Here is a 144179-nt window from a genome sequence, read left to right on the forward strand (position 1 = left end):
GTTCACTCTCCTTTGATTTTATATCAGCCTCTTTGATATAAAGGGGAAAAAGTACATACATGCACAATGATAAAGACACCGCTTTGAAAATGGAATCCTTATGGTTCAATTCAGGTTCCCTATCTCCCTCTTCTTAATCACCTCCCCAGAAAAGAGATGTGCTGTAGCACAATATACTCATGGCAGCATGTCTTCGCCCCACATGTAAAGGGTCTGTCTAATGTACAAATCAGAGTGTGTGCACCTATTTTCCATATCTCATGTAAACACACATGTAGAATATGCAACTGACCGTGACACTTTCATTTAATCAGCCTTTTGGGATTTGGTGGTTAAGATTAAATTTGTGATGTCTAATTTTGGCTCTGCCACTGATCTGCAGTGTGGTCTGCAAAGTCTCAATCTATCTGTGCCTGGTTCTCCTGTATGAACTGGGGATTATATTGACATGTATATCACAGGGTTTTTTAAGGACTAATTAGTTAATGTTTGTATAGTACTTTGAAAAATTACAGCACTGTGTAAATACTAAGTATTATTAAATTGTATCTGGGGGGAAAGCCTGATGCCTGTTGTGCCCTCTGCCACAGGAATCTTGCTGGCACAGGGCAGATTTCTGACAACAGCTGGACAACACACTGTGGGGAACATTCTTTTGCTCCTCTGGGCAGGAACAACATGCACCCCCACATATGCACTGATGGCAGAATGGGCACTAGCATACACAAATCTAGATACTCCCACTAATACAAACTATGTCCTTGGGGACATGATGCAAGGGCTGTTGTGTTATCTGGCTGTACCTTACAATTCACTATTGTACAGTACAAAAGCAACATTTCTTGCTAGTTGTGTAGAGGTGGGGTGTAGGAAAAGAGGCTCATTTCAAATATCTTCTCCCCCCACCCTTTGCATGCTAGATGACAGGATTTAGCCCTAAGTGAACAGAGCTATCAGATTCCTAACCATAGTTCCTTTAAGCACACTCTGCATAGTGAAGCCAATGGACATGTTCAGGTTTACTGAAAACACATATGGGATAGCTTAGACTGCATGCCACAGCCAAAAAAGCAGGTATGTGTAAGGCATGGCCCACTTACCTCATGTTGCAAACTGTTGCAACTATTCTGAATTTTAAACAGAATTTCTATCTTGTTGTGTTCTCTCACAACAGCCAATCAAAACTGTTACAATAATATAATCCAGACATTTGAAATGTAAAAGGTGAAGGTAAATCAATTTTTTATATACATTTGTGTTTATTCAAAATGATAGGGCACTTTTTATTGTTTGAAATTTCAGAAGGCTGATATGAAGAACATAGACACAGGTTTCCCCTTTCTACTAAAAGAAGAGACATGAAGGAGGCATAATGCACTATATGAGTGTGGGGAAAATTCTAGTGATCCCCATGTACGTTTTAGTTGACCTTCCAAAATACTTTAGTCAAGCTGTTTATGTGAGACATACTTCATAGCTGCGGAGATAAAATTGGCACTAAGAAATGGACACTTAAAACCACAGTTGGGTAGATTCTCTACTCTATCCCACTCCCTTTATTCCACTCAAGTGGTGCAAAGTGAAGACTGATTGTATCTTCCTACCTAGGGATTCTCCTGGTGTGGGGGAGCCTCCAGTGGGCATGGAGCCAGTCTTAAGCCACCATCCCTGCAGCTAGGAAGGAGCATGTTAGGGACAAGAACGAGAAGCCAGATCACAATGTGCTCTAGCTCTGCTTAGTTGGTTGATAGTTCCTAGGCTGCTTTAACTGGTGTAAGGGCTTGATAGAAAATCAGTGTGTTTTAATAGTCTCCTTGATAAGCTCTTCATTCTGTTTCTTTGACCATAAACTTGTTGAGTTTAGACGCTGTGCTTATTATACTTTCATCCCAGTATACAATAATATATGTAAAGTGGGGATAGTAAGGCTGTCAAAATAAGATTTAAAATTTTTTTTTTACTTGGGCCCAGATCAGGTACTTAGGTGTAAAAATTCACACAATGAGCAGTACATGCTGGGCACGATCTTCTTTTTCCTCAACCAGTAGACACTGAAAGTGCTATGAAGACAGCATTCAGTTCTCTGACACCATGAGATTCATGTTGCTCAGAAGTGATACAAGCTGGTTGATCATAAACTATATTAACTGAGCTCTTAATAGAGCTCCCTTTATCCCAAAGATACTGGTGCAACAAGATGCAGGATGGAGCTGACAGTTTATACGAAGGAGAAAAGGTACAGGTTCAAAACAGGCCCTACAGTAAATTGGCCACTCCCCGTATTCCATGACCAAAACCAAAGTTCACTATAGTTTAGAATTTTCCTAGTAAAAGAGGGCGAGAGCAAGTGTGTACTGAGATATTGTGTGTGTGCATGTAAACCTAGCTCTGAAAGGCAGAGGTACATGAGAATATAAAATATATGCACACAGCTGACATTGTTTTTCACAGATGGGCCTATATTTTCAAACTTAGGTGCCTAAAGCTAGGCTTCTAAATCTATATTTAGGCAATTAACTAAAAGTTACCTGAATTTCAATGTTGTTGAGCACCCATAATTCCCAATGAAGTGAATGCAAACTAGAGGTACTAGGCAGCACTGAATATCAAATAACTTTTAGTCAAGTGCCTAATATGGATTCATGAGTCTAATAATATGCACCAGGGTTTGAAAATATGGCCATAATTTTTTTTGCAATGCGACACCGGTTATTACATATGATGATGCTTAAAAGAGCCACCTTTCCCTCCCACCCGTACTAAGTACATATTGAGTTTAACATTGAAAACAACTAACTTCTTTAAAACACATCCCTTCCACACTGGTTTCATAAACTTTTGTGCTTAAAAATATGATTTAGAACACAGTGAAATATTTAGAAACTCCAAACAAACTTCAGAGTCAAGAAAAGAAGTTTTATTATCCTACACATTCATAGCAATACAGCAGCAGGTAGTTAATTTATGTATTACACAACCCAGCTCTAGTCCTGGAGTATATTGTTACTACTACTTCTCAATACAAAGAAGTTTTGTTTCCGGAACCAAACACGTGAATGAACAACTCCTCTTTCTAATTAAAAGCTAAAAATACTGTTGGTTGTCAAGTACTATAATTTAGTACAATATTATGTTTTCTATTCATCAAGTCATGCCACTTACTTAATCATCAACATTTCAATATGTATAAACATGAACATTAATGTAATCTGGCAGTTCAAATACCTAGTTCAATAGAGGTCAGACTTTTATATTTATTAAAATATTCCTGTACCAAGTCACATAACAGATAACATCACAATTTCCCCCCTTTTGACTCTTTCCACTTATCAGTGTATTTACTTTAAATCCCAGCCAACAAGAACATCTAGTAAAACGGTTAGTTATAAAATGTGAGGTCCTACAAAGTAACTGCAGCACAGAGCTGTCTGTTGTCAGAGGGCAGCCATCTGGGCTTGTTTATTTGTGTTTCAACTTTCTGGAACAGGGAATTACTCTGTTAGAGACGGGACACCCTGCAAATGGAAGTACCCCACAGAGTACTGTCTGCCTCTAAATGTACATAGAGATTTTAATTTTATTTCAGGCGCAATTTTAAAACACCCGTAAGCAGTTGCAAAGTAAGATGTAGAAAGAAGGATTTAAAAATAGGCTCATTAATAACTAGTCTATAAGATTCTTACTAAAATATCTGCCATAAGGCTGAAAAAATGTTTCCTTATAGCATCTTAGAAGCTATTTCCACATAAAGTAATGAGTTATGAGTATAGGTTTTTGGAAGATGAATACATTTTAAAAAAGAGTTATTCATTTAGGGCGATTCCACCACTTCATGCTGAGTGTACTTACTTTTGTGAGTAGCCACACTAAACTCATGTGAGTGTGTGTTACTCAAAGTCAATAAGGATGGCAGAATCTGGCTCACAGGAATCTAGGAAAATCTTTCAAGCAATTTTTGTCCAGTTTCCTTAATAAGGACAACTGTGTAACTTTTTTTTTTGTTTAATATGTAAGAAGTTTCAACTTTAATTTTATCTGAGGACCTTATATTTAATATTTCCAAGTAAAAGGCTGGTATATTGATTACCTTTGATAAGGTAAATGAACTACACTTTCTCTTATTTTAGTCAGAAGAAATAAAAATAGTAAAATGTAATTCCTCCTTTTGCAAGAACTTATAAGATATAAAATAGAAGAAAAATACCTTCTAAAGTAAAATCCAGCAATACATATTCATAAGCAGAGTCAGTCTTTGTTTCCACTTGCGGTCTCTTCAACGTAGAAAATATTTTTCCAGGGCTGCTATCATCTGGGTCTTCTAGCTTTCGTAGTCCGCACCCCATGGCAAGATCTGCAAAGAAAAAATTGCAGGAAAGGGGGTGGGGAAAGCAGCAAGTTCTGTTACTCTGAAAAAAAGAAGTAACAAACTTCACTGCCTTGGATTTTGTTTACTAGTAGCCATAAATCCAAAGACAGAAAAATTTCAGTTCCCAAGTTAGAAAGTGAAGACATTTTCTATTAATTTTTTCATATAAGCATTGCACCCATAATGACTTCAAGCTACTAACTCAGCAAAAGTGGGCTTGATTTTACAGAAACGTACAAGCTGCTACAACTTAGCAGAGATTTTCCATGCCACGTCAATTTACAGCCAGCCCCCCCATCAGCGTTCTGTTGCAGAGGACACCAATAGTGCTTTGTCTATCCCTCTTGGCTGACTGATAATGAGGCAAAAAAGAACTGAAATAATAAAGTTAGAGGGAAACATATATAATTACCTACTGTCAGAAGATCTATTCAGATGCAGTTGTAAATGAGAGGAAAAAGAGCAAGTCAGAATGAAAGAATGAGAAAAGAGAGTCTCAACATGGTTAGAGACGAAAATCATTTCCAGAAAGGAAGTCAGCTTCAAGAGGAAATTGCTTCTGGCATCTCAAAGGGGAGGAAAGTAAATGAAAAGCAGTTTAGACTCTATTTTAGATTTGAAAGTTTGGTTCCTATTTTCTTTCCACAGGAATTTTCTTTCAGATGGTAAAGCAAACATGATCATGCTGTAATAAAGAATTTTCTTGGCAAGAAGAGTATATATGATTACAATAAAATTTATTTTAAAAAATCCAGGTTAATAAGATAATTCAACTTTTGTTATATTTTATTTTAAAAAGTCATACTAAAATGCACCTTATGTTAAACCAAAGAGACTGTTCTTTCAAGTTATGCAGTATGAACAAAGTTCTGTGGCCATTTCCCTTCCATTCTTCAAGTACATTAAGTAGTTTAAGACTTTTCTTTTATCAGACTTGCTACAGTGATTAGTACAGCAATGGATTTTCATCTTAGTAAAGAGATGGTTTTAAATCACATCACACAGCTCTATGAACTTGTAACATAAAAGAGCTTTTTACAGTGGAGAAAATGGGATATGGTGTAGCAACAACATAGACACAAGTGACACAGTAGACCCAATTTTGTCTTCAGGTGCAGGAACAGAACTCACACTGAAGTCACTGGTTCCAATTCTGCCCTAACATACAACCCAGTGCATGCAGTTGTACCAGGATGTACATCATAGCAAGATAATAGTCAGTGATTTCAGTGGGAGATGCGCCCATGAAACATAGAGGACAGAATTTGGCTTAATGTGTGGTATTTTATTACATCAGGATAGCAGTTTGAAAAGGCGGGGTCTTTTGGAAAGATCTCATGTACTGTATTGTTTTAGCTGAGCTGGTTATGGTGAGACACAGAGAGAAGGGAGTTTGATTTTGCTGTCAATTTGCATACAGTGTCCTAACTAGAACTGGACAATTCATTGATATTTTTTTTTTGGCAATTCAAAAAAAAAAAAAATAGGAGGAAAAAATTGGTTCAGGTCAGGTTGAACCAAACCCAACATTTTTTGGAATTTTCAGTGAATCGAAAAAGTCAGAAAAATTTTGTTTTGGATTGTCAAAGAGAGAAAAGAGCGTGAGAATGACCTGCTAGTCTAGTAGTTAGGACATTCATTGGGGAAGGGATGGAGGGAGATGCCTGGGTTCTAGTCCCTCCTGCACTGAACACTGAAGTATGTAGACCCACCCCAAAATATCCTTTAACCTGGGGATTAGGGCATTCACCTGGCAGGGGGAGACCTGGATTCAAGTCTCTGCTCCAGAATGGGAATTCAAACCTAGATCATCTCCCCCATCCCACATGAGTGCCCTAATCACTGGGGTAAAGGTTATGAGGGGGCAGCTCCTCCTCCTCCTGTGGTTTCGGTGTGTGAATATAGCCCCAAAATCAGAATAAGATGTTTATTTAACACCAATTAACTGTTTTGACATTTCTAAAATCTTATATATTTTTTTGTTTTGACAAGAACAATTCACTGAAATCAACATGAATTTGTGAAATGTTTTGGTTGACTTAAATCTGTATTTTTGATCAAAGAAAGGTTTTGCCAAAAAAAATTCACCCAGTTTTAGTCCTAACCTCTCTTTGACTACCAAAATCTAATGCATTAAATTAATAGTTTTATGTTCTCTGATTTTACTCCTGTTCCACTGTAGTGTATATAATGTTAATACATAGTTTGTGCTTTCATTTAAGAAGTTTACCAGTAATTAGTCCAAAAAAGCCATATTCTGTGCATCCAATGTGCTTCATAGCTCCTTTGGGTCAATTAAGCCAAGGGTGGAACCAAAGATTTCTGAGATACAGAACATACCTCAAGTACTGTATCAGAGGACCTAGAAACTATTTTGGATCAGACTTCTTGCTCTGACTTGCGAGACTACTCCTTTCAGAAGAGACTCAACTGGTTGGAGCTAAGTGAGTCCATAAGGTGGGTGCATAACTGGCTGGATAACCGTACTCAGAGAGTTGTTATTAATGGTTCCCAATCCTGCTGGAAAGGCGTAATGAGTGGGGTACCGCAGGGGTCTGTTTTGGGACCGGCTCTGTTCAATATCTTCATCAACGACTTAGATATTGGCATAGAAAGTACGCTTATTAAGTTTGCAGATGATACCAAACTGGGAGGGATTGCAACTACTTTGGAGGACAGGGTCATAATTCAAAATGATCTGGACAAATTGGAGAAATGGTCTGAGTTAAACAGGATGAAGTTTAACAAAGACAAATGCAAAGTGCTCCACTTAGGAAGGAAAAATCAATTTCACACATACAGAATGGGAAAAGACTGTCTAGGAAGGAGTACGGCAGAAAGGGATCTAGGGGTTATAGTGGACCACAAGCTAAATATGAGTCAACAGTGTGATGCTGTTGCAAAAAAAGCAAACATGATTCTGGGATGTATTAACAGGTGTGTTGTGAGCAAGACACGAGAAGTCATTCTTCCGCTCTACTCTGCTCTGGTTAGGCCTCAGCTGGAGTATTGTGTCCAGTTCTGGGCGCCGCATTTTAAAAAAGATGTGGAGAAATTGGAAAGGGTCCAAAGAAGAGCAACAAGAATGATTAAAGGTCTTGAGAACATGACCTATGAAGGAAGGCTGAAAGAATTGGGTTTGTTTAGTTTGGAAAAGAGAAGACTGAGAGGGGACATGATAACAGTTTTCAGGTATCTAAAAGGGTGTCATAAGGAGGAGGGAGAGAACTTGTTCACCTTAGCCTCTAAGGATAGAACCAGAAACAATGGGTTTAAACTGCAGCAAGGGAGGTCTAGGTTGGACATTAGGAAAAAGTTCCTAACTGTCAGGGTGGTTAAACACTGGAACAAATTGCCTAGGGAGGTTGTGGAATCTCTGTCTCTGGAGATATTTAAGAGTAGGTTAGATAAATGTCTATCAGGGATGGTCTAGACAGTATTTGGTCCTGCCATGCGGGCAGGGGACTGGACTCGATGACCTCTCGAGGTCCCTTCCAGTCCTATAATCTATGAATCTATGAATCAGGGGTCTTTGAGGAGGAGGACAACCTCAAACAGTCTATCTACTTACTTTTGCCCCTCAGCTTGGAGTAACACTGGCCGTGCATTGTTGAGGATGTCTTCACACAAACATTTTAAATCACTGGTGGGCTGACGTGCAATAGACATCTTATTGCAGACTGCACATATTTTAAAGATGGACCTATTGTCCTGATATTCCATTTTGAGATTAGGGAGTGATGGGCACCACATAATGAACTAAAGCAACTTTAAAGCTGTACTAATTTTCTAAAAACGAAACAAACTAATCTTACTAGTTACTAAGGTTTCAGACAGATCCAACACAAATGCAACTGACAGGGAAAAAATTGATACTTCCTAGACCCACAGGCAGAAAAACAAGGAATGAGAGAATATTTGGACCAAGCATCTCTCATAATTATGGTCTGAATGCTCAGGTCTTTAGACGACGCAGGCACATGAATGCAAAGGTTAAGAGATCAGCATTCTAATAAGAACTATATCAATCACTATTGACATAAGACATTTAATAAAGTATAGGCATGTACAAAATATGCTTTTAGGATTCCTATTACTAAGGGTTAAATTAAAGTTGGCTTACTTTCAAAAATCTAGAAAAAAATGAACAAAAAAAGATGAGAGAGGCTCTCAGAAACTTTGGGCTCAAATTTGAGAGGAACTGAACAGTTAGACTGTAAAGCATACTGTATGAAAGAGTTACATGAGTTGAACCATACCAGACTACAAAACTATTTCACCTTAAATTACATTTCCCTGCTAAATTCCCTTCTAGTGTCCAGAAAGACCACTGTCTCATGATCTAGGGATGATGCTGTCTGCCCAAATCAGGAGTCCTAGAATAATGAATGAAGGTAGAAAATGTCAGCATCCACTCTGAAGTGGATGGGTACTTCAGTATTCAAATAATTTATATACAGAATTGCTCAGTATTGGCTCAGTCCCCCCAGCAACTACTATTATTTTAACCTTATACTAAATCTTAAAACCTAATACTAAAAAAAAAAAAAAATCTTTGCTTTTACATGAACAGCAAAATAGTTCTCACACTTGTAAATGTTTTTTTTTTGAAGAACTGTCAGTATTTTTTTTAGTTAAACAAAATGTATGTTTAAAAAGCTATAGCGACATTAGTTAGTTGTTTCTTTGTAGCAACATTTAAATGTATAAGAACTGTTTCACGGTTCATGAAAAAGTAAGAAATTTATTTAGTATAGGGTTTAAAGAGAATATTTCATAATTAAATAATGGATATTTACCCTGCAATAACTGTGGTTCTTTGAGATGATGTAGTCAGTTTGAATCACACTGGAGGTGTGCATGCACCTCATGTTCATGAACTCAGAATCTTTTGAATAGCAGTATTAGTTGGGGCCATGCATGCACCCTGAGACTCCTCATGACCCAGTCAGAGGGCATACAGGACGGAACGGCTGCAACGCTCTTTCAGTTCCCTTGCAATTCTAAGTTCATGACTCAAACAAGTAAAGATGGAGGGTAGGTCGTGGGATCCACACTGACCACAACATCTTAAAGAACCCCAGTTACTGTAGGGTAAATAACCGTTCTGTCTTCTCTATGTGTCAGTGTGGATCCTACTGAAGGTGACTGTCAATAAGTACCCTCTCAGAATCATGGGAATGAGTAGTATCCGCTACATCAGTTAAATAGAGATTGGCATACTATTCTCCCAAACTTGGTATCTTATCTAGTAGTTAAGATCGGTGCATAATGCTTGACAAATGTGAGTGGGTTGCTTCATGTGCCTTGCAGATTTCGGATATCGGCACATTTCAGAAGTACGATAAGTATGTCGATTGGGCTCTGGTGGAGAGACCCTTACTAATTGGTGGGAGAAGTACACCAACCAGCTGGTAACATAATGAAATGCAGCATCCATTTTGACAGTTTTTGCAATGAAATAGCCTGACCTTTGAAGCGGCTAGCTATAGTCACAAATAGATGGAGCAGTGTAAAGGACAGAGAAAATTATGGTGGGGAAGGTAGTGGGCAAAGGTAGGGGGCCAAAAAAGGAATTGGATGGGGCAGCCATGGGTGACAAAGTACAGCAGATATTTGTTGGCTGTAATCTCTGACCATGCCCAATGGAAGTAGGGACAAGGCAATTTCTGGCATGGTGTTGACATGACTCTCAATATCCCTGTCAAATCTGCTGCCTCTGGGAGGGAGCCTGATGCACAATAGAGTAGGAGGATGATTGGCACCTCCTGGTTTTAACAGGGTTGCTTTTTAGGCAAGTGTTCCAGTTGGTGAATGTGGAAATAAAATTATTTTCTGCTTTGTGGGGACTGGTACAGGAATGTCTTGTGGTACGGCACTGGAGTGTAAATTCCCAAGAATCTCAGCATTGCCCTTGAATACATGAAGGAAAGGAATGCCTTTTCTATCTGGTTGCTGAAGAGCTCCATGCCCTTGAAGGGCAAGTATTCTATCATTACCTGGACTTCTTTTGGAATTTAAGATACCTGTAACCAGGAGGCCCAGCACATTGTGACTGCCATGGCCATGGATCAAGCAGCCATTTTGGGCTCCTCCATTGCTGTTTGTAGGGCTGTTTTTGCTACTCTGCCCTTCTTTGATGATGTATCTCAGCTCCTCCCTAGAGTCCTGCCAGACCCTTGATAGGAAGGGGAGTCACTCTGTCCCACATCAGAAAACTGTAATTTGCAAACAGTGCCAAGTAGTTCAGGATGCAGAATTGGAGGGAGGCTGACAAGTAAGTCTTTCAGCCAAATAAGTCAGTTTCTTGGGGTCCTTATTCTTTTGGCGTCCCCTTGGTGGACCTGAACTCTTCCTGGATCACAGATACCCCAAACAACCGTAGTGTCAGATGCATATAAAATGTTCAAAGCCCTGAGCTGGGACTTGACAGAACTTTTCTATTGGTTTGAAAGTAGGGCAAAATAAGGTTGGGGTGTGCCACGGTTCATTTGCTGAGTCCAATATTTTCCCACTGATTGGAAGAGCAATTCTTGTCAGCACTGCGAAGCTGAGGATACCAAACAATTTGTGTGTGTTCTCTTGGATCACTTCTGCCTCTCTATCAAAGCTTTCAGCTGTTCTTGGAAGTCCCTAAAGTAATTGATGACTGATGTTGGGGCTGAGGTGACAGTCTCAACTGGAGAAGAGGAGGATTCCTTAGGTGGGGAGGACACTTGCAGTGTTTCTCAAGCAATCTTTGCTGCTTCATAAAGAAGGTCCTCAGTTCCAGTGAAGAGGGGCTGGCTTTTGATGTCAACAATAATCAAGACCTCTCCTTTTTGCTGAAACATGTGATGGGACTCCACTCTGGGAAACTGGGGCACCAATTGGGCCACTACAGCCATTGTGGTAAATTGTATAGGTAATGGCCAGACTGCAGGTGGCCCATCCACTGACAGTAATGCACTAGTACCCAGTACGGGGTGCTTTTGGAGCTATCATTTTAGTCTACCAGGAGAGGGTTCCTGGCTCAAAACCAGGGAGAAGGAATGGCTTGGAGACAGCAAGGAGAAGTACATCTCTGGGAATGGTGGTGCCATTCGATACATGTCTGGTGCTGATGGTGCTGAGTCCAATGCTGAGAGGAGGGGTGAAGGTGGTTCCTTGAAGGTACAGCTCTGTAGTAGGATGGGCTCTTTCGTCAGTGCCAGTGTTAGTACTGGTGTAGATTTCTGTGTCAATGTCAGTATAGTCTCTCATGCCTTTTTTCATTGTCAGTGCCTTGCTCCTATCCCTCAATAGTGAAGGAGTAGTGTTTTGGGTCCTCCTTATGGAATGGGCATGTTGTCCAGTCTGAGCTTGCACTCGATGCAGGTGTGTTGCTTGGCATCTAAATTGAATGGTGCAGATGCATTTGGTGCCATCGTCATCAGTGCTGATCGGATTAGCACCAAGGATCCTGGTGCCAGTGTCAGTGGTCTTGGCACCTTTTTAGACTACCTCTTCCCACTGGAACTGGTGATATGGTACTTGGATTCTGGGGCAATTGCTGATATTAGTCTCAACTCCAGTTTGGAGGATTTCTCTCTCTCTTTGGGATCAGATGCAAACTTCATGGATTGTTGTTACACACACTGGGGGTGTAGGTGGTGTGACCTAGTTATTGGAACAGGAGCCTACTGGTCAGAGCAGAGCTGGAAAGAAGAACCAGAGTTGGGGTCAGGAGACAAGCCACTGGTTGGAGCCAGGAATCAGATGTCAGTACAGAACCAGAGTTGTGCTCAGAACCAGGAGTCAGGATGTGCAGAGCAAGGTAGAGACTACAGCTGGAGCAGGAACAGGTGCAGGTTGGAGCAAAGATCAGTACAGGAAGCAAGTCTGGCACAGATATGGTGTAGAACTTATTAAGCAGCTGCTGTTGTTACAAGGCTTAAATGATTATTTGCTGGCTCTTCTGTCCAATCAGGGAGCACAGTCACTTAGCTTGAGTTTATTGGGCTCAGTCAAGCTCATTGAGTTGCCAGGCAACTGCGCCCAGAGCCAGCTGAGTTCCTGACAATTGCTCCGAGATGTAATTTGAGACTCCCATATCTCAATTTTCAGGTTCAGGTTGAGACTAAGCAGTGGATGGAACACTTGTCAGGGATGTGTCCTTCCCAGAGGCAGGAAAGACATCTGCACTGCACATTAATAAGGGCATAAGACCATCGCATGAGGGTTAGAGTCCACTATTGCCAGCAGCTGATATGAAGTTGCTCACCCTGCAGTAGAGCAGTCTGGTGGGGGTGTCTCCCCCATCTTTTATATACATACATGTATAGGAACAGCCAAGAAAAAAGAATAATGAACAAATTAATGAGAAGGTGAAGAAAGGTTCTTCACAAAAAATTTGAGTCTGAAGCTCAAAAACAGTAATGGGTTGGACACAGTCCAGGTTCAGTTTTACTGTCATGGGCAATAAGCAGGGCCAGCTCTAGGCACCAGCATTCCAAGCCAGGGCGTGGGGTGGACCTTTTCAAGGGGCAGCATTCCGGTCTTTTTTTCTTCTTCTTCGGTGGCGGCACTCCGGCTTTTATTTTATTTTTGTTGTTGCTTGGGGAGGCAAAAAACCTGGAGCTGACCCTGGAAATAAGAGGGAACAGAAGGAGAATAGCAGCTGCTCCACCCTTTATGCCTTTACATGAGAGCATGAGGTAGCACAGGGGACATGTTCAGCCCTGAAAACACGAGGATCATGCACACCTACAGGGGGAGCCACAAGGACACATACTTGAAGATTATTTTTCAGAGAACAGAATATACCATTTACAAGTTACTTGGTTTGGCAAATTCTATGTATTTTGTTCTCTCTCACATCCTTTTCTGGAATATCCCCTAATCCAAAATCTCCCTCCTGGTTGTTTGAAGAAACTGATAGGCTGCCAAGGGAAACTTCTATTCCTCCACCTGGATGCTATTTTAACCTAACTTCCTAAACAGATAGTGTAATTAATCTAACACATATGAAAACATAACTCTGCTTAAGTGACAGTAATACAGTAGCCTTATTGTACAAGTTTACAAATTCATTTTTTAAACAATGCCCTGATAAATACAAATGTTTATATTTATCATTTTACACTATTCTAGTCTACTTGATCAAAAATAAGTTACACCATGAGCAGTAAATACAGGAAAATTTATTTGAATTAACCTTTTAGTTACAAAAACAGAGTTTTATTAGAAGTTACAAACTACAGAAACTTGTTTTTATTACTATATTTCACACAAACAGTTTTAACACAAAATTAGATGTTTGTTTTACTATTCTAAATGGTAACAGGTTTACTAAAATCTTAAGGTCTATGAATTTATTGTTTAAACATTTATTTCTGTACATCAACAGCACCTTACTGAACAAGGCTGCAGTAACCAGATTAAATGCACCTGGAATATATTATCAAAGCAAACATTCATCCGATTAGCTAAAATCCTGCATACTAATATAAGACAAAACTTAAACTGTATGTCACATGTCAGCTTTAGTTTGATCATGCTTCAATTTCCAAAAGTCAAAATACTCAGAAACTTTATTATGAACCACATAAAGAGCATTCTGTTTATATTTAATGTATACATTTATTATTAACTGCAGCTAATTTTGATGGAAAGAGGCTATGGTACAAAATAACAATATGGCTCTCTTAAAGCTATCATTTTAAATATATTTTAAAAATATTAATATCTCAAAAGGTCCAAAAGAGACCTGTACCCTTCTGCTACGTCTTAAATAAATTATTTTGTATTTACTTTAAAATGAGAGCTACACAGTACAGCTAGCCAAGCATGATAAGTGCTTACCACATTTCAAACTTTTTTCTTTTTTTTTTTTTTTTTTGCACAACAGGTTCTAGTTTTCTGATAGGAGTGTACAGATGTATCATTAAGACATCCTTATTATAGTTTTCATTTCTTTAAAAAATGACTTGTTAAATGTTTGTTTTCTTCACTTAAATAGAGAGCTGTCATGAAGTGAAGAAAGCTTTAGTCCAGGTGAGCTGAAATTACTGCACTACTTTACCTTTAACACATTTCTACAAACCTATCTTACAATAAAGGCGCATCCTTGAAACTTCCTACATTTTAAAACTATGCTAACATACAGGTAAAGCCATGTGTTCTGTTAGCGTTTACTAAATTGTTATTGGAATGCAGTTTGTTCATTAACGTAATGATAAAAAAATTGTATAAGACACAGAAAATTGTTGTCTTAATGCAACCTATTTTGGTAAATGCATTTTAGAATACCTTAAATACAAAAAAAAAATCACATTAAAATGGCAAATTAAATTGTTTTATGATGAAACTGAATTGTTTGCTAGTTCTCAAGAAAGATTAATATTTTGTGTTAATGCTACTTCTAACCTTTCAAAACAGGTATTTACTATCCAAATAGAGGAAAATCTACTTTATTTAACATTATGACATTCCTTGATCTAATGCATAAAAAATGTTTGGGAGCGATGATGATCATTGATATCAGTTCAGATGTAATTTTTCTGTCAGTCAAAATCTCTGGTAAATATGATTTTCCAGTGTTCCCTACAGCAAATGTTCACACTAGCATTTTGCCACATAACTATCTAGAATACAAAATTCAGTCAGTATCAGTTGTTAGTAGTACTTTGAAAGCTAGCTTTCTAGCATTATGAAAATACAAACTGGGTGGCTAAGTCAGAAAATTAATTTGGCTTCAACATCAAAGGTTGTCAGTGGGTAAGGATACTGAAGAGGAGGAAAATTTGTCATATTTGATTATCTTGACAAAGAATAGTATTGGTATAGGCACTGATCCTGCAATCTGATTTGCGTAGGCCTCCTCCCATGCACATGTGTAGAGCTTCATAGGTGTCAATGGAGCTCTTCAATTAAAAAAAACGACAGTTAATACTATAGTTAAAAGCTTGATCTTTAGATGAGATACTGCATCTGCCTCTGTAGCACTGGGAACGTGTTACATTATTTATAAAATAAATGCATAGTCACTCAGATTGAGTATGAGAGAGATTTTTCAAAATGGATATTGTGCCATCTTTTATTTTTGCATTACTAATAAAATTATCAGACTAACATTTGTTATTTCACAGATTATTTTCCCCCTTATGTTTCTGAAGAAAATAAAACCAAAAGTCAATATTTATAATCTAAAATCTGTTCCTATAAATGAAAATAAAAAATGTGTGAATATCTGGGCTTTTTAGATACCCTTTACCTGATATACATATCAAGAACTGCATAATATTTGTTCACCTTTGAGAAATTAGATCAAAAGACTTCAGATGTAAACCAAAATTGCTGAACACATTACTGCATAACAAATTTACTTCTTGGACCTCTATAATTTAAAAAATATTGTAATAAAACTAATGTTTTAGGAGAACAAGGAACAAACTAAAACTGTGAACTCTAAACATGAGTCAAATTGATATGTATATTGTTTCATGATATTAGAAATAAGGCTGTAATAACAGAACACAAGACCTTTCCTGGCTACCTTTGCTTACAAAAACCGTATTTACAACCGAGCAAATGCTTTCACATAGATGAAGCAGTTTTAGGATGTGCCAAAATGTCTATAACATATCTATTCAGATAAATTCTAAAACCTAAACCAAATATAAAGACAACCGGGCAGATGCTCAGCTGGCGTAGATTGTCTCAATGGAGCTATGACAATTTAAACCAGTTGAAGATCTGCCCCAAAACAATGAGCTGATACCCTGAAGAACCCAAGTTATATTTACATTTTGACATAAACTGTTAAAAATGACAGTTGTTGGGTCATCACAAATGTTTTTTACAAGAGGTATAAATCATATTTATGTGTGATCTTGTTTCTGTTCAACAATGGTGCAAAACTGCTTTAGTCTTGGAGTGTTACTAAAACAGTAAATAAAATTATATACTATGGGATTGACTCTCCTCTCTCAGCAATGTCAATCAACTGGAGTTAAACCAGTGTAAGAAAGAGCCGAATAAGGCCCAGCACAATATAAAAGAAAACCACTGATTGCTAGAGTGGATTTTAAATAAGACTGAATACTATCTGTGCATGTATCTACTACTGCTATATATAATGCCCACTCTGCAAGACCTTCACCTGATATAAAACTAAAACAGAATATTGCAAATACAGTTGGAAAGTCACTATCAAGCAGTTCAAAAATTAAAAAAAGAGGTTAAAACATTGTACATATATAAGAAAGGTAGAGATAAAGACTTTCAGACTACATAAACAATAAGCCATGGCTTGCACTCATATTAAATACAGTAGTCATGTTTTAATCTATCAGGAATTTAAAATGTAATAATATAGATGGAAGGAAGGCAAAGGGGAAAAAGAAGGAATAAATTATTAAGTCCTTGCAGCTGAGGAGAAAATTGTTTTCCATCTCAACACATGATATAGTCAGTCAATGAGTTTTTAATCCTGCATAGACTGTAGAAAAATATTAATACTTAAATGCTAGGTGCAGGTTTTCAGTTGTCTTAAAATATAAAGTATTAAGTAAATTCTTGCTCATTTTCTATAGCTAAAAATCATATAAACATGAATGTATTGTTTACTGTATTTAAGAACAGTGTCAGCCTCAGATAAAGGTATAGAATTATAAACAAATGGTCCAAATTATATTCTTAAAAATTCTTATCACAAAGTAACTAAAATTACACCTATGCAAGAATTCTTATCTGATTTGATTTCAACAAAAACAAAATAAAGTTACACAAACTATACATGACGTGAAAAAATACAATTATTTTTAAATAATAATATGTAAAATAAAATAATTGGTATCCAAATCAAGTATATGCTGTCAGTCTACAAGAAAATGGCTCAAATGTTGAAAATGTCTGTTGTTGTAATGTATCTGATACAAAAATGAATTTTAGATTTTTCCTGTAATACAAATATGCTGTTTTCAAACTACTTTAATAAATAGTGCATATACAATAGTCTGTATATCACAAATACAAGTCTGTCACCTAAATATGCATTAATTGATAAAGGAAACCATGATTTTATCCTGCATATCCTGTGTTTGCTGACATGAACTGCAAGATTTCTTTTTATTCCTTTTACAAAAAAAAAGGCCATTTTAATTTAGGCATACTCAGTAAATGTTGAGAGTTACTAAATTACATACCCTCCATGTGCTAGACATATTAGCATAGTAGACATCTAAGAGTCTATTTAACAGAGTCTGTAGAGGAAGGTGGAGTGAGAATTGTATCTTCCATTCTGTAGTCTTTTCTAGGATGAAAGTGAGGGCTTCGTGTATATCGAGGTTTCAAACTCACAGATGAAGGATGTGAAAAATTTCTTCTCACAGAATGTAACCTTGGTTCCTAAAAAGAGAAAAACACTGTTGTCTTTTCTCTGTATATTTAAAAATGGTGTTTTGTTTATTATACTAAACATGTAATGGGAACGATACAATTTAAGATATGTATGCACCACCTGTCTGAACAATGGTGAGCATCTCTAATTTGAAGGATAAGGACGTTAGGTAGCTGCAAGACTTACACATGTGGATAGTCCCATTGGAGTCAATGGTACATGCAATGGGACTACTCACATGCTTAAAGTTAAACACATGCATACGTCTTTGCAGGATCAGGGCTTTAATGTATTTGAATTGTTTCTTTAACAAGCAGAGACAATAGAGGAAAAATACTTTGTAAATCTCCTATTTTTCGCTCTTATAGCATAATTTCATGGTTCAAATACTGTTCTTATAATGTATGTAACTACTGATACCTCAGCCTCTTGCAGGGCTCCCTCAAATCACTTAGGTCTCACAAACTATGAATGCAGAATTTCCACGGATACCAAATGTGAGCTCCATGTGCAATTGTAGATACAAGGCTAGATCTTCAACTGGTATAAATCATCATAGCTTCATTGACTTCCATGGAGTGACATGATTTACACCAGCTGAAGGTATGTCCCACAACTTGGCCTAAGTATCCTTACCACATCACACTGACACTATCTGTTTAAAAATAAAATGAATACATTTAAATGTATTCACATCTAACAGTTTTCATGCCAAACCACTTTACAAACAAACTCACAAGTATCTCAACTGCAGTGCAACTGTAACAGCATGCAGCAAGACTGAACAACAGTTTAGGATAGGTAGTGAAAAATACCATATTCAATTGAAACTATAAGGGGAAATGTAAGTAAGCACACTATTATCATCTAAATTGGAATTTTAGCCACAATACTAGGATTTACACATCCATACTTGTGTTCAGTGCCATGGGATACTTAATGACCAAAAGTATTCAGTACTTTGATTTACAGCTCTTCCAAACCCTAAAATGTCTACCAGCATAGCTTTGTCCTTTGCCCCTGCCCCCCCAGCCCAGTGTGCTGGGGTATCATAATTCAGAGGACTGACTCAGAGGGAAGAGTTGCACCCACACCCTTCGTGCAGCACCCACGTGTTCTTGGAGGTCTCCCACCCAACCATGACTCAACATGACAATACTTAGCTTTCAGCTCATAATAGATTAAACCAGAGGTTCTCAAACTGGGGGTTGGGACCCTCAGGGGGTCGTGAGATTATTACATGGGGGGGTCGCGAGCTGTCAACCTCCACCCCAAGCCCCGCTTTGCCTCCAGCATTTGTAATGGTGTTAAATGTATAAAAAAGTATTTTTAATTTGTAAGGGGGGGGGGTCACACTCAGAGGCTTGCTATGTGAAAGGAGTCACCAGTAAAAAAGTTTGAGAGCCACTGGATTAAACATTGGGGGCAAAGCTGATATTAGTGGCACTGCACTGTGTAATTAAGAATAGAATTTGCACTCTTATTTTTATATTTCTATTATACTTGTATGGTGTAATATTTTACTACTTGATCAAGTATGACAGTGGTCTCCAAACTTTTTTTGATCGTGCACCCCATCAGTAAAAATTTTTTGAGCACGCACTCCCTGCTCCCAGACGAACTGCCGAGGTGGGCGGGGGGGTGTGGGTGGGGGAAGCCGCTCGGACTTCCAGCCGAACTGCTGAAGGGGGAAAAAAAAAAAAAAGCAGTGCTGCTCTGGCAGCGCTCCTCCTGCCGCGCACCCCGAAGGATCCTCTTGCGTGCACCCCACTTTGGAGACCACTAAAGTATGATACAACAAACATATAGTAATAATAAAAACATATTAGGGCTGTCAAGTGATAAAAAAGTTAATCACGATTAATTGTGTGATTAATTGCACTGTTAAACAAGAATAGAATATCATTTATTTAAATATTTGTGGATGTTTTCTACATTTTCAAATATATTGATTTCAGTTACAACACAGAATACAAAGTCAACAGTGCTCACTTTTTATTTATTTTTGATTACAAGTATTTGCACTGTAAACAACAAAAGAAATATTATTTTTCAATTCACCTAATACAAGTACTGTAGTGCAATCTCTATCATGAAAGTTGAACTTACAAATGTAGAATTATGTACAAAAATAACTGCATTCAAAAATAAAACAATTTAAAATTTAAAGCCTGCAAGTCCACTCAGTCCTACTTCTTGTTCAGCCAATCGCCCAGACAAACAAGTTTGGTTTGCAGGAGATAATGCTGCCCTCTTATTTACCATGTCACCAGAAAGTGAGAACAGGCGTTCTCATGGCACTGTGGTAGCTGGAATCGCAAGATATTACGTGCCAGATGTGCTAAAGATTCATCTGTCCCTTCATGCTTCAACCACCATTCCAAAGGACATGCGTTCATGCTGATGATGGGTTCTGCTCGACCAATGCATATTCATTTTCATTATCTGAGTCAGATGCCACCAGCAGAAGGTTGATTTTCTTTTTTGGTGGTTCGGGTTCTGTAATTTCCGCATCGGAGTGTTGCTCTTTTAAGACTTCTGAAAGCATGCTCCACACCTCGTCTCTCTCAGATTTTGGAAGGCACTTCAGATTTTTAACCCTTGGATGGAGTGCTGTTACGATCTTTAGAAATCTCACATTGGTACCTTCTTTGTGTTTTGTGAAATCTGCAGTGAGTGTTCTTAAAATGAACAATATATGCCGGGGCATCATCCGAGACTGCTATAACATGAAATGTATGGCAGAATGCGGGTAAAACAGAGCAGGGACCATACAATTCTCCCCCAAGGAGTTCAGTCACAAATTTAATTAACGCATTATTTTTTTAACGAGCATCATCAGCATGGAAGTATGTCCTCTGGAATGGTGGCTGAAGCATGAAGGGGCTTATGAATGTTTAGCGTATCTGGCACGTAAATATCTTGTGATGCCTGCTACAACAGTGCCATGCAAATGCCTGTTCTCACTTTCTGGTGACACTGTAAATAAGAAGAGGGCAGCATTATCTCCTGTAAATGTAAATAAACTTGTTTGTCTTAGTGATTGCCTGAACTAGAAGTAGGACTTAGTGGACTTGTAGGCTCTGAAGTTTTACATTGTTTTGTTTTTAAGTGCAGTTATCTAACAAAAAAAATCTACATTTGAAAGTTGCACTTTCATGACAAAAACTGCACTACAATACTTGTATGAGGTGAACTGAAAAATACTATTTATTTTATCATTTTTACAGTGCAGATATTTGTAATAAAAATAATATACACTTTGATTTCAATTACAACACAGAAATCAATATATATGAAAATGTAGAAAAACATCCAAAATATTTAATACATTTCAATTGGTATTCTATTAACAGTGCGATTAAAACTGCGGTTAATTTTTTTGAGTTAATTGCATAAGTTAACAGCGATGAATCAACAGCCCTAAAACATATATGTTGTTTTTGCTGCTGTAGTGCTTCCATAGCTCTCAAAGTACTTTACAAGCCTGGTGATCATTAGCCCCATTTGACCTACAGAATAACCAAAGCACAGAGTCATATATGAACAGCCATACTGGGTCAGACTAATGGTTCATCTGTACCAGTATCCTATGTTCTGATAGTGGCCAGTGCCAGATGCTTCAGAGAAAATGAACAGAACAGGACAATGTTGAATGATCCATCTTCTGTCATCCAGTCTCAGCTTCTGGCAGTTGAAGGTTTAGGGATACCCGGAGCATTGGGTTGCATCCCTGACTGTTCTGGCTAATAGTCATTGGTGGACCTATCCTCCTTGAACTTATCTAATTCTCTTTTGAGCTTGGTTATACTTCTGGCCTTCACAACATCCCATGGCAACAAGTTCCACAGCTTGTGCATTGTGTGAAGAGGTACTTCCTTTTTGTTTTAAATTTGCTGCCTGTTAATTTCATTGGATAACTCCTAGTTCTTGTATTATCTGAAGGGATAAATAACACTTCCTTATTCACTTTCTCCATACCATTCACAATTGTATAGATCTCTATCATATCCCTTCTTCATTGTTTCTTTTCTAAAATAAACAGTCCCAGTCTTTTTAATCTCTCCTTGTATGGAAGCTGTTCTGTACTCTTAATTATTTTTGTTGTCTTTTTTCTGTACCTTTTCCAATTCTAATGTATCTTTTTTGAGATGGGCAATCAGAACTCCATGCAGTATTTAAGGTGTGGGCATGGGTTTATACAGTGGGACTATATTTTTCTGTTTTATTATCTACACCTTTCGTAATGGTTCCTAGAATTCTGCTAACTTTTTTGAGTGCCACTAAACACTGAGCAGATGTTTTCAGAGAACTATCTATGAGGACTACAAGATTGCTTTCTTGTGTGGTAACAGTTAAGTTACACCCTATCAGTTTGTATGTATAGTTGGGATTATGTTTTCCAGTGTGCATTACTCTGCACTTATCAACATTGAATTTCATCTGCCATTTTGTTGCCCAGTCACCCAGCTTTGTGAAATCCTTTTGTAACAGTTAGCTTTGGACTTAACTATTTTGAGTAATTTTGTATTGTCTACAAATTTTGCCACTTCACTGTTGACCCCCTTTTCCAGATCATTTATGAGTATGTTGAACAGTGCAGGTCTCAGTATAGATCCTTGGGAACCCTGCTATTTACCACTTTCCATTGTGAAAACTGACTATTTATTTCTACCCTTTGTTTCCTATCTTTCAACCAGCTACTGATCCATGAAGGACCTTCCCTCTTATCCCATGATTGCTTACTTTACTTAAGAGTCTTGGTACGGGACCTTGTCAAAGACTTCTGAATGTCCAAATACACTATATCAACTGGATCACCCTTGTCAACATGCTTCAAAGACTTCAAACACCCTCAAAGAATTCTAGTAGATTGGTAAGGCATGACTCTTCCCCAACATATCACATTTATCTATGTATCTGATAAATCTGTTCTTTACTATAGTTTCAAACAATCTGCCTGGGGTACTGAATTACTTCAGTAATTACTTCAGGTTTACCGCCTGTAAAGACCATATCACCTCTGGAGTCTTTTTAAAAAATTGGCGTTATATTAGCTACTCTCCAGTCATCTGGTACAGCGGATGGTTTAAGTGATGTGTTACATAACACAGTTAGTAGTTCTGCTATTTCATATTTGAGTTCCTTCAAAACGCTTGGGTGAATACCATCTGGTCCTGATGACTTCTTATTGCTTAATTTCTCAATTTTGTTCCAAAATCTGGGACAGTTCCTTAGATCTGTTACCTAAAAAGAATGGCTCAGGTGTGGAGTTCTCCCCCATATCCTCTGAAATGAAGATTGATGCAAAGAATCTCCACAACGGCCTTGTCTTCTTTGAGTGCTCTGTCAGCACTTTAATTGTCCAGTGGCACCACTGACTGTTTGGCAGGCTTCCTGTTTAGTTGGGATGTGCTCCCCACACTGGCCCTGAAAGAACTGAATTAGGCTGGGGGGAGGGCAATCAGCCAATTAATCTATAAATTGGGAAGATATAGGCAAAGTGGAGGGTGCTAATTAGAAAGAAGCGCACCTGTGAGGGAACAGGTGGGGCTTCTATAAAGCCAAGAGGCTGGCAGCAGTGGGAAATGGCAAGGAGGAAGCCTGCAGTCTCTCTCCCTGAGGTAACAGAACAGGAAGGGGAGATAGGAATCCATAAGGAAGGGTTTATTTAGTAGCTCTGAGAGAGAAAGGTCCGACTAGAAAGGCTGATGGAGGAGCTTAAAGAAGCACGGTAGGAAATAGTCCAGGAAAGAGAGCTGTATGATTGGTATAGTTCCAGACCTTAACTGCTCTCTTTAGGGCCCTGGACTGGAACCCAGAGTAGAGGATGGGCCTGGGTTCCCTGAAAGGGGAAATCACAGTGTGACCTGGCCAGAGGACCAAGTCACAAAGCAGCCGTACCGTGACTCTGTGAGCAGGTAGAGAGCGGCAACTGAGCAGAATGAATCCCTGGAATCGCCAGGAGGTGTCACCTAGCAGTGAGTAGAGCATCCCTGACAAGCAGTCATAAAAATATCCTGTCTAAGACTGCACATTGAGTCTAAATTGGGAACACAGCATAGATGTTCTGACTCATAACCCTATAAGTAATCCGCAAAATCACAGCTGCCTTCACTTTAAAAATTCTATTATAGGCATATAGTACACAGATACAAGGAATCCTTTGAAGTTAACGATGGATATAAATAAGATTAAAGTATATTAATGCCATAGTTATGACCAAGGAGACATTTTTTCTAAGCACTTGGTTTCAGATATTGATAACTTTCTGAAAACAATACCCTGTAGGACAGTGGTTCTCAATCAGGGGGTCTGAGGCCCCTTGGGGGGCTGCGAGCAGGTTTCAGGGGGAGTCGCCAAGCAGGGCCAGCATTAGACTCGTTGAGGCCCAGGGTAGAAAGTCAAAGCCCCACTGCATGGGGTTGAAGCCTGAGCCCTGCCACCTGGGGCTGAAGCCAAGGCCTGAGCAATATAGTTTCATGCGGGCCCCAGGCAATTGCTCTGCTTGCTATCCCCTAACGCCGGCCCTGGCTTTTATATGCAGAAAACCAGTTATTGTGGCACAGGTGGGCCGTGGAGTTTTTATAGCATGTTGAGGGGGCCTCAGAAAGAAAAAGGTTGAGAACCCTTGCTTTAGGATGAAATTCTTGATTTTTATTCTTAGGCCAAAGAAGAATTTTCTGTTCAGAAGTTGTGAGATTTAAGAGATAATCTCAGTAAAATTAATGTGTATGTCTGCAAATTTTACACTTCTACAGAAAACTTCTGTTATCCATTTTTCAAGGAAAGTTTTGTTAAGATCCTTCCAGTTCTGGATGCATTTACCAACTTTAAGTTTTCATCACCTTAAAAAAACACTGAATTGATTTCTACAGGCTTCCCTTGTTTTGTACACCTAACTGTAACTTGAAAGCCAAGTCATATTTGAAAAATATCAGTACACTAGGTTTAAAGTTATGACTGTTTGAAATCAGCCAATCGAACAATGAATAGGTACAGACTCAAAACCATCTCAGAAAATATCAGAGTGGTTCAAAATTTCAGGTGAGTAGTTTTGGGAGGCCTTGGTTTAGGCTGACTGGATTCAGTAGTCATTGGTTAAGGACTAGCTCCCTTTATGGATGGCTCACAGATAAGGACTATGTAAGTGTTTTAACCTGTTTGGTTTAACAAGTTGCACTGCCCATATTAATTTTTGAAAAACAAGGATTTTCCATGCAAAAAAACCCCAACCATTAATGCAATGATAAGGATGGATAAACTAATGTTTAAAAGTTGGAAATACAAAGTGAAAGTTGAATGCTCAAACCATAATTTCCCCCCTTTATTCTTATACTTTAAAATACGGTCTCTCTTCATAACATTATACAGTAGAACCTCAGAGTTACGAAGACCCTGGGAATGGAGTCTGTTCGTAACTCTGAAATGTTCGTAACTCTGAACATAACATTATGATTGTTCTTTCAAAAGTTTACAACTGAACATTGACTTAAAACAGCTTTGAAATTTCACTATGCAGAAGAAAAATGCTGCTTTTAACATCTTAATTTAAATGAAACAAGCACAGAAACAGTTCTTACCTTATCAATTTTTTTTAACTTTCCCTTTATTTTTTATAGTTTACATTTACCTGTATTTGCTTTTTTTTGGGTCTCTGCTACTGCCTGATTGTGTACTTCCAGTTCCAAGTGAGGTGTGTGGTTGACCATTCAGTTCGTAACTCTGGTGTTTATAACTCTGAGGTTCTACTCTATATTATTTGTAAAATATTTCACACAAAATTCATAACTTGTAATGTCTTGCAATGTTTTCCCCATTCTTGTATACTTAAACTAATTTTAATGTCATAATAATCTAGTATATCTGTACAATTAGGAACAAATTCTGAGAGCTGATGATCACCTACTGACTTCAATGGGAGTAACTGGTGTTCAGCAACTTAAGACATTTTATATGGCAGTTCCCTTTGCTAAAATATAGATTTCCCAAGATCCATATAACTTATCTAGCAAAATATTTTTCTCTTTCTTTCACATGTGTTGTAAACCTTTAAACAGCGTTTTCACTGATAGTTATATTAACAGAATATATTACACCCAAAACCTATGTTGAAAGAACATTAAGATTGCAAAGAAAAGCACTCTAAAGTTAGGAAATGCAAAATTGCTTCGCAAACTTAATTCAGCCACCTTGTGCATATGTATTTCTATACAGTCTTTAATTAGATGACCACTAGAGCTGGCCAGAGAACAACAATTCAGTTTTGTGGCAACTTTTTGAGGTTTCAAAATGTCTTTGTTCAGCACTGGAATGGAAATTTTTATGAAATGGAATTGTGTCGAAACATCTGTTTTCAGGGAAAAAGGTTGAGTTTTTGATTTGGGTGTCTCTCTCTCTCTCTCACTCTCACCACAGAGTCCACCCTAGACCTCAGAAACCCTACCATTGACAATTTCACTGAAATAAATACATTTCCGTGAAATATTCTGGCTACAACTAAAAGCATTTTTTGACAAAAAATGTTTTGTTGGAAATAGTCCAACCATCTCTAATGTCAACATACTATTTTTTCTATAGGGCTATATCATTCAGTGCACAGAACTGATTGTGCTCACTATCAAATATTTTGTTTTCTCTTTGTTTAATGTTTGGCCCCATGCCTTGTTTACTGAACCGTACCCAAACCCTTCTCTTAAGACAGAATTATTGAATTCCACATGTACTTTTCTATGGCACTCATCACCGTAGCATCTAAGTCTTTGACAAATATTAATGAATTAATTTTCACAATATGCTTGTGAGTTCCACATCCATCAATTTACACCCGCACAATTCATCAGCAGGGTTGGAACCTTTTGTTCAACCACACAAGCCTCTGCCACTTGAGCTAAGTAACTGATAGCAATAGTAGTGTCATCCTATATGTGGACCAGCAGTAGAGGAGGAAGGGACACTCTGCCGGTAGGTTTCAAAGATATTTGCTAATAGCAAAGGAATGGTAAGACTAGGAAGCCTGGGTTCCATTCCAGGCTATTGCAGGGAGAGTCTCTGGTGGGCACAGGTTCTTCTGCACATACCCCCCAAGCTTGATCCCGTCTATTACATCCCTTTGAACGTGTCCCTGTCCTGTCTCTTCCCCACTACAGACTCCTCATTCCAATCCCTTTTTCCTCACCTAGCCAGTCCCAGTCTCCACTCCCCTCAGTCTTCTCATCCCAGACCCACCTCTTGCCCAGCAAGCCATTGTCTCCACCCTTATCCAGTCCCAGTCCCCCTGTCACCTTGCCCAGTCATTCCCAGTTCCCTCCTAACTGCCCTGGATCCTTACCTCTTTTTGCCCAGCTAGTCCAAGTTCCCCCCATCCTGGCTCCTCATCTGATCTGTCTCTCAAACCTCATTCTAGCCTCCTATGCCCCCCTCACCCACATTCCTCCTCTCCACTGGCTCCCAGTCCCATCTCCATCCTTGGGCTCCTCATCCAATCTCAGTATTATTGTTTTCCCCAGCCCCTTGTCCCAGTCTCTTTGCCCAAGCTGTCTCCATTCTCTCCCATCAACCTGCCTCCATTTCAGATCTGTTTCCCCTCCCGCCTCACCTCCTTCTCCCCAACCCACTAGTTTTAAAGTCCAGTCCCCCCTCCAGCTTTTTATCCCCACCTTCTGCCTCCCACTTGTTCCCATTTCTATCCCAGTCTCCTTGCCCAGATAGTCACAGTCTCTGCTCCCAGCTCCAATTCCCAGTCTCTTCTCACCCCATTCCCAGTCTCCCTCTCCTTCCACTTGTTATTCTCCAGTCCCCATCTTTCCCCTCACCCCAGGCTCCTTGACCCAATCTACACTCCCCCAGTCCAGCATTTTTGCTCAAGGCAATGGAATCAGGCAGCTTCCTCTTCCATGCTGTCTGGGCCCAGCAAGGGATAAATGGGAGCACAGAAGAGTCTCCCTGCTCTCTGTTCAGGTGCCCAGACCCGGCGCAGCCCACAGCAATCCAGAGCTGCAATTGCAGGGAAAATCCTGTTCAGATCCAGGATGGAGGATGCGCAGTGTGGACAGAATCTTTGTGGAGTCTGGCTGCTAAAATCTAAGACTATATCTACACTACAGAGCTTACTGCTGCAAGGTCTCTTGTGTTGCCTCTCTATGCTGGCGGGAGAGAGCTCTCCCACCAGCACAATTAAATCACCCCCAAAGAGCAGCGGTAGTTATATTGGCAGGAGATGCTCTCCCGCCAACGTAGCACTGTCCACACAGGCGTTTTTGTTGGTCGGGGTTTTTTTCCACTCTTCTAAGTGACAAAAGTTTTGTCGACAAAAGTATTAGTGTAAGACATAGCCTTAGCCTAAATCTCTCTGAGAATGTGTGAAGTGCAATTTTTCAAAGATTTATAATTAGGCCAAATTTTTGGGTGGATTTTCATGGGATGGCAAAAGGCACAGCCCTGACACAAAAGTCACCTCCTGTGCCAAATTAAGTCTCTGTCCAAAGCATGGTGGGCACTAAAGTTTTTTCAAAGAAAAGGTCACCAGAATTGTTTTAACATGGGCCAAACAATAAACTTGCTACACATTACTGGAAAACCCTGAACTGTTTTGGCTGAAATTTTTCAAAAAAAGTTTAGCCTGAGGCAGACACCTGGCATGGAAAATTTCAGCTCAAACGGTTAAAGCCTAGCAAAGTTATAATCAACTGAACACAGGGTCTTATAATGGGCATTGTCAGGCAACCTTAAAAACAGGGTGGTAGCCCTGTGTATAGTTGATATTTATTTATATTTTTTGTTTGACCATCTCTTAAATAGAAGCCTATTTATTTCATATTATTTCATATTTTATTATTTCATATTTTCCATGTACCCTATCCTAAATCTGTCTTTAAAAAGTCCAAATCATACCTTCTCTGAGCACTCAATATATTTTTTAAAAAATATATTAAGCTTTCTTTTTGGACAGAGTCTGCTACCTTTACTCATGCTGAACAGATGTTTACTCCGTGAATGGTCCCATACAAATCAATGCAACTGCTTCTTGAGTAAGACACTTACACACATGGGATAGCATATCTGAATCTGTCTTTTAAACAAGAAAGTTTATACATAGAATTTCAACTTTCATGCCACTGCTATGAAAGCTTTTCTAACTAGAAAATTACAAGTAAACTGGAAACTGATTTCTTTCATCAGGTGACACAAAAATGTCAGTGTGTCAACCTGTTATTTTCTTATATTAAGTAGGGACAATATATTTACTGTAGGATTAATTGCCATTATTAGTACTGTAGTCATTGAAAAAAATTATGTTGTAATTTAATTCTAAATTGCCACATGCAAGCTCATTTTCACTATTCTATGCTGTTACTCTTCATCTATGTGAGTGTGCACACATGAGGTAACTTGCATATAAATAGAGATTCTGATGGTAAATTTTAACCAATAAATCCATATTAGTGTAATTTTTCACAGTTCAGAGTTTTGAAAATAAACACGGTTAAAAACCAATTTTAGCTATTTTGAAATTTCAACTACCACTCACACCCAATTTATGAGAGATTATGGCCCCCCCACATTTATTGAGATGTTAAATAATTAATCTATAGATAAAGGGTTAGTTTCTCTGTTAAGTGAAAGAGCATTCTTTGAGTTGAAAATAACTAAGAGAAAAAGTGTACTGAGATGCTTTGGAAACTATTTTTAATTATTTAGACATTTTAGATATTTTTAACCAATAGAACCAAAACATATGTCTTGAAAATCTGCATAAACTAAATACAGAATTTCATAAAAAATAAATATTGGACTCCCTACATATAAACAAGTCCCTCTGTCTGGCATTAGTAAAGCAATTACACAGTATTAGAAGTTGTTGTACATGTGTATATTTAAAATTGTAGAAAAACTATATGTATTATTTGAAAAACAGTCTAAAACTGCATGCTTACCTGCTACCACAATTTATATACATATGAGGGAGAAGAGTTAGGGTGCAACTTTTCCTTTGATATTTAATGATTGTTGAGTGCTTAGTTATCATTCTATTAAGTTTTTCTATAAAAAAATCCTAGATTTCTTAAAAAAAGGAACAGCTTCCTTGTCATAATAAAGAGGATGGTTGTATACTTGCAACTGAATATGTAATTCCAGAGCATGAAATAATGTTAAAAACTAGAGATGGGTACTCAAAATAGGATGGATAGAGAAGGGGACAGAGTGATTACTAACAAAGGAAAAGGGAAACAGGATGTCAAAAAGTTTTAAATAGAATAATTTGGCAGTAAAATGGCTCAATTTTTATTTTTCAACTTAAAGACCAGGTTTCAAAAATAAAAAATATTAAAATACTGAAAACAATCAATCACACTTTTAGGAAAAACAACTTAAAACATGCACAGAATCCTGGGAAGTTGGACTAGGAAGAAAAAACTGGTGGAGGAAAAATATGCAAGAGTCACGTCTCAAGGATGAATGATATGGACTGCACAAAACTAGTTTTATAAAAACGAACAACTGGTTCAGATTAATAAAGGAACTGACACAAACATACAGCAGATTGGGCTGGTTATACTTTGGCACACTTGACACCTAACCAGTTTGCAACAATCATCCATTGCAAAGGATGAACTGACCCTAGTTTCACAATGGGCAGCTGCTAGTTGGTTCGCTGAAGATGGATCTTGTGGGGAGGACTGGACAAGAAAATCAGTACATCTGGACTAAAGCTGCCCAAATGGCTTAATAATGAATGCTCCACAAGGTCTGTCAAGTAAAGAGAGAGAATATACAGATCAGAGAAACAGGAGGGAAAAACTAAGCTGAAATGAGATCAGACTACAAATAAAGAAAAAGAATAGATGGTAAAGAGAGTACAGAAGGAAACAATGTACAGATAGGCAGAAGACACTCCCCTGAACCAGCACATATTAATATAAAATGCATCAAAATTACTCAGTGGAGCTCAAACTGAGGGAGTTCAGGGGAGGGATAGCTCAGTCGTTTGAGCACTGGCCTGCTAAACCCAGGGTTGTGAGTTCAATCCTTGAGGGAGCACTTAGGGATCTAGGGCAAAATCAGTACTTAGTCCTGTTAGTGAAGGCAGGGGGCTGGACTAGATGACCTTTCAAAGTCCCTTCCAGTTCTAGGAGATAGGATATCTCCAATATTTCTGTTCTACAGACTGAGACAAGCAAATTGTGTGGGGAGACAGAACCCATCAGTTCTGTTCTGTTGAGAGAGACTGGTTGTGTAACTTTGAGCAAGACACTTATCTTCACTGTGCCTCAGTTTTCTCACCTGTAAAATGAATATAATAATACATACCTACGTCAAAAGTATGTTGTGAGGCTGAATTTAAGTACCTTGAGATTTCTGGTATAAGATGTTTTAAAAGTGCAGAGTATATATTAATGGCTATTCCCTTTTTCACAATGCCTATCCCATGACTTTACCTTAAAAATGCCACAATAAAATCATAGCCTTAATTATATTATATTAACTATAAATAAAGCAAAGCATTTTGGTTCATCAGGGTTTTAACTACAAGGTCTGAAAGTTTTTTGAATTCAAATGAATTCACAGAACAAACATGACTGAAAGGTCCAGGTATGAGGAAAGCTAATGGTTATAGGCATGTAAAGCAATTTAAATATTTAAATATGAACATAAATGCTTTTACTATAAATGATTCCCCTTGAGCAGGGTGTTCAGATATCTTCATTGTCCTAACACTGGGTTTTGTTTTGCCAGGCAATAACAGTTTTCCTAGACTGACAACTAAATTCTTGTCATATTTTTTAGTAAAAGAAAGTTATCTCTAACAGTTCTCTGTAGCTGCAGATCTGTACTCTGTGAGCATACATCTTGGTGCTGAGAATCACATTGATAGCGTTGAAAGCAGTAACAAACAGCAGTAGCAGTAGTGTCCCTCTCACAGAACTATTTGAGATAATGGTATGAAGAATCTCTATTCTTCACTGCGGGACACCAAACAAATGGGAGAAGGTGAGTGAGTGCAATTCTGCAGATATTTCTCTCTCCCATGCTATGGAAGTGGAAATCTCAGTTATATTGTGAGGCCAGAGCCTGGCATCAGCTATGGTCCTCTGCCCAGATCTCTAAGCACATCTTGCCTGAACTCAAGGATACTCCACTCACAGGTGAGTCATCTTCAGAGATATTTTTGAAGGAGAAATGAAGATCACCACAGCTACAAGACTGACTAGCAGTGAAAAACCACAAGCAGTACCTACAGATTTCAAAATTTTTCTCTTGAAACAGGCACCTAGTTTCGTTCCAACATAAAAATAGTGATTTTAAATTAGGAGTCCCATGCACAGCTTTGGAAATTTCAGAAATGGGCACAGTTTTTCCACATATAATGTAGAAGCTAACTTTGTCCTATTAGAAAAGGCTTTGAGACCGTTTGGTAAAGGAACACCTTGCCATAACAGCACTAAATGCAAAGTCTGATCTATTTAGACAATCTGTGGACTGAGATGGTTGATTTGGGGGACAAATCTAAAAGGGATGCAAAGAAGGCACAACCAGAAGTTATGGTATTGATGCAGGAACCACATTGTGAAATTCTATGGTTTGCTATGCATGAAATCAGACTAGATGATTATAATGGGCCTTTTGGCCTTAAACTTGTGACTCTATGATGGTAATTTCTAAAAGGACTTGGTCTTATCCATACAGCTCAATACTCTTAACATCCAGAGGGTAATTCTCCTTTCATTCATCTCCAGTTTAACTACATTTATGGCAAGAGAGTTACTCCTAAGCCAAACTGATACAAAGTGACAGAATCCAGCAACCTGATTTGTGCAGTGCCCAGATACCATAAAAATACATACAATATGCATGTATTGCGTGTTTGATATGAGTTGATCAAAGTCATTGTGCAGTAAACCCAAGTGCTTCCAACATAAAGCAGTACTCATACATTATGAAAGTAAAGAGAGAATGACCTTCCAGACCTGCAGGCGAGAGTGCTAGAAGGGAATGGGGGTGGGGGTGTGAGAGTGTGAGTGTGTGTGCATGCATGGGCAACCCCCACCACCAGTCTGATGGTCCTAGAGTGTGCAACCCTGCCTACCCGCCTAACACTCAGCCTGATCCTCCTTTTCACCTCTGACATCCTGCCCCCCCACATCTACCTAGCTCTTTAGGAGTCTGTCTCCCAATACTTCTGGAACCTTTGCCTTCTCACCCTGCTCCTCATTTTACCCTCTCCACTGGCCCTCACGTGATGGGTCTATCCTGTTTCCTGGATCTGGTCAGTCCCCAGCACCAGGAGGAACCACCCCACACTTTCTGCAGTCTGCAGGTGAGGCCCTGGCTGCCAGCCTGCAGCACAACACAGAACAGGTCACCGAGATTCCAGCCAGCTGAACTATGGTATATTCACTCCCAGCAAGGTTTTAAAAAGTGGGGGCACATGCCTCCCCCCCTGCTTTTTAATGGGCCTTTGCTCTTTCCCAACCGGTGCATATTCCTGCAAGGTAAAAAAAATCAAGGCCATTTAAAAACAAAAATAGGTGGCAACTCCAATGTTATGAACAACATGAATTAGAACTGTGGGTAGCTTATTTAAAACCCTAGAAACTTCTGAAGCCACTGGTGAACTGATTGTGACTGGACTACATTCAGTTCTGGGCTCCTAATTAGCAGAAGGATGTTGAGGAAATGAAGAGAGTTAAGAGAAAATCTACAAAAATAGTGAGGGGATGGAAATAATTACATATAAGGAAATATTAGGAGAGTTACATTTGTATAACTCTGGATTCAATAGCTGATATGGCTTATTCAAATCAAAACAAATAAATAAAGATCCTCATTCTTAGAAATGCTCTGATTCAATCCTAGACAAAGCTAAAAATATGACTGCAGTCCTTAAAAAAAAATTAACAGTATCTTAGACCCATCCCAGGCAGAAATGAAAGCAAAATCCTTAAAAAAAAAAAAAAAAAAGGGGGGGGGGGGCAGAAAAACCTGCCTACCTTTGACAACAAATTGACTTAACCTGCAAGATAAAAAAGTTACTTTCGTGTGGAGAACTTACTAGCCATAATAAAGAGTGTCACCATCAATATAAAAAAAAATACAAAAAACCCCAACCCCAGCCCACAAAACCCCCAAACCAACATATGGTTGAAGATACGGGCATCTGTTATTCTTGATAGGCACATATGTCTCCATCTGGGGGCATCTGTCCCATCTAGAATCTAACCTAAAGCAGAGGCTTTATTTAGAGACTAACTTTTACAGAGAACAATTTTGAATAAAGCAGATGAATGTCATGTCAAAGAATGGTACAGTAAAAAAGTGAAGAAAATAAGCATAATCTCACAGAAGTTATTTTTTAAAGCTTCTGTACACATAAAGTGGAAGGTAAACTGGATACTACGAGCACTATGATCATCATGATACTTAATGGTATGGGGTATACATGATTGTTCAGGATTTAATGAAGAAATATCACACCTCACTTTACTTCACCTATGCCAGTAACATTAATGAAGCTGCTTACTATATATAAGAATATAAAAAGAGCTATGAAAATGAGCTATAGAAAGAAAAGGGAGATGTTTCTTGGCTGTATGAATCACTCCTACAAGCAGTATTCTTCACAGATTCACACTCAGCCTCTGACTTTCTTTATTCTAGCGCTCTAATTTTAATTCAATACCACATTTAATGCTCTAGCCCCCTCTACTGGAAATCTCTAATGGGTATAGGTCTTCAATTAATGGGGGATTTTTCAGGATTTTTAAATTTCCTATTTACAAGAAAGTCCAGTGTGCAGAGCAATGAAAGGGAACACACACATATATAAAAGGACGGGCTGTGTTTATCACATTGTTTATAAAATGGAGGTTCATTACTGTTGCTAGAGGTTTTTCAATAAGGATTCCTTGGAGGCAGCTTGGTGCTCGTTCGAAGAGGGAGGAAGTTTTGCTATTTTGTAGCATTCTAAGTTGCATCCCAAAACCCACTTAGAAATCTCCTGTGAGGATATGGCTTGTTCATGCCATCTTTCTGCTATGGGTTTGGTTCTTTGCAGGCAGAACACCAGGGCACTCCTGCTGTCAAGGGAGTGAAGTCTCCTGTCTTTGGAAAAAGCATAGGTTTTTTGGGAAGAATACAAGTAAGTGATTGATGTGGAACTCAGACACAATCTGTAACCTAAGGGAAACTTTCTCTTTGTGGAATACTGTATAAGGAGAGTCTGCTATCATGGCTGCTAGCTCACTGACCCTTCTGGCCAAAGTGATGGCCACTAAGAATGCCACCTTCATGGACAGGTGGGTCATGGCACATTGCCATAGGTTTGAAAGGTGGACCTGTGAGTGGTGACAGGAAAAGGTTGAGATCCTATTGGGGCGTAGGTTTAATGACCGGTGGGAAAGTCCTGATCAAGCCCTTCATAAATTGCACAGTAGCCAGGTGTGTAAAGACAGAAAGTCCCCCTATTGGAGGGAGAAAGGCACTAATTGCTGCTACATGGACTCGCAGTGAACTCAGGGCCAGACTTGAAGATTTTAAGGAGAGGAGATAGTCCAGTTAGTCTAGACTATGCACAGCACCTAGTGAATGTTAGTGGGAACATACCAAGGCCAAAAAACACCACCATTTAGCCAGGTAGCATGTTCTAGTGTAATCCTTTCTACTTTGGTTAAGGAATTCACCACTGTCAGAATATATTGGTTAGAACTGGGTAGTGGATTTCTCATTTGTGGTCTGTAGCTAAGCACCTGCTCAACTTGTCTATCAGGGAGTTGTGGACATCCAGCAAGTATGCAGCCTGTATTGTAATGTGGTTTCTGATACACCAGTTCCAAAGTCTGATTGCTTCCAGGCAGAGCAGCTACAGATGACATGAACCTTGCCTGGCCAGTAGGGGGAAGATCACCTGCATACTCAGGAGTGGTGAGCATCATATGCTTAGTGTGTGTATTCTGTTTAGGTAACTGTTAATAAATAGAGGTTAAGGATATTATTGTGTAAAGCTCTTTTACTAGGAAAAGGCCCTGCAGACCTGTAGAGCCCTCAGTCCACCAGGAATGGGTGTTAACCCTGAGCCCACGGAGGGGTAGAGGCTGGAACCCACAGAGGGGTAAATTTGGGTCCCTTACTTCCTGAGCACCCAAAAGAGAGAGTAGGGGTGATGAGAAACCTAAATTGTGCAGGTAACATTCGTTTTTGGGGATTAGGAAATATGGGGAGAAGAATCCTCTCCCTTGGTACAGAGGTGGGATGCACCCCAGCATACAAGGAATTCTGCCTCTTATTGAAGACTCAGTTGGTGACAGTGGTTCCCAAAGGGGGATCAGGAAGGTGGTTGGTGAGGAGGGAAGGAAAGAAACTCTATGAAGTATCCCTGGTAATCTCCAGGACCCAACTGTCTCTGGTGATCTTAGATTCATAGATTATAGGACTGGAAGGGACCTCGAGAGGTCATCGAGTCCAGTCCCCTGCCCGCATGGCAGGACCAAATACTGTCTAGAGCATCCCTGATAGACATTTATCTAACCTACTCTTAAATATCTCCGGAGACGGAGATTCCACAACCTCCCTAGGCAATTTGTTCCAGTGTTTAACCACCCTGACAGTTAGGAACTTTTTCCTAATGTCCAACCTAGACCTCCCTTGCTGCAGTTTAAACCCATTGTTTCTGGTTCTATCCTTAGAGGCTAAGGTGAACAAGTTCTCTCCCTCCTCCTTATGACACCCTTTTAGATACCTGAAAACTGCTATCATGTCCCCTCTCAGTCTTCTCTTTTCCAAACTAAACAAACCCAATTCTTTCAGCCTTCCTTCATAGGTCATGTTCTCAAGACCTTTAATCATTCTTGTTGCTCTTCTTTGGACCCTTTCCAATTTCTCCACATCTTTTTTAAAATGCGGCGCCCAGAACTGGACACAGTACTCCAGCTGAGGCCTAACCAGAGCAGAGTAGAGCGGAAGAATGACTTCTCGTGTCTTGCTCACAACACACCTGTTAATACATCCCAGAATCATGTTTGCTTTTTTTGCAACAGCATCACACTGTTGACTCATATTTAGCTTGTGGTCCACTATAACCCCTAGATCCCTTTCTGCCGTACTCCTTCCTAGACAGTCTTTTCCCATTCTGTATGTGTGAAATTGATTTTTCCTTCTTGTTCCAGCTGAGGGGGAAGGAAATAAGACATCCTCCAAAGATGACAGGAGAGGAAGTAGATGGCATCATTGGTGATACGCGGGCTTGACATGCATGTCAAAAATGGCCCTTGGACAGTGGTTGGGAGTAAGTGGAGGGAGCTGAGGAATGGGACCTCTGAATCCTCTGTCATTTATGCAGACTCAGGTGGATGCTGGTGGTAATATGCAATGTGCGAAGGGGGTGGTCATGGTCTAAAGCAGTGTTTTTCAAAGTTCGGGTCGCAACATGTAAGGTACTGGGTCGCCTTGCTCAGCACCCAGGGACCCTATCAGTTCTGGTCAGCACCGCTGAACGGGACGTTAAAAGTCCCGTCGGCAGTGCTGCCCAGCTAAAGCAGACTAGTGCCTACCTGTTCTGACACCGTGCTGCGCCCTGGAAGTGGCCAGCTGCAGGTCCAGTTTCTAGGCGGGGGAGCCAGAGGGCTCCGCACACTGCCCTCTGCCCTGAGTACCGGCCAATGGGAGATGGATGGGGTGCCTGTGGGCGAGAGCCATGCGGAGCCGCTTGCGCACCTCCGCCTAGGAGCCAACCTGCTGCTGGCCACTTCCAGGGCACAGCACAGTCTGCGGTGCCAGGACAGGCAGGAAGCCTGCCTCTGCACCCTGGCTGCTGACCGGGAGCTGCCAGAGGTAAGCTCGCCACCCAACCCCCAGCCCTGAGCCCCCCAAACCCTTCATCCCCGGCCCCACCCCAGAGCCTGCACCCCCAGGCCAGAGCCCTGACCCCCTCCTGCACCCAACCTCTGCCCCAATCCAGAGCCCCTTCCCCCACCCTGAACCTCTCATTCCCATACCCACCCTGCAGCCCTCACCCCTGCACCCCAACCTTCTGCCCCAGCCCTGAGCCCCTCCCACACCCCAAACCCCTCATCCCCATCTCCATTGGGTTGCAAGCATCAACAATTTTCTTCAACTGGGTCCCCAGAAAAGAAGTTTGAAAACCACTGGTCTAAAGGGTTGTCTCTAGTGTTTCCTCCTTGGGGATGGAGTGTAAATCCCCAGGGATCATAGAGGGGACCCTGAATCCTTTAGAGAATTCAGGGATTTATACATCTTTTCATTAAAAAGGTTGGACTCATTAAAGGGGAGGTTGTGGATGGTGGACCTCTCTAGAAAAGCCTGACAACTGGAGCCACAAGTCCCTTTGCATGACCAGTACTGTGGCTAAATTTCTGGACACTGTAGGTGTGCGGCATCTACCGCAGTCTGGAGAGTCACCTTTGCTACTAGCTTCCCCTCATCCAGAAATGATTGGAATTAGGCTCCATCTTCCATGGGAAGTTTGTCTTTAAAGTCTGACAAGCCTGGCGTACATGTTGAAATTGTATCTTGCTAATAAAGTTTGGTAATTAGCTACACAAAATTGGAGACCTGTGGAAGGGAAGACCTTCCTACCCAAGAGATCCGGTCTCTTTGAATCTTTATCTGCCAGAGTGGATTTCTGGCAGTGCGACAGAGTTCTTTCTGTAGCCACCTGCATCATCACCAAGTTAGGGGCAGGATGGGAAAACAAAAAGTCTGCTCCTTTGGCAGCACAAAATAACATCTTTTGGCTCTTTTTGGTGTTAGAACACAAGATGCTGGTGTGTGCCAAACTGCTCTGGCCAGTTCCAATATAGCCTTGTTAATTGGAAGGGCCACACTGGTCGGTCCTTGTGATTGCAAAGTCCAAGAGCCGGTGTTGAGAGCACTGGACCTCTTCTAATGGGATCTGTGGATCATTAGCGACCCATTGCAACAGCTCCTGATGGTGGTCATCCAATGGAGAAGTTGATGAAGGAGTGATGGCATTGTCTAGAGATGACGAGGAAGCCCTCATCTGAGCTGCTTCCAGCTCTTCCTCCTCATACACCAATGGAACTAGCTGAGAAGAGGAGTACAACTCCTGAGAGAGGTCTGGTCACCTTCCATAGGGGTCCCAAAGGCCCTAATAAGGCCAGAAGGAGGGATACATTGGTCATGGTCATGGTGGCCCCCAAGGCAATCAGTACCAGCTGTCTGCGGGGGTGGGGGAATCATATCCAGATAGATGGTAAGCACAGCCTCTCAACCGTGTGTCAGGGCTCCTGTGTCTTACTGGAGATACTGGTGCAGGTATCTCTTCTGACTTCTGCAATTCCAAGTCCATAGTGGTGATACCATCAGTATTGGGTGCGCCTGCCCGATGGATGGAGATGTAACTGCTCCTGGGATGTCAATAACGATTACCCCTCTGGGATAAGGATGTCCCTCAGGAGGGGATAGCCTGAAGGGAGTGGAGACTGTGGGGAGGAGAGGAATATATCCTATGCTGTACAAAGGTCTCCGTATGGCCGAGAGTCTGGGGAGTTCCAGCAGAAACACCTGAAGGACGGGGATTGTCTGTCGCAGCCAGTCAGTCTTTGGATAAACAAGATCGTACCGATGATGCATCTGGACCTGTACTCATAGATGAGACTGGAGAGTGTATGTCTTTCCACTTCAGCCCTGCAGCCCTGGGGGTCTTTGGTGGAGCCAGTTCCATATGTGACACCTCACCCAAGCTGGACCACCTAAGGAAGGAAACGCGTGCCTTATGGACAATCATCTGTGGGAATCTGTTCTTACGCCCAGTTTAGTATCCTTACTCTCGTGGGAAGCCTTGTAGGAGGATTCCTTGGGCTTTGATAGTAAAGGTTCTTCATAGAATATCAGGGTTGGAAGGGACCTCAGGAGGTCATCTAGTCCAACCCCCTGCTCAAAGCAGGACCAATCCCCAACTAAATCATCCCAGCCAGGGCTTTGTCAAGCCTGACCTTAAAAACTTCTAAGGAAGGAGATTCCACCACCTCCCTAGGTAACCCATTCCAGTGCTTCACCACCCTCTAGTGAAAAAGTTCTTCCTAATATCCAACCTAAACCTCAGGCACTGCAACTTGAGACCATTACTCTTTGTTCTGTCATCTGCTACCACCAAGAACAGTCTAGATCCATCCTCTTTGGAACGCCCTTTCAGGTAGTTTAAAGCAGTTATCAAATCCCCCCCCATTCTTCTCTTCTGCAGACTAAACAATCCCAGTTCCCTCAGCCTCTCCTCATAGGTCATCTGCTCCAGCCCCCTAATCATTTTTGTTGCCCTCCGCTGGACTCTTTCCAATTTTTCCACATCCTTCTTGTAGTGTGGGGCCCAAAACTGGACACAGTATTCCAGATGAGGCCTCACCAATGTCAAATAGAAGGGAATGATCACGTCCCTCGATCTGCTAGCAATGCCCCTACTTATACAGCCCAAAATGCCGTTAGCCTTCTTGGCAACAAGGGCACACTGTTGACTCATATCCAGCTTCTCGTCTACTGTAACCCCTAGGTCCTTTTCTGCAGAACTGATGCCTAGCCATTCGGTCCCTAGTCTGTAGCAGTGCATGGGATTCTTCCGTCCAAAGTGCAGGACTCTGCACTTGTCCTTGTTGAATCTCATCAGATTTCTTTTGGCCCATTCCTCCAATTTCTCTAGGTCCCTCTATATCCTATCCCTACCCTCCAGCATATCTACCACTCATCCCAGTTTAGTGTCATCTGCAAACTTGCTGAGGGTGCAGTCCACACCATCCTCCAGATCATTAATGAAGATATTGAACAAAACCGGCCGCAGTGACCCTTGGGGCACTCCGCTTGATACCGGCTGCCAACTAGACATGGAGCGACTGATTACTACCCGTTGAGCCCGACGATCTAGCCAGCTTTCTATCCACCTTATAGTCCATTCATCCAGCCCATCCTTCTTTAACTTGCTGGCAAAAATACTGTGGGAGACCGTATCAAAAGCTTTGCTAAAGTCAAGGAATAACATGTCCACTGCTTTCCCCTCATCCACAGAGCCAGTTATCTCATCATAGAAAGCAATTAGGTTAGTCAGGCATGACTTGCCCTTAGTGAATCCACGCTGACTGTTCCTGATCACTTTCCTCTCCTCTAAGTGCTTCAGAATTGATTCCTTGAGGACCTGCTCCAAGATTTTTCCAGAGACTGAGGTAAGGCTGACTGGCCTGTAGTTCTCCGGATCCTCCTCCTTCCCTTTTTTAAAGATGGGCACTACATTAGTCTTTTTCCAGTCATCCGGGACCTCCATGAGTTTTAATCGCCATGATCGCCTGAGTTTTCAATCTGGGATCGCCATGAGTTTTCAAAGAGTTTTCAAGGCCTGTGCTTGGAGAGGCACTGCTGGTTCGTTGAGGTTGATGTACACAGAGGGAGGGTCTTCCAGGTCCAGGTCAGAGCAAGGTCTCAGTCTCCTCCATCAGGAACGCTTTTAGTCAGAGCTCTGATCTTTCTAATTCTGGTTGCGAAGGATTGACAGATACTGAACTTCAAAGACATAGGTGCGTCATCCAGGCAGTACAGGCACCATTGATGCTCGTCATTGATGGAGAAGGAGTGAGGGCAGGAGATGCAATTTTTGTATCCCGGGACTCTGAGCATAGTCCTGGGACTGGGGAACATTTTCCCTGAATGGCGGGTGGGGGAACTATCCTATACTAAGTTTCAGAGTAGCAGCCGTGTTAGTCTGTATCCGCAAAAAGAACAGGAGTACTTGTGGCACCTTAGAAACAACAAACAAATTTATTAGAGCATAAGCTTTCGTGGACTACAGCCCACTTCAACAGACAACTCCCACCTGTTCATGCTCTCTGTATGTGTGTATATATATCTCCTCAATATATGTTCCATTCTATATGCATCCGAAGAAGTGGGCTGTAGTCCACGAAAGCTTATGCTCTAATAAATTTGTTAGTCTCTAAGGTCCTGTTCTTTTATCCTATACTAACTAACTATAACTACTAAGCTAAGATATAAAAACTATTTACAAAGAGTTTACTTTACAGGTTATGCGCAGAGTGAAGGAGGACACAATTCTGACTCAGGTCATGTGCTGATAAGAAGGAACTGAAGAGGTGTCTACCCATATTGCCTCTTATACTCTCGGTTGGGAGCATGAGGGAAGCTACTGAGCATGTGCGGGTCAATGAATATTGCGTTGAAGAATTTCTGGACTCGGGCACATGGCATGCATGCATATTCCACGTGTAGAATACACAAAGGGATCATCACTCAACAAACATACAATTATTTTAATCTTTCATTAACTGATGTTTGTTCTGAGTTTTGATGATGTAAAGTGCTATTATGTTTTCACAGGAACTGTCATACCAAATCAGACCAGTGATTCCTTTAGTCCCAGACCCTTATTTCTGACAGTGGCCAGTCCCAGACATTTCAGAGGAAATGTAAGAAACCTCAAAATGGACAATTAAAGACTAACCTGCCTTAAGGATAAATCCCTTCCTAACCCAGAAAGTTACTGGTTGCTTTATGCTTTGAAGCACAGACTTATATCACATCTAATTTGTCTTTAAACCTATCTAACACAACTGTGGATGATCTCATTAGCCATATATTTATTACTTTTTGCATTATTACTAAACTCTTGGCCTCAATGATATTTAGTGGCAATTAGTTCCACATGTTAATAATACAGTGTGTAAAAAAGTATTTCCTTTTACTTCTGTTTTAAATGTTACTTTTCAATTTCATTGGATAGCCCCTTGTTTTTGTTCTTTACCATTCATTATGGGGGGAGCTGGTATTTACCCCCTAAATTAAGTTGCCTAACATACTCTGCATTATGAAGGATTCTTGCAACCTTTTCTTTGAGATGATCTCACAGCTCATTTGTTTGTTAGGAGTCCTTTGATATTTGGAAGGGGGAAATACCCTCAGGCTAAAGCAGTGCCTGTTCTTTGTTCCATGAAGAAATTCGTTACTTGCTGTACCTCAATTTTTGGGTGCCCAGTTTAAGACGCCCAAAGAAGCATAATTTTCAGAAAATGCTGAGTACCCTCAAGATCCTTTAACATATCTCAAGTTAGGCACCCAAAAACTAAGACACTCAAAATCATTAATCACTTTTGATAACAATAGCATTTATATCATGATGTAATATTTTCAGTATTCTTTTTAACCCATTCTTTATACATCCTAATGTTATGTTTACTTTTTTGAGTGCCACTGCACATTCAGCAGAGGTTTCTAATGACTGGCCACACTGACACCAAGGTCTTTTTTTCTCAGTAGTTTCAGTTAATTTAGAACCCAGCAGATTATTCCTTCCAGTATGCATTACTCCTTGGATTTGCCAGTACTGAATTCCATCTGCCACACTGTGCAGTTCATTTGCCTAACTTTGTTAGGTGCCTCTGAAGTTCCTCCTTGAAGTCTTTTCAGGTTTGAGCTAACTCAAATTATTTTGGTTTTGACATCTTATTGTTCACTGAAAAGGAAAGTATTAATGAGAGCCTGTGGACCCAGCTGGTCTTGCCCTATTAAACCTGCAGCAGATGCCAGGCATAGAGAGGGGAGCTAAAAAGAAGAGATCTAGGAGAGCAGAGGTCTGCTTCTCCTGATGTGAAAGAAGTCTGGCTGCAGCCGAAGACTAAGGTAGCTTGCTGGTTGGACAAGCCTACTGGTGGAATGAATGACCAGACTCTGGGAGACCAGCCAAAATACTATCTGACGATAAGCCCCAAATATAGAGGTGGGGTCCCACTGAGGATTCTTTGGATACCCGTTGTTGTGAAGTTGTGGTTTTTCCTGATTTCTTTTGGACCATAACACTCCAAAAGGAGGAAGACTGAAGTTTGCTTTGGCTGGAGGGTTAACACACCACTACACTGGACCTCATAAAAGAGCAAACTTACAAGTGGAAACCTGCAGCTGGGTGATTTGTACCCTGATGGGCTACAAGGGGGCCACTGCAGAGACAAAACCAATCAGAGCCTTTACCCTTTACTTTGTTAACATCTTGAAAATATGCTGGTATATTAGAGGCATGATTTTGTCATACAGAAGCTGTGCTTGTCTGTCTCTCTCTCTCTCTCTCTGCATGTTCAGCTATATATTTTAAAATTCTATTTTTAATTATTGTTTCAGTCAACTTTCTCCTAGAGAAGTAAGGCTCACTAGTCTATAAGTCCCTGTACCATCCCTAAAGTCTTTTTTAAAGACAAGTATTGCCATTTGCTAGCGTCTAGTCCCCTGGAATAGCAGCTGATCTTCATAAAAGATGGCATATTTTTATTAGCAGCTCAGCCATTTCATTATTAAGTTTCTTCAGATATCCTCCATCTTCAGAAATCCTGGTGATTTGTTACTCTTTAATTTATCAATTATTTCCAGCTTTTCCTCATTTGACATCTTATTTTATGACTGTGTCTCATATCTATTATCTGAATAGAATAATTCCAAGGTAGTATCTCCCCAACATCCTCTGTGGTGAAGACTAATGCAAAGAAATAGTTTAGCTCCTCTGCAACATTCTTGTCCTCCTTACTTACCACCTGGCAGTACATAAGACCAAAAGAAAAGAAAAAGACGATAGAGCTTACTTTAACTGGCTCATGCTGCATCACAGGTGCTTGCATAGCTATGGCACTCTGGGCATAAACTTGATGATATGCTGCTTGAACTCCATGATCAGAATATGGCTGTCAAAAAAACAAACATTTTTTATAAAAAGATTTTTAAGAGTACAAAAGCATGTTCTATATTTGTTTGTTTTTGTAAACTCTCTTACGATTTAAACTGCTAAAAACTGTGGACTAAGGTAACCTGAGTACTGAGCATTAATCAGTGATTTTTTTAAATTTATTTTTTTCCCCATTGCAGAATAGATTTTGGTAAATCATTTAATATCAGGTTTCAGAGTGGTAGCCATGTTAGTCTGTATCAGCAAAAAGAACGAGGAGTATCTGTGGCACCTTAGAGACTAACAAATTTATTTGAGCATATGCTATCATGGGCTAAAGCCCACTTCATCAGATGCATGCAGTGGAAAATACAGTAGGAAGATAGATAGACATACAGAGAACATGAAAAAATGGGGGTTGCCATACCAACTCTAATGAGACTAATCGATTAAGGTGGGATAGTATCAGCAGGAGAAAAAAAAACTTTTGTAGTGATAATCAGGATGGCCCATTTCAAACAATTGACAAGAAGGTGTCAGTAACAGTAGCGGGAAAATTAGCATGGGGAAATAGTTTTTAGTTTGTGTAATGACTCATCCACTCCCAGTCTTTATTCAAGCCTAATTTAATGGTGTTCATTTTGCAAATTAATTCCAGTTCTGCAGTTTCTCATTGGAGTCTGTTTTTGAAGTTTTTTTGTTGAATAATTGCGGGTCTGGTGCTGGCTAAAGAGGCGAATGGGATTGTAAACTAAGAAAGCGTTTTTTTGTTTCCGGTTCTTCCTGTGTTTGGAGAAGCAGGACCATGCACATTCCTTGTAAATAAACAAGATTGCACCAAAGAAAATATCAGATCCCATCATCAATTTCAACCCCCAACTGGAACATCCTCAGGGCCCTAAACTTTGACTAGCTGCTTGGGTCTGAAAGGGGCAACAATCCATAAGTTTGCTTTGCGTGCTCCCTAGCTGCAGGCCTTCCCTCCAGTGGGGCCCTCTGATACCTAAACACAATCAAGCTGCTGAGGTTTTCAGGCTCAGGAGTGGCAGAATCAGGGAAGTATCAAAGGGGTAGCCGTGTTAGTCTGGATCTGTAAAAGCAGCAGAGAGTCCTGTGGCACCTTATAGACTTACAGACGTATTGAAGCATGAGCTTTCGTGGGTGAATACCCACTTCTTCGGATGCATGTCAGAATCAGGAAACGCTTCCTCAGCTGCTTTTGTAACTGATGACCTGGAAATGGAATGCTCTCGAAATCTGCTATCCCGTTAGTTATTTCTCATGATTGTTTCCATCACTGCACTGTTCCTGTCTGTGAGTAAGTGTGCACTAAAGCTGGGTGAATGAGTGGGTAATTTAAAAAAAAACAAACTTCCCTCATCTCCATATTTTAAGTAGAAAATTGACATAGTACTCAGTTTATTTTTTCAAACTAAGACTTCAGTGCTTCCTAATTTTAAAGAAAGTGGAGTATTTATCAAACTTTTGGATAGTAGAATTTTATTCCTTCCGTCTCTCAGAAGATGGGAGCTAGATCATAACTTGTCATAACTGTGTGCTAGATTCAGGGTGCTTCTCTAGAATTGTTCACAGAAAACATGCTTCCTTCCAAATGAGTGCTACGTTTGTGAAGTCTGGAGTGGACAAGCTGTTCATTTTATATTGTAAGTCATTTTAACTCCTATGTAAGTGATAAATATTATTATTATAATCTACACGTGTTCACACATTCTGGTTCTGTTCCTATTGATTACACATAATTTGACAGGAGAAAATAGCTTATGTCTCTCAAGTTGGATTAACGTATTGTAGCCATGTCAGTCCCAAGGTGAGGTAATATCTTTTACTGGACCTACTTCTGTTGGTGAGAGAGAGCTTTCAAGCTACCCAGAGCTCTTCTTCAGAGGCCTTGGCTACACTTGCCCACAGCGCTGTACCTCACTCCCCGTCCACACTGGCAAGGAACGTACAGTGCTGTGTCTTCCTGGCTACACCACTGCAGGTACCCTACCTCCCCAAGAGGAATAAGAGATGCAGTGTAGGGGCTACAACTCCCGGTTGTCAGTGTGAACGAGGAGTTAACTTGCTGCGCTGTGATAATCCCCTTATCAAGTGGCCACTCTTTTCATTGTTGTGATCGGCTCCAGGAACGCAGAAGTGCCATTTCAAAGCTCCGTACCAGAGAGAAAAAGCAACAATTTTGCTGTTTGCTTTGAGTGAGTGAATGAGAAGCAGGGGGGTCGGAACTTGCAAGGCAGCATGCTGACACACTCTCAGCACCCCAAAACCCACTCTCTCCCCGTCACACTCCACCCCCCCCCTTTTGAAAAGCACGTTGCAGCCACATAAATGCTGGGATAGCTGCCCATAATGCACCTCTCCCAATGCAGGTACAAATGCTGCAAATGTGGCCACGCCAGTGCGCTGTCAGCTGTCAGTCTGCAGCGCTTTCCCTACTCAGCTGTACGAAGGTGGGTTTAACTCACAGCGCTCTACAGCTGCAAGTGTAGCCATACCCACAAGGTGGAAGAGATTATTTAGCATAAGTAAATAACATATTTCAAGGGACCATTCAAGGTGAAGTGGCCTGTTAAAACCCTTCCAGTCATAGGAAGGAAAGGAGGGGAGACAAATGGGGGAGGGGGAAGAGAGCAGTGTTAGTGGTTTACAGATTGTTGTAATAAGCCATAAATCCAGTGTCTCTCCTTCAGTCAATGAGTTTTAGTGTCTAGCAAAGTTATAAGCTCCCAGGCTCGTCTTTTGAAAGTGTTATGGGGGTTTCCTTTGACAATAAGTACCGATCGGTCAGCTATAGAGTGAGCGTTTTGTGAAAAGTATTCACCCAGAGGTGATGTGGCGTTTTGGTCTTTTATCATTTTCCTATGTGAGTTCACTGGAGAGTGTAGTGATTGTCTGGTTTCACCCATATAGTTGCTATATTGGGGCATTTAGTGTACTGGATGAGGTACACCACATGTTGTGATAGGTATGCGTAGGACCTACGGATCTTGAAAGGTTTTTTGTGGAGGGTGTTGATCATTATAGCAGCAGAGATATGTTTGCAGGTTTTGCATCTGTTGTTCTGGCAGGGTCTGAGTTGGTGTCTCCTGGTCTGTGGAGAGCTTGCTTCTAATGATGAGGCTGGAGAGGTTGGGGGATTGTTTGAAGGCCAGAAGACAGAGTTCAGGAAAGATGTCTTTCAGGATGTGGTCCCCATCAAGTATGGGTTGTAGATACCCCGTGTGGGTTCTAGTGTGGGGTGGTAGGTGACAGCTGGGGGTGTGCATTTGGAGGAGTTTTTATTTCTGAATTGTAACAGGTTCTCTCAGGGTATTTGGGTGACCCATTCCAACAACACATCTTTACAATAATCTACAAACACCGACACCCACCCCCACCCCCCGCCCCGCAGCTGCTTATACCTCCATGATTATTTTCCTCCCTATGACTGGAGAGGTGTTAACAAACCACTTCACCTTGAATAGTCCCTTGAAATATGTGTTAACTACTTATGCTAAACTCTCTGTTCCACCTTGTATTTAACAGTGACACTCTGATTAATTTCCAAGATCTGAAGAAGAACTCTGTGTAAACTTGAAAGGGTGTGTCTCTCTCACCAACAGAAAGAGGTCCAATAAAAGATATTACCTCAACCACCTTGTCTGTCTAGTTGGATGAACAACTTTTTTCAGTCTTCCGCCTCCCTCCCCTCTTTCGTGTGTGTGTGTGTGTGTGTGTGTGTGTGTGTGTGTGAACTATGATGTTTGAGTCAGTTGAACTTAAGCTTAAGAAGCAACAAGTGCTATAGCTTGATATGCTGTAGTAATCCTTTTATAGTTATAATAAACTACCATGAAATGCCAAGGAAAAACATAAAAGGTTAAGATTCTATCAAAAATATTTAACATCCAGAATATTCTTCTGTAACTCTAAGGTGAAATTAACCATTATTAACTACACCTTTACCCCAATATAACGCGACCTGATATAACTCGAATTCTGATATGACGCGGTAAAGCAGCACTCCGGGGGGGCGGGGCTGCGCACTCTGGCGGATCAAACCAAGTTCGATATAATGCGGTTTCACCTATAACTCAGTAAGATTTTTTGGCTCCTGAGGACAGCATTATATCAAGGTGGAGGTGTACTAATATGGGCTTTCTTTTCTAAACGACACTAAAGTTTTTAGGGGCCTGATCCAAAACCTATTGAAGTCAATGGATATACTGAGACAGGCCCAACAAAGAAAGTAACAGAATGCCACTAGCTGTCACCTACAGCCCCCAACTAAAACCTCTCCAGCACATCATCAAGGATCTACAACCTATCCTGAAGGACGATCCCTCACTCTCTCAGATCTTGGGAGACAGGCCAGTCCTCGCCTACAGACAGCCCCACAACCTGAAGCAAATACTCACCAGCAACCACACACCACACAACAAAAACACTAACCCAGGAACCAAACCCTGCTACAAACCCCGGTGCCAACTCTGTCCACATATCTATTCAAGGGACACCATCATAGGATCTAACCACATCAGCCACACCATCCGGGGCTTGTTCACTTGCACATCTACCAATGTGATATATGCCATGATGTGCCAGCAATGCCCCTCTGCCACGTACATCGGCCAAACTGGACAGTCTCTATGCAAAAGAATAAATGGACACAAATCAGACGTCAAGAATTATAACATTCAAAAACCAGTCAACCTCCCTGGTCACTCAATTATAGACCTAAAAGTCGCAATTATTCAACAACAAAACTTCAAAAACAGACTCCAACGAGAAACTGCAGAACTGGAACTAATTTGCAAAATGAACACCATTAAATTAGGCTTGAATAAAGATTAGGAGTGGATGAGTCATTACACAAACTAAAAACTATTTCCCCATGCTTATTTTCCCACTACTGTTACTGACACCTTCTTGTCAACTGTTTGAAATGGGCCATCCTGATTATCACTACAAAAGTTTTTTTTTCTCCTGCTGCTAACAGCCCACCTTAATCGATTAGTCTCATTAGAGTTGGTATGGCAACCCCCATTTTTTCATGTTCTCTGTGTGTGTGTGTTTGTGTGTGTGTGTATATATATCACACATACATACACTCTTCCTACTGTATTTTTCACTGCATGCATCTGATGAAGTGGGCTTTAGCCCACGAAAGCTTATGCTCAAATAACATAAGAACATAAGAAAGGCCGTACCGGGTCAGACCAAAGGTCCATCTAGCCCAGTATCATGTCTACCTACAGTGGCCAATGCCAGGTGCCCCAGAGGGAGTGAACCTAACAGGCAATGATCAAGTGATCTCTCTCCTGCCATCCATCTCCATCCTCTGACAGACAGAAGCTAGGGACACCATTCCTTACCCGTCCTGGCTAATAGCCATTAATGGACTTAACCACCATGAATTTATCCAGTTCTCTTTTAAACTCTGTTATAGTCCTAGCCTTCACAACCTTCTCAGGTAAGGAGTTCCACAAGTTGACTGTGCGCTGCGTGAAGAACTTCCTTTTATTTGTTTTAAACCTGCTGCCTATTAATTTCATTTGATGACCCCTAGTTCTTGTATTATGGGAATAAGTAAATAACTTTTCCTTATCCACTTTCTCCACGTCACTCATGATTTTATATACCTCTATCATATCCCCCCCCTTAGTCTCCTCTTTTCCAAGCTGAAGAGTCTTAGCCTCTTTAATCCCACCTCATATAGAACCCGTTCCAAACCCTTAATCATTTTAGTTGCCCTTTTCTGAACCTTTTCTAGTGCCAGTATATCTTTTTTGAGATGAGGAGACCACATCTGTACGCAGTATTCGAGATGAGGGCGTACCATTGATTTATATAAGGGCAATAATATATTCTCAGTCTTATTTTCTATCCCCTTTTTAATGATTCCTAACATCCTGTTTGCTTTTTTGACCGCCTCTGCACACTGCGTGGACATTTTCAGAGAACTATCCATGACTCCAAGATCTTTTTCCTGACTTGTTGTAGCTAAATTAGCCCCCATCATATTGTATGTATAGTTGGGGTTATTTTTTCCAGTGTGCATTACTTTACATTTATCCACATTAAATTTTCTTTGCCATTTTGTTGCCCAATCACTTAGTTTTGTGAGATCTTTTTGAAGTTCTTCACAGTCTGCTTTGGACTTAACTATCTTTAGCAGTTTAGTATCATCTGCAAACTTTGCCACCTAACTGTTTACCCCTTTCTCCAGATCATTTATGAATAAGTTGAATAGGATCGGTCCGAAGACTGACCCTTGGGGAACACCACTAGTTACCCCTCTCCATTCTGAGAATTTACCATTTATTCCTACCCTTTGTTCCCTGTCTTTTAACCAGTTCTCAATCCATGAAAGGACCTTCCCTTTTATCCCATGGCAGCTTAATTTACATAAGAGCCTTTGGTGAGGGACCTTGTCAAAGGCTTTCTGGAAATCTAAGTACACTATGTCCACTGGATCGCCCTTGACCACATGTTTGTTGACCCCTTCAAAGAATTCTTAAAGATTAGTAAGACAGGATTTCCCTTTACAGAAACCATGTTGACTATTGCTCAACAGTTTATGTTTTTCTATGTGTCGGACAATTTTATTCTTAACTATTGTTTCGATTAATTTGCCCGGTACAGACGTTAGACTTACCGGTCTGTAATTGCCGGGATCAGCTCTAGAGCCCTTTTTAAATAAATTTGTTAGTCTCTAAGGTGCCACAAGTACTCCTCGTTCTTTTCACTTCATATCACACACTTGTTTATCAGTGCCACACAGTGCACACACCTTTCTTCCTAGCCTGTAAGCACATTAAAGAGATTAATTTCTGTACTATGAATCCAATTTACTCATAACTGTAAAGGAATAGTGTATAAATTTATTAGATTAATACTGAAACTCCGTAACCAATATTTTTTGCTTGTTTTAAAAATATTTACTCAGGAAAGATGCAGAATGCATTTTTCTTCAACAGGTGAATTGTGTACATGTAGCTTCCCCTAATATCAATAGACTATGTACCTGTGGATTGAGGGCATGATACAGCCATGTTTTCCTAAATTAATTCTGGTTTTATTTGTAATTCATCGGCCTCCTAAAATTTCTTTGTACATAATTGGTAACCTTCTGATTCATGCACAAGTGGCAGAACATGCAAGGTAAGTATGAAATTAGCCAGCAAAGCAGCAGTGTGTGCAGTTGCATAGGAATGTCAATATATATTTATTTTAGAGAAAAAATGTGCAGGCTTCTGTATATAGTGTTTGTCATTTGCTATAATGTACCTGACTTGGGCCCTCCCCCTTCATAGTCCTTCTAGCTGCTTTGGTGATGAAGAATTGTTTTAAGGAAAGAATACTGTACCAACAGATCACAATAATTGTACAGGTCTTTTTCATAGCTCCATTTTCAGTAAAACATATTGCTATAGCAATATTGCTATATTTTCCTTCCACTTCTTATATATTCAATTACTAACAAATGGTTTTATCATAATTTTCTAATACTCTCTCTCCTATTTAAAAATTAACAATTAACAAAAAGGAAAAAAAAAGACAGCAAAAAAGGATTGCTGTTGACTAAGTAGTAAAGATTCATATGCACAAAACAGCAGAAAAGATTTAATTGTTAGAACCTGGAAAACCTTACTATTCTAATCCCCAGAACACTTGTCAAACACCATGTTTCTCCACAGAAAAGTATTCCAGCCAATTTACATTCTTAGAAGCATTCAGATCTGACTATAATCATTCAACAGTCCTAACAAGCAATTCAGTCTGAATTTATTCAATCTGAATTGTTAGCATCAATGTGGAACTAGCAGAAACATTTAACCTAGTCCTCCCACTACTGCCCACAATCCCATGGCAGCCTTTCAAAATATTTCAAAATCCAATGTTTCTGCTAGGAAGCCATGCCAGGAACTCTGAGATAGGTTACCAAGAGGCACTGGGATTGCAATGACTTAAAACAATACTAGTGTGGGCATGGAGAAAAAGTGCAAAGGGTTGTAAACTTCTGCATGGCTGATGTGGTTGCACTGAATTGTTTGTGCTTAAATTGGTTCTGTTTAACTGGTTCAAATAAAAAATGTCCACGTTTCTATTGCATATACATAAATATATTGTATATAAAAGTTCCATGAAAGTACCTCTGGAACTGCAGCTTCCATTAGAGAGAAAGGAGGAGGTACACATCCACTGTCCTGTGCAATTTCTAGTGGCTGATAGATAACTTCAGAAGGGTGAAGATAAAAGAATGAGGTTGAAGAGGCAGGAGACTGAAATAAAACAAGATTTAGTACAGGTTACTGAACTGTGCCAGTGGTAAGCAACACTAAACTAAAGACTTAAATAACTGACACTGAAATTTAGGCAACTTAAAAAAATATTTAAAAGTTTTAGATACTACTCTTGGCTTCGAGTCCCTTTGCTATTTTTGTGTTTTACAATCAAATGTTCTTCTTTAAAAATGTCTCTCTCTCCTCTGCTATGTGAAGGGCTGACACAAACAAAAGGGAAAAGTAACCAACTGACCATACAGGGGAAATAATTAAGATGATTTTACATGACGTTCTGTCAAAAGCACTCAGTCAACAAACTGTAAAAAAAAAAAAAAAAAAAAAAAAAATTCTCATTCAGTTATAGTAATCTTAGATACTACTGTTAAAAAAAAAAAAGTCAAAAGTTTGCAAACAAAAGTCTCAATTTTAAAACTGATGGTGTTGCTTTAACCTTTTAATCCCAGGGCAATTTGGTAGAAAAGAAAAAAGAGAAAATACAAAAGTCAGAAAGCAGGAGAGGGTAAGAAAGTTTTCTAAGCACATTAAAAATGAACTGATGTACTTTTAAAAGTAACTAAAATATAAAGTTGGTTAAGATTCCAAATCCATAACTGAAAACATATATAAACTTAAATATATATTTATAAATACATTATAAAAGCAAATTGAAAGGTTTTTTTTAAATCCCTGCAAAAATATGATAGTTTTGCTTTTCCTGCAATAGTTTACAAAAATAAATAAATAACTAATGTAGAAGAGGAGATATTGCTTTGTGTATTTGACATCATAAATTCGTACAATAAAAATACAGAAACCTCAATACCAGTTGTGGCGTTTAAATAGGAAATAAAGCAATTTTCAAGTATTTTGTTTTTAAAACATATTCATTTTTTAGGTCTATCCATGATTCTGTTAATCTTTTATGATATTATGAAGATATTGATAAAGACTTCGTAAGTTAAAATTGTGTTGAGATTTACACTTAAAGCAGGATGAACATTCCTCTGTTCCACACTGTAATGACTAAATTTAGTCCTAAAATTTACCACCACAACTCTTCAGAGAACAAGTTAATTTTATCCCCTCACACATTTAAAAAACAAAAGGAAACCCCCTCCACAAAAAAATGTAATTAACTTAGTTAAGGTTGCATTTCCTAGGAATGCAATTACTACCTTAACAGTAGATTCCACAGCCTAACAACAAATTCACTTTAATTTTTAGCATAGAACCACTCACTATGCACGTATGTATGCAAAACCATAATTCTAGCCTCCTACTATCTCATGTAAAATAATACTTCATGTATCTATAAATTAACAATCTTGCTTTGTTTGTCAAGCATTGAGTAAGTCTGTGGGGCTAAACTAAGTGTCCAGTCTTGTAAATCTTTAATTACATGAGTGAAAGTTTTCAGAATTGGAACAAGTTTAACTTTGCACACACAAAAATATATATAAGCACAAACTTCTGTGCCCATACTATACTCCATAAAAGCACAGGTATCCATGCTTACTGATCCTGATGAAGGATCAGGGCATTGAAAAGATTTTTATTTATTATAAAGTTTTTTCAGTTCACCTTTAGCAATATACGATGAATATTTTTTGGGTTTTGTTAACGTGGTGCAATCATAAAACAAATCATTGAACCGGTGTAAAAAAATTCCTCACGCATACCCCCCAAAAAAACTTCAGATAAACTGAAAAAACATATAAAATGTTTTCAGTTTTGCCTAGAAGATCTGTTATTAATCGAGAGAACATTCAAAAATCACGATCCATTACAAAGAGAGTCCTGTTTCATGTTCCCTCAAGATTGTATCACGGGATGGTCAGCTGTTCCAACCTTGCTGGCTTGTCTTGCATGAAACAAGACATGGAAAAGGGGATTTTTGTCTTGCAATTCTTCACAGATGTAAGCAGATCCTTAACAGGGAGTCTGAAATATGCATGCTTTAATGAAAGTGGCATTCTTCAGACTCCATTTGCATTGGTGTATTTGCTTTAGGTTTACCCAACTGATGACTGAGTTTGATATGAATAGCTTTTGTATTAGTAGCTTCCACTACAGTGCACAGTGGAGAGAAGCTCCTTGGGAATATAACTGGTCTTCTCTTCTTTTTCTTATTTGTATATGCCATTGCTGTAGTGCTGTAATATTACTAGGAAAAGCTTCTGGGAGGCTCTGACAGTTTGGAGGATATGTCTGTGTCAACTTATGAATTTCAGCTTTGGCTTGTGAACACCATTTCTATTTATAAGAAGAGGTTACTCACCCTGTGCAATAACTGTGGTTCTTCAAGATGCGTGTCCCTATGTGTACTCCCAGCTAGGTGCGCTTGCGCCCACTGCATCTTTGATCAGAGATTTCGCATAGCAGTGTCCATTAGGCCCACACATGTATGTTACTCAGTCTCGTGCACTGCACCATTTTTATATAGTACCGCATAGGCCGAAATGCCCTCAATTCCTTCTCAAGCTTCATAGCAGACAACTCCAAAGACAAAGGAAAGAAGGGTGGGTAGTGGAGCACCCATAGGAACGTGCATCCTGAAGAACCACAGTTCCTGCACAGAGTGAGTAGCCACTTCTTCTTCGAGTAGTGTCCCTATGGGTGCTCCACTCTAGATGGCTACTGAGCAGTTCCCCTTGAGGAAGGGGCTTTGGAGTGAGACCAATACTGAAGAAAGCCCTGAAGCGCCAAATACAGCATTGGAAGCAGAATCATGAGTTAATGCATAATGCTCAGCAAAGATATGTATAGAGGTTCAAGTCGCAGCTTTATGTCTCTCAATAATGGGAACATTTTCCAGAAAGGCTATTGAAATAGAAATGGACCTCGTAGAAAGCGTTTGTATGTTCGAGGGTGCTTGGAGATTGCAAGGTTGGTAGCAACAATGAATGCAGTCAGATATGCACCTAGAGAGTCTTTGTTTATAAATTGTTGACCCTTTTGAGCTATCTCCAATTGAGACAATTTGGGGGACTTTTTAAAGCAATTAGTCCTGTCAAGATAGAAGACCGGGGCTCTTCTAACATTGAGTGTGTGTAACAGTGCTTCTTACCCAGCTGAGGTGTAGGGTAAAAATCCAGAAGGTGAAGGTTAATGTGGAATTTTGAAGATGCTTTTGGTAAGAGCTTGGAGTGTGGTCATAATATGACTTTGGCTTTGAAAAATATAGTGAAAGGGGAGTATGCCATAAAGGCCCCTATTTCCTTAACTTGCCGGCTTGACATGATGGCTACCAGAAATGCCATTTTTACTGATAAATACAGGCGCGAACAGGTAGTCAATGGCTTGAACAGTGTCCTCAAGTTAAGGACCAAGTTCGGATTCCAAATCAGAATAGGACATTTGACTTGTGGGAAGAGATTTCTGACTCCCGAGGAATCTCATTGTAGTTGAGTGAGCAAACACGGAATAACTCTCTATTGGGGAGTGGAAAGCTGTGATGGCTGCCAGGTGGACCCTAACAGAGCTCAACAACAAACCTGAGTATTTTAGTTCAGGATGTAGTCCAGTATATCTGACAGCTATGAGGTTGCTGGTGGAATGTACTTTAGGTCACACCAGCAGCAAAATCTTGTCCATTTTTGCGAGTAAGTGTAGTGTGTAGACTGTTTCCTGCTATGTAATAGTACTCTTTTTACTCCACCTGAACAGACTGTTTCTAAACCCGCAAACCATTGAGTAGCCATGCTTTGAGGTGAAGCACTCTGAGATTGGGGTAAAGGATCTTCCTGTCTTTTTGGGAAAGAAGATACGGAGCAGTCCAGAGACTGATCAGTGAACAAGCGACCAGCTTTATGAGGGTAAGGAAACGTTGTCTGTCTGGACCAGGGTGGAACTATTAGAATACCTCTGGCTTTGTCCTCCTCTATCTTGAGCAGAACTTTGGATATTAGAGGAGTCGGAGGGAATGCATATAGTAGACCTGACAACCACAGAAAGTGAAAGGCATTGCCACAAGGACTGGAGACCCAGGCCAATCTCTGGAGCAGAACTGAGCACCTTTCTTGTTTCTGGCCATGGAGAACAGATCTATCTGAGGGATGCCCTATTGCCAAAATATGTGGTTGAGTACAATGGAATCTATTTCCCACTTGTGGTTTTGAGAAAAGTGTCTGCTGAGGGTATCCGCGGTTACATTCTGATTGCCTGTGAGGTAAACTGCTGTGATGATGATCTTATTGCATATGCACCAATTCCAAAACTTTGACAGCTTCAGCACAGAGGGAGGGGGATCTTGCCCCTCTTTGTCAGTTGATATAGAACATGCATGACATGTTGTCTGGCATGACCTGTATGTATTTGCCCCAATCAATGGTAGAAACTGGAGACAGGCATATCTGACTGCCCTGAGTTCTAGGATGTTGATGTGCAGAAGACATTTTCCATGCTCAACCCCCTAATAAAAGAGCAGGGACAGACAAGGTGCCGGGGGGCTGTTTTAAAAAGGACATGCTCTTGAGGAAAAGGAAGCCATTTCTTCAATGGAAACAAAAGACCCCCCCAAAAAAAAGAAAATGGAGGCAGCAGGGACTTTACCTCCCCTTTGAAAAGGATTACGGTCAGGTGTTTTCCATAGGTCTGTAACTCCCTTATGCCTTTTAAGAGGTGTGTGTGGCCATGTCTACACTAGCGAGTTTACAGCGTCACAGCTGTACTGATGCAGCTGCACTGCTGTAAGATCACTCGTGTAGCCGCTTGATGCTGATGGAAGAGAGCTCTCCCATTGACATAATAAAACCACCTCCACAAGCCGTTGAAGCTATGTCGGCGGTGCAACTGTGCTGATGTAGCTTAGTGAAGATGCTACCTACACTGACAGGAGAAGCTCTCCCACTGGCGTAGGTACTCCACCTCTCCAAGAGGCGGTAGCTATGTTGACAGGAGAAGCCCTTCCATTGACATAACACTGTCTACACGGGAATTCGGTGGTATAACTGGGTTGCTCCTTTTTCCACACCCCTCAGCGATGCAGTTATATCAACCTAAGTTTGTAGTGCAGACCAGGGCTAAGGATGGGCCAAATGGTGACAGAGGCCACTGCTATTAGACTAACCACGGTATGTCTAATTGCCCTATGTTTCAGGAACTTAATGTTCCCTTTGAGTTCAGACTCAAAATCCCTTGGATGGCAAGATTCCCCAAGTAGATTCCCCATCCATATAGACTAGAGAACTACAAGCTGGACAAAGCTCTCTTGTGGTAAAGAAATATTATGTGAATAAACAAACTGGATGTGATATTTTATTAAATTATACTATATCCCTTCCATTATGCCAGGAAATACTGCATAATTGCATTACTGAGATATAACAAACAATATTAACCTGAACAGTGCTGATTAACTGATTTGGGAGATATCATTTCATCAACTGAATTATGGACAAGTGATTTAAAAATTGAAAAAGCATACTATGCATTCAGACAATGAAAACAATGACCAAATGCTTCAATTATAAAATATATTTACCTGTGGAACACTCCATTGCCACTGACCTGAAAGACACTGTGCAGGTGCCTAGGTTCATAAAAATAAGATAGCTTATTATTTCATAATTAAAACATTCTCATATGGAAAACACAGACCTTTCAAATAAGTTGTTTTGAAAATAAAACAGACACTGGCAGGTCTTAATTGCCCTGTGTTTCAGGAACTTAATGTTCCCTTTGAGTTCAGACTCAAAATCTCTTGGATGGCAGGAGTCCAAGTAATTTAGGCACATAAGTCCTATTCACTTGCAATGGGACTCTGATTTGGGCACTTTTGAAAATGGCACGTAGGATCCTAAATCACTTAAGCACATTTTAAAATTAATTTTTAAAAAATAAATAAAATAGATAAAATACAAAGTGTTACTACAATTCAAAAGTATTTTTAAAACTTTGCAACAGTCCTACTTTCAAAGATATTTTTATCATGGTCACAACTGATCAATAAAGCCATAATCCAGAAACTTTCCAGAGAACTCTTCTTCCAACTAAGGTCACAAACCTGCAAACAAAATTACTGGTGAGAACCCTTGTGCATGCATAAGTCCCTTTGACATCAGTGACACCGCATGGGTATTAGAATTCACATTGGTGCATCTAGTTGTAGAATCAAGTCCTAAACCTTTAGTGATTTCCAACTTTGTATGATTTGTTAACCATTTTTTTAAGCAAGGATGACCCAGCTATCTAGCATTACCATAAAGAAAGGACAAGAGTTCATTCCAGGTAAGCAGGCAGAAAATTAAATCCTAGTGAGGGGTTGTAGGAATGGAATACCGCAGGGTGCTATCTACTGTGACTTGAAATTGTAGGTATTGCACTGGTAAACTTTGAAGGGAGCATTGTTTGGCCAGAGGGACAGATGCTAAGAATTTATGATTTTGAGAGAGTGGTGAAAGCAAAACTAGAGGGTTCGAAAGAATGAGAGGGTTACTCACCTTGTGCAGTAACGGAGGTTCGTTGAGATGTGTATCCCTGTGGGTGCTCCACTTTAGGTGATTGCACACCCTGTGCCTCTAATGGGAGAATTTCGACAGCAGTAACTGGCTGGGCTGCACATGCGCTCTCCCATCTTGTGCCTGTCGCAGTAGTTGATTAGCTCTGTGCAGCTGCCCCCCAACTCAGTTCCTTCTCTACTGCAGAGGACTAATTAGAACTCCAAAGTAGAGAGGAGGAGGGAGGGTAGTGGAGCACCCACAAGGACACACATCTCAAAGAACCTCAGTTACTGCACAAGGTGAGTAACCCCCTCTTCTTCTTCCAGTGATGTCCCTCTGGGTGCTCCACTTTATGTGACTGTAGAACAGTGCCCCTCAGGTGGAAAGAGGGGTTTGGATTTAATTCTCAATGGATGATAGGACTGTGTGTCCAAGCCGGGTGTCATGCTGAGACCTGGTCAATGACATAGTGTTGTATCAACGTGTGGGGTGATGTTCAAGTACCTGCTTTGCATATGTTACTCCTGGGGGAATTCTGCTCCAAAAAATCCAAAATTCTGCATTTTATTTAATATAATTACACCAGTTTCACTTACGCTGATAATTTATTTAACCTCCCATACAGAAAAAAAATCACAATAACTGTTCAGCATTTCTTAAACACATGAAAGTTAAGTTACAAAGGTAACCAAGACCCTGCATTCTAGTTATAATTGATTTTCATTTAAGTTACATTACTTTTATTTTGGTGTTTGGTGTTCTGTAAAGTAGACTGTTGCTTTAAATTGCTCAGACTTTCACACATGAAAGTCATACAGTTTTGCTAATCGTTGTTCTGCATTTTTTTAAAATGGATAAGTAAAATACATCCTGAGCTGTAACTTAACTCTACTCTGCCTCTCTGGCACAGGAAAAAAAGCAAGAAAGCACACAGACCTTACTAGTTGAGGATTCCGTTACTGTCATTTGCAATAAGGACACGTCTTCAGCGGCAACGTTAAAGTGCATTTCTTTGCTCCCCCATTTTTCTGCAAGGGAGCCAAGAAATCTGCAGAAGGTATGAATTCTGCGCCCCCCACAGAGCGCAGATTTCCCCCAGGAATAATATGTCATTAATAGACATGTCATTCAAGAAGGCTACTGAGGTGGCTGCTGCTCTTGTGGAGTGTGTTCTGGCCCGTGAGGGGGGTTGTCGCCCAAGTTGACGGTAGCAGAGCTGGATGCAGCCTGAAATCCATTTGGAAAGTCTCTGCTTAGAGCTGGGTTTGCCTTTAGAGTGTTCTGTGGTGGAGAGGAACAGCGTAGAAGTTTTTCTGAACGGCTTGGTCTATTTTAGATAAAAGGCTAGTGCCCTTCTGACATCTGCCTCTTGCCTGTCCTTATGAGGTTAAGGGAATAATATGGGAAGATGGATGGGTTGGTTGAGGTGGAATGAAGAAGGGACTTTAGGTAAGAATTTAGGGTGAGGTCTCAGAGTGACCTTTATTCTTAAGAAAAATTGTATATGGTGGGTTTACCATCAGGGCCCCTATTTCTCCAACACGCCTTGCTGATGTGATGACTACAAGAAAGGTCACTTTCATGGAAAGATGTAGTAGTGAACATGTAATCAGAGGTTTGAACGGGGCAGTCGTCAGAGATTGAAGCACTAGAGTGAGGTCCCACGGAGGAATTAGGGCTCTGGGTTCTGGGTAGAGGTCATGAACGCCCTGCAGGAATCTTTTAGTAGTTGGGTGTGCAGAGACCGAAAAGCCATCCACCTTGTGGTGGAAGGTTGTAATTGCTGCCAGGTGTACTCTTAATGAACTCTCTGAGACACCTGATTTCTTAAGGTAAAGTATGTAGTCCAAGACTACGGGCAGGGTAGAATTGGTGGCTTTGATTTGTTTGTTTAGGCCCCACATATGGAATCTCTTCCATTAGTGGAGGTATGTCGAATGTGTAACTGGCCTTACTGTTTAGCAACAGTAACTTCTTAACTTCTTTGAAGCAGATCATCTCCTCGCCTTGGAACCACTGAGGAGTCAGGCTCTTAGATGGAGCGTCTCCAGGTTCGGGTGCAGATTTTGGCCTGCGTCCTGAGAGAGGAGATTTGGAAAGAATGGAAGGACTTGCAGCGAGCATGCTGACATCTATTGTAGGTATGGATATCATGTTTACCTAGACCATGCTGGAGCTATCAGGATGACTTTGGTTTGATCATATCTGATCTTGTGTATGACTCTGGGCATTGGCGGGATGGAAGGGAAGGCATGCACGAGTGGGGCGTCTGATCGGATGAAAAAAGCATTTTCTCTGGATTTTGGTCCCAGACCCGCTCTGGAGCAAAATGTTGGACATTTGCTGTTCTGCCTCATGGCAAATAGGTCTATCGAGGGGAACCCCCATAGTTGAAATATGTTCTGGATCACTGAGATGTTTATTTCCCACTCATAGTTGTGTGAGAACTTTCGGCTGAGCGTGTCGGCTGTGATGGTCTGAGATCCTTGTAGGTAGGTGGCTGATATTGTCTGTTATGATCTGTATGGTTTTGTTTTCGATTAGAGGCATGAAGTGCACATGAGCAGTGCGAACTGTTCGCAGTTCCAGGATGTTGATGTGGAGAGTTGATTCCTGTGCTGTGAGGCTGTTTAAATGGGCACCCCAACCCAGTAGGGAGGCATCCGTTGTAATTATCATTTGGGAGGGAATGTTGTGCGGGCGGGTCCACAATTGTAACGAGTCCTTGACCTTCATTGGCATGCTTAGGAGTTTGGTCAGTCTTTGATTGTGTGGAATGTACACTGTCTTGAGCCAAGCTTGCAGGCAGCGCATGCATAGTTTGGCATGATTTATGACATATGTGGTCACCACCATGTGACCTAGTAGCTGAAGGCAGGTCCTGGCAGATACTTGTGGACTGTGTATTATGGTATCGATCAAGTTTGTCAGGGCGATGAATCTCTGAGGTGGTAGTGATGCTTTCGCCTACATAGAGTTTAGGTGGGGTCCCAATAAAGTCTGGTTGTTAAACTGGTGTTAGCATTGACTTTTGAAGGTTTATTTGTAAACCAAGATCTGTGAAAGGTGACATTGTCTTTTACATGCCTTCGACGGCTTCTTCTCGAGTCTGAGCCTTGATTACACAATCATCTAAATATGGGTAGATCATGACCCCTTGCTTGCATAGGTGGGCCGCCACCACTGCTAGCACTTTGGAAAACACTCGGGGGACCGTGGAAAGGCCAAAGGGTAGTACTGTGTATTGAAAGTGGTCCTGTCCCAGTTCAAATTGGAGGAATCGCTTGTGTGCTGGGCATACAGCGATATGAAAATATGCGTCTTGCAGGTCAAAGGCTGCAAACCAATCCGTTCGTTCCAGAGCAGGAATTATTGTTGCTAAAGTAACTATCCTGAAATGTTGTGTTTTGACAAATTTATTTAGTTTCCTGAGGTCGAGAATGGATGCCCATTCCCCAGACTTCTTTTGTGTTAAAAAATAATGGGAATAAAAGCCCTTCCCTCTGTGTTGTACCAGCACTGGTTCTTCCGTGCCTAGTTGCAGGAAGTATTCTATTTCCTGTCTTAAGAGTGGCTTGTGAGAAGGGTCCCTGAAGAAGGACGAGGAGGGAGGGTGGGTAAGGAGAGGAACTGGATGGAGTAGCTGGTCTTGATGATCTCTAGTAGCCATTTGTCAGAAGTGACAGTACGCCAAAATGGGTAGAATGGTACCAGACAGTCTGTAAACAGATGGTTGGTGCAGTGTGGAGTTAGCGATAATAGTTGCGGGAGGTCTGTCAAGCCCTCAACCAAACCTTCAAATTTGGTGTTTGGAGATTGGTTGCTGTAACGTGGAGGACTGTGAAAAATTTGAACTTCGTTTGGGTGGTGTTTGCCTACATCTTTGAGGATAATACGGTCTCTGGTTGTGTGTGTATGGAGCCTGTCTAGGACGTTATAATGTATAATACCTGCCTCATTTGCATTTAGTTGCAGGTGTATAGATGCCTAGAGATCTAATAGTGGCTCTCGAGTCCTTTAAGGAGTGAAGTGACTCATCAATCTTGCTGGCAAACAGCTTCTGACCCTCAAAAGGAAGGTCCTTTACTGTAGATTGCACCTTTCTTGGAAACCCTGACAGGTGAAACCAGGAGGCCCAGCAGCTGCAATGGTCCTCGCCGCTGCGTTATCAGAGTCCAATGATACCTGAAGGGCTGTTCGAGCTATAAGGTGGCCTTCAGAAATGAGCGATGTAAACTGCTCTCTCTTTTCCCCTGGTATAAGTTCAATAAAGTCTGCTAATTTTCAATAAGTCGTGTGGTCATATTTTGCCAAGAGAGCTTCATAACTGGCAATTCTAAACTGTAATGTTGCCGATGAGTAGGCCTTGCAGCCATGTAAATCCAGCCTTTTCCACTCCTTATCATAAGTTGTGGGCCTGGAATAATGGTGCCTACCTCTTTTGTTAACAGCGTCCACCACAAGAGAATTTGGGGGCTGGAAAATAAAAATTCTAGCCCCTCTGAAGGGACATAATACTCTTTGTCCGCCCTCTTACACGTAGGTCGGATTCTGGCACAGGTTTTCCAGATGGTTATGACGAGCTCCATAATGGCAAGGGAATCTTGGAAAATGTTGATGTGTGGAATATGTTCAAGAGCTTGGGCTGAGATTTGGCGACCTCTTCAAGAGGGATTTGAAGCGTGTTAGCTATTATTTTAAACAGTTCCTGAAACTGTTTGAAATCGTCTCCAGTAGTAGGGGGCAGAGGCATGATGATCTTGTCACGTGAGGAAGACAAGTCGGTCGCAGGAATAGCCTCCTGGTCTAACTCCTGCTCTGTTTGCTCAAAAATCTGTTCCTGGGAGATGTCAGGTGGAAGAGGAGGTTACTCACCCTGTGCAGTAACTGACGTTCTTCGAGATGAGTGTGCCTGTGGGTGCTCCACTACAAGTGTTGGTGCGTCCCTGCGCCTTCGCCTGGAGATTTTTGCAGCAGTACTCATAGCGGCCACGCATGCTCAGAAGCTGCCCCCCGCTGTGACTCTAGGTTAATAGTACGCATGCGTGGCCGGTCTCCTCAGTTCCTTCTCTACCACGGAGGCCCCCCAACTCCGAAGTAGAGGGGAGGAGGGTGGGTAGTGGAGCACCCACAGGGACACTCATCTCGAAGAACGTCAGTTACTGCACAGGGTGAGTAACCTCCTCTTCTTCTTCGAGAGATGTCCCTGTGGGTGCTCCACTACAGGTGACTTAAAAGCGGTGTACCTTAAGGAGGTAGGGACTTCGGATCTGGTAGGAACGCCGTTGAAAGTACCGCCCTGCCCAAACGTATGTCAGATAGAGGGCCTTGAGTAAGGGCATAGTGTTTAACAAAAGTGTGGTCAGAGGACCAGGTGGCTGCTTTACAAATGTCAGCCAGGGGAACTTTGCGTAAGAACGCGACAGAGGCAGCCAGAGATCTAGTGGAGTGTGTTCTAATGCCGTCTGGAGGTGTAACCCTCTTCATCTGATAGCACAGTCGGATACACTGGGAGATCCAGTTCGAGAGTCTCTGGGTAGAAATAGGCGTGACTTTGGAGCGCTCTGCAATAGAGACAAAAAGTCTGGAGAAAGTTCTAAAAGGTTTGGTTCTATCCAAATAGAATGACAAGGCTCTGCGAACATCTAGTGTATGCATTGAGGTTTCGAAGGAGTTCGCATGTGGTTTCGGAAAAAAAGTCGGCAGGTGTATGGGTTCATTAATGTGGAATGACGAGTGTACCTTTGGAAGAAATTTGGGGTGTAATCTGAGGGTAACCTTGTCTTTAAAAAATATCGTATATGGTGGGTGTGCCATAAGAGCTGCTATTTCTCCTGCCCGTCTGGCAGAGGTAATTGCCACTAGAAATGCTGTTTTCATCGAGAGGTGTAAAAGGGAGCACGTGGCTAGGGGTTCGAATGGTTGTTGAGTTAGGGCAGACAGTACCAGATGAAGGTCCCACGGGGTGGTCGGTGGTTTAATGTCTGGGTATAAGGTTTGTAGTCCCTTGAGGAAACGCTTCGTGATAGCGTGAGCAAAGACAGACGTATCATCAATTCTGTCGTGGAAAGTTGTAATAGCAGCTAAATGGACCCTGATGGAGCTGAAAGAAAGGCCGGATTGCTTAAGGCCCAATAGATAGTCCAATATAATTGAAAGAGGTACCGAGGTAGGACAAAGGTGTTTAGCAGAACACCAATGTGTGAATCGTTTCCACTTTTGAAGATAGGTCTTGCGAGTAGATTGCGTTCTGCTATGTAGGAGTACCTTCTGAACTTGTTCGGAGCAATCTAATTCGCGTTGGGAAAACCATGTAGGAACCAGGCCTGAGGTGAAGCATGGACAGGTTGGGGTGGAGAAAACGGCCGTGCTGTTGAGATAGGTTTGGGATAAGCGGCAGGGAGATTGGTGGTTGGATTGACATTCTGGTGAGGAACGGAAACCACGGTTGTCTGGGCCACGATGGGGCAATGAGGATCACCTTGGCTCGGTCCGTTCGTATTTTTATCAGAACCCTGTTGAGAACTGGTATCGGGGGAAACGCATACAATAGGTTTCGGTGCCATGAGATCATGAATGCGTCCCCCAGGGAATGTTTGCCCAGTCCTGCTCTGGAGCAGAAATTGGGACATTTCTTGTTTTTTGCAGTTGCAAAAAGGTCTATGGTTGGGTAACCCCAGGTGCTGAATACATTGTGAATGGTTTTCTCGTCTATCTCCCACTCGTGGTCCCATGGGAAGCGTCTGCTTAGTTCGTCCGCTGTGGTGTTCATGATCCCGGGAAGATAGGCTGCTGATACCCGGATGTTGTTCGCAATGCACCAATTCCAGAGCTTCATAGCCTCTGTGCACAGCGAATGGGATCGAGCTCCTCCCTGCCTGTTTACGTAAAACATGCATGCAATGTTGTCCGTCATTATGCGTACGTGATGATGCTTGATTAGTGGCAGGAAGTGACGGCACGCGTTGCGAATGGCTCGAAGTTCTAGAACATTTATGTGCAGGGAGGTCTCGGTTGGTGACCATAGCCCCTGTACTGTGTGATGAGACATATGTGCACCCCAACCTGTCATAGATGCATCAGTGGTCAGGATGAGTGATGGAGCCTGCTGAAGAAACGGGACTCCAGAGCAGAGGTTGGAGTGGACGGTCCACCAATGTAGCGAATCTTTGACTGGAGGAGGCAGGGAGAGAGTCTTGTTTAAAGAGTGCATATTCGGTTTGTAGACCGTTGCCAGCCACTCTTGGAAGCACCTCATGTATAGGCATGCATTCTGGACGACAAAAGTGCACGAGGCCATGTGACCTAGTAGTTGCAGGCAGTCTCGGGCAGTTACCTGTGGGCTGTTGCGAATAATTGTGGCCAGTTGGTTTATGGAATTGAAGCGATCGGGTGGGAGCGATGCTAGCCCCGTCCGGGAGTCGAGGTCTGCGCCTATGAACTGCAGGTGCTGGGTGGGGCGTAATGTGGATTTCTCTCTGTTTATTTGTAGGCCGAGAGATAGAAAGCAATCGACTGTGAGCCGTGTGAACCGGAGCGCCTCGTCGAATGTTGAAGCTTTGAGGAGGCAATCGTCGAGGTAAGGGAACACTATGACCCCTTGTTTCCTGAGGTAGGCAGTGACTACAGCTAGAAGCTTGGAAAAAGCACAGGGGGCTGTAGATAGTCCGAAGGGGAGTACCCTGTATTGGAAATGTGTGGAACCGAGGGTAAATCGGAGGAAACGTCTGTGGGCCGGATGTATAGTGACATGGAAATAGGCATCTTGTAGGTCGAGGGCAGAAAACCAGTCGTCCTGCTCCAGCGCTGGGATTATGGTAGTGAGGGTAACCATCTTGAACTTTTGCTTTTTGATGAATCTGTTGAGCCGCCTGAGATCGAGGATTGGTCGCCATCCCCCATTTTTCTTTTCCGTTAAGAAATAATGGGAGTAAAAACCCTTCCCTCTGTGTCGTTCTGGCACGATTTCTACTGCTCCCAGATGAAGGAGATGTTGCACTTCTTGGAGGAGTAGCTGCTCGTGAGAAGGGTCCCTGAAGAGGGACGGGGAGGGTGGGTGGGTGGGAGGTAAGGAGAGGAAGGGGATGACGTATCCAATTGTAACTACCTCTAAGACCCACTTGTCGGTGGTAATCTTCCTCCATTGATGGAAGAAAGGTCGTAGGCGGTGTCCAAAGATAGGTGTGTCGGCTGAAGTGGGGGCGTTGCTTTCTAAACCCTCGACCAAGTCTTCAAATCTGCCTATTAGCTGGTGGGGGTTGAGGTGCCCCTGCAGAATTTGGGCGACGTCGCTGGAATCTTGGTCTTTGACGTTGTGGTTGTTGTTGTTCCTGCGGTCTATGGGAATGTTGTGTGAATGCGGGATAACGTGGCCGGTGGTACGGTTGGTATCTATATTGCCGTCTTCTGGTCGTAGGTGTCTGGAGACCTAGAGACCGGAGGGTTGTCCTTGAGTCCTTCATTGAATGAAGCACTTCATTCGTGGTAGAAGCAAAAAGTTTGTCACCGTCGAAGGGAAGATCTTCAATTGTGCTCTGAACTTCGCGAGGAAAAAAGGAAGAGGAGAGCCATGAGCCCCGTCGCATGACTATCGCTGTAGCGGTCGATCTTGCCGCTGTGTTGGCTACATCGAGGGCTGCTTGGAGAGCGGTGCGTGATATGGCTTGTCCCTCAGAAACCATAGCTCTGAACTGTTGTTTTCTTTGTTCTGGAATGTCATCAATAAAGTCCATTAACTTATTATAGTTTTTATGGTCGTATTTTGCCAGGACTGCAGTATAATTAGCTATACGAAATTGGAGGGTGGAGGATGCATAGACCTTGCGACCAAAAAGGTCCAATCGTTTGTTGTCCTTGTTGGGTGGGACAGAACGAGAATACTGTTGTCTAGCCCTCTGGTTCGCAGCGTCTACTACCAATGAATTTGGTGCTGGGTGGGTAAAAAGGAATTCAGAGTCCTTTGGAGAAATAAAATACTTCTTGTCTGCTTGCTTGCAGGTAGGTAGGCTTGTCGCTGGAGTCTGCCAGATGGACTTAGCGGGTTCTAAAAGGGCTGCGTTAATTGGTAGTGCCACCCTGGAGGAAGAAGGGGGCTGTAGGATGTTCGTTAGCTCATGCTGTTGTTCGGTGACCACGTCCAAGTTAATTCTCAGGTCACTGGCAACTCTTTTAAAGAGGTCCTGGAATTTTGTATATTCGTCCGAGGGAGTCGGAGGAAGGGGAAGTAATGCTTCTTCAGGTGCTAGCTCCGGCTCTGTTGGAACAGGAGTAGGGCTAGGTTTATCCTGGGAGCGTGACTGTGTTGCCAGGCGTCTCGTGTCACTGGCATATTCGTTAGGAGGCGGCGCTGGATCAGTGTTGCGCCCGGTCGAGTGGCCATGGGGCATGTATTCCCGAGGGTATGATGCCCATGGTGTCCAGTATTGCCATGGTGGCGGGTAGGGCATAGGTGGTGCCATCCAGGGGTTCACCCCCCAGGAGGCAGGGTCCTGAGAGTGGGATGAGGTAATTTTCTCATAACCTCTATTGCCCAGGGTCCGGGGCTGGGAGTCATGATATGGAGAAAAAACTCCCTGTGGATCTGTTTCCTCCTCACTGGGGGAAAACTGCTCAGATCCTGACTCAGGCATTGGAGAAGAATATTCGTTCATGAGCGGAGACTGCAAGGTAGGTGATACCAGAAGATCTGCTGTCTGGGTAAAGTGAGGTAATGAAGCTCCTGCGGGAGGTGAAAGCTGAGCCGGGAGAGGCTGCCGCACAGGAGCATTCCTGCGATCAGGGTTTCTGCCTGTGATCTCTGTGTCAGAGTGCACCGCAGGGGTCGGTGCCGCGGTCGGTGCCGGGCGGGCAATATCAGCCTGCCTGGGGTCAGGCATGTTGTGGAATGTCGGCACCGTATCATTCGCGGTGCCGAACGGTGCCGTAACAGAGGCAGGCAACTGGAAGCCTGATGCCTCGGCACCGGAGCCTCGCGCCGCCGCCGGAGCCTCAGGCGGCTTTTGCGCGGTTCCCGAAGAGCCCGGCTCATGAAAGTTGCTGAGGTGAGGAAACACAGGCAGAGAGATCGTTGATCTGCCTGGAGATACTTTGTGCCTCATAGCCTTGTTTGGTGAAGAAGGGTGCCCCTTCTTCGTAGATTTTTTCAGTTTTTTTGAGGCGGGGGGCTGTGTCGGGCAGCGGAGCCGGCTTCAACGCCTGGGTCTGAAACTGACCCGATAGACTTTTGAAGGAGGAGTAGTTTAAGTTTAAGCTCCCTGTCTTTCCGTGCCCTGGAGCTGAGTTTACAGCAGTGGGCACATTTTTGGGGAATGTGAGCTTCCCCCAAACATTTTATACACTTTGAGTGTCTGTCCGATAATGGGATAGCTTCCTTGCAGGTAGCACAGTGCTTGAAGCCTGTGGAGCCCGGCATAGCAGCGGCTGACAGAATTTTTTTTTTTTTTTTTTAACAGATAAACGGGGTAATTAACTATACTAACAGAGAAAACTGACAACAACTGGTTACTAAAGGGTAATTGTAGCAAGAGTGAAGGATTTTCTAATGAGTCTGCTGAGCTCCGTCTCAGGCCGGGGACGGTTGAGAAGGAACTGAGGAGACCGGCCACGCATGCGTACTATTAACCTAGAGTCACAGCGGGGGGCAGCTTCTGAGCATGCGTGGCCGCTATGAGTACTGCTGCAAAAATCTCCGGGCGAAGGCGCAGGGACGCACCAACACCTGTAGTGGAGCACCCACAGGGACATCTCTCGAAGAAGAACTACTGGTTTTGGTGAGAGGTGTCTATACATTTCCCTGCTGCTTGGTGGCTTGGGAAAATATTGCCTGTATGCTGCCCATGGGTCCCAGAATGACCATTGTGGTCAGCAAGGCACAGGTGGGTGTCCCCATGAGTGTCCATACCACCTCTGTATGTCTGGTCTGGGATGGTGTCTAGCATGCTCTCGTGGCTCAGATCTGATACTGGTCTGCACGGGTAAGGAATGCTGAAATGAAGAAAGTTCCCCCTCCTCGTTCTCCTCACTGGAGGGGGTGGGGGGGCAAGATGCAGCTCGTGGATGCAGTATCAGTACAGAGGAGAAGGGACTCAAGTTCCAGGCTCACTGTCAGGTCCTTAGGTACAAGGAACTGCTGTATTCTTGGTACCGGAGAAGGCACTTGCATTTGTTGCAGTACCGGGAGGTAGTGCGGTGCCAGAGGGATAGGTGCCGATGTTGACTGCACCGGGGACTTAGGAGGCTTCAGTGCCGATGCATCAGTGATGTGCAGCAGAGAGCCAGGAGGTGGCCCCTGTGCCTTAGAAACTGCAGAGGCACTCGGTAGGGAGGATTTTGTTGTTGCGACCGGTGCCGTAGAGGAAAGGGTAGTCTTTTCTCTGCCTTCCTTTTTGGAGCCTGGCCGCTTAGGGTCTGTGGCTTTTACGGTACCCACGGCACCAGAAGTCCCTGCTGACTCATAGGTACTTTGCCACAGCGTGGTCGGTACCAATGCAGTAGAGCGAGCTGGGGAACGCTTCTTTTTAGATGCAGGTTTGGTAGGAGGAGTGGTAGCTCTCCTCTTTGCAGGTCTTAAAAGACAGGTCCCTCCCGCATGAAGCAGAGGAGGAGGATCTGTCAGAAGCCACCTTCAGTGATTGGTCACTGGGAGAAGTTTGCGTTCCTGGGATGGAGGGACTTCTCCATGAGAATAAGCTTAAGTTTTAGGTCCCTTGCCTTCCTTGTGCGGGTCTTCAGATTATGGCAATGAGTGCACTTTTGGGGTACAAATGTTTCCCACAGCCACCTGACGCATTGTGAGTGTCCATCAGAGATAGGAATTGCCTCATGGCAGGAAATGCATTTAAATCCAGGAGATCCTGGCATTTCAAAGGGAATATCCCGTGACGGGATGAAGTTAGAAAAGAATTTTTTTTATACAGGGAGAAGAAAAATAGAAAGTCTTAACCAACTAATCTAAATGTACTAATAACACTAATCTAACTTTATATAGAAAAACTGCTAACAAGCATATCTGAGGTAAAGCAAGTGAAGGCACTGCCGGAGCTCTGACTTGAACCAAGGGCGAATGAGAAGGAACTGAGTTGGCAGGAAGGAGGGGCGGCGGGGGGGAGGGGCGGCTGAACAATGCTAATCAACTGCAAGATTGACAGGCAAGAGACAGGGAGAGCACATGTGCAGCCCAGCCAGATACTGCTGTTGAAATTGTCCAACTAGAAGCACAGGGTGCACAATCATCTAAAGTGGAGGACTCACAGGGACATCACTGGAAGAAGAACCTCAGGCTATGAAATGATATACCAGTTTTCTAACTTTTACCTGGTAAGGATATGTAGGTTGATGATAAACAGGTTGAGCTACCATTACAGGGGAACTGGAAATGGACCGTGACTTTAAAAGAAAAAAAAAAAAAGATACATTAGAAATTTTAATACATTAATCTCAGGAATTGTTACTTTTACTAAAACATACACCTTAAGTACTATATACTATACAACTTACCATTTTAAAAACAAAATAATTTATAAAAATGGTTACTTACAGTAACTATGATTCTTTAAGCTGATCATTTGCATGGATCCAGACTACAGACAAAGCACATGGCCTAGGCACATGAACTAAGAACTTTCTTGAAAGCAGTGTTCATTGGGACTGCTCACATACCCTATATCCTCAAATTCCCCCCCACCCCGTCCGTCCAATCCTTTGGATATGAAAGGGAATGCAGCCTCAAACCTAATTTAAGTTCCTTCCACAAAACACAAAATCTGCTGGAAGACTCTGGAATAATGGAATATATCGTACCAAAGTCCACAAGGTTGAAATAATTGAGGGCCCTGATACTAAAGGACACAGAGTATGTCTACACAGCAAAGAAAAATCTGCAGCTCATCCGTGCCAGCTGACTCATTCTCAGGGGGCTCAGGCTGTGGGCCTGTTTCACGACTGTGTAGACTTCCAGACTCAGGCTGCAGGCCAAGCTCTGGAACCCTCTCACCTCGCAAGGTCCTAGAGCCTGGGCTCCAGACCACGCCCAGATGTCTACACAGCAGTGAAACAGCCCCATAAGTCCAAGTCAGCTGGCACAGGCCAACTGTAGATTTTTCTTTGCTGTTTAGACATTCCCTCAGCACCAGAGGAACCAACATCAATGTACTGGGAAGCCCAGATTTGAGGCACTAAAGCTTGAGGCAGTCAACACCAAGATAATCAATGCCCAGGTGCTCAACACAAAGGGTATGTCTACATGGCAGTTAAAAACCTGCGGCTGGCCCATGTCAGCTGACTTGGGCTTCTGGAGTTCAGGCTAAGAGGCTGTTTAATTGTGGAGTAGATGTTTGGGCTCAGGCTTGAACCTGATCTCTGGGACCCTCCCACCTTGCAGAGTCCCAGAGCCTGGGCTCTGGCTTGAACCTGAATGTCTACACTATAATTAAACAGCCCCTTAGCCCAAGTCAGCTGGCATAGTCCAGATGCAAGTTTTTAACTGCAGTGTAGACATACCCGTGCTGTCTAAAAGACAGAATCCAACAGTAAACTATGTGTAATCTGTAAATTTCTTCCCAGGACATCTTTCCAATGCAGCTTCTTGGGAACGATAAAATATCTGTCTTTTGGGGTTGATAGAAAGGTGCTTGCCCTTCCCTGTTTAAACCCAGCACTTGATCTACCCCCATTTATCCTCCTCCCAAAACAAACACCAATTCTAAGATGGATGTGAGACAGATTGAGGGATATGTTTGTGGCAATTTATGAATTCAATTTTTTGTGAACACTGTTATATTTCATCCTCCATTTTGAATGTAACCTTTATTGTGGCCTGAAATATTCATTATGGTATCAGGAACTTGACACATAATAGGGAGGCTATGACAGAGCCATCAGCATTGAAAGTCCCTCTCCTGGTGGAACAATGGGGTTGCTATCAGCAGGTCAACTGACTTTGAACTTTCTGCCCAGAAGCTGACAGGGGGAAGGAGCATGGAAAATCCCCAGTGGAAAAACAAGGACAGAAAAGGTAGAAAAGGCTGTTTTAAAAAGAGGAATACTCTTTAAGCAAGGGAAAACCATTTCATTGCCAGAAACAAAAGACCAAGCTGAAAAAAGTGGAGGCATGAGTGGCTTTATCTCCCTAAAGGACTGTGGTCAAACCCAAAGCTCCCAAAAGGGGGTGAGATCACACTGAGGGGACTGCATTCAGGAATTTATTTTCCATAGATCTGTAATTCTCTTGTGCTTTTTAAGAGTAAAGTGTGCGTGTGTGTGTATAAGAAATTCCTTTGTTAAACCTGTGTTCCTTGCTTTATGGCTACACTGACCCTGAGGGGATTAACTAGAAAGCTTACACAGCCAGGTAGACTCTGGGGGAAAAGTGTGGACACTGGTTCTGGGGTCTAGGTGGCCAGACTACAACGTCTCACTGCCCAAGAAGAGTGTTATACACTGGGTCTGGGAAGTGAGTTTGAGAGATCCAAAGCAAGGAACAGTGATCAGTCACTACTCAAACCTAGGGAGTTTATTAGCATTTAGGATTCAGTGGTCACAATAGACTGGAGTCTATTCAGAGACTGGACCAGCGACTTGTCTAGGTTGTGACTGCATGTTCTCACAAAACTCAGTAGTCCTAAGTTCCATTTCTTTGCTCTTACCCTACAGCCAAAACCTTTCACCACATTTCGACCTAGTTCTCTGTTATGAATTTCTTTCTGCTCTATAATGTCTCATCATTTATTCTATATTTAAAAAAATAGGTGAAGCCAAATGACGTGAGAATTTAAACTTCGTATACTTTTTTGTAATATTATGCATTTTTAAAGTCACAGATTCCCTAGGACAAGGCAAAGGTAAAAGCATTAACAATGTAAAACAGTTTGTTTTATTCAACAGGATCCATGAAACCTGTACTAATGATCATCTGTTAACTGCAGTTACCTCTTAACAGACACATTAATTACATTATATGATGCAGTTACAGTCAGAAAAGCAGCAAAATTCCTTAGCTGCCATCAAACATCATGAGAGACTAGGTGGGTAAGGTAATAGTTTTATTGGACCAACTTCTGTTGGTGAAAGAGACAAGCTTTTGAGCTAACACAGAGCTCTTTGTCAGGTCTGGGAAACATACTCAGAGGTTGTGTCTACACTAGAGATCTTACAGCGGCGCTGCTGTAAGATCTCCTCTGGAGCCGCTGGAGGGTGGGTGGGCAGTAGAGGGGGAAGCTGAAGGACAGGATGATATTTTCAATGGGTAGACAACCTGCCCACCCTCCATCTGACCACTAGCTGGCAATGTTGGTGGTTGTTCACCCACTGGGGGAAAAGGAGGGGGAAAAAGCGGGGCGGGGGGGGGAGAGTGGGTTAGTGAGTTATAGATTGTTGTAATAAGCCATAAATCCAGTGTCTCAATTCAGTCCCTGATTTTTAGTTGGCACTTACTACCCCACACTGGAAGCCTTACAGGATAACACCAAACAATTACAACCCATATTCGATGAGGACCACATCCTGAAAGAAATCTTTCCCAAATGATTTCTTCTGGCCTTCAAACAACTCCCCAATCTCTCCATGCTCATCATCTGAAGCAAGCTCCACACAGACTAGGACACAGCAACTGAAAGTGGCACACACTCTGCCAGAACAACAGATGCAAAACCTATAGACATATCTTCACTACTATGATGAGCAACACCCCAATCAACATGCCTTTTAAGATCTATGGGTCTTAAACTTGCCTATCACAACATGTGATGTATCTCACCCAGTCCACTAAATGCCCCAATAACAACTATGTGGGTGAAACCAGACAATCACTACGCTATTGAATGAATTAACACAGAAAAACGATGAGACAAAACTACTATATCATCTGTGGGTGAGCACTTTTCACAAGGGAAACCTGCACAACCCCTTCAAAAGAAGAACCTGGGAACCTAAATTCATAACTTTGCTAGACACTAAAAATCATGGACCAAATAGAAACACTGGATTTATGGTATATTCCAACAATCTATAACCCACAATCTCCCCCAGTTTTTTCCCCCCTTCAATCCCCCTTAGGAGTGAAGAGGTGTTAAGGGGTCACTTCACCTTGAATGGTCCCTTGAAATATGTGTATGTGAAATATACTTATGCTAAGCAATCTGTTCCACCTTGTATTTAGCTGGGACACACTGAGTACATTTCCCAGACCTGAAGAAAAGCTCTACGTAAGCTCAAAAGCTTGTTTCTCTCATCAGCAGAAGTTGGTCCAATAAAAGATATTACCTCACCCACCTTGTCTCTTTCATATCCTGAGACCAACACAGCTATAAAAATACTCCCTACAATCAAAGATAATGTACAGTTAGCAAGTTTCACAGTAGTAATTAATTTTCTTCGGAGTTTTATCTATTTTGTATAACAAGGAGAGAGGAAAGAAGAAAACATGGAAAATACAAGAAAAAAGCAAAAGGAAACAAGCTTCATGGAACAGAACCTTACCAACAAGCCAGTTGTGAGACATATGCAGTATTCTCAAATTATAATCTTTCAGATATTACTTACAGGCCATGGCTGTGGAACAGATGCAACTTCAGGAGTATGAAAATAAGCTACTCCATTGTGATAAGTATAAGGATATCCAGTTGAAGTGGTCAAGTACATTGTTCCAGCTGCTGGCATTATGCTAGATCCTAAAATAAACGATGGTTGAAATTAAAATTAAGCAAACTTGCAGCTTTTAAAACAAGTGAAGTAATAGAAAATTCCAATGCACATTTTAATTGCCCAATATAAAAAATTTTATACTCTATATATCAACTCCATGTTGCTGCTCTGCATCTCTCTGTAACAGGAATGTGTCTCAAACAAACCACAGATGCTGCAATGGCTCTGGAGTGCATTTTTAAATCCTTGATGGGAACTATGCTTCTAGCTAAAATGTAACATAGTTCTCTCTATCTTTTTATCCACTGTGACAGCCTTTGTTTGCTAATAAACTATCTCTGACATCTTTCCCCATAGGCTATAAATAGTCAATTGGACTTTTCTAAAGGCTTTGGTACTCTCTAGGTAAACACAGTGCCCTTCTAATGTCCACATTATGCAGATAAAGCTAAGATTGGGCCTCACAATCACCTGGTTCTTATGTACCTAAGCATATGGTTGTCTGGCCATTAAAGCATCAATTCTCCAGCTCTCTTGGCAGAGATGATGGCTTTAAGAAAAGCTGTCTTTAGAGACAGATGCACCAAAGACATTTTCTTGAGGGGCTCAAAGGGAGGATCCATGAGTTTAATCAGAGAAAGATTTAAACCCCAAGAGTGGAGGAGGCTCCCTTGTAGAAGGAAAAACATTGGTCATGCCTTTCAGGAACAAAGAAACAGTACAACCAGAAAATACAGATCTGTGTTTAATATGCCTGACAGCTAAATGTCCCTTAAGCCTGGATTTAAGGAGAGGGAAGTGGTCCAATGTCCTGATGTCAACTTGGGGAGCCTTCAAAATCATCTCCAATGGTGTCAAAGCTACTCGGAGACAACTACAGATTTGAATCAGAGAGGTAGGTACAGAAGCAGAGTCAAGTGGTGGAAAAGTATGTGGTGAAATGGACAGTAGCATTAATGGGGTCCCCCATTCAGGCACTGGGAGAGAGAAGGGATTCTTGGGATCTATTGTAGTGAAATGTCCAGGCTGACTGGTGCTGTGGTCTGTCACTGGAGATGTGTGTTGAAGAGACAGCTATATCATTAAAAATCTCCAAAATACTCCAAAAGTATTGGAGAGTAAGAGAAAGGAAAAAGATGCTAGTTCCTCCTCTTCTTTTGTTTGTGCCCCTCTAGTGGGGAGAAGTGCTTCCTGTTCTGATTTCCTGGAGTCGTCCTGTGGTGCCATGACTGATGTATTGGTGCTGGAGGACATGTTCAATATAGGACTGGCAGAGAGGGCGGTGGTGCTGGATGAAGGGTTTGACCTGGGACTTTTCAAGCCTTATGCCACAGTGCCAGCTCAGTTTTTAGTGTTGTGCCATAAACTGATTTTGATGCCACAGAACTGACAGGACTGAGCATTGGTGGCTGAGGGAGTCTCTCCCTTTACGGGGACAAGTAGATCCCAGTCTTGAGCTTTTGGTGGAAGATGGCGCAGAAACCCAAGTAGAAGGGTTTGTCACACAGGAGAGAACCGCAGGATTGATCATGGTCTTGACACCAGTCATGGGCCTGCCAGAGTTTCAGGCTGTACATGTTCTGAGGCCAGGTGAGTCTGGAGCTTCAAGTCTCTCTCCCTTCTGGCCTGGGGAGTAAAGGCATGGCAATGGTAAGAAAGTTGGCTTTACTCAAAAACAGATGGGACTGGATGTGGGCATCAGACTCAGGAATACCCCAGACAAGAGGAGCACCTCTTGAAGCCCTTACAGGGCTCAGGACCTGTCACAGTTCTGGTAAAGGAGCCCAGAGAGAAGACAAGGGAATGACTACTTACACTATTCTAAAATTAACTAACTACACTACACTAAACAATCCTAACTATTTACAGACTTACAAGAAAAGGTTATAAGGTAGTCTAGTCCTGAGGACAGGACATGGTGAGTTCTGTCTGCTCTCTGCAGTGGCAGTGAAGGAGCTGAGTCAGTTAGGGTGTGAACTCCACTATATAGAGTAGGGCGATGATGTCATTCTTGTGTACACCCAATGGAAATAGCTTTTCAAGGCAGTTTGGCAGCTCAATACCAGGAGGTGCCAAACCCACAAGATATAACACACAGAGGCCCTTGGAGAAGAACAAAATGTTTTATACTCAATTTAGTTTGTAAAACAAAACTCTGTAATATAGATAAAAGCAATTACAATGCAAAGGTACTGAAATATGACTGTCCTGGGTAAGCTAAGCCTTTCATCTATGGATTCACACTCTTTGACAGGACACTTCATCAGTACGTTTTCAAAGTCTTCCCAAAACTTCAAAAATGGAAACTAAAGAAACAGGGACGCAATTTTGGATAAGCATATAAGTATTTGAATGTTATTTTGCGTTAAATCACAACAATCTTAACAGTAGAGCTGGTTGAAAAGTTTCCAAATTCCCAATGTCGACAATTTTTTCATCCATTTTAAACATAAAAAAACAAGTTTTCATTAAAATTTAGTTTTTCAATTAGCTCTAGTTAACAGTACCTAAAAACGGTTCATAACAAAGTCTTTATTATGAATAATCTTCTGATATAAAATTCCTGAACACTTCAAAGCTGTCTATTCAGGTCAAAATGAAACTAGTCATTACCTAAGCATCACAAACTATGACCCCAGGATTAGAAACATCTCAAGAGGTAAAATGTAAGAAAGGGGAACTAAACAATTCCTCAGAAAATGCTATTAGCAAAGTCAGAAATAAAGGTGGAAAAATAACTAGTTGACAATCCTATCATTCTTGGAAGTTTGTATTTTGGTATCAGATAAATTGGCCAATCCTGCAGGTAAAAGTATTGACAAACCAAACTTGTGGGAGACCAACTATAGATTCACAGAAACTAAAGACCATGAACGCCTATTCCATCCCCTGCCAATTCAGTATTCCCTATGTTATGATACATTTACTAGTGCAGGGGTTCTCAAACTGGGGGTCGGGACCCCTCAGGGGGTCGTGAGGTTATTACATGGGGGATTGCGAATGGTCAACCTCCACCCCAAACCCCGCTTTGCCTCCAGCATTTATAATGGTGTTAAATATATAAAAAAGTGTTTTTAATGTATAAGGGGGGTCGCACTCAGAGACTTGCTGTGTGAAAGGGGTCACCAGTAAAAAAGTTTGAGAACCACTGTACTAGTACAACATCCAGTCAACTTAAAAATATTTCAAGCAATGTGGCTTTCGTTACTTCTCTTATGAGACCATCCCACACCCCAACAGATTTCAATCTCTGAAATTTATTTCTGATATTCAGCCTAAATTTTCCACTTCTAAATTGCATTCTTTTGCTGCTATAGCCCTTCACTGCCCTAAGTAGTTGGTCTCTTAACTTGTGTTTTCATTTTTCAGATATTTGTAGGCTATTAAATTTAAATAAATAAATGTAATGGAGATATCCTACCTCCTAGAACTGGAAAGGACCTTGAAAGGTCATTGAGTCCAGCCCCCTGCCTTCACTAGCAAGACCAAGTACTGATTTTGCCCCAGATCCCTAAGTGGCCCTCTCAAGCATTGAGCTCACAACCCTGGGTTTAGCAGGCCAATGCTCAAACCACTGAGCTATTCCACCCCCCTAACCCTTAGTTAGGGTATTCATAATAATTATCTTCTCTCATTAGGTCAGTTCTTCTAGATCCCTAATCGTATTTGTTGATCTTCTCTAAGCCCCCCCCCCCCTTTGTCTGATCTTTCTGGTAATACAGTGCACACAAGTAAATGGAATATTTCAAATGTGTTTGCTCCAGAGGAACACAGAGAGGGACTCCAGTTCCATAACATGGTGCCTTTTGGGTATGCAAGCCCAAAACTACATTGGCTTTTTTTTTTTGCTGACATATCACAGCAATATCAGGTATAGAAATATGTTCCTTCTCAAGTAAAAATGTACAAAAAGGGACCACCTACCATCAAAGCTTTTTTGAAAAGTTTTTGAAGAACTGAAGCGACACTGCATCATCCCTGTAGCAATATGGGACAGGTGACACTAGAGAATAGGCAGGGGGTGTGGATATCTAAACATATATATAGAAGTGGCCCTCTCAAGGATTGAGCTCACAACCCTGGGTTTAGCAGGCCAATGCTCAAACCACTGAGCTATCCCACCCCCCTAACCCTTAGTTAGGGTATTCATAATAATTATCTTCTCTCATTAGGTCAGTTCTTCTAGATCCCTAATCGTATTTGTTGATCTTCTATAAATGTCCCAAACCTCATGGATCCCTGGCTTTACCCAGAGACTGTCCCTGCCTCCGTTAGGTGCAACCTCTGGAGTAGATAAAAGGAACATGTGCCACCCACAATATATTATCTTGTTTAAGTCTCCTTCAGTGTGCCTGTAGGATAAATACACTCCCACTTCTTGCCATCCTTAAACGGTATATCACTGCTGCCTTGTCATGGCTTTGGCCACATCCAACACATCTGAATCCACTGCTGTGCTACCACTGGTTATACTTCAACAGCTATGACCTTTGAACATGGCTTCACACAGCACACATGGGGAGTTAATGTTCTTTAGAGCAACATATGTAGCATGTCAATATAACATGTGCCCTGTTTCCAATAGGAAAATGCTGTATACAGCAGACTGTCACATACTCTTTTCCTGCAGTTAAAACACAATTGTCTTTAGCTTTGAGGGTCTGTCACCATAAGGGCTTGTGGCAGCTAGGAAGGGGCATACTGCCATACCAGAGTCACATTCTGCCATACCAAAGAGTCACATTCCATTCCACATTCAATTGGGTACAATCTTCATCCATTGGATCCCTTCCATGCAATGTACAAAGGAACATACTGTAGGGGTTAAAGGATGGTGCCTGGAAATCTGGTACTTTTGACATTTTTGTTAGTATGCCAGCGCTTCCACCTGCTGACTATTCTGATCATATTCAATGCTCTGGATTAGTACAGTACAGGTCCAACACAGATATTTTTGGTTAGAGTTCTATCTATATCACATGCAGCTAAAGAATATAGTGAAAATACATACGAGAAATCCCTACTTGTTGTTTTCTTATTGCTGGACCAATATTCAGTTTCTTATCCTTATAATTAAGTTTTTCAGCCTAAAACAAACAAAGAAAAACACTTAATATTCAGTACTTTTACTTTTTATTTTTTGGGTGCATATAACTACTGAAAGTAAAACTAGAAGTAAATGATAGTGAACACACCCAACAAGCTTCTTTCAGAGCTCTGATAGTTACCTCAAGTACTAAAAAAACAACACTTTTACTATCTAAATCCTTGGCTTCATTTTGCAAAAATTATGCTCCAATATGTACATGGTGCTTATTGTGATTTGGACAAATGCTCACTAAAATTTACTTCTGAATGATAATGGAGTTTCCTGACCAGCTACCAGAGACACAAATAATTGCTTGTAAAAACGCCAGTTTTACTTTTTTTTTTTTAAATAAATGTCATTATAAAATATATTTGAGTTTACTTTAAAAAATTAACTATATTAAAACATGCAATTAATATACTGCAAGGCTACTATAAATTTTATAAAGGATGACTGCAATAATTCAGCTGGTGTGCTGTAAATTCACACTCTGAGACTCGCAGCACAGCTGTGCAGGTTAGCATTGTCTGCACTGGGGGTTAGGTCAGCTTAACTACGCCACTCCGGGGTATGGATTTTCACACCCCTGAGTGACATAGTTAAGCTGACTTAATTTTCTAGTGTAGATGAGGCCAAAGTGTAAATTAAAGTAGGATGGGGCTACTTTTATTTACATCTTCTTTCAGCTCCTCATCATGTAAAGGAAAACTACAAAGTGACTGCAAAAAATAGTGTCAAATTCACAAAGTAAACCAACTGCAAACTTTTGCTAATCTCTTTCATTTATAGTAGATGTAAGTATTACTTTGCATCTACACTAGGTAAAACAAAAATCAGACAGCAATGTGATTTTTAAATTGTAAGTGTCCCTTTTATCCTGCTTCTGCAAAAGGAAATCTGGAGGAACCAGAGGGCCTGATTCTCCATTTCCCTGAACACTTTGTAGTCATTTACACCAGTGCAAATGGGTGTAAAATCAGAATCAGGACCCAAGTTTTCACTGCCAGAGCTAGGAGGTCCAAGTACCAGATACAATATATCCATTAAGGAGCTAACAATAAAACCTCAAACCTTTTGCAGTTTTATTATCCAGAATATTTATTTAAAGAAAGATATAAAAGGAAATGCATAAAGATATCAGTTCCAGTCCAGTCCAAAGGCAACAGTCGGAGAGCAGAATACTTTCCTCCTCTGGGCCCCAATTCAGCAAGATATTTAAGCACTTGCTTGACGCTAAGCACTGTCTACGTGCTTAAAAGTTAGGCATGTGCTTTGCTGAATTTGAGCTCTGGAACGCAAAGGATGGTACTATGTATTCTCTTTCATGGCAAATAAACCTATTTAATGGAAAGCAGCGAGACATAACGAGTGTACAGTTTCCAGAGCTAATTTGCTTCCTGACACAGGTGGTGGGAACAAGCTCCTCTCTGATGATTGATGTTATATATTACATTGGTATTATAAGTCAAATTTGGACTGCTTTTATATATATATGTATGTATATATTATTTTAACTAGAGTTGGTCAAAAATGGGAAATACCATTTCATTAAAATTGCATTAAGAATTTCCCAGCTCTTTGAATAAAATTTTCAATAAAATTTCAATATTTTAAAAATTTCAACCAGCTCTACTTGTTGATAGGTCGCCACTCAGTCTAGAAGAGGCTTTGCTTGAGGTAACATCCTCTGGTCTTCTTCAGGGAACTTCATGAACACAACTGAGCCCATGACTGATCCAGCCAACATAGCCCAAGCAGGCCAAGAGAACAGGTTGCAAAAGGCTACGGTGGTGGAGCCATCATGGCTTCCTATATCCTAGTAGAAGTACGAGAGGGAATATCCTGGCAGTTAAGAAAGGTCCATTCTGGGGCAAACCTCATATTCACAGGAGCAAGAATTAAGTGTATCTGGAAGTGGGCCTCAGATATCTCAGAGGTTTTTGAGTGAACCTCAGTGGTTCCTCCTTGATGAGTGTAAGGTTAACTTCAATTTCCCTCAGCCTAAAAATATAGTCTCCTTTACAGATGTCTTATGACTGCTGGATTCTCTACTCAAGGAAATCAGAGCACCAGAAGGAACTGGATTCACAACAAACTTCAGATCCAAGTGAGTAGTATACACAGAAGAGGCTGGAAACAGCTCTCTACAAAGTTAAGGTACCTGATACTGAAGCATCACCTTCACCTGCCTTAGTCAGCTCCAGAGACTCCCAGAACCCACCCTCCCTTAAAACTAAATCTCTGAGATGTCTTCTTAGATGTTCTGTGGGTTCAGAAGGGAAAATAATGCTACTGCTGCTTCTCTTCATTCTTCTGTACAAAGAAAGGAAAGCAACAAATCTGACCAACCAGCCCACAGACATCCTGGGCTTCTTTAATACCTTCAAATCCAAGCAGGTAAACACAGAAGGGACAAATATCCATTGGTAATGGATGTCTGCAAGCACTAATTTCAAATTGAAGAATTTACCTAAACAATGAGTATAATGATGAATATATCATCTTACCTCTTGCAAAATTTTTTGTGCATCTTCTTGAGTTTCAAAAGTGATGAAACCATACCTAAATAAAAATTACATAAATTATTTTTCTTGGCATACTACTTTATAACCAAAAACATGTTATAATATATATATTATATATTACATATTACACAAAATACTATGTTAAAACATTAAGTTTGAAAAGTAAAGCACTAAGAAGTTATGAAATGACAAATAAGGTTGCCTTGGCAACCTTAATTTGGCCCCGAATGCGTATGAACTATAACAATCTTTAATTACATGATCACATTCTATTTTTCTCACAGGACCACTGTCTCATCGGTGAACAGTGCTTAATGAGCAGCTAGTCAATATTTTGTTTTATCCTCATTGTTCAATGTATGGCCCTGCTCTGAAGACAGAATTAACATCCTCATGGGCTTTTTTAGGGTGGTCATCACTATAATATGACCGCTTTACAAACATTAATGAATTTATTTTCACAGCACCTGTGAGATGTAGGGGTATTATTATCCACATTTTACAGATGGGGAACTGAGTCACAGAGAGATTAAAGTCAAAAGTATCCACTACATTTTGGTGCCCAATTTACTGTACACTATCCAAACCCTTCTCTGAAGGCATAATTATTAATATCCTCATAGGCTTTTCTATAGCTCTGGCCAATAGCATTTTAATTCTTCACAAATATTATTAATTTTCACAGCATTCTGTGAGGTGACAGAGTGGTATTATCCCTATTTTAGAGATGGGGAACTCAGGCACAGAAAGTTTAAGGTAAAAGTTCTTCACCAATTTTGGATGCCCAATTTGAGACACCTGTGACCAGATTTTTCAGCACACTTAGTATCATATAGCATTTTGTATGTTAGACACAGGTTCTTATTGACATCAGCTGATGCTGAGCGTGCCTAGCACTTCTGCAAATTAAACACCAGGGTATCAAGTAGGGCACCCAGAAAATGAGGAATACACAATTAGTGATCACCTGTGAAGAATTTGGTTTAAGTGACTTGCCCAGCATCACCTAGAAACTCTGTAACATGGTCTGGGATAGAATCTCATTCTCTAGAGCAATATTTAACTGCTTTAACTATGAAATCATCCTTTTTCTTCCTGCTGTCCACTGCCTCATTCACTACAGAACTTCCAATTTCTGCAACAAATAAAGCTGGGGACTTATAGACAACAACCTCCTTCACTACACAACCTGATTCATTCCCACAGCAGGTCCATCCTCTGCCATGAATGAGACAGGGGTCCTGTGGAAAAGTAGTGTGTGATTATGTAATTAGAGAATGTATTATCATGCATATACACAAGAGAGCACTTACTTTTGAGTGCTTGCCTTTGCAATCTTAATGTTCTTTTAAACGCCATTTTTTGTTTTTTATTTTAAATTTTAAAAAAGCAAACTGAAAAAACAAACTGATATCCACATGGTTCATCAGCAGGGTTGGACTCTACAGAGTCTGTGAATCCATCACACAGTCCTCTGTCACTTGAGCTAACTATGTAACTGATAGCTGTGGTGAGTTGTCATCCTCTGTGTGGACCGGAATTAGAGAAGAATGAGACACACACGTAACCTGTCTGTTTCAAATGTATTTGGTAACAGTAGACTAATGGTGAGACACAGAGATCTTGGGTTCCATTCCAGGCTTTGGAGGGAAGTTTATTGTAGTTTGCACAGATTCTTCTGCAGACTTTTTGCTTTCGCACCCTAGCTTCTTGTTCCAGTCCAGTTCTTCCTGTGTACCCAGTCCCAGTTTCCAACTCCTCAGATTTCTAAACTCAGTCTCAGACTATTTACTTAGTCAGTGCAAATCTCCCCCCACTCCCAGTCTCTCCCCCTCCTCACACCCTGTACCAGTCCCCTTGCCCAACCAGTCCTCTTTTCACCACTTCAGGCTCCTCAGCCAATCTGCCTCTCCCTTCTTACACCACTATCTCTTAAGGTATGTCTACACTACGAAATTAGGTCGAATTTATAGAAACCGGTTTTATAGAAATCGGTTGTATACAGCCGATTGCGTGTGTCCCCACATAAAATGCTCTAAGTGCTCTAGTCGGCGGACCGCGTCCACAGTACCGAGGCTAGCGTCGACTTCCGGAGCATTGCACTATGGGTAGCTATCCCACAGCTATCCCACAGTTCCCGCAGTCTCTGCCACCCATTGGAATTCTGGGTTGAGATCCCAATGCCTGAATGATGCAAAACAGTGTCACGGGGGGTTCTGGGTACATTGTCAGGCCCCTCCCCCTCCGTCAGAGCACCGGCAGACAATAGATTCGTGCCTTTTTACCTGGGTTACCTGTGCAGACAACATACCATGGCAAGCATGGAGCCCGCTCAGTTCACCATCACCATATGTCATCTGGGTGCCGGCAGACGTGGTACTGCATTGCTACACAGCAGCAGCAGCTAACTGCCTTTTGGCGGTAGATGGTGTAGCATGACTGGTAGCCGTGGGGCTGGCAGCCGTAGGGCTGCATTGCACCAGCCCCTTGCCTTTTGGTAGAAGATGGTATATTATGACTGGTATCTGTCGTCATCGTACTGCAGTGGCTGTCAATCATGAGCAACTGGGCAGACATGCAACTGTCTCGATGATGATGGCTATCAGTCGTAGTATGCTATTTTCTGCCAATCGCCCAGTATTGTCTGCTAAGCACCCAGAAGAGGCCGAGGACAGACGTGGGGCTGGCAGACGTGGGGCTGCATTGCTACACAGCAGCAGCCCCTTGCCTTTTGGTAGAAGATGGCATATTACGACTGATATCCATCGTCGTCGTACTGCAGTGGCTATCAGTCATGCTGCACCGTCGGCTGCCAGCTTAAGATGTAAAAAATAGATTTGTTCTGTATTCATTTGCTTCCCCTCCCTCCGTGAAATCAACGGCCTGCTAAACCCAGGGTTTTGAGTTTAATCTTTGGGGGGACCATTCTGTGTGACAGTTGTTTGTGTTTCTCCCTGATGCACAGCCACCTTTCTTGATTTTAATTCCCTGTACCTGTAGGCCATGTCGTCACTCGGCTCTCCCTCCCTTCCTCCCTCCTTCCCCTGGTCCGTCACATACTAGTTTCGCGCCTTTTTTCAGACCAGGCGCCATAGCTAGCACTGGGATCATGGAGCCTGCTCAGATCACCGCGGTAATTATGAGCACTATGAACACCACGCGCATTGTCCTGGAGTATATGCAGAGCCAGGACATGCCAAAGCGAAACCCGGACCAGCCGAGGAGGCAATTGCAGCGCGGCGACGAGAGTGATGAGGAAATTGACATGGACATAGACCTCTCACAAGGCACAGGCCCCAGCAATGTGGAAATCATGGTGTTACTGGGGCAGGTTCATGCCGTGGAACGCCGATTCTGGGCACGGGAAACAAGCACAGACTGGTGGGACCGCATCGTGCTGCAGGTGTGGGACGATTCCCAGTGGCTGCGAAACTTTCGCTTGCGTAAGGGCACTTTCATGGAACTTTGTGACTTGCTTTCCCCTGCCCTGAAGCGCCAGAATACCAGGATGAGAGCAGCCCTCACAGTTGAGAAGCGAGTGGCGATAGCCCTGTGGAAGCTTGCAACGCCAGACAGCTACCAGTCAGTCGGGAATCAATTTGGAGTGGGCAAATCTACTGTGGGGGCTGCTGTGATCCAAGTTGCCAGGGCAATGAAAGACCTGGTGATATCAAGGGTAGTGACTCTGGGCAACGTGCAGGCCATAGTGGATGGTTTTGCTGAAATGGGATTCCCAAACTGTGGTGGGGCCATAGACGGAACCCATAGCCCTATCTTGGCACCGGAGCACCAAGCCACCGAGTACATAAACCGCAAGGGGTACTTTTCAATGCTGCTGCAAGCCCTGGTGGATCACAAGGGACGTTTCACCAACATCAACGTGGGATGGCCGGGAAAGGTACATGATGCTCGCGTCTTCAGACACTCTGCTCTGTTTCGAAAGCTGGAGGAAGGGACTTCCTTCCCGGACCAGAAAGTAACCGTTGGGGATGTTGAAATGCCTATCGTGATCCTTGGGGACCCAGCCTACCCCTTAATGCCATGGCTCATGAAGCCGTACACAGGCAGCCTGGACAGGAGTCAGGAGCTGTTCAACTACAGGCTGAGCAGGTGCCGAATGGTGGTGGAATGTGCATTTGAACGTTTAAAAGCACGCTGACGCAGCTTACTGACTCGCTCAGACCTCAGCGAAAAGAATATCCCCATTGTTACTGCTGCTTGCTGTGCGCTCCCCAATATCTGTGAGAGTAAGGGGGAGACAGTTATGGCTGGGTGGGAGATTGAGGCAAATCGCCTGGCTGCTGATTACGCGCAGCCAGACACCAGGGCGGTTAGAGGAGCACAGCAGGGCGTGGTGTGCATCAGAGAAGCTTTGAAAACGAGTTTTGTGACTGGCCAGGCTACGGTGTGAAACTTCTGTTTGTTTCTCCTTGATGAACCCTCCGCCCCCCCCCACACGGTTCACTCTACTTCCCTGTAAACCAACCACCCCACCCTCCCCTCCCCACTTCAAGCACCGCTTGCAGAGGCAATAAAGTCATTGTTATTTCACATTCATGCATTCTTTATTAATTCATCACACAACTAGGGGGATAATTGCCAAGGTAGCCCGGGATGGGTGGGGGAGGAGGGAAGGAAAAGGACACACTGCATTTTAAAACTTTAACTCTTATTGAAGGCCAGTCTTCTCATGTTCTGGCAATCATCTGGGGTGGAGTGACTGGGTGGCCGGAGGCCCCCCCACCGCGTTCTTGGGCATCTGGGTGAGGAGGCTAGGGAACTTGGGGAGGAGGGCTGTTGGTTACACAGGGGCTGTAGCGGCGGTCTCTGCTCCTGCTGCCTTTCCTGCAGCTCAACCATACACTGGAGCATATCAGTTTGATGCTCCAGCAGCCGGAGCATCGACTCTTGCCTTCTGTCTGCAAGCTGACGCCACCTACCATCTTCAGCCTGCAACTTGCTCTGTTCATCCCACGATTCAGCCCGCCACCTCTCCTCTTGTTCATATTGTGCTTTTCTGATGTCTGACATTAACTGCCTCCACGCATTCTGCTGTGCTCTTTCAGCGTGGGAGGACATCTGGAGCTCCGTGAACAAATCGTCCCACGTCCTCCGTTTTCTCTTTCTAATGTTCACTAGCCTCTGTGAAGGAGAAACATTTGCAGCTGGTGGAGGAGAAGGGAGAGGTGGTTAAAAAAGACACATTTTAGAGAACAATGGGTTCACTCTTTCGTTACAAGGTCGCATTTTTACTCTTATAGTGAGGGCCTGCCGGTTTCATGTGAGAGATCACTCATGCAGTGCCAGGCAACAGATTTCGGCTTGCAGGCAGCCATGGTAAGCCACAGTCTTTTGGCTTTTTTAACCTTCTTAACATGTGGGAATGGTTTCAAACAGCAGCGCCCTCATTTCCCATATCAAGGATGAATTGGGTTGGCCATTTAAAATGGGTTTGCAATGTAAAAGGAGGGGCTGCGGTTTCCGGGTTAACATGCAGCACAAACCCAACTAACCCGCCCCCCACACACCCAATTCTCTGGGATGATCACTTCACCCCTCCCCCCACCACGTGGCTAACAGCGGGGAACATTTCTGTTCAGCAGAGCAGGAACGGGCACCTCTGAATGTCCCCTTAATAAAATCACCCCATTTCAACCAGGTGACCGTGAATGATATCACTCTCCTGCGGATAACAAAGAGCGATAAGGAATGGATGTTGTCTGCATGCCAGCAAACACCGGGACCATACGCTACAATGCTTTGTTATGCAATGATTCCAGACTACGTGCTACTGGCCTGCCGTGGTAAAGTGTCCTACCATGGCGGACGGGATAAGGCAGCCCTCCCCAGAAACCTTTTGCAAAGGCTTTGGGAGTACATGAAGGAGAGCTTTCTGGAGATGTCCCTGGAGGATTTCCGCTCCATCCCCATACACGTTAACAGACTTTTCCAGTAGCTGTACTGGTCGCGATTGCCAGGGCAAATTAATCATTAATCATTAAACACGCTTGCTTTTAAACCATGTGTAATATTTACAAAGGTACACTCACCAGAGGTCCCCTGTGTGCCCTCAGGGTCTTGGGTGAGTTTGGGGGTTACTGGTTCCAGGTCCAGGGTGACAAACATATCCTGGCTGTTGGGGAAACCGGTTTCTCCGCTTCCTTGCTGCTGTGAGCTACCTACATTACCTCCATCCTCATCTTCCTCGTTCCCCGAACCCTCTTCCCTGTGTGTTTCTCCAGTGAGGGAGTCATAGCACACGGTTGAGGTAGTGGTGGCTGCACCCCCTAGAATGGCATGCAGCTCCGCGTAGAAGCGGCAAGTTTGCAGCTCTGCCCCGGACCTTCCATTTGCCTCACTGGCTTTGTGGTAGGCTTGCCGTAGCTCCTTAATTTTCACGCGGCACTGCTGTGCGTCCCTGTTATGGCCTCTGTCCTTCATGGCCTTGGAGACCTTTTCTAATACTTTGCCATTTCTTTTACTGCTACGGAGTTCAGCTAGCACTGATTCATCTCCCCATATGGCGAGCAGATCCCGTACCTCCCGTTCGGTCCATGCTGGAGCTCTTTTGCGATCCTGGGACTCCATCACGATTACCTGTGCTGATGAGCTCTGCGTGGTCACCTGTGCTCTCCACGTTGGGCAAACAGGAAATGAAATTCAAACGTTCGCGGGGCTTTTCCTGTCTACCTGGTCAGTGCATCTGAGTTGAGAGTGCTGTCCAGAGCGGTCACAATGAAGCACTGTGGGATACCTCCCGGAGGCCAATAACGTCGAATTCCGTCCACACTACCCCAATTCCGACCCGCAAAGGCCGATTTTATCGCTAATCCCCTCGTTGGAGGTGGTGTAAAGAAACCAGTTTAAAGGGCCCTTTTAGTCGAAAGAAAGGGCTTCGTCATGTGAACGTGTCCAGGCTTAATTCAATTTAACGCTGCTAAAGTCGACCTAAACTCGTAGTGTAGACCAGGCCTTAGTCATAGTCTTCCTCTCTGGGTTCCTCATCCAGTCTCATCTCCCACCCCTCCCTGTCTCCTGATCTCAGTCTTTTTGCTCAAATAGTCCCAGTTCTACCCCGTGCCACAGTTCCTTGTCAGATGTCTCCCCTCCCCAGTTTCCTTTTCCACATTGGTTCCTAATCCAAGTCTCATTGTCCAGCTACTCCCAGTCCCCTCTCTCACCCCATCCAATCTCACTGTCCCGCTCCCCCTAGCCAACAGGTTCCAGACCCACCATTCCTCTCACCAGCTCCCACTCCCAGTTTCCTTGCCCAGCTATCCCCGATCTTCGCCCCACCCCAACTCCCACTTTTTCTCGCTTCCTCCCACTAGCTCCCCCCTCTAGCTCTTGTCCCTTCTGCATCTGAATCAGGCAACTTCCTCTTCCAAGCTGCAGGGACCAATCGGGGGGGGGAGGGGTATGTGTGTGTCATTAAGAACACAGAGAGACAGTTTCCCTGTTCCATGTTCAGGTGCCTGGACCCAGCATGCCCATAGCAGCCCAGAGCCAAACTGCACGGAAAGTCCTGCTCATCCCTGGGCTGCAGTGTGCCCCGAGTGACTGGAATCTTCAAGGATGTAGTTGCTAAAATCTAAGTCTCTACTGAGCATGTGTAAACTATGATTTTTCAAAGGCTTGTAACTGAGCCAAATTTGGGTCTGGTCCACACTAACCCCCCACTTCGAACTAAGATATGTAACTTCAGCTACGTGAATCATGTAGCTGAAGTCGAAGTACCTTAGTTCGAACTTACCGCGGGTCCAGACGTGGCAGGCAGGCTCCCCCGTCGACTCCGCGTACTCCTCTCGCAGAGCAGGAGTACCGGCCTCGACGGCGAGCACTTCCGGGATCAATTTATCGCGTCTAGACAAGATGCGATAAATCAATCCCAGAAGATCGATTGCTTACCGCCGGACACGGAGGTAAGTATAGACCTACCCTTGGGGCAATTTTAATGGGAATGGCAAAAGGAACATCCCTGACACAAAGGACACCCCTCCTGCCAAATCTCAAGTCTCCAAATCCCAAATCTCCAAAGCCTGGGGGCACTGGAGCTTTTCAAAGAAAAGATCATCAGAGTTTTTTAAAATGGGCAAAATAATGTATTTTTTCCTAGCTTGAGACAGATAGCTGTCATGCAAAATTTCAGCCAAAATGGTTAAAATTTGGCAAAGTTATAAGCAATTGAAAATGGGGTATTTACAATGGGAAGTGCCGAGCAATCTTAGTAATAGGAGGTGCTATAAGACTCATCTGTAATGATTGTAAACCTACCAAGTTTTACTTTTTAAGAAAGAAAAAAAAACGACACTTATAAAAGGAAGTTGGGACTCTATTTAAAAATGATAGCATATATGAAAATCCTGGCTAAAGTTCAAAATGATAGTAAGGGGAGCTGCAAACTCATAATGAACTAAATCATTAAAAACCAAAAGCATTTTGGCTAATAAATATAAAAGCCATGCAATTGTGAACTTCCAAAAACTGTGTAATATTCAAAATATGTAACAGTAATACAATTATATCTGAAGATACTGATAGAAAACTGTTTACTGCAACTAGGTACATTCATAGTGGTATTTCCTGCATACCAATATTTCTACTTCATTCACACTGACATCTGACTTAAGGATTCATTGCTAAAGCTCTTTTGCAGTGCCAAAGTTCCTTTGCAAAGTCTATGGCTTTAAAGTTCTTTTAAAATATCAGGAAAATTCAATACAAAAACAAACTGTGGCCAGGTGTAGAGGAACTATCTATTCTGCAGTACACAAGAACTTAACTTCAGTTTCCTTTCTCTTTTCCCTACACAGCTGCTCTGGGGAAGGGCAATAAGAAGATCTTATTGAAGAGACTGAAGTGAAAATACCTGTGGGAAGAAAGGGTGCTACACCAAGGTACTGAGTGAACACTATGTTGGGGAATGTTTTTGTAATAGGTTTTTTGCTTATGTTGAGAAAAAATTTACTCCTGCTGAAAAATCTTGTTTGTTATAGCAGTTTTATTGCTGCTAAATCAACCTACCGGCTTAAAACAGATAAGTAAGTTAATTCAAAATGTAAGGTTTCTACAGCAAACTTTCCTCATCCACATTTCATGTTTGTTATTTATTATTGGCATTCTGGTAACATTAATGTGCTAGGTGATGATTACACACCAAGGAAGATACAGTCCCTGCCATAAAGAGCTTCCAGTCTAAGAAAAAAAGCAACATAAAAACTTTGAGGGAGAGGAATGGATTAAAGCAGGTAAGCAAAATATATACTCTTCAGCTACCCCTCCACCTATTAATATTAGTCAGCTAGCTTCTTTTAGGTATCAAGGCTGAAGTAGAACTGAAGCAGAGATTTGGAGGATAGAAGAAATGCCTTATGGATCAGTTCAGGGAAGGAATTCTGTGTGTTACCAAGGGGTGCACTGGAAGAAAACACGAAAATCACTGTCAAAGAGGTGGACAAATGGAGGTGGCAAAAGAGGCAGGTGCAGACATTGGGGATACCATGATGAGAGACAAAAGTAGTTAAGTAAGGAGTCGCAGAGTTGGTAACAACCTTGAAGGTGAGGAGAAAAGCTCCTCTCCTGGTGTGGAGCAGAAGCTTCTTCTTTCTGTGTTCAGAGTGAGTTTCAGAGATGCAGTGACAAGGGATGAGGATGAATGAAGCTGCAAGTTGTCTCACATCTGCAAACTTAAGGTGCTGAAAACTATGACATCCTTGTACATAAGAATGGATCTAATACTTATGCAGGTACTCCATACCCCTGATTACAAGGGTCCTACTGCAACTCTTAGATGTGCTGCACAGAACTCACAGCTCAGGGGAAAGCAATGGTGATTTTACACCACTTTTACACACTCCTGATTTTGTGCTGCTCTATGGCCCCCGGCATAACAGACACCCCTAGGGGCTTGGCTAAGTCATGGCAGCGTGTCCCCAGTTACCTATATGCAACATAAATGTTTGCAGTGCTACATGTTGTGGCCCTGCCAGCAACATGTCCCTTCCTCCCTGCCCCCGGTATGCCCTCTGCACTAGAGCTTGCAAGGGGCTCCTCAGAATACAGGCTTAGTTCCTGAGCTGGGGGAATCTGTTCCTGATTGGATTCAGGTTTTTAGAGCTCCTTTATTCCACTCTGACCCTTTTACATGATGTAAAGGGGCCAGAATGGGGATAAGGTTCTCACCCATATTGTAACACAATGGACATTCTTGCCAGTGAAACTCCAGGTTAAAGGGAGGTCTAAGTGCTTAGAGAGGAGGAAAATAGTGATGCTAACCATATATTTATTAACACCACCATTCTGGGACACTGTAAGAAAGAAAACAAATGAACTGAAACTTGAGTGTTTCATATAATGTGATGCCAGTAATAATGTTATAAGCCATGAAAATCACAATCAACTTCTATTGCACTTATTCCACTTACTATGATGTTTTCAGTGTCCACAATGGATATATTGCAACTGTACTAACCCCTTTGATACTCCAGCTCTGTCATTTACTATCTTCACTTCTTTCACACACCCATACTGGGCAAAAAACTTCCTTAGGTCATTTTCGTTAGTCTAGTAAAATAAAGCATAAGAACAAAATGAATACAAATGGGTTTAGTTATTAAATAAGAAATATCCACAATATTGCTTTGGTTTGGACACATTTAACAACAAACTACTTGTAAATCCTGGGAGCAACTATTTATTAAAAACACTAGAAACAGAGAAAAGCCTCCAAGGTGAATGTTTCTGTGACTGTTTTGGGGAGACGGTGGGTGTGGGTGTGGAGGCAGGGCTGGGGTATGAGAGCAAAAGAGAGAGAGCAGGTAATAATCTCAGTTTTTCTCCTACATGATTTTAATCTTCAGAAATAAATCTAAGTATATACTGAATTTACATTATAATTTTACTTCAATAATCTTGTAACTCAATTATATCTGAATTCCATTTGGTCTCAGACAAGTTTTTCAGTTCTATATTTTAGTGTCGTTTATAACATGAGGCATTATAATTTAGAGATCATTTTAAAATTTAAAACTGGGCATATGTGCGTAGACTTCCATGAAGAATTTGCTAAGTTTGAAAAACAATCATTAAGATACAGTGAAGTTATTAGCCCATATTATGCAGGTCAAACTAAATTATCATAATTGTCCCTTTTTACCATAAAGTCTATTATTGAAACACTGTGTACCACAAATGCATAATATGTTCATTTTCTGTACTGATAAAAACATGCATCAAGTATGGTCTTCCAGAAGATTTATAAAAACAACGAGGAGTCTGGTGGCACCTTAAAGACTAACAGATTTATTTGGGCATGAGCTTTCGTGAATAAAAACCTCACTTCTTCGGATGCATAGAGTGAAAGATGCAACTTTCACTCTATGCATCCGAAGAAGTGAGGTTTTTACTCACGAAAGCTCATGCCCAAATAAATCTGTTAGTCTTTAAGGTGCCACCAGACTCCTCGTTGTTTTTGTAGATACAGACTAACACGGCTACCCCCTGATACTTGACAGAAGATTTATGTATCTAGAAGTACAGACATTGAAATAAATATACCAGGCATTTGAATGTCTGATCCTGTGTGACTGTTGATTTGGCATGTGTTGAATCTCATGCTTCAATGCTGGTGCACATTAATCTTTGGATGCCTCAAGCCACTCCTGGATGGATCTAGAGTTCTCAGAGCCTCAAGGAAGTATATCAGAAGTTTTAATGTGTTTCTTTGATTCACCAGTCGTTTTTTAAAATGTATGGTATATGTTGGAAAAATTATTCTTCCACTTCTCCAAGGTTTACACTGCCTTGTATATGCCTCTAAGGAGCAGGGGAGTTTTTACTGATTACAGAGTTAATATAAGTTATCATAATGGTTGTGTCATTGAGACATTTGATGAATACTTTTTTGGAAGAATTTTATCTTCAAGATGTATTTTATAAAAAGGTGCTATTTTCTTGGTGCTGCAAATTCAACCCCCCCCCCCAAAAAAAAAAAAAAAAAAAACAGAGACAGAGAAACGGTGTGCAGCCACAGAACTTCAAAAACACAGGGAAGAATAGTAGGCAAGAGTAGATCTGAGCAGGTAGGAAATGTACTCCAAGGACTCATTACAGGTAAGAAGTCTTCCTCTCTGCTTTGAAAATTAACCCCACTGAGTCCCACTTTCAGAAGATTAAAGTAACAATCCACCAAAGGAGGGCTTAAAAGTACTAACAAAACAGAGACTGTAGAATTGCTCTCCTGACTTGAATATCACACCTAGTCCCTAAATCCAAGAACACATTCTAAGCATATTTCCATAAAGCCTTATGGGAGGTACCGTCACAAGGGTATTAAGCTCCAAGTTACAAGATACAATAACTTCAGATATAGATGTAGAATGTCAGCTAGACTTAGGATGACCAGCTATCCCAATTTTATAGGGACAATCCTGATATTTGGGACTTTTTCTTATGCAGGCACCTATTACCCCATATCCCCATCCTGATTTTTCACATTTGTTATCTGGTCACCCTAACTAGACTTATGAGAAAGGAGATTTGGAAGAACTGGTAGATGGGCATAGTCAGAAGGTTAAAGAACTAAACTTGCCATACTATGAAGATTATATAAATTCTGTCTTACTATATATCTCTAGGAAATAAAGGCAATGAGGGAACCTTGGTTTCAATCAAGGAGCAAGCTTCCCTGCCCACAAAACAGAAATGTGGACAACCTGGTGATGTCTCTTGTGGCAAAGAGGTCCATATTTAAGGATTCCCCACTTCTGTGTCCACAGAGTTCTTCAGAAACAATTTGAATTGTACACTGAGCATGCAGCTCAGTTTGTCCACCAGGATGCTTTCCTCGCCTATGAGAAACTTTATTTAAACCAAAATATCTTGAGGCATGGTCAGAGTCTGTTGAGGCCTATTACCAGTGCAAAAGGAGTTTCAGCTTAGTTCTGGAGAATGTGGAGGACATATGTACATGAGACCATGATCACCAGAAACCTTAGGAAATATCATATTGTGTCCTGCGGTCTCATGAATATAATTTTCCTCTGGAATGAAATTGTCCTGTGGTCTCTTGCAGCTAAGCTGCTGCAGAGAAGCAAAGACATGAAGGGAAACAGGAATAAAACAATGATGCTAGATTTACTGCATAGTTATCAAGTGTCCAGTCCAATATGATGTCTAGAAGTTTACTAGAATGTGCATGAGAACTTCTAGCTTTTTTGTTGGCTCCTGTACATATCAGAATGCAAAGGCTATTGCTGTGTTCTTTAAAAGTGCTAATGTTGAGCAATAGGCTAAGATGCTTGGCTCTGGCACTAGAGAAAGAGGACTGATTTACTTTGAAAATATGTTGTTAAAGACCATAGACTTGGCCTCTGTAAGCTTTCTAAGCCTTATCTGTCATTCTGCTGAAGAGAGTGGAGCTTACAAATGAAAGAGACTTGAATTCTTCAGTCACAAATTGTGCATCAAGAATAACTGCTGTGGTGATTGACCAAGTTGCTGTATCAGAGGAAATGAAAGCAGTAGAACTGGTTGGAAAGAGGAAACATTTTTTGTGAAAATTTTACTGAAAAACCTGTCTGTTTTTCCATCAATTTTGAATTTTTTTTCAACCAGCTCTAGCAAGCGGCTCTCAAGGAGTATGACACTCTCTGGCCTTTGGAAAGATTTCCTTCCAGATTGGGAGGATCTAAGATTGGCAGGAATCTATCCTAGTTTTTGAATCCACATCTCACTAAGCCCATTTGGTAGTAAGCTTAGCTGAAAGGGTTATTTCCCCTTTCCAATGAAATTCATATTCCTTACTCTCACTTTCTGAGGGAGAGATGACCTAAAGCTTTCCCACCTTTAGACCGCTCAGCTACTGCACAAACAATTAGACACCCTTCATAGACAGGATAAGTATAAAACTTATTTGAATACTGATGGTCCCTGACCTAGCTAGCCACCGAAAAGACAAAATTGGGAGGGAGACAGAAGTCTTTACCAGAATATTTTTTTTATACAAAGAACTACTCTGCCCTCCTAGTGAAGCTCCAAATATACTGAAGAGCCTGTACAATTTCGTCTCAACAGTAAAAACATGAATTTCCAGTGCTTGAGCCACATGATTAAAAAGATCCTGGAAGCTCTTGTAATTATTATGCAAGATATGCTGGGTAAACTGTCAACCATAATGATGGACAAGATAAATATCCTCCATATCCATTCTTTTCTTTCTCTTAATCTGAGTCAGTGCTCAATGGGTCCTCTGACTAACTGCATTAAGGCAGAGAGGATACTGATGGTGGGAAAGAAGGAACAGCTAAACAGACCAAAAGAAGCAGAGGTCCAGGGTTCTAAAGTGGTAAAAAAGAAAATGAGAGCAGCAGGGAAATCACCAAATGTTCAGATCAGCAAAGGAGTGTGCATATGGCCCCATATTTATTGCCTTTTGGAGGGTCCAGAGCATGTAGCATCAAGGCTGCATGTGTTCAGTTAGGATATGTACTAGCAATACTCTGTGGCAAATCCTTAAGCAAACATGCTTACTTTTCCTAGATATTACCCTTTGTAACAGGATGGCTTGCCCCTTTATGGGCCACAGGCCTGTGCCCAGCCAACCCTGATTACTGAAGAGGCACACGTGAGCGAGATTAGCTGTCTCCCTATAAAGGATAGCAAGAAATAGAAGAGAAGGTAGAGAGAGAGTTGTAGAGACTACCAAAGAGAGGAGGCTTAGTGGTAGCTCTGGAAGATATATTCCTCAGGGCAGAGACTAAGGCTAGCAGGGTAACTGCCATATTGTCACTTTGGTTTGCTGTTTTGGAAAATGAACAAAAGCCTGGCCAGAACGGCCTGTGAGACTTTTCTTGTGTCTATTTGGTAGCACAGCCCTGAAGGAGGGGGAAGTTGATGGCAGGGCACTGCAGAGGCATCTCAGGCAATGAGGAGGTGCACAGGAGACATGACCCCACAACAAAGTAAAGAAAATATGCTTAACTTCCTTTTATTGTGAAATGGATGAAAAGTCAACAGAGTTGAAGATACAGATACTTACTAATATATGGAGATGTTTGTTACCTACAGTACTGTGCTGTGTAGAAAAAAGGAATAAGGAGATTTTGTAATTCAAAGATGATTTATGTAGTGGACTAGATTATACATTTTTAGAGCAGAATTTAAAAAAATACTTCTAGATTGTCATTTTTAGCTCTATCTACAAAACATCTGTATTACAAATAACTTTTCAGATATTTTTAAAAAGGCTTAGTTTACACCTCTAATTAGGATATTATTGCAAAGACCACCATCATCTCACAACCTTAGATACACTTACACCTAAAATGCATAAAACTAATGAATATATAAAGTGAGACTAATAAAGAAAAAATATCAAAACATTTATTCTATTACTTATCTACCAAGATTAGAAAAAAATACCTTAAAATCGATTCCTCCTACAAAGATGCGATTAGGAATAACTGTTCCAAATCTTGGGGCACTCGTTGGGTTATTTAAAGGCACAGGTGACACAGTGTTGGGGGATGGAGACAAAGATTCTGTTTGTGTCTGATTTGTGGTTTGCTGTTTGAGAGAAAAATATTTTTGTAAAATTTATTTTTGACATTTTGTAGAGTATAAACCACTAAAGCAAAAAACATCCACACAGAAAAACATGTGGAGATTCTTTGAGAACACACAACATACTGAACAGTCAAACGTTTACCATGATTTATTTATTTCTAACCAATGGCAATTATCCACAATTCTTCCAGGGCCCTTTTTCAGGCTTATTCAGTAAGGTACTTAAACATGTACCAAATAAGCATGTCATGTGCTTCAATACCCTACTGAATTGGGCCTCAGACTAAGATCTTTGGGTTACGGTCTATTTTTTATTTTGTTTGTACAGCACCCTGCACTATGGGGGCCCAAGCTTGACAAGACCTTCTGGTTGCTACTGTAATATAACATATAATAATGAGGAGTGCCTTACTTTAAACTGACAAAAGGCAGTCATCATCCACTACAGGACAGGATTCCCACTGCACTCCAATCATGGATAACAGAACTGGAATGGACCTTCTGTCCAACCACATGTCTCACAGACTGGACTCTGCACTATACTATGCTTTCTATGCATTTCCAAAATTATGTGCCTTGAACACATCTTGTGCCTGATTTTCAGAAATGCTAAGCACCCACAACTCCAAATGAAGTCAATGGGAGGAACAGGTGCCCAGCACTTGTAAAGATCAGGCTCCCAGGGCTGGATTTTCTGGTCCAGGAAGGACACTTCGCTTTTCTTACACAGTGCAAAATGGCCTTACATTGGCTGTAAATTCTAGCAGACAATCCCCCACCCCGTGCACGGGGAGTCTCTGCTGGTGTAAAGCTGACAAAGGCAACATAGTTGCCACCAATGCCAGCTACACCTTACCCAGCCATAAGGGAAAGGGTAAGGCATAGCTTGCTGGAGCATGAGCATAGTGGAAGTTAGAATAGCTGCCCTACTGTTCTAATTTCCTCTGGTTTGGGCAGCCAAGGATCAAGAGACCATAACCAGCTCCCTGCAGCTGCCACTGTCTGACTGTCTCTATTTTAAAAAAAGGTTTAACACCCAAACTAAGTGTATCCTTGCCTTAATCCAGTTTAGCAGTATCCTGTATAAATAATTTTTTCATGTAATCCTAAAGTATTATATATGTATGTTTTCCAATCACCCATTATGCATTATTTTTTGTCTTTCTGCATAAAGTTAGTCTCAAAATTATCCTTATGACTGCCAATATTTAAACTCTTTTTTGACTTTTTTCATATCGATTTTCATGTGTAGGAATCCGAAGAACAGTGATTGAAATCCTGACTACATCGAAGTCAATGACAAAACTTCTACTGACTTCACCTAGTATTCCTGATGCAGTCTTCTTACTCACACAGTAAGGAGTCATGATACTAATTTAATTTTATAAGTTATTTCTCTTCTAACAACATTGTACAATTGCTTGACCCATTAAAAATGGGTATCATATTTTGTGCACTTGCTTTCAATTTGTTATCCCACAAAAGTTCTCCATATTCATTTTATAGACATATTCTGCCAAGCTATGATCTTGCATCTTTTCATATTGGAACTCCTACAATTAAGTTTTAATTTCCCCAAATACCTTGCTCCCTCTGAATTTTAGCATTTCATCTTTTGTGTATTACTTCCCAGTTTTGTTTCATCAGGAAATAAATGTAAGATAATGTTTAACTTATTTTCTTTCAGGACATTATAAGATGTACTGAATAATAGTGACCCCAATACAAGGCTCTGCAGAACCTCCAATATCTCCATTTTCCCCCTTCCTCATGAGGCTGTTCCTTCTCTGAATTCTCAATTTTTTTTTTTTGGAAAAATTCAAGTAGCGTTCAATGCAAGAAAAAACTCTTCACATGAGAACACAATAGTAAGATTGAGAAAGAATTTTAGCACTCAGAAGTCACGAAACTCCCAAAGTTAAAGTTGTTCTTGCAATTAACTTTGCAATGATCCACATATATAGCATTTCTTTTATTCTTTTGACTTAAATTAAAAAAACACACACAATGTTTAACCTACTATTGATATAACACCTGAGTTCTATAAGTAAAAGGTAAGAGAAAAATTATCTATTTTTTGTTTTTGTATATTTGAAAACACTTTGCCTTAGTTTCAGTTTACCCTGAATACTGAATTAGTCACTTTCCCTTTTCTATTTATCAAGCTATTTATATAATCATAGAAAGATAAGGCTGGAAGGGACCTGGTCCCAAAGTAGAGCCGCCTGCACTGAGACAGGACCAAGTAAACCTAGATCATTCCTAACAAGTGTTTGTTCAACCTGTTTTTAAAAACCTCCAATGAGGGGGCTTCTACAACCTCCCTCGGAAGCCTATTCCAGAAGTTAACTACCCTTATTAAGTTTTTCCCAATATCTAACCTGCATCTCCCTTGCTGCAAAGTAAGCCCATTACTACCTGTCCTACCTTCAGTGGCAGGGCCGGCTTCAGGGTTTTTGCTGCCCCAAGCGGCGGGGGGGCGGGGGGAAAGCAGCAATCGTGATCGGCGGCACTTCGGTGGCAGGTCCACCGCGCTGCTTTCTTCTTTGGCGGCACTTCGGTGGCAGGTCCTGCCCTCCGAGAGGGACTGAGGGACCCGCCGCCAAATTGCCGCCGAAGACCCGGACGTGCCGCCCCTTCCCCTCGGCCGCCCCAAGCACCTGCTTGCTGCGCTGGTGCCTGGAGTCGCTTGGGGCGGCGGCTCTGAAGAGGGGCGGCACGTCCAGCTATTCGGCGGCAATTTGGTGGACGGTCCCTAGCTCACAGCTGCTCGGCAGCCAAAACCCTGGAGCCGGCCCTGCTGGAACCGGCCTGTTCAGTGGGCATGAAAAACAATTGATTACAGCCCTCTTTATACCAATCCTTAACATATTTGAAGACTGTTATCATGTCTCCCCTCAGTCCTCTTTTCTCAAGACTAAACATGCCCAGTTTTTTTTAAACTTTCCTCATAGGTCAGGTTTTCTAAATCTTTTATAATTTTTGTTGCTCTCCTTTGGTCTCTCTCCAATTTATCCACATCTTTCCTTAACTGTGGTGCCCAGAATTGGACACAGTACTCCAGTGGAGGTCTTACCAATGTCAAGTAGAGTGGGACAATTACCTCCTGTGTCTTACATACAACAATCCTGTCAATACACCCCAGAATTGTAATAGCCTTTTTTGCAACTGCACCACATTGTTGGCACATTTTCAATTTGTAATCCACTGTAAACCCCAGATCCTTTTCAGCAGTACTTCTACAAAATGCAAAATAACTGGTTAGGTGGTTGTGCATTTGATTTTTTTCTTCCTAAGCATAGTACTTTCCACTTGTCTTCACTGAATTGATTTCACACCAATTCTCTAATTTGTCCAAGGTCATTTTGAATTCTAATCTTGTCCTCCAAAGTGCTTGCAAACCCTCCCAGCTTTGTGTTATCCACCAATTTTATAAGCATATTCTCAAGTCATAAATGAAAATACTGCATAGTACCAGACCCACAAATGACCTCTACAAGAACCCACTAGATAGCAAATAATTGACAACTATTATTTGAGTACAATCTTAAAACAAGTTGTGAGCCCATCTTATGGTAATTTCATTTTGATCACATTTTGCTAGTTTGATTATGACAAAGTCATGTGGAACTGTCAACCTTCCTAAAATCAAGATATGCCATGTCTACTGCTTCCCCCATATCCACTATTCCAGTAACCCAGTCGAAGGAAATTAGGTTGGTTTGGCATGATTTGTTCTTGACAAATCCCTGCTGGCTATTCCTTATAACCCTATTATCTCTAGGTGCTTACAAACTGATTGTTTAAATTAATTTGTTCCAATATCTTTCCAGGCATCAAAGTTAGGCTGCCTGGTCTATAATTTCCCAGATCCTCTTTGTTCCTCTTGTTAAAGACAGGTACTATACTTACCCTTCTCCAATCTTCTGGGACATCACCTGTCCTTCATGAGTTCTCAAAGATACATATAGGACTCCTATCATCATAGTATATAAGCTCCTCACAATCATAAGTATTTATCCTCATAATACACTTGCAAAGTTCCCATCATCCCAGTTTTACAGATGGGGAACTAAGCATAGAGACTGGACATGATCCAAATCCCACTGATCTCAATGGGCTTCTTTCCATTGATTCCAAGAGGCTTTGGATCATGCCATAAGTGACTTGCTCAAGATCATCCAGGAAGTCTGTGGCAGAGCTCAATATTGAAACCAGGCTTCCTGAGTCCCAGCCCAGTCTCAGAACCAAATTTCACAAATTCCCTCAAAAGAACTTGGTGTCTACATGTTTGGGATCAGCTTAATTACTCATTCATGTTGCATGTTCTGATTATGTGAATCACAGGATGGTTAAGGTTTTTTCTGCCCTTAACATTAACAGCCGATTTATTTTTGCCACATCCTTGCTCCTGGTCAGCTCGTATATATGCTAATGGTCACACTCCAACTGTATATTTCAGAGAGGATTTTTTAAGCCTGTGTTGAAACTGTAGAACAGACAAGTGTGACCGTTCTTGAGGCAGTTGATTGATTACTTTTCTGTCACTAATCAATGGCCTTGAGCCATTCCATTGATATGATGTGCTCTCCCATCCCTACAAACTAGCACCTAAAGTGATGATTCCATTGTGGGAGCCCACAGGCATCCCTTTAACTAGTTTTCAGCTTTCAACCAACAGCTTAAAGTATGACAGACATGGCAGCATTAGCAATTTTTGGAGGTCCTTAAGAGTTCAACTTCCACTGAGAGGGAGAGATATCTGAAGATAACAGAGAAGGATCTATAATTGTACTCTGCACTGTCTATCCTGAGTATGTCTAGTTTAGTGCTGAATTGGGTTCTCACATATAGAGGTTCTGCATAAGAATTAGCATAATTTCTTTCTGTTGAAAATCAGCTCTGTTAACAACTATGGAGATGGCTACCCTGGTCAACATTTCAGCTTGACCCAGTCTAGCCAGTCATTCAGGCTAAATGAAAAGACACTCCTTTCTCATTCTCTTTACTCAGGTAAAAGTTTGAGATGCATCATCCAAACCAAACTGCAACGTTTGACATAAAAACTGTTCCGGCTACAAAGCACTGGAACCACAGATATAAACAAAACCAGATTATGGAGATAAGCTTCAATACATCCAACAAGTAGAACAATTCATCTGAGTAGATTCCTAAGAGACATAATTCAAAAACTCTTTCCCCTAAGGAATGTATTTACTACTTTGAACCTAATTCTGGATTGGTGTAAACCAGGGGTAGGCAACCTATGGCACACGTGCCAAAGGCGGCACACAAGCTGATTTTCAGTGGCACTCACACTGTCTGGGTTCTGGTCACCGGTCCGGGGGGGGCTCTGCATTCTAATTTAATTTTAAATGAAGCTTCTTAAACATTTTAAAAACCTTATTTACTTTACATAAAACAATAATTTAGTTATATATTATAGACTTATAGAAAGAGACCTTCTAAAAACGTTAAAATGTATTACTGGCACGCGAAACCTTAACTTAGAGTGAAGAAATGAAGACCCGGCACACCACTTCTGAAAGGTTGCCGACCCCTGGTGTAAACAGACTGAATAAAATTGTTGGGATATTTGAAACCAATTTCTGCTGTACAGCTATGGGGCCTAAGGCCATTGGAGTGACATTTTATGACCCATAATTGGAAGAAATAAAGCAGTCTTCCTCCTATTAAGTTAAGGGTTGTGTGGATCAGCATATTCCCCAAACTCCTTAAATGAGGAGGTGGTGGCATCCAGGGCTCCAGCTCCTCTGCCTTGGAAGCAAAAGAAGCGACTCTCATCAGAGCCTCTTCTCAGACAATATGATCTGGCTTCTTTAAATCTGTAGCCGGACAGTGAGAACCAAAAGTGACACTTAAGTGGTATATCCTGAGGAAGGCCAAGGCTCTTTCTATCTAGGCAGACCGTTGAATTCACTTTACTGCTTTACTGCTAGAAAGGGCTTCCCCATGAAAGAAAGTGCCGAGAGGCTTGTCTCTGACATCTGGCTGGCTGATCACTAATTTCTGGTTGCTATTGAGGTTGTAACAGATTTAGAAAGTCTCAAGGAGATGTCCTATCACGAGCATCCCCATCATGTTCATTTGTATTTTTGATATTAGGGTATGCCAACAAAATATTTGGGGCCTGGTGAGAGCTTAAGAGTATGGGATCTATGGTACTGAGTCCACTGGTTTTTCCTCTTCCAACTTTGAAGTTGGCCTATTTGGGTAATAAAGGACATATCATAATTTGTCTTTCCCTTGGCTCTGGGGATTAGGTATGGATCTCTCCCTTCCCTGGAGGATCCTAGTTCCCTAAGATTCTCCATTATAGCTGGAATACTGGATCCTGAATAATGACCTTGGAACAGGACTTGTCCTTTCAGAGTATCAAAAGCAAAAGGACACATTTACTCCTCAGAGGAGGAGGCTCATTTCTCTCTCTCCAACCTGGCCCTCTATTTTGAATGTCCTAATAGATGTCTTCATTAAATACAAGACATCTGATGCAGTTTGGACTGAAATTTCACAGGCTTGCTCTGCTTTTTGCTGTGCAGCCTGGCTGCTGTAACCCTGAGATGGAAGAAGGAGATGCTGCCTAGTGGGACAAGATAGGGTGCAGCCCATAGAAGGGTTAGGATCTTCATTGATCCTTATTCCCAAGGCCTTTTATTTTCTCTGTGGGTTGTACCTTTAAATTTCTGTCCTTCACTATGTATACAAAACACAACAGACATCTTGTTCTCAAATTTGCTTTTATCCTTGTTCAGCTTGTATCACCCAGACACTAAGCCTTTAAATGTCTGTCCTTCACCATGTATACAAAACACAACAGACATCTTGTTCTCAAATTTGCTTTTATCCTTGTTCAGCTTGTATCACTTTGACACTAAGAAGTTTGTTCTTTCTGGCTGTTAGTTTTAATCTAAATTAAAATAAAGGTATTTTAGATTGAACTAAACATTTTGCTGTGTGTACAGAAAAACAGGAAGTGGAAAGGAGGCGGCAGCAGCTGCCTACTCAGGTTTTTAAAGGCAGATGCAGTGTTGCTGCATGAGCAACTCAAACTGAGGAAAGCAGTTGGTTCACGCTCTGCAGACCTAGGAGGTGAAAAGAGTGGGGGGTTGGAGACCATATAGAAGCCCAGAGTGACTTCAAAGGAAGAAAGCCCAGATTTGTAAAGGTGTTTAGGTGCCTAACTCTGATTTCCAGGAGAGTTAGGTGCCCAAATACCTTAAAAAAACTGGCCCAAAATGCCTAGAGAATGTAGGGGAAAATTCACTAGCTGTCCCTGATACAGGCAATATAAATCCTCTCAGGAATGTATCTGCCCCATTCAATACCTAGGTCTCTTCACAATTGAGAGGGCCTTGGAAAGCTGGGGCTCCAATCCCTGCCCCACTCTTGCAACTGAAGTGGCATCTCAGGAAAAGGATGTTCTCACACTTTTACTTATATTGTGACTTTTTTACCTAGAAATAATAAAATTGTTACACTTTTCTTTAACCTGACTTTTCTTAAGCTAGTAGGAGGAATGTATGCATATTTAAAAATTAGCAAATGGCTGCACAAACTCCACAATCTCAATACATGGAAGCTTCCTGATCCGGGACAGGTGGTGCGGGGTGGGGCAGGGGGGAGGAGCTGCATGGCAGAAATCACTTCTCCTAGACACTGTCATCATTTAGATTACTCTTTATTTAGACTGTCTGCTTCATCTTTTAATTGTATATCTCTCATTTATTCATTAGATAGTATCTTGTTCTTTTGTGCAATTTAATACTTTATGATCTCTGCTTTTAAGCATTTCTGGACAGTGGCAGCAAATAACAAGAAGGAAAAGAATATCAATCTTATCTTTAGCTTCTCGGAAACTGAACATGCAGTGAGTCAATTTAGTGTCCGCTAGGTGTCCTAATGCAGTGGTTCTCAAACTTGAGCTGCCGCTTATTCAGGGAAAGCCCCTGGCGGGCCAGGCGAGTTTGTTTACCTGCCGCGTCTGCAGGTTCAGCTGATCGTAGCTCCCACTGGCCGCAGTTCACCGCTTCAGGCCAATGGAGGCTGCAGGAAGCAACACAGGCCCAGGGACGTGCTGGCTGCCCTTCTTGCAGCCCCCATTGGCCTGGAGCAGCGAACCACGGCCAGTGGGAGCCGCGATCGGCCGAACCTGCGGACACGGCAGGTAAACAAACCGGCCCAGCCCGGCAGGGCTTTCCCTGAACAAGCGGCGGCCCAAGTTTCAGAACCACTGTCCTAATAAATGACGCTAAAACTATTCTACAGCCTTGATTATTCTCAATGCATGCCATGCCTAAAAAGAACTGCCATTCAACTGTATGTGAGCTAATTAACTTCAGTGTGAGCAAGTATCTGAAGACTGAACAACGAAAGCTATTAATTCAAATTTTGATAGGTTTATGGGGGTTTGTTCTTTATTTAAATCACTCATCTCTGTATTTCAAGTTAAAAGACAGTATCACAGTCTTAATTATATTTACCACATTTGTCAAAAACACCTATTCACCATATTAGAAATAAAATCAATGAACACTAGCAAATGTAGGCAGCTCATCATTCTAGTTTCCTTTTACGAGTTCAGTTAGTCTATAATGTGACATCCAGAATCAAGACACAGGACATAGTAGTTCACGTGGATGCACACTAAGATTCACTATTAACCCTGTATCACTTTGAACCAAACATCAATTTATTTCCTAGGAGAAATATCTTATTTGCAACATTTATCAATATTAGGTTTTCACAGAGCATGCTATCTAGGTGCACAGGAAGCATTAACATAGCATATTGAGCTCTGAGCAACAGAACCACAACACGGTCCTTCCTGAGTCTGTTGAAAAACATGTATTTTGAAGAAAAGGGAAGACCAAATGATGGACAGTCAGTTTTATGACTGATCTGGGTCAGGCCAAGGGAAAAAATTAGTACGTTGTAATGGATTCCCACAATTATCACAGACGTTGAAGACAATAAATCAACTCTTTGATTACCCCCACATTTTTCTTTATAAAACTGAAGGATTTATTCTTGTTTCAAAAATATAAATTATAAGTATTTTAACCATTTGGACATCAGTACAGTACCCTGAAGCTTCAACCTGCATTATTCATTGTGAAGTGGAACATAAGCAGTATCAAGTCTATTATGAAGATACAAGAGTCTACAACCTGTACTTCTATATTACTGATTATAGGCATTGTAGCTGCAATGGCCTATATTCAAGACTTGCTCTGACAATATATGAAGTTCTTTCAGAGTTTATTGTTTATTATTTGTATAATGGTGGTACCTAAAGGCACCAATAAGGACTGAACATCCATTATGCTAAGTGCGGTACAATCAGAGTAAAAGATGCCACCTTCCCCAAGAAGCTTACAGTCTAATGAAGACAAGACAGAATAAATGGGAGTAGCAATCAGAAGAAATGGGGAAGGGAGGACTCAAAGATTCCAAGTCCTTTAAGTAAAATAAGGACAGATTGGGGTGCTGTTATCTTTAAACAAACAACAGTTTGTCCTGTTTACAAGAGCAATGTAAAATGAAGAGCAGATAAATGCTATCTTCACTGGCAGAATTTCATCTGATTTCACATACTGAGGTCCTGGTGAAGCTGAGAGAACATCCCATGCGCCTCATGGCTGTTGAGGCTAGCAGGGAGGTCCTGGGTCTACTACTGACTGAAATTGTTACTGTTTTCCCCTGCTGACCACTGAAACAAACAGTAATTAGGCTCTTGGTCAAGAAGCCATTACTTTACTGAACTCACTAATTACCACTATACTTCCTTCAAACTTTCTTGGTTCTGGATGGTTATGGAGGAGTTCATGTCAATTCAGCTCTGGATTCCTCTGACTTCCTGTGACCCCATCAATCTGTTTTTTGACCTGAGTATGGTAGAAAGACATCTGTTTCTACCTTTAGTTGATACTCTTCTGACAATGCATAAAGATCTGGTGGACCAGGATTACCTTTGATACAGATAACCACAAGGTGCAGATGCCACGCCTTTGTAGTCAGGCAAAGGGTAAAAATTGTTCTTTAACTGATCCAACCTTTCCTTTAAGAGGCTGCATAAAGTAGTACTGGATAACTAGTCATCCAAACCGCAGAGACTTCCACAACTGCCTAATACATAGCAGCAATGGACTTGTGTCTTTGCCACTGACATTTATGATAAGTATGAGTAAAGGTGGGAAAATGTGTGTTGTGCTGGGAAAGTTGTGTTCATTTGTGCATGGATTGTTTTGTGCTGGGAGATTTGTGTTGATTGAATGTGGGCTGTGTTCATCTGGGAGATTTGTGTTGATTTTTAAAGGTGGTGAATTAGGGGGTTATGCTGCAGTGACTGACTGTGTGTATTTGGGTTTATTGTATGTGGTTGTACTGTTGGCTGTGCTGATTTTGTGTGTGTTTTGTGTGGTGCTGGGAGAGTTATATGGATTTGTGTGTGTGGTGAATTAGGGGAGTATACTGCAGTGAGTAACCATATGTGTTTGGGGTTACTGTGATTGCTGATTGTGGTGTTGTGTGGGTGGTTGTGCCACTTTGCATAAGGGGGGGGTGTTCTGGGAGAGTTGTGATAATTTGTTCGACAGCTGAGTACAAAGGTGTGGCAGTTGGGCCAAGTAATTTACCATCTGTACCGCGATAGTCAGTAGGCAGACCGCAAGCCAAATCCAGACAGCCAGATCCTTTTGAACAGACCTGAAATCCTTTTATTTAATTATTATTTTTTATTATATTCTCTGGAGTCTGAACATTGACTAACTATACCTCGACCAAGAAATTTGGACCTTGACAAAAAATAATTGACTGCTCCTTATCTGTACAGTCTCCCCATATGACCAATGAAACTGATGTATATAAATTAGCTATAGAATAAGGGTGGTTGGCTGATTGAGTTACCTCTGATATCACAATGGTTTAGGACTCTCAGCATGGTATAGAAGAGTTATATACCTTACTCTAGCAGTACACTGCACAGATGTAATTCATAAAGTCAAAATGCCTGCCTGAGAACTTAAGAACTGGTTGGTAACAGACCACAAAACCCAGTGATGATTCAAGCTACTGATATTCTGAACAAAAAGAGCTCTCAACCATGCTCATAGCTGCTTCCATAACTTCATGCTGACTCTACAAACATTTTAGCCTTCAGAATGACAGAAAGAATCTTTTATTATATAAAGTAGACATTTCAAGGAAACTGTAAGGCATTTGGGGCTGCAATGCTATCTGTAGACCAGTGACACCCAGTTCTAGCTCTGGTTCTGTTGAAATGGAGTTTCCAAATGTCTGGCCAAGACCTTGATGAGAACAAGTTGACAGAGCCAACATGGAGAAAGAGTGAATTGACAGTGGGGGAAAGCAATTTGAGGAACTGAGGAGGTATGTAACTGGTCTACGTACTGGCAAGGGTCCTCTCCTGCTAAACTGGTTTACAATCTTTGCATACTTCTGGTCCACATTGTGCTTGTATTACCAGGAAGCAGCAGTGGCTCTGTGATGGAGTGTACTCCCCACACTGGCTCTGCAAAAGCCGAATTAGGCCAGGGTGGCCCAATCAGCCAATCTGACTGCAAATGGGGGAGATTTAAGCTGGAGAAAGCTAATTAGAAGGAAGTTCAAATGGGAGGGGCTTCTATAAAGCTAGGAGGCTGGCTATAGTGAAGGGAAGCATCAGGGAGGAAGCCTGCAGTCCCCTACCCTGAGGTAGGAGAGAAGCCGTATGGTAGAAAGATGTTCGGTAGGGAGCAGTAAGGGGTGTATCTGCAGCCCTTAACTGTTCCCTACAGGGCCCTGGACTGGAACCCAGAGTAGAGGGTGTTATTAATGGCAATGGCTATAAAAACTGCCAGAGTCAAGGATAGAATCATATAGGGCAGCAAATGTGAGGACTGCCTGAAACTGCTTTGAAAAGAGACTTTGAAAGACAACTTGCTTCCCCCAAAGGGTACCCGCTGAGTGACTTGGCTGGAGAGCTAAGTCATGAAGAGGAAGCAGCAACACCTGAAGTGAGAGAGACAGAGTGCCATCCCAGGGACAGGTGTCAGCCTCACAGAGCTAATCGCCAGGAGATGGTGCTGTCCAGCAGTGAGTAGAGCACCCCATCACAGGTTCATACAATTTTTGTTTCCATTTGTGACCAGCTATTTGACTGTATTCTTTCCTGGATGAGGCAAACCTTGCAACACTAATGCATGCTTGTCGTTACTAGGCTGAAGTACTGCAGTACTGTCCATTTGGGGCTATCTTTGAAGAATATTCATAGTAGTTAACTGGCATAGAATGTGGCAGTCTATTCACTGTGGGGTAAGTCCACATGAGCATATGAGATTAGTGCTACGTGAACTGTATGCTATGTTCAAAACTGTTTGCAGGTACAGTCCAACGCACTGATTCCAAAGTTTATAAAACTCTATATGGCTGAGAACTGGTATATCACAAACTATGCCATGAAACTAAGCAATCTACTATTGAAAATAATTCCTCATATTAATAAAAATTCCTCAAGATTAATGGATTGAATTGAAGACATGTTCTTTGTTTGAAACTTGAAACCAAACTTGTCTTATATTGTGGAATATAAAATATCTTAGCGTTTAAAATTTTAATAGTTTTTATAATACACTTTTTAGGGAGTAATCTGTTGACTAGAATCATCTGCTAATAATAATTTATTTTTAAATGTATAAAATATACCTGTCACATTTGTCCATAGGTTCATGAATGATATTAAAACACTAATCAGTACATTGATTCATACCAACACAAAGCCACTCCATGAACTGGGCTTGCACACATCATTCACAGTTAATAGCTTCAAGCAAACGATGGAAAATATAAACTGAGCACTGCTTTCTGAAGTTCAACAGATTTTGGCTCTGTTGGACCAGTTGGGAAAGCAAATACAATACCAAGTGCCTGCACTGAAAACAGTCTGCCTACACCTTCTATACACTTAAATCTAGGGTGTTAACAAGAGTATCTCACATGATATCAACTGTCATGATGGCACTAAGGGAAAGAGACAGTTGTTCAGGTAGCCAGGAACCAGGGCCGGCTCCAGGCACCAGCTTCTCAAGCAGGTGCTTGGGGCGGCCGCTCCGGAGAGGGGCGGCAGGTCCAGGTATTCGGCGGCAATTCGGCGGACAGTCCCTCACTCCGCCTGGGAGTGAAGGGCCTCCCACCGAATTGCCGCCACAGATCGTGGCTTTTTTTTAGATCGTGATCGCGGCTTTTTTTGTTTTGTTTTTGTTTTGGCTGCTTGGGGCGGCCAAAACCCTGGAGCCGGCCCTGCCAGGAACCAAACCCTATACAATATAAGACTGCATCCATGAATTTCATTCATGTTCAAATATTCAAAACAGTTAATTTCAGGACTTGGTAGACTTGGATTTGAAGTTTCCAATATTTACTGCATGAGTTCCAAGTCCTGGGCTATTGCCTCTCCATGATTTGGAATCTGCCAGAGTAGTCTTAGTTTGATCAGACTCTTAAATTCTGAAGGCCTACTTGTATCCCAGTGGAAGTAGCATTGGAACATTTATGGCTATGCAGATAAGGTTGCAGACTTCCCTGCTCATACCTAGGCGCTGAGGTATGATATTAAAGGAGCCCAATATCGCAAAGTGCCACCCTACCATCTGGGGTGGCCTCCTCCCAAACTGACTTTTCAGTCAGGTAGGAAAACTAACAGGAACTGTTCAGTTCCAAAACCAACTCCTCAACTAAACTTTGAATTTATTCTATCACACACTAGTAGTTTTCAGACCATTATACTGTAGGAAACACATGACTTCGTGGTGACTGAGAAAGTGGGGGGTAAATCCACCTATCCACCCCTAACTATCCCAAACCTCTTCTCTTGCCAAGTTGGTTCTTAATATTAAAACAAATTAGGTTTGTCTTCCCTCCACCCTGTCCCTTTCCCTCTTCCAGCAGAAGTGCAAGGGTAATTCCAGTCCCAGAACAATCTCCAAAGTCCCACTAGTGGGAAGAAGAGAGATCAGGCACTGCAGAGGTCAGCTGTGAGGCAGGTCGTCATCTTTCTGACTGATGTCCCAGATGATTGCATAAGTGGGCTTTTTGGTTGGCTTGGGAGAGTAAATTATAGCAGTTTAAGAGAAGCAGTTGTTTAAGACAAATAAGAGATGCAGTCCCTTATCCAAAGAGTTTAAAAATACTGCTATATACACAGAAGTGTTACTTTAAAATTTGTACAGAAAAAGTGAAAATTTCAGTTCTTTTTAAAGAAATCAAATTGACTGATACATTTAATCCTCACTTTTCCTTTTGAATAATTTTAGTATAGCACCAAATAATGGTTTTTTTTTTTTTTTTTGAAAAATTAAAAATTGCATTTTAGTGAAATATTTTCTTTAACTTTTTAATGTTTAACTAGTAACAAAGTAGGCTAAAAACGTCTTGTGTTCCCTAAAATTAGGATCATAGCATTGCCAGTCTATCAAGTGTCACTCCCACCGGTATACAGACAGAGGTTTTTTTTATTTACAATGCACAGAAGGTAGTGTCTTTCACCATCTGAATTTGAAAACACTATGCTGAACACAACTTTTAAAAGAATTGTTGGAGGAGGTGGTTGCTATGGACTAGAAGTTTATCATGGCAAAATGATTAATCCACTCTTCTAATTAACCTTTCCTGTCTCATACATTTTAGACATAAAAAACCCAAGAGTTACACATCCAATCTTTTCCTGTTATTTCAACCCATACCTCTGCAGCAGATTATACATCATGTCTCCAAAAATTTGTGTACAATTACATTTTGAACATTTGTAAATTAAATGTATTTTAAGTTTAGAGCTAAAATACTGTGGTTGTTTCACAAGAGACGTCAGCAGGGTAGTTAAACAGAGAGAAGGCTTGCTATTTTTAAAAATGGGGGATAAGTGCATTTTCCCTTACTTGTACAAGAAAATACCATCTCCCCAAAACCCAGAAGTTTCAATAATATAACTGCAGTTACTGCACGGAATTTGCTATCTGAGCATCTTAGCTGCTTTTCCAAATGCTTTACTAAGGTATGTATCATTAAGCCCATTTTATAGAGGAACAGTGGGGAGGAGGGAGGTGATCTACACAAGTTTAAGCTACCTAACAGAGAAAGGAGAAGTGATCAACACTTGACAAGTAGAGGGTATACCTACACTTCCAGTAAAGGTGTAGTTGTAGCAGCTTCCCCCGCAGGCTTTAATCTAGGAAGCATGGGCCACTAATAAGAATAGTAAGACATGGTGCCATAGGTTAGCAGCCAGACTATGTACCCAAGCTTCCCAGCAGGCTTGTACTCTGGTTACTTGCAGTAATGTAGTCCACTCTCATTTGGGGAATAGAGAGTTTAGTTAGTGTAGGTTAGTTTACCCACTTCCTCTTTTACCACTCCACCTCTGGTTGCTTGCTTGTGTTGAAACTCGAGCTGCTCCAGCTACACTAGTGCTGTTATTCATGACAGCTAAAGTCAGCGGCACTATGCAGATCCCTAATACAATCCCCCCATCACATTGCTTTTGGCACTCTATAGAGTACATACGCTTCCGCTGCCTACCCCTGCCAGAATCTTTCAGTGATGTGTACCTACATACTATGGTGTAGTGACAGCTTGCTTTTCACTGAGACAGGCAGTTACACCCTGCTGGAAGAGATGACCAAGAGGGAGACAGCCAGAGGGTGGTGGGGTTACCTGTGCCCCAACTTTTCTTGCTGCCCCTTTACTGAGGAAAAGAACTAGAACACTGGAGCGCCCCACACCCAGTAAGGTGTGTCAGGCCTCAGCAAGACCCGGAGGCCTCCTGGATCTCCTCACGCCAGCTCCCCAATCCTGTGAAAACGGCCTCTGCAACAACAGCCCCGCCCTCACTGTCAAGTAGGTATCCACCCTGCAGGAGGGGAGCGGGATAAAAGCCTCGCGCTAAAACGGGAGCGAGGAGAAGCACGTGCCGGGCAGGGGCGAACGGCTCGCTAGAGCGGCGGGAGGTGACAAGAGCTCGCGCTGGGGAGGGGCGAACGGCTCGCTCGAGCGGTGGGCGGGGCTAGCCCTCCCTGACGGTTTTGGCGGGAAAGCCGTGGCCGGCCTAGGGAGCCGTTGCCTCGCTCACCGCCCCCGTCGTCTCCGACCCCTCACACAGGGCGGGCGGGCCCTGGCTATTTAATGGGGGGGAGGGCACATCCTTTCACCCCGAGTCTCTGAGCCCTTTCGCCACAGAGCCCCGCGCCTCCGCCCAGCCAACACTCACTGCCGTACGTCACACCCACAGGGAAGTCGCTCACAGCACCAGTCGTAGGCACGTTCCCCCAGGAGCCACCCCACTCCGAACCTCCCTGTGGAGCTGGGGGCGGCGTCGCCTGTGGCTCCGCTTATCTCCTGAGTGGCCGGGGCCCCGCTACTCACCGCGTTGTCGGGCTCCATCTCCCGCCTCACGCCGGCCTCAAAGTCCCTGCAGCACGTTTCCCGCACGCAGCTCCCTCCACACGCCGCGGCAGCTCCGAGCCCGACGCGCTCCTGGCTGTAAACCCCACACAGAGCCGAAGGAGTCACATCAGGGGCGCGGGCGGGCCCGGAAAACGGAGTGTGGGGCGGATGGGGTCTTCTCCCTGCCTAACGCACGGGTAGGGGGCAGCACTGAGGTACAATCGGGGCGGGGATTGATGTTCGGGATTGTCCGGGGCAGCCGGGGGAAAAGAGAAGCGGGCGGTCAATTGTCTCTCCCACACAACTACATGCCCCATGCGCCCCACAGAACTACCTCACTCCCTTCCCCTTCATGGGCCCCACACAGCTACCTTGCCCTACTGCTCCCATGGGCCCCACACAGCTATCTTGTCCCATTGTTGTGTGGGGCTCATAGGGGGAACAGCATAAGGCAGCATTTCCCCAGGGCTCCAGCACAGCTATCCTCCCACAGTCCCTCCAATGGATCCCACAGAGCTGTCCTCCTTCATTCTCCACCCTATCGGCCCCACACAGATACTACTTCATCCCCTTGTGCCCCCTAACATTTCTCCCCATGGATCCCACATATCTAACCTCCCAAGAACTATTAAACTCCCATCCCTTATCAGGACCCTGCAACCCCAATAGATATCACCTCCAAACCCTCACTGAGTTTCACTTGGTTATCTCCCCATATCCCATCTGCCACCTGCTTCTGCCCATTCAGTCATCTTCTATCTCCCCTGTAGCCCATTCAGTTACTGCTCCTCCTTCCATCTTCTGCAAAACACATCCTACCTGCTAACCCCCCCATTCTCCCTGCTACTCCTTTCAGCACACTTCTTTATCACTTCCAATCCCCCCTTCAGTTCACTGTAATCATCTCTTCCCTGCAACTTGGGCAGTTTTCACTTCCCACTCCAGTAAAAGTGCTCTTTCATTGAGTTATCAGAGATCAGTGTTTAGGGGCCATGCCTGGAAAGTGAAACTCCCCCCTCTGCCACCATCCCTTGCACCTGCTGGTGCTGTCACTCACCCTGAGAGTTCAGCCTGCTGCTCTGGGACAGGCACGCACAACTCCTAAGCACCACACAAAAAACCCTTTACAGCTCCTTAGACACCCTAAAGCACTGGGAGTGGGAGGGCTGCTTACTCACCTCCAGGGGTGAGTTACTAAACCCTGGGGCGCCACCAGTAGCAGCAGCTGGGTAGGGGTTGGTTTCTCACTTCCAGGCCTGGAGCAGCAGGAGAAAGCAGCACAAAGCTGTTGGCTGCTGGCTGCTCCTCCATTCCCTGTGTGCTTCTGAGTTTCTGACACTCACACACATTCCTTCTCCCCCTCCCCCTCAGTGAGTATCATTTCACCAACAAACCCTCATTACACACACTTGCAAAACACTGATCACAGGCTGGCTGGCACACAAACATACAAGAATAGTACCAGGGAAGGGTGGTGTAAGCATTGCAAATTGTTGCTCCCGGAGGACTCTGTGAATGAGCTAGATTCCTCATTGAAACGTCTAGCAAAAGTCCCCACACAATCCCAAGAAGGGGAAAGATTGTCAGACATACATCAAAGTCCTCTTTCATCTTCGTTACCTGAGGACACGTAACACAAAAATCCTGCCAATTGCATTTTCCATGCATAGAGGGAGAAAGATTTAACACACAAGCTGAGAGAGAAACTGTAACACACATCACCCCCCAGAGGGAGAGACTGAAGTAAAATCCCTCATTCCCAAAAGCTGACTCATAATTTGCTACTGATGGGAGCTAATGGACACTGCAGTATAGACAAGGCTCGGGCACTTTGTCATTAGAAAGGAGTGGAAGGGACTCTATAGTTAAGCTGGAGAAGCTTTCTGTTTTAGAGCTGATTTTTCAAAGTGCTTTAACATACACAGACAAATTGCCTTGAAAATTGCTGAGGCACATCAAGAGATGGGTAGAGTTAGTGATGCAAATTTGGGTCCTTTGGTCCAGAGGGTTGGGAGATCGAATTCAGCCTTTTTGCTCAGAGCTGAGAAAAAATATATATTCAGGATTCACATGAAACTGACATCAGTGGACATCCCCTGATCTCACCTAGTAAACACCACCAAGAACCAGCTGTACAATACAGTATTTCAATACAATTACAGCATTGCCAGCAGATCGAGGGACGTGATCATTCACTTCCATTCAGCATTGGTGAGGCCTTATCTGGAGTACTGTGTCCAGTTTTGGGCCCCACACTACAAGGAGGATGTGGAAAAATTGGAAAGAGTCCAGCGGAGGGCAACAAAAATGATTAGGGGGCTGGAGCAGATGACTTATGAGGAGAGGCTGAGGGAACTGGGATTGTTTAGTCTGCAGAAGAGAAGAATGAGGGGAGATTTGATAGCTGCTTTCAACTACCTGAAAGGGGGTTCCAAAGAGGATGGATCTAGACTGTTCTCAGTGGTAGCAGATGACAGAACAAGGAGTAATGGTCTCAAGTTGCAGTCAGGGAGGTTTAGGTTGGATATTAGGAAAAACGTTTTCACTAGGAGGGTGGTGAAGCACTGGAATGGGTTACCTAGGGAGGTGGTGGAATCTCCTTCCTTAGAGGTTTTTAAGGTCAGGCTTGACAAAGCCCCGGCTGGGATGATTTAGTTGGGAATTGGTCCTGCTTTGAGCAGGGGGTTGGACTAGATGACCTCCTGAGGTCCCTTCCAACCCTGATAGTCTATGATTCTTTTCTATGATTCTTCTGGCAAACAGGCTAGGGACACTCAGAGCATGGTGTTGTATCCCTCCCCATCCTGACTAATAGCCACTGATGGACCTATTCTCCAGAAATTTATCTAGGTTTTTTTTTAATCCTGTTATAGTTTTGGTCTTCACAGCATCCCCTGGCAAAGAGTTCCACAGGTTGACTTTACGTTGTGTGAAGAAATACTTCCTTTTGTTTTTTTAAAACCTGCTGCCTATTAATTTCATTGGGTGACTGCTAGTTCTTATGTTATGTGAAGGATTAAATAACATTTCCTTATTCACTTTCTACACACCAATCAAGATTTTATAGACCTCTATCATATCCCCCCTTAGTCGTCCCTTTTCTAAGCTGAAAATTCCCAGTCATTTTAATTTCTCCTCCTGTTTCATACCCCTAATCATTTTAGTTGCCCATCTCTGTACCTTTTCCAATTCCAATATATCTTTTTTAGGATGGGGTGACCAGATCTGCACGTACTATGGATTCATATAGAGGCAATATGATATTTTCTGTCTTATTATCTATCCCTTTCTTAATGATTCCCAACATTCTGTTTGCTTTTTTTGACTGCTGCTGCCCATTAGTGGATGTTTCAACATTGAATTTCATCTGCCATTTTGTTGCCCAGGCACCCAGTTTTGTGAGATCCCTTTCTAACTCTTCGCAGTCTGCCTGGGACTTAACTATCTTGAATAGTGGTTTGAGCTTTGGCCTGCCAAACCCATAGTTGTGAATTCAATCCTTGAGGGGGCCATTTGGGGATTGGCCCTGCTTTGAGCAGGAGATTAGACTAGATACCTCCTGAGGTCCTTTCCAACTCTGATATTCTATGAAACAGTTCTATCTGCAAATTTTGCCACCTCATTGTTTACCCATTTTTCCAGATCATTTATGAATATGTTGAACAGTTATGGTCCCAGTCGACCCCTCAGGGATACCACTATTTATCTCTCTCCCTTCTGAAAACTGATAATTTATTCCTACCCTTTGTTTCCCATCTTTTAATCAGTTACTGATCCATGAGAGGACTTCCCTCTTATCCCATGATGGCTTACTTTTCAAAACTCAATTTAAATTAAATACATTTAAAAAAATATATATATTTTTTTAGAAATCTAGGCTTGTTATGTGTTTTGGTGTAACTTGCATTATCCTTATGTTAAATTTGCATTATCCTAATAAAACATTTACTTTATTAATATCTCTTTTATATATCTCATCGGCTTTAACACCCTCCTCACCACCTCCCCCGTAAATTCTAACACTCCCCCTAATTTCAATTCCTGGGGAAACCACTGCAGTACTGTGTGGGACTTTGGCACAGGCAGGGCTTGGCTCCTCCTGGCCAGTGCCCCGGGCTGGAGGGTCTTGGGCTTTCCCAGGGCACCGGCCCAGCCAGAGGCAGTGAGGGAAGGAAGGAGCCTGCCAGCCAGGCTGTTGGTGAGCTGAGTGCTCCGACCAGGGGCTGGTTCTCTGCACAGCTCCTGGGAGCAGGACACACCTCGCCGGGGGGGAATATGGAGGAGCAGTAGGGCTGGCGGAGTGAAGGGGCAAAGCAGGGAGAGGACAGTGAGAGGGGGAGCACGTAAAGGGCCAATGAGTGGGCAGCAGAGGCGACACGTAACTGGCTGCCTGCCCACACTCACCAGCCACCACAGCACGCAGCCAGTGCCATCCGGAAATGGGATGGGGGATGCGCTGATGGACCAGCATGGGGAGCAGCCAGCCCCATGCGCTGCAGTTTTGTCCCACTACCAGCCTTGCACATCCACCCCATTGTCAGCCACTGGAACCGCCCCCTACTCACTGCTGGTGGGCGGGAGGCTGGCAAGCAGGGATCCAGCCAGCAGCAGGACCCGCAAGTACTGATGGGGGGGAGGGGGGACAGAAAATATGGGACAATTTGTCCGTTATTAAGAAGAAGTCGGGACACCTGCAGGAGGGCTTAAATACGGGATTGTCCCTTTAAAAACGGGACATCTGGTCACCCTAGCCATTTGCCATAGTAGTATTGTTGCAGTCATTGTTAGCATGCTGAACTTGGAAACTCAGCAAATGAGATTTGTAGGATTCTGTGTCTTTAGCACATGATCATGTGATGGTTAACTCTTAGGGCTTGTCTACACTTACTGGAGGATTGATGCTGTGGCGATCTAGTGAAAACCCGCTAAATCGACCGCCAATCACACTCCCGTCGACTCCTGTACTCAACCTGATCGAGAAGAGTAAGGGAAGTTGAGGGAAGAGCGTCTCCCGTCAATGTCGCATAGTATGGACCCCGCGGTAAGTAGATTGTTGATTTGAGTTAAGCTATTTATGTAACTCAAATTGCGTAGCTTAGATTGACTTTCCCCTTTAGTGTAGACAAGGCCTTAGTGGTGAAATTTTTAAACTGGCAGAGAAAATAAAACTACATCATAAGAGTAGCATTAGCAGAGTTGATGAAAATTCAGAAGGATTAAGGGTTATTTTATAGAGACTTGCTGAATTACAATCACTGACCTAATTTTATGAATACCTACCACAAAACACAAAGGTTTAACCTAATAACAGCGCGTTGTTTCTACATGCTTTCATCTGATATGGCTTTGAACTCTCCAGCTTGGAATATGAAAGGCATATGAAAGACTTGTCTTCCTGTTCTGCCTTACATGGCATTTAAAGAAATCTGAGATATGGATGATTGAATGGCATATTTTTAACTGCTGGATTTTTTTTATGCTAGACCTGATACAGCTATTTCAAAATCTAGATCTTTGACATCTTACATTTAACACTAAAAATCATGATAAAAATAGGACTTTTGAGAAGAGATGGGAGAGATTGACCTGTTTTCGATTTTGATAATTTAAAATCTGAAATCCTGAAAAGTCAATAAACTTAAAATAAATAGTAAATATTAATGAAGTCGAGTTGGTCATATTTTAGTCTCTATTAACTAACTATTAAAACTTATTATCCATTAACATGATTTAAATATTGTAAGAGTTACTGTGCTGGCTGCCTGGTATATGTTTCCTCCAAAATGAGAAGTAAACCCTGGCCTAGGCATTCATTCTGAGAGGAGGTCAGGAGTGTCTGTTTTTAATTCCTCTCCATCCATCAGCAGGATAGAGTGAGCTCCCTGTGTATTCTCTTCCAGAAATAAAAATATATCGTTCTTTGTTTATGGACTTGTGCCTGCAAGGCATTTTTCTTTTCCAGGGAGTGGGGGAGGAAGAGCCAGGTAGTAAGCAAAGTTAAAGATAATAGTGAAGAAAATAAGAGAGCTGAGAGATTTGGGAGTGAGTGTACTCCAGGTACAAAAAGGGGAGCTTGATTTTGTGACTAAGACAGGGTGGGAAATCAGGACTCTTGGCTTTCATTTCCAGTTCTGCTATTGATTTATTGTGTGACCTTGAGAAAGTCACACCCCATGCTTTGATTCAGTTTCCCATCTGTAAAATGCAGATAATAATACTGACCTGCCTACCAGGTAGTTGAAAGCATCTTAAGATCCCCACATGGAAATATTAGCATTCATGTATTATTATTAGATAGGGGAGATAGTCTGAATCAGAAAAGATTTCTGATTTCACATATTCACATCCACAAAAATGTAACTCAGGATGCTACTTAGAGATTGAGTTCTATTAAATAGGAACAGAATAAATGTATGTGGGAAAAGTGTTAAAATTGTGGAAAACTACAATACTTTCTCCAATTTTTAAGGGACTTTTGCTATGACTTCCCTTTTGTGACAACTTTGCACGGGTTTTCCTCAATTTGGGGACTTATGCTGTGTTCTTTGCACACAGAGAAAGGCCATAATTCTAAATATGCAAGGAATTTGGAATCTAGCCTTTAAAGGCAATAGTTTTACTCTTTAGCAGCATATTTTGATGGTTATCCATATAGTGCCATCTAATGGGGGGGGGGGAGGGGAAACTGAAGAAAATTATAAAATTTCCAGGGTTCTCCCAATTTCTGTAAGCATTTACAATTTTTTTTAGTAATTAATTATCTACTTCTCCCCCACTCTTTTCTTGATGCTGTCTCCACCACTTCTCCCTTTCTCTGCTTGTCATATTTCTTTGTCCCTAGTCTCTCACATTTGAAGCCTTCCCCCACTCTTTTTTATTTTCTTGTCCCTCTCTCTTTGGCTCCTTTACCCCCCCATTACATTTCCTTGTCCCATCTGTGTCCCATTCTCTCTTCCCCTTATTTGTGCTTGTCCTCTTCTGTTTGTAACCTTGTTCCTTTTCTGCTTCTAGACGTCCTTTCTCTTTTGCCTCCCATTCATTTTTGTCCCTCTGTTTTTCAACCTTGTGTCCCTCTTTCCTCACCGCCCTCTATTTTAAAATACTCTGCCCTGTTCCTCCATTCAAACTGCAATCATCAATGAGGAGAGGACTCTACTTCAACTACTTTCTGATGGGTCAGTCCACATTAACCAAACATTCTGCTCAGTGTAGTCTAGTTACTCAGTGGTCTCCTCTCCCATCTTGTTCCTACCTAGAAGTTGTGTTTACTCAACGGATGATTGAAAGGAATAGAAGGTTTCTTGATCGTAATGGTCAGTGCTTAAGGGAGGCTGCTGACTTGCTGTTTTTGATGGCAGACTTCTATAATCCAAGGTGCATTTAGCATCCAAACATTCTGGTTCAGACCACCCCTGGAAACCATGCCAGGATAATAACTGATTTATACAAACCTGTCCTGGATTGCCAGAGATTAGATTTAAAAATTCAGAGTTTATAGTACAAGGAAACTATTTTATATTTTTTTAATCTTAATTTAAGAATATATATATATATAGCCTGGCCTACCCTAGATATTTAGGTCAGTTTAACTATGTCGGTCAGAGATGTGAAAAATCCATAACCCTGAGCAGTGTATTTAAGATGACCTAAGTCCCCATACAGACATCACTAGATTAACAGAAGAATTCTTTCATTGACCAAGCTACCGCCTCTAAGGGCTTGTCTACATTACCCACTGGATTGTTAAAAAGGGCAATGCCTTTTCTACACCAGAAGCAATAAAACCTGCACATAAAGTATGGACCCCATCGCCAAAATAAGAATCTATTGTTCAAATCTAATGGTATATTTGGAATAAAAAGAGATGAGGTCAATCTTAAACACAATTGCAGAGGACCAGATCCTCAAATGATGTAAATAAGCATAGTTACATTGACTTCAATGGAACTATATCAATTTACACCATCTGAGGATCTGGCCTTAAGTCTCCAACTAGATTGGTGAAGAGGTGGTTACAATTAGCTGGATTTGACCTGACATCCAGCTGTAGTGGCTCATAGGGTATAATAATGTAACGCAGATTTTGCCCTACTGTATGTGTCTAGGGTCTTCACAGAACTTTAAAGAGCCTGATATTGTTCTCAAGCTGCACAGAAACCGCTCAATGGATGTTCCACATGTAGAGCATACACCAGAATGGGATTGCTGTCACTGGGATTACGAACTACAGATCACGTAGAGTGTATACAGTCCTTACACCTCAATCTGTCTAAATTCTGCCAGTGAGTTTGAATGTATGCACAAGACTAATATAAGGAGGAGAGGGTGAAATTGCATAAAAATAGGACTCCCCCCAAACATGCAAGTAAGGAGAGGAAAATGGGCATCATAAATTAAACCTACCCAGGGAAGCTGTAATTTTCTGTTTACCCTTGGATTTAGGTGGATTCCCTTGGATTTAGAGAAAGTCTATTCTAGCTTTTTATAGCTAAAATTTCTCTCTTGGTATAGTTCCAGCAGTAGCAATAGTGGGAGTGTTAGTATAGACTGCCCACCAGTATTTTAACTACCATGCCAGTCAACCCTACTCAGAAATTATCTAGATAACACAGTGGTAAAAATGCTGACACCTTGTTTAAATTAGAATTCCCATAGTGGCTACCACCAGTGAAACTGCATGAGTGGTGTGACATTTTTGGAAAATAAATGTAGTTTAGACAAGACCTTGGCCTTTCTTTTCACCGATTCTAACAATCTCTTCTTCCCCAGGCTTTAAAGCAACAAGAGATTTAAAATAAAAAATATTAAATTGCTGGCAATTCTCTTAAATCTCTTTATAATCTCTCCTCTCTTGTACAATTAACACCAGGGGAGTTTAAATTATTTTGGGGATTTTATGTTCTGATCGCAATTATATGATTTTTTTTATTCTGTCCCTAGGATGCCTTCTGTGAGGGATTACGGAACGTGGGCTCAATGTGCATCTGTGAGAAACAAGTAGGTGTGAACATTTTGTACACATCTTAAAATATATTTCCAATAAAATTCATAAATGGCTTCCATCTGCCTAAAGACATAGGCTCACACTCAGTTTTAGAAGACATGGCCAGAGTCTGGCCAGCCTCAGTACTGGTTCACATGTGAGACTGCAAGGAGTTCCCTTCCCCTTGTACTTCTGTGCAGGAGCTCTCCGGAATCCTGATGGAATGCATAGTCCTGACCCTTCCTTGTGCCTGTCGGGATGCTGGGTGCCTGAAAAGGGGCAGGATATGGTAAGGAAAGGGCCATCGCTTCACTCCCACATCATTGTGTAGCGTAGCTATACTGGGCAGGAGAGGGAATTATGCTGTGCTCTTTTAAAGGATGTTGTACAGGGGAAATGTGTGCACTGCCTAAGAGCTCCCAGAAGGAATTCTGGCTGGGCAAAAATCTTTCCTGGGGGCAATGTCTATTGTGCATATGCTCTAATGTGTCTGTCAGTGCTTAGGGCACCATGTGGCTTGTGATAAATTTGTTTGCATCTGAATGTATGTGGGCATTAGCAAAACACCTCTGAGAGTTGACAGTGTTGTCAGTCTAGACACAACAGTGTCTATCAGTTAATAGGCAAATACTGTGCCCTTAACACACCCACAGAACTCCCTCTGATGTCATCTGTATTCCTGGATATAGCCTACTCTGCTATGGAGCATTCTGTTTTCTAGACGTTGTTTAAACATAATCATAAAATCAAATGTTACTGTAGTTACTAATGACAAATCTTAAAGTATTATTAGTGACAAAGTTTAGTGCGATACAGTAGAATCCTCTTTGTAGGACCCCCACTGGTCCATCTTTCATTCCCAATAAGAAGAATTCCTGATTAGCAGAAGACACCATTTAATAGTAATGCTGCTTTCTGGAGAGCTGCACAGCCCACAATGGCCCAAATATTCAAAAAGGTTTTCACCTAAGTGTGTGTGTGGGGACCATGTAGACATATAAATCTCAGTAACTGGATAGACTCATTCAGTGGGAAGGTCACCATTTACACTGGAATAAGGATTGCATTGCTTTTAGACTCATTACTGGGGCAGATGCAAGACACCTGGCATGAAATCCCAAATACATGTAGCTGCCAAGGAAAATGGTGGCTGGTCAGTGCCCTTAAGCGGAATCAGAGTCCACCTGTAAGCAATTAAGGCAAGATCCACAAAGGTATTTAGGTATTCAACATCAGTGGAAGTTAGGAATCTAAATACTTTGGATTTGGGCTTAACTGTCCACATAGGTGGTAGTTAGTTAACTTACTAATGAGCACCTGGACCTGATAAAAGGCTACTGGGGGGTGGTTGCAGGAAGGTACTCCTAGATAGAGTTGTTGTCTGAGATTCTACTAAGAGGCCTGTGTTCTGTTAACCTCCCCAAGCTGATAGCTGTGAAGGGTAAGTAAAAAAGTAGCTACCCAAGAAGAAGCTTGCTGAGGGCTACAACTGGCTTATGGTGTAATCCAGCTTCAGGAGGAAAGCTGTGGATTCCTTATCTGAGTGGGAGTTTGTTTTGCATAACTTCTCTCTGGGAGGAGAGCTGGAGATTGCTCGTTTAAGGAGAGTGGGAGTTTGAATAGTAACTTCCCTCTAGGAGGAGGGATGGTGACTTCTTTTTCTTGGAAGAAGGTGCTTGTTGGTATTAGTCCCAGAACTAGAAGGAGGGTTGGACTTGAGGAGCTAACAAGGAAGGGTGTCTTGTACTCTGTAAAAAGTTAATAAATGAGACTCCACAAAGGGGGTGTGTGTCTCTTAGTCTCAATTGCTCAGGCTGAGGAAACTATTCCAAGACCGAAAGAGGATAGAAGGCCTCCAAGGTCATACAATGCCACATGTGATCAAGAGCACTGTTCTATCACAGAAAGAGGACCCTAGGAGCTAGGAACCGCTATTCTTGTATTTTCTACATGTATTGGAGCTAAAGAGATCCTAGAAGTGGTTAGAGGAATTAAACTGTATGAGACAGATGCAGGTGTTCTCATTAAGGTGTCCTCATTAAGTGGAATGAACATTCCTATTATGCAGCAATCACTTCAGTTTTAAGCCTAATGATCCTTAATAGTACTGGTCTATAAGACTAGCATCTTCTCCTCCAAATCCCTTCTCAGGGCCCTTTGTTTTGTGATGCCTACAAGCAATCAACCCACACTTAAATAGCTAGGCTGAGGAGGCGGATGGGAGCAGTTAAGGAAGTTTTACTTATTAGTGAAAATAGAAAAGTATGGGGTGGGGATGGTAGCACCACCTATTACTAAGGTTGCCTGACGCATCTCATTTTAAGACCCTTAAAAGGGTGGGAGGGGCAGAAACTGGGACTGGAAGATATGGTCTGGAGAGCCTGGGACTAGAGTGACGTACTGCATGTGGGTGGGCAAGGAGAATGGGACTGAGAGTTGGGGAGGGAAGCAGGAGAAGCCAGGCTTCTACAGACAGACTCCATCACTAGTGACGCTAATTCACTCCCAGAGCAGGCCCATTCTGTGTGCTAAATGAGGCATGGATCCTGCGAGGGGAGAAAAAAGTATGTGATCCTGTCAGACTGTGATGAAGTGGGGTGGTTTGTCTGTACCACTTCTAGATGATTTTATGAAATTGTACCATGAAACTACTGTCACTATAGGTATGTGGATCCCCCTTGAGTTAGCAGGGTTGTCATGTCTCTGCTTGGCCATGGACTATGGTGAATGATCAGCACTTAACAATCCATCTATTCAAAGTGGAACATGCTGGGACAATAGTCTTTCTCTATCTGGGAGAAGACATCCCTCCCGCCCCTTGTCTGAAGTGAGGGGAAGGTTTGGGAGTAATGGAAAATTATCAAAAGGCAGAACAAAGGAATCAGGTGACCCCAGCAGAAATCTATAAAGGGAGAGCTATGGGGGCAGGGAGGAGTTTTTTCTCTATCAGATTAAGATGAGGGAGGCTGCTGCAGAGGCAGGGAAGGCAAGGGGGCAGAGGACCCTGCCTATCTGATGGAACACAGATGGCTATCATCACCAAAGAAGCATGAGCTTGTGAGGGACACTGCATTTAGGATGTCTCATTGTTTTGTTTGGTCTGTACTCTACAGTGCTTTATCTCAAAAGCATAAAGTTGATAGCCACCCACATTCTGTTCAGTCTATGGACTGCTTCACAACTGCTGTGCTGGGAGAGTTCTGAGTGAGGAATGTGTCTAAGTACTGGGGTGTCTGAAGGGTCAGAGCTACACCCAGAGGGGCTAAGTGGCTGGACAGCAGGTTCCAACACTTGTGCCCTGAGTGTGCCTGAGGAAAGTGGCTGGACTCTGTTCAGGTTCTGGGAGCACATCCCTGTGAATCTCCTCACAGCAATCCTAATCCTTGTTTAGGAAGGGGAGCTTGCTAGGGTCTGTGGCAGACTGTCTTAATTCAGACTTTTTTATATGTATTATGATTGCTGGTGCAATCTTAATTAGGGTATTTCTGAGTTCTTGAGTGCTTGACTTTGCAATCTTAATACACCTCTACCCCGATATAACGCGACCCGATATAACACAAATTCTGATATAATGCGGTAAAGCAGTGCTCCGTGGGTGGGGGGGTGCACACTCCAGTGGATCAAAGCAAGTTCGATATAAGTTTCACCTATAATGCGGTAAGATTTTTTTGGCTCCCGAGGACAGCGTTATATCAAGGTAGAGGTGCATTTTAACAATAGGTAGTTGTGGGTAATACATCTGTGAAGTCATATGATTCCAATGTGGTTTCATGTGGGCATAGAGTTCACCTGCATATTCCTGTTTCAAGGATTCAGGCTGAAGTCTGTACAATGATTAGTACAATGGTGTCTTGATTCTGAGCATTGATGTAAGATAAAAACTATAACATCAAGCATGTTCCAGTTGAGGGCTTGATTCTGCTCACTTACTCACATGAGTAGCACTAAATTATGAAAACAATACCATTGTCAAGGACTACTTAGTGAATAAGAATTGGCAGCGTCAGGCCATAATTGGAGTGTATGGATTGCTTTTTCAAAACTGCACATCCCAGAGTCTGGTTCTGAGCATACAAGTTTTACAGTTTACTTCAGTGGGAGCAAGATAAAGTACCTTTGTGGAAAATTTAGAGGGTAATAAAATGTTGTAATTAAAAGGATCCATAACAAAACTTTCCAGAACTATCATTCAAGTTAGCTTTTTCTCCAAAACTAGAAAACTTAACAAGTTACCAATAAGTTAAATGTTCCCACCAAACAACATAGCAGGCATTTTCTATAATTTAAGAAAATGAGCTAGTACAGGATTTATGTATATTAAATCATGACCTTTGCCTATATTTACTTTGACTCAAAATTTGCTGTGTTTTTTTCACTTTTGGGAATTAGATCAATATTTAGACAATGTCAAGGGAATAACTTTTTTGCTGAAAGTATATCGCTTGCCTAATACAATAAAGTTACATTGTTTATTTTTATGAAAATCTTTAAAAACACTTTCATATACAGCATATTACAAAGACAGAAAACACACAATAACCAGTGCTCTATTACCATAATAATTACTTCTCTTATAGATGCACTTGTGTAATTCTACTTAACATTAAAGTGAGCTATGCATTAACACTGATGGCAAATCAGTATTTGAAGAATGTAGAAAAATAAATGCTCTAGCAGTGCCATAAGAAAGGTTCTTGTCTGCTTTTTATCACTCAGTCACCATAGGGGCACCATCCTGACAGCAGAACACTTTTCATTTTAGAGGGCATTACCTTAAAATTATCTTTTATGATGAAACTCTAAATATGAAAGTATTTGATTATGGAAACTAAATTCCAGTGTAGATCTATGGTTCTGCCATCTGTGGGGATGGATTCTCAGCTGTTTTTTAAAGTGGGAACTTACACAAGCTAAGATTCTGACCTTACTGGATCCTTGAAAAAAGTAGAGGGATGCAATTTACAAAAAATTGTATGCAGACTTTTGTTCTATTCACACATGCAGCTCAAAACACAAGAGGTAAACTTGGTCTCTCAGCACCTCTGTTTTAGCTTGAATGAATTCCCTAGCTTGTTTGAAACCGGATACCCTTATATGGGTCAGACTTTTCAAAAGAGTTCAGCACCCAACAGCCCCTTCTGAGAGCAATGGGAGTTTCTACGTCAATTTTAGTACGGTCTTCTATAAGTCACACAATGACTCTTGATGACAAAACACTTACAATGAAAACAAATGATAGTGCAGCAGCACTAAAATGGAAAAATGCCCTTTGCAGGCAAGCTATTTTTTTCTTTACATGCCATTGTTATTGAGGGTGACCATATAGATAACCTACTATACAGATAATTTAACAGATAATCTACTAATTAAATGGGATTCATACATATGGGCTGCATGTAAGGATGACTGTTTAGACAATGGGGCCAGCTTATTACCTTTGTGTCCTGCTAGACTAACATTGCAATACAATATCACAATATGGTAACAATTTAATTGTTATATAGTGTCATGGTGCAGGATATGGGATTCATCCACTGACGGAAAAACTGTAGATTAATGGCAATGCTAATGATGGCTCTATACATGACCCTTCTTTGTGTGTGCCTGTGTGTTTGCAAATATGTACATAACACAATATACAAAGAGGAGTATTGTCTGTGAAATGTAAGTCTCTTGGCTGGAGTCATTAGCCAACATTTGGGGCCTTGCTGGGTTGTTTCTATTAGGAGGAGAAATTGATAGTTGTTTGGTATTATCTTTATAGAGAAAATAAACCATGTCTTGTTCCCCTAGACATAATAGAGACAAACAAGTAGTTTCCTTGTTTGGAATCCTACTCTGACTCTTCAGAGCACTGTGCCCAAACAGAAGTTCTGGCTCTTACCTTCCTTCCAGGGCCATGTTCACTACTGCTTCTATCATTTAGCTGTAACCAACCAATCCCCTAGCCCCTGTACTTGCAATCAGTCCTAGCATAACCCCTCAGCCCACATGGTTTAGCTTCACTTTGCAGCCCAGTGATTTGGGCAGTGATTTCCTATTGTTTCCAGGTATTATATAACTGTGGTTTTGTACTGGTGAGCCCTTTCACATAGCAAGCCTCTGAGTGCGACATGGGTATGAGTGCAACACAGTTTAGGTCACAGAAGTTACACTAGGGCCTCCATGAACTGCTCCTTGCAGCTTGGAGGTGCAGTTTGAACTTCTGCATTAGGAGGGAGGGTCTGCCCTACAAGTTCTCCCTGGCAGCTGGTGTTGGCATTCTTGCCCTCCTTTGGACTCAGGAGGTGAAGGGTGGGTTTTTGGTTTTTTTGGTGGGGGGCTTCCTGTGGAGATGGGGAATAGATTTGGCTAGACCTTGTGCTTCAGTAACCCACCCTAGAGCCAGGCTTCAAGCTCTGCCCCTTCTGTCAACAGCTGAACTAAACCAGCAGTGCTTCTATAGCGTGATGCCAACTTTTCCTAACCTAGTGCTAAAAATTTCCCAAATAGTTTTTTACAGTGCTTCTATATCCTGGGAAATTTCCCCAAACCTGGGAATTGGTGAGTAAAATGTTTCAACTTGAGAAATTGGGGAATTTTTCACTCAAAACATTTTACTCATCAATTCCCAGATTTTGGGAAATTTCCCAGGATATAGTAGCACTGTAAACCAGAGGCACTCAAAGTTCCGCACTGAATTATTCCCTATTTTTTTTTTATTACAGTTCATAGCGTGCACCTGGACCGACTCCTACCCCTCCTTACTCAGTCCGACCTTCCGTGGAGTAGGGCTGCAGCATATAGCTCTTACTTGGGGCAAATAAGTGACTGGTTAATGCAAGAACCTCTCTGCTGCTGGAACGTCTCGCGGAGGGGCGCTAGAGGGCGCTGTTGTTGCTGAAACACATCACAGCAGTGCTGGCTGGACCGAGCGAGGACTGAGCAAGCTACTCTCCTTCACCCAGGTTGTAATGCCCCGGCGTGGAGCGTTCTGCGGCGCCTCTTTGTTCTCTCCGCTGATCAGAGCCTCGGCCGTTTGATTCTTTATAAACGTAGCCGAGAAGGTCAAGGCGGAGTCCCGGCTCCTACACCCGAAACGTCTCCCACTGAAGTGTAAGGTGAAAACTCCCCCTGGCTTCGCTGGGAGCAGCAGGCGAAACGGGGCCCGGTCAAAGCACTTATTCCGTAGGGAGAAAGCAGAAATGAATTAGATTCGCATCAGGAGTCCACTCCCTACATTTCCGCCCCCCTCACTCCCGTCGCCCTTGTGAATGGTCTGGGCAACCTGGATTGGATTACAGCGGGTGCTTTGTTGCATAAATCGGTGACAGAGGCAAATATATTTGAAAACAGGCTAGGCAGCACGCACATCCCAAAAGAGAGTGAAGTATCACGAGGTAGCTGTGTTAGGCTGTATCCACAAAAACGACAAGGAGTCCAGTGGCACTTTAAAGACTAGTAGATTTATTTGGGCACATGCTTTCATGGGTAAAAACCCTCACTTCTGCATTTGAAGAAGTGAGGATTTTTATCCCCGAAAGCTTATGCCCAAATAAATCTGTTAGTCTTTAAGATGCTACCGGACTCCTCGTTGTTTTTAAAAGAGCGTGAGACTGTCTCCCCGCGCCCCGCCTATTTACCTCTCGCGCTATACAAACGGGAGCTGCTTTACGCGGTCGTTTACATTGACAATCTGAACAATGTTGAATCAGGCCTCCCTTTCCACTCTTCAACCTGCCACTGGGGTACCACATGAGCCTGGCCGAATGTCCGTCTAGCGGCATCTGCCTCCTGTTTCGTACGCGTTAGTTTACTTAGTGATAGTTTTTGAACGGTCTTACTTTTAATCCAGTTCAGTGACAGAGCTGGTTCATATCTTTCACCCGCCCTGATCATCCCCTGCACAGTGAACGTAACACCCCTGCGAACTCCTCTAACCTTGCGTTTACTGGGATTGCTAATGTGCAAGATTTGGAACCTTTTCTCCTTTGCCCCCCCAGCGTATCTTTAGCGTGACATGGTCAAATTTCAGAGCATCCCAGAAACGTCCCTCTAGTTATATCTTTAACCATTCACGCTTTGATGTCCACAAATCTAATACAAGCAAAGTGCCGCTTTGAAAGAACGGCTGCGCTTATACGGTTTGCAGGGGCATAAACGTGTCCAGCCTTTTCTCTAATCTCTCTCTAACTTGACGTAGTCACACTCCAAAACTTCCCTAAACCATGCCTCTCTCCTGGGTACTTACTCTCCTGACGTGCCTGCTACAGCACAAGTACACGCTCTGCTTTGAAAGCAAGGCTGCGCTGACTGGATATTTGGCTTGCAGGGGCGACTAGACGTCTTCCGCCTCCCTTCTTCACTCCCCTCTTTAACCGCCCCATCACACTTCAAAACTTCGTGTGTGAGAATGTGATCTACAGGGTGTGTGTGTGTGGGGATAGCTATAGTTGTATGTACCCAGTGGCTGGGACACCCAGCAGAGCCCACATTCCATTCTGCTTCATGGCCACACCCCCCGGCGATTACTATTGGGCGCCCCCGGCCCCATCGGAGAAGCTGCTCCTGTGCTAAGTGGCCCGGCTCCCTGTCTGTCAGCCTGGCCTGTCAAAACACGCCTGGCTCTGTCACAACAGAGGAGTAGAGCCGCGGCACTTCCTGCTCGCGGGCGGGCGGGCTGCAGCTTACCCCGAGCACTCTGCTTCTGCCTTGCACACGCGCCCCGGGATCTTGTCCCTGGTGTTCTGCCTGTCACAAGCGGGGCGTGCGCCCGCCCTTTCCCCGCCGCTGGGAAGCCCCCTCCTGCTACAAGGGACACCCTCCCCTGCGCCTCCGGGGCTGCCGCCTTGGCAGGGCTGCACAGCCACCTCCCGCTGCAGAAGGAGCCGGGCTAACAATGACTCCCCCTGAGAAAGTTGCCGCCGCGGTGCACTAGGAGGAGAGGCTGGAGATCCGCGCGCCCCACCCTCCTGTCTCCCCGCGTGTCTGCCCGTGCCCCGAGGGGAGTCGAGCCCGTTCGGGAGGGTGATGGCAGAACGCGCGGGCAGCAGGGAGCCGCTGCCGGCGGGTCCTGCCCTGCCCGAGGCGCTTCACAAGGGCGGGGAGGAAGCCGAGCTGTGCCTAGAGCCGGTATCCCTGGAAATCCCTGCGGTGGCTCCAGGCAGGAGACGGGAGCGCCGCAGCGGACTGGCTATGGCAGGAGCCGCCGAGCGCTTTCCTGGCAGCCTGGGGACCTCGGCGGGGGCAGCAGCGGATCCCGAAGCCAGCCTCTTGGAAGCTGCCAAGGCGACCCCTCGCAGGAGCAGTATTATCAAGGTAAGGCGGGCACCCCCTGCGCCTTTGGGGTGTGTGTGTGTGTGTGTGCGGGGTGGTGGTGGTGGGGAGACGGGACGCGTGTGTGCGGGTCGCGCGTGCCCCCTGTGTTAGGAAGCTGCCCTGAATCCGAGCAGGGCGTGCACAGCCACCGGGGAGGTTTCTCATCACGAGCAAATCTCCCTTCTTGGAGAGAGGGATGCCTTGTTGGGAGCAGTTGTTGACGGGGAGCAGAGAAAGTCTCCCACTTGCTTCAGTCAGCCCCCGCCCCAGCTGATAGTTTTGAGGGATATGTTTGCCCAGTTGTCAGCTTTCCATTGCTCCCTTTCCCAGTGGTTCTCAACCTGTGGTGTGGGTACTGCGGATGGTTTGCAGATCACTTGGTGGTGGTCTGTGGAGCGCTGGCTGGTCACATAATATTGGCTCTTCTCCTTCTCTCTCCCCCCCCCCCCAGCAGTAAAAGAGGCTTAAAAACTTTTCTAATATGCCTCTTTCATGTTGTCGCTGTTGTAAATGCCACAAATGTGAGAATGGTTAGAGATGATTGTGCCTGGGATGGGATGAGAGGTGGTCCACACAATGCAAAATGGGAAGAGATGACCCCTAAGGTACTCTCTGTATTACAATGTGGTCTATGAAAAGGCTTGAGAGGCTATAGCAGACTTTCAACTTCTCATTTCTTGAAGGTATTTTTAACTGTTAGGGTAAATTATGCTGAAGAATTAGGAGCAATCCAGGAATGGATGGATTTCAGGTAAGAATGAAAAATATATAGATGCAGAAACAAATAGGAGAAGCAACATTGCTCCTTATTAAAATGAGCATAAATAGAATTATGAGGGGAGGAGTACTTGGGAGGGGACCTATCCCCCCAGCTTTTAGCCTGCAGAGGACAACACTGACTTTGTTTTCCCCCTTCCCACCCACCCAAAATTTTATCCAGCTGGAAGGGAAGCAGCAGAGAGATGACCAGGGACAGATTTAAGCTCTTAGTTTGTACAGCAAATCTCAACTGATGCTCCCCTCTGTCACTGTCAGCTGCTGATCTGTTGCTGTTGACCTGAATGGCCGAATAGGCAAGAATCTGGGGAGTGGGGGAGAAAAATGGGGGATGGGTCAGGGTGGCTGCTGAGCTGGCTGGGAAGGAGATATAGCAGCCATCCCCCTTTGCTCTACATTTCCAGCAGCAACAGCTTCTCCCATCCCTTTAGCAGATCTAGAAATGAGGGAAGCACAGGTACAGCACAAACCATTCACATATAACAGCTTTGGGCACAGATAATACACTGTATATTCACACTCTGTTTCTAAGGTACATACAGTGGGCACTTATACACACACACATTGTTTTTCGTGTGTTCTCCAAACTGGTATCTTCAGCATTTGTGTGAAATGGAACAGATCGTGTAATATCTTGTGTAAATACACACACATACTTGTTTATTTTCCAAACCTTCTAAATGCTAAGGGTGCAGACTACAGAGACATCTGCTGTGTTGAAGAACACTGGGTGGTATATCTGGGCAACAAATACCTTGCAGTAGCTTGTTGTTTTGTCGTTTGTCAATTTCAAAAAGAAGACTTTCAGGATGTGAACTTGGATGAAAAGACCTCAGTTGTTGTTGCAAAAGTATCAGAAAAACAGTTGGTTAGAAACAACAGAGATGCAATCGTTTTATCAGATAAAAGAAAGATTTTATAAAGTGGGCTATAGGCACACACTTAAGATGATTAAATTGGTTTATACTAATTTTGTTAATGATCACATGAAAGTGGACATCTTCAAGATACGATTTCCAATGTACGGACTTGATGCTGTCCTTATTCACGTGAGCAGTCCCATTGAAGCCAAAAGTATGTGTTCCCATTGAAACCAGATTGTGGGTGGCAGGATTGGGCCCTAAAGCAGTAGTGCTGTTAACAAGCTGTTGTTAATGCAGGAATGAAAATAATGGAATATGGGGAATTCTGGTCACTTTATGTGACCAACAACAGGTACCATCAAATAACAATATAAATATCTTGTTTGAAATGTTTGCTAACTTCACAATAGGGCAAGTTTTGAACTAGCAATAAAGTTTTTTGTTTTGCAACTCATCTTTATTTTTATGTAGCATTTGTGAAGAACTTGAAAGCAGAATAAATAGGTTCAACCTTGATAGTTCTCTCATTCTTGCTTAGAAAAATATGCAGTGACACAAATAAATTAAATTATGTTTAAAAGCTGATTGCATTCCAGATTGCTAGGCAATACTGTCTGCTTCGCATCCTCATTGTTACAGTTAAATTAACAGGTTCAATTTTGACCCTAAAATCCTTGACAATCTATTTGTTGTAATCTGGTAGGGAAGACTCCCAGGTTCCATTTATATATTCAGTTGAGCTTTTAAGAAAGATCTCAAGGAAAGAGAGTTGCTATTTTTTATATACTGAACTATGCAGTCCCTCATTGTAAATATTTAAGTCACACAGTGAATCCTGGAGAGATGAATTTGTGGGCAGAGTTCAGATGAGAGTGTTGAAGATGCACACTAACGGCTGTTTAGTAGATATGTGTTAATGATATTCATATATCTCCTTGGTTCTTTTGGCCTGGTTAGGACTCGAGGAGACAGGAGTCAGAAGTAGACCTTGCACTTGGGTGAGAAAAAAAGACTTCAACTATGGTTGACCCCTGTGCAGGAGAAAGATCCTGGCACTTGAACAAAAACTGGACAAAATCTAGCCCAAGGCAGAGCAGTAACAAACATTCATGCTTAGCTCTAGGTACTTCATATGTTCATTCTTTTTCATAAATGAAGCATTCAGAGTTGGATTTTAAGGTTGTGATTTCCAAAGGCAGTGTAAGGGAGTTAAATGCCTAACTCCCTTAGGCTCCTTTGAAATATTCCCGTGTAAACTACTAATCTGCATCAAATTGGTCAGAATCCAGCAAAGCACTTAAGCATATGTGTAACTTTCTATAAGCATTAGCTAAAAGCAATCAATTGAATTCAATGGGACTGGTCAGGTGCTTAAAATTACACATGTGCTTAAATGCTTTGATGGACTAGGGTCACGGTTCTTTGAGTATGTACTCCAGCATTCTAAGATGGACACTTTCCTTTTTCTCTTGAAGCTTGTGTAAAGGCTTCACAAGATACGTGATCTTGACCTAAAGTAAAGAGAACATCACTGACCTTGCAACTTTAAAATTTCAGTCTGAATCTCCCTGCTCCATGAGGTGTCACAAATCATGAATAAATTCTGATTAATTTCATGTAGATTTCACTTCAGGTTGATGACATGCAAAATTGCAAAAAACTGATACTACAGTAATCCTCTGTTTTGACTTATTTTGCTATTGGGACTAGTTATGAAGAATTAAGTTTGTTTTCCCACAGGATTGCTTTATTTAGTGTTTATAGAAAAGCAGTTTGAAACCAAGTTTTCCTTTGGTATTGTCCCATTGTATGATTCTGGGAGTGGTTTTCATTTATTTTGGAGTAAAAGAATTAAATACTTAATTTTGTCTGCATCTTTCAAGACCTTGTAATGTTTTAGGAAAAGCTCTCCAGCTATCGAATATATATTGTTATATAGAATCAACATTTTAAAAATAATTAATTTACTATCACAGGGTTTTCAGATGAAGAATTTTCATATGCAGGAAAATTAATCATTTAAACATTGCACATTAAGTAGCAAAAAGACTTTTACAGTCTTACTTTTATTATTGTGTTCATAAATCATTAAATCTAAATAAGCTTGAATGAATGGTGTGTTTGCGCATATCCAGAATCAGAATGTTGTTCCATTGCTTTCTTTAAATTCTTTTTTATCAGCTGAAAAGTGAGTTGGATTTGAGAAAATGATAGAAACCTGCACAACACTCATTCAAAGGCTGCAGCAAAGTGTCTGTGTAGTTCTGTAGAGGCCACTAGACTGGATGGCTGGTTGGTAATAGGATCCAGTACTTGGTCACTGGTTTAAAACAACCTCAGGTGATTGCGACCAAAAATCTTGATTCTCTGATGCCTGTTTTGTAGCCTATGTGGAATGAGTTGGAGGCATTTTTTTAATGACATTATCCTGCACCTGTTGAATTCAGTGGGAAAGTTCCCATTGACTTCAGTGGTGTGGGGTCAAGGCCTTAGCGCACGAGTGGAAAATAAATTGTAAAAGAATCCCAGTACTTTCTTTGGACTTGATTCTTCAGGGGCTGAGCACTTTGGCCCCAATCCACCAAAGCATTTAAACACATACTTAATTTTAAGCATATGAGTAGTCCAACTGAACTAGGAGTGTTCAAGTCATCCAGCTTTACTTTAGTCAAAGTACACTCTTTTAAAATTAGTTTTAGTAGCCACTTTTGGATCTCTGTGTTAAATTCAGGGTAGCATAAGAGAGTGCATCTCCATGCAAGCTAGTGGAGTTGCTTGCATCAGTGGAGTGTTTTGAGCTAGGGTTGCCCAACCTCCAGGATTGGCCTGGAGTCTCCAGGAATTAAAGATTAATCTTTAATTAAAGATTATGTCATGTGATAGCTCCAGGAATACATCCAACCAAAACTGACAACCCGAGTTTGACCTCCAAAGGATATTTGCTTTAAAGAACTGAGTACAGGTTTAAATTAAAAAAAAATTCTCTGTAGCAAATTAAATTTGACTTGTACTGTAAGTAAAATATGAACCCTTTTGGATAATGTCCAGTGTGTATAAGGTCTGAATATTTGTCCTTGGACATGTTCTCTCTCATTTAGAGAGAGAGAGAGAGGAAAATAGTTTTTCTTTTCATTCAAATTTTAACTTGCTAACCTCTTATTCACAACTCTGTAGATGATGGGGGGAATTTTAAAAAGGCATAAATAGGAAATAGAAATAATTGACTTTGTACTTTTGAACATCTACCTCCTGCCTTTTCAGGAGTCCTTTCATTTAAATCAGTTCTGATTTGTCCTTTTAAAAAGAAAAGAGAAAATAATAATCTTTTATATTGGGGATTTCACCTATAGATCTCATAAATCTTTATCAAAGCTTATTTGGGAGAATTTTATGTGAGTCCAAACTTTATAGACAGGTTCAGAAGCATTGCTTTAAGAGGCTTATTTGTATTCAACCACCCTACTTCACAATTAACTTTCATAAGAATTATAATCATGCTGTGACCAGGTCCATAACCAGTGAGTTTGCTTTCCTGAATTTCAGCAAGGAAAGAAAAAACTGAAATGAAGCAAAGAGGAATTCCAGGTGCCCTCCCCTCACTTCATTCCCCCCGCTCTTTCCCCAATGTGTAAAAGGAGTAAGGATCTATGTTTCTATACTGCATCTATATAACCTTTGGCAAAAGACAAGTGTGAAATACTATGTCATATGTTAAAGGCCACAGCCTGCAAAGCAGACAACTCTCATTGATTTTTTTTTCGTGTGCATGATATTTCGAATTCCATTATAACTCTAACCTCTTGAGAAGCTTTAAACAAAAGAAGTAAAACAAAAGGTTATTTGTCTAATCAGTAATTTTATGATTTAGTATGTGTGAACAGGTGACAAATGAGGCATTATTTGGAGAGCAAGAGAGAAATACTTTTTACGAATTTCACAACTGGTTAAAAGTCATGATTATTTATTATTTGTAAAACCAGTAACACCTAGCGGCTTCCACTGAGATTAGCTCACCACTACGCTAGGTGTTGTACAACCCTATAATAAGAGACAGTCCCTGTCCTGAAGAGCTTACAGTATAAACAGACAAAAAACACAGCAAGGTATAAAGGAACTATTACTATCCCTGTTTTACTGAAGGGGAAATGAGGCACAGAGGCGTAGGGACTTGTCCAGGGTCACACTGGTTAAATTACTCTCAGATGCTTTCAATAATTTTTATCCCTTCTGTTGAATTATCCAGGGCTAAATCAAAATTAATTGTTTGCAGTTGAAAGTATAATTGCAATTTTCGTACCCTTCCTCAGTAAGGAGGATAGAAGATGGAGTTTAAAAGGGAGAGGTCCCTTCTTAGTATTTAGTGCTCTAACTTGTAAGGTTTCTCAGCATAGAACTCTCATTGAAGTCAGCTATTATTATTATTTTCCTTCTGGAAATTGGAAGTATAAATAGTTTAATAAATTGATAGGAAGGTTGTCCACTTATGTAATCCCCACGTATATCTTTTACTGAAATATTATGCAACTTTTTGCAAAGACATTCCTCAGAGGCATCTCAAACATATATTCCTGCTCTGCCTACATTATCTGTATACTTTTGGAACTATATTTCTTCCCCTTCCCCATAAGATGGAAGAACATCTTTGTCCAATGATGTCCTAATCCAAGGCATAGGTCCTTGTTATATTGATAAAAATGGACTTTACATATAAAGCCGGGGGAGAGGGGAGGAAGGGACAATATTATCAGAGTTCCTTAGTCATTATGGTACTTTCAAACATTGCCTGGGTCTGTTTCATACTTACAGATGTTTCTTTAAGGCTCAGTCGGACAGTCCTTGTACAGATGATATGCCAGACTGGTCTTTTTCCTATTCTGCCTTCAGTAGTTTGCAGGCAATTTTCAAATCCAGGAAAACTATGTAAGTGGCTGGCTAATATGGTTATGGCTATTTTACTTCAGGAAGCTATATTTATCCAATGGACATTTTTTAGCTCTTATAAACCTCTGATCAAAGAATTTAAGGTTTTAATTTCTTTCAGTTTGTGCTCTGAAGATAGTGTGGTGAGGCAACTGAGATATTTGGCACATCTTTCTTTACAACATGAAGATATCTGAGGGAAAAACTTTTACTAAAAAGGAAAGTTACATTTCTCATGATTGTTTGTGTCACTAGAATTATTTAGTAACTTATTTTGCTGCTTGTACAGTAAGTTTTAGATTTAGATGCCTTTTGCAAAAAGTCTAAATATGAAAAAGTTTATTTGAAGTAAATTTTGATAACCATATAGTGATTGTACCATCACTTGCTTATTGTTCAGACCAATGTGAGAAAGTTAACAATGGGGGAAAAAATTCTGAAAAGACAGAAACAGTCTTCCGGCATGGTCAGTAAAATACTCTCTTTGAACAGTAAGGATGTTTATAGAGTTTCATTCTATTAGACTCCAGAGAATTAGTGCATGATTGACTCTATTGCCATTTGTGCTCTATTTAATATATTTGTTTTATTTTAGATGCTTAATAATAACAAGAATTTTTTAAACATTATAATAAAAGAAAAAGGACTTCACATTATTCTCCTTGGGTTGCTAAGGTCTGTCTGTGAATATCTGTATACTTTGTTCACAATATCTGTGATGTTACACTGTTAATTCATATGTCCCAACAACCTGAATTGATGAGCTGGAGTTGCTGGGGAGCTAGGCCAAATTCAGAATTTGTGTAAGCATTGCAGTGCAACATTATTGAAGTCAGTGGTTTAGCACCTCCTTATACTAGTTTTGTGTTGGACTTGTCTCTTTATAGGACCCATCTTGGCTCAAGGTTTGCTTTTGGTAGGTGACTTGCTGATATACATGAAGAAAGTAATGCCCCTGAAAGTCAGTAGGCTTTCTCTGGAGGTGCTGTTTGTTATATATGATTTAGTCAGGGACTTGCCTGGTAATTCTCGATTACGGTAACTTTGATATTTTCCTAAAACGAAGACTATGTAGATAAAGTCTGCATTTTCTATATATTTGTGGTAATAACATTGTTTTCAGTGAGCAGTATTTTGGTTTGAGAGAATTCTCATGCCAAATTGTACAGTGCTTGTGTGGTGGTTTTTTGTTTTGTTTTTTAGGCACTCATATCTAGATCCTCAAAGGTGCTTAGGTGTCTAACTCCTATTGATTTCAATGAAAGTTATGCACTAAAATAGCTTTGAAGATTTGGGTCTCAAATCATATGGTAGTGAAATTGGTATATGTGCTTAGAGAGGTATTGGATACATCTTATCAGTTATGTTCAATATTTGGCTAATCTAGGGTCGTGTCAGAATACATACGCTAAGGACAAAATCCTGCAGCCCTTACTGAGGCAAAGCTCACACTGATATAAAGCTGATAAAATTTTTTTAGATGAAACAGTTTTCTGTCAGAAAATGCGGTTTCATTAAAATCAAAATAAGTTCCTGTAATGTATTGGTTTTGATGAAATTTTCAATGGGATGTTGAGACATTTTGATAAAGACAAAATGAAACATGTTAACCTTGTTTTGATTCATTTAATTTTGACTTGTAGTAAAATATTACTTTAAATATTTACAGTTTTAATATAATATAAAAGTATAATCAAAATGATAAAGTCAAAATGAAGCATTTTTACCATATCAAAACATTCTGATGTTATCCAGATGAAATGTTTTGATGGGCCCAAATAATTTTTTTATTTTTTTTGAATTTTCGTTCTTCACAAAATTTTGACATTTCAGATTCAGAATGATCCCCCGACCCTTGAAAAGTTGGAATTTCCCTCAGAACAGAAAATCTGGTTTCAGACCAGTTCTGCACTGAAGTAATAAATTCCCTGAATGAACTCCTACTATAACGAGAACCCTAAATTCCTTCTTCTATGTTGCATCTCAGACAATGTGGGGCCTGATCCAAAGTCAATGGGAGTCTTTCCACTAACTTCAGTGAGCTATCAGGGTTTTCAAGAGCTGTCTGGATGATGCCCTACTTGTGTAAGAGTTTAAAATGTTTTTATTAAGATGACGTTAAAAAAAAAAAAAGGCGAACAGAGTTTGAGCATAGAAGTTTCTGGTTGTCAGGGAATAATGTACAGATTATCGAGGGTGCAAAGTTTGGTTTAAGATCGGGTGGCATAAGGAATACATAATCTACAATATCCCCGATTGTGGGTAAAGGGTTGATGAGTCAAAGTACAGGCATTGAGATATGAGGGTATGAAGTTCATAGAGTGGCTATGTTCGGTATGGAGTATAATGAGTGGATATGATGATGAAGATGGATTGACCCTCATTTGTTGAGATTAATGTTCAGGGAGTTTATGGTTCCAGTTCATATGATCCAACGGAGAAGGCTCCCTTGGTCCCTTTCTCGTAGTGGGAGAACGATGTCACTCTGGCTCACGCCTCCTGGTACCGTCGGTGGCCGGTGATGTGCTCGATGTAGATGTCCCTGGACCATCGGCAGGTGTCTGAGACCATGAGGCGCTGCATGAGCCAGGCGTAGCGTTGACCGACCCCTCGGGTCTGCAGCACACACTTGTTGCAGGGGTCCCAGGCGCCCAGGGCTCCGACAATCAGGGCGTCCATCTGCACTTCATAGCCCTTTGCTCTTAGGGTGTCAGCCGGAGGGGCGTACTTTTCCAGCTTACGAACTCTGGCTTTGCGAAATGCCAGGGTCCTATTCTCAAAGGAGACCGTGACCTCGACGAAGATGATCTTTTTCTGGGCTTCGTCGGTGATGACCACGTCAGGTCGTAGCTGGCTGTCGGTACCGCGGATGGTGCAGTTTACAGCGACCTCCCCCAGGCGTGGTGCGATGGCTTTCACCAGGCGGTTCTGGATAGCATTGTGGCGCAGCTGCCAGGCTCTGGAGTGGGGTTTGCAGCTGCAAAGGATGTGGGGCAGGGTCTCGTTGGCATAGCTGCTCTTCCTGCAATGCTTGTCTCGGTTCCCATGGTGGATGGCTCCGTTGAGTGGGACGCAGTTGAGCCGGGCACGGTGGATGAACCGCCAGTCGGCAAAACAGGTGAAGCCGTTTTAATGTTTTTATTGCATTAGTTGGTTAAGTATTTGTAATGTTAATTTGTTATGTTTAGCAACTGTTTGCTCATGGTCTCCACTGTAGCTTTTGTGTTGAAGTGCTTATCTATGCAACATCATGATAGCTGAGATTAGCTGAAGCTGTCCCATTGACCATCCCTAAATTTGACCTCTTGAGAACTGGAGAAAGGATGCCCTTTGTGTAGTGACCCAAGCAAAGGAACACAGTCCATCGGGTGTTCTGCCAGAACCTGAATTTTCAGGTCTTCAACTTTTTAACCAAGCACTTGTTTCATCTTGGGTGGAGACTGTGTAGGCTTTCCCATTTGATGGCTTTTCTTGGTAAGAGATGGCTATTATTTCTGCCAATAATATCAATGTGGTAAATAATGGTTGATTCATTTTTTCATGTATGTAAGGTGCCCAAAGGCCATTGTAATAGGTGCATAGTACATTATATAATAATGTTCTATTGGAATATTGGCACTGAGGGATAGGGCATCAGCATAGGCATGCTTTATTTTGCTTACTAAATACATTAAGCAGCAGTTAATAAAGCTGTAATTGTTTACATTTGAGCAGTGCAGCAGAGTATTTCCTACAGCAACGTTTTATGCATTATGCCGCTCCGATGAGATTAAGTCCATCTGCAACAGAAATATTTCATTTGAGTCAATGGACATTTTTTTTGTTCTCTGTTGGAGCCAGTAATGCATCCTTTGTGGTGAAACATCTTGCTAATCAAGTTCGCACATCAGATTAGCATAATGTTTTTATTTTCTTGTATGCACCTGGTTGGCTT

General features: G+C 42.0%; 3 protein-coding genes across 7 annotated transcripts in view; 1 reads left to right on the forward strand and 2 right to left on the reverse strand.

The window, feature by feature from the left end:
* The window catches only part of RFTN2 (raftlin family member 2), a 51621-nt gene extending 46713 nt beyond the window's left edge, over positions 1-4908 (reverse strand). For 2 of the 4 annotated variants that reach the window (XM_034786128.1, XM_034786127.1), the window contains exons 1-2: positions 4783-4908; positions 4205-4351 (exon numbers count right to left, since the gene is read on the reverse strand). In XM_034786128.1, coding sequence (XP_034642019.1) covers positions 4205-4351; positions 4783-4888 — 253 coding nt within the window. In that variant the 5' untranslated portion in view covers positions 4889-4908. Of the gene's footprint in view, positions 1-4204; positions 4352-4603; positions 4624-4778 lie in introns of those variants that run through there. The other 2 variants (XM_034786129.1, XM_034786130.1) reach the window with 2 other exon arrangements.
* Positions 4909-38547: 33639 nt separating this feature from the next.
* BOLL (boule homolog, RNA binding protein) lies at positions 38548-115507 on the reverse strand. Its single transcript, XM_034786061.1, has 11 exons — positions 115385-115507; positions 98804-98947; positions 93855-93946; positions 83366-83420; positions 80781-80856; positions 75668-75795; positions 71444-71515; positions 58174-58221; positions 52560-52688; positions 44273-44422; positions 38548-38787 (listed from the first exon to the last, which is right to left on the reverse strand). The coding sequence occupies exons 1-11, from the start codon at positions 115400-115402 to the stop codon at positions 38548-38550; spliced, it is 1152 nt and encodes a 383-aa protein (XP_034641952.1). The 5' UTR covers positions 115403-115507.
* A 17513-nt stretch (positions 115508-133020) lies between these two features.
* PLCL1 (phospholipase C like 1 (inactive)) overlaps positions 133021-144179 on the forward strand; it is a 300455-nt gene continuing 289296 nt past the window's right edge. For both annotated transcript variants that reach the window (XR_004647759.1, XM_034786550.1), the window contains exon 1: positions 133021-133685. Coding sequence is in view for 1 of the 2 variants with exons in the window: in XM_034786550.1 (XP_034642441.1) it covers positions 133398-133685 (288 nt within the window). In the remaining variant the exon portion in view is untranslated. The remainder of the gene's footprint in view (positions 133686-144179) is intronic.

This window comes from Trachemys scripta, chromosome 11 (genome assembly GCF_013100865.1).
Source record: "Trachemys scripta elegans isolate TJP31775 chromosome 11, CAS_Tse_1.0, whole genome shotgun sequence".
Lineage (NCBI taxonomy): Eukaryota > Metazoa > Chordata > Testudines > Emydidae > Trachemys > Trachemys scripta.

Coding starts and splice junctions, on each gene's coding strand:
- BOLL (XM_034786061.1), bottom strand. Junction 93,947..98,803: donor TAGGAGGAATCGATTTTAAG/GTATTTTTTTCT, acceptor TTATTTTACTAG/ACTAACGAAAATGACCTAAG. Junction 75,796..80,780: donor ACAACAAGTAGGGATTTCTC/GTATGTATTTTC, acceptor CGTTTATTTTAG/GATCTAGCATAATGCCAGCA.